A 144179-nucleotide genomic window follows, 5' to 3' on the forward strand; every position below is an offset into this window, starting at 1 on the left:
ACTTATGTGGACAGGTTTTGGCAAATTTTATTATAAATGCAGGTAATCGAGAAGGTTCGCACCAAGGATCAAAGAAGAAAATTCATAGCAGGCTTGAAATCTACAATTTGATATGAGGTAAATATGTTTAAATCACATTCTCTTAGTTCAACTCTTTCTCTAGCTTTGAATTGTGAAAAGAAAAATGATTTTTTTAAAGAAAACAATGACTCCTCAAACCTCGACATCAACATCTTTGAACCCTAAAACCTCTCTAGCATGTCTGTAATTATTGCACTTTAATTAAAGTTTTTCTTTGATTAAAGCCTTGTCATCATTATTTCTCGGCCGGTGCACAACAACAAGACACCTTAATTAAGCATTAATTAGTGCTTATTGTTTGATTATCTATGTATATATAATTAATGCTTCTAAAAAAATGTATATTTTATTTTTAGCAATCCTCTTGAATAAATTTTTTAGATGGCCAATTCTTTGGAGCAATGACAGGGAACGTTGTTTCGTCACCATCGAGACTCGACTCCCACAAATCATGAGCTAAGTCTTCATTATATGATTACTCTTTACCACTTGTAAATTAATTAAATTATTGCATGCATATTTTGTGTTGTCCAAACAACTATTTTGCAGCCAACCGACATGATATCTAAGCTAAGTATTTACCATAATCTCTCTATTTATATTTTTATTTCAAATATTCAAGCATTTTGAGAGTATACTGTTTACAATTAAACCTTAATTTATTGTTCCTCGATCTTTTAAATATGTTTAAAATGGTCAAACAATATCCTTTTAAACCCAAATAAATTTCATAAGTTATGGTTGAGATTATCACGTTTCTTTTTGGATAATTATTTCATTTGTATGTGCAAATTTAATTATTTCAACGTTTATTTTCTAGTTTTTAATTAAAATTATCTGAAAAATATAGTTTGCATGCTAGAAAAACCCATAAAAAAGAAAAGAAAGCTTTGTTGAAAACTTTAAAAAGTTGTAGCTTTTGGGAGTAAGACCTTATCTCAAGGCTTGGAAGAGACCCTAAATCCTTTGGTCCAGTCTAATTATTTTTGTGATGCAGAGATTACAATATTTTAAGGATAGCCACAACAATGTGCGAGGGTCTTCATATTTTTGTGATATTTGAACACCGCTTTTATTGTTTATTCTCAACTCATTACACCTTGAGGTAAGTTTTCTTATCTGTATTGCATCATATATATCTATATTTATTTATCTAACATTTTACCATGTAGATGTGCTATCCCAACATCATGCGAGTACATATTCAAGCCATTCATTAATTGCTTTATGTGTTCAAAATTGACACTAATTAATTCGAGAAGTATGAATCCTTGAACTACATTTAAATTGTTTGGTACCATATAACATTTCTTTTTCAGAATAACTCCATCACTCCCAACAAGTAAGTTTCTCTATTTTTCATAATTAAAATATCACATATACTCACGATATTTGTGACCTTTTAATGATGTATTTATGTAGCCAGGTTGTTCAACATTTGCAAAGTAAGTTCCTATCCTTTATAGCTTAGTAAATAATTCTTCAAATAATCCTAAATAACTTTTATCTTTCAGACGGTGACTCAAACACCTTCCAAGTAAGTTTCTTACACCTATTCTTATAATAGTAATCATGCTTAAGGATTTTTATTCCTTATAGTCATAATCAGAAGTTAAATATAAATTATATTTCGCTCACATTTTTTCTCATTTTTTTGAACTATATATATATATATATATATATATATATATATATATATATATATATATATATATATATATATATATATATATATATATATATAGGTACGATTCTCTACTCTTGAATTTCGTGTCTATTATTTAAATTTATGTCAACTTCAAAAGTAAATTAACTTTACATCATTCAGACTCATTGCATCTACTGTGAGTTTATAACCTCACGTATCCTTGAGTCTCTTTTGACAGATAATCCCAATCACACCAACAATCGAGGTATGTATACATATTCACCTTTTCATAAGTTTTTCTATAATCTCTTTTTAACCTAATAATATGATTTGTAAACCTTACTTTAAGATTAGTTTGAATTCCATAAAAGAAATGAAACTTCCAGATAGAGAAAAATTATGTCGGAATTTAAGTTTGAGAGGGAGCTAGTCACTCCGCCTCAAACTTTTATTCTGAAGGAAGTGATGTATGAGATTAATCTGGTGTGGGACATCAGATTGGTTTCATATACATACTCCAGACACATTTATGTCTTCTATCTTTCTACCATCCTATGTGTGTATGTACAACGTGCCTGTGTGGTATGGGACACATAGACTCGTCTTACATACATTCATTTGATTGGTTCACTCTGCATATGCTCTGAGTTTACCTTGCAGGTTATGACATCAACAATCTTGTTCTCTTGGCATTTTTCTTAAGCAATTGAGGACAATTGCTTCCCCAAACAGGAGGACTGTTTTACAAGTATATATTTATTCTTATTTTTGATGAATTAATAATTTTATAAAATTATGTTTAATTTAATTTATGCAGGATTCAGTTTAATGGAATATGCAAACGGGCACGAGATTAATGTATAGATGTAATTGTGCACATAATCATTTTATGTAAAAAGGCCCACTAGCAATTTTAGTTGGGCAAGGTTTATTTATTTTTAATGAAATGCTTTAAAAGCATTAGACTAAGGTTCAAATTTGTAAATAGCCCTATTTTGGAAAAGCTATGCTATTAATGGCTCCAAGGACTAAATTTATGAATATGATTAAAATATCGCATGTGGGAGTGGAGCCACACACGTCTGGGGGGAGGGGGGGAGATTGCACCCAATCTTGTGTTGATGGTGATGTTATTCTTTCTCTTGCCTTATGTTATGCCATGTGCTTTGATTTTCAATTTAATTCAAAGTCTTTGTTTTAATTTTTGATATAATTTATGAGTTTTTAATTATTTTCTTCAAGAAGATTAAAGGGTCCTGTTGTTGACAGGCATAGAGGTGGTGAGATCACCTCATGGCATTTTGCTATTGCAGAGGCAATATGGCTTGGACATTTGTCCAAGTATGGTATGATAGGTTGTAAGCCTATTTTAGTGCCATTGGAGCAGAACACAAAGCTTTCCACAGATACAGGTGAGCTTTTGGAGGACCCCACTACATACAGGCGCATAGTGGGTAGTTTAATCTACATAACCATTACGAGGCCAGACTTGAGCTATGCTGTTGGACTTTTGAGTCAGTTTATGCAGGCCCCTAGGAAGCCACACTTGGATGCGGCTAGACGGATCCTCAGGTACATAAAGTCCATAGTTGATTATGGACTTTTCTATGAGGCTGGTACAGAGATACAACTGCATGGGTACATAGATACTGATTGGGCCGGTAGTATTGCAGACATGAGATCTACCAGTGGTTTTATGTTCTCATTTGGGAGTGCTGCTGTGAGTTGGAGTAGTAAGAAGCATCCAACAGTTGTCTTGTCGAGTATAGAGGCAGAGTACAGGGGTGCTTCTATGGCAGCTTGTGAGGTAGCTTGGTTTCAAAAACTACTTTTGGTGACATGGGAGAGCCCGTGGGTAGGGCAGTTGTCATATATTGTGACAACATGAGCAGCATACAGTTGGCCAGTAACCTAGTATATCATGCTAGAACGAAGCAAATTGAGGTGCATTATCACTTTGTGAGGGAGAAGGTTCTAGTAGGAGATGCAGATCTGGTATATGTCAGCACAGAGGATCAGGTGGCTTACATCTTCATGAAGGCATTGGGCACAGAGAAGCTCCACATGTTTAGGAGCTTACTTGGAGTGCAGTGTGTGGAGTTGAGCTCGAGGGGGTGTGTTGAGATATCGAGCTCAACTAGTGTTACAGTGGACAATGACGACCCACCTGGGTGATAGCTACCGCATCTACACCACTGGCATGGTTGATGAGATTATGGGTGATATGCGGCTAGTGAGATGACAGGCTGTGTGACAACCATTTTGGATTACTAGAGACTGGCATAGTTATAGCGCCAGCTCATTTAGTTGGGTTCACATTATGGATTGACCCTTGTATGTTGTAGTAGTTGAGTGCTAACCCATATAGTGTGTACTCTTATCTTTATATTATGTTGGTTGAGTAGAGAAGAAGAAGATAGAAGAAAATTCAGCCATCCATCTCTCTCTGGTCTCTCTCTGGTGTCTTGCTCTCTCAAAATTTTGATATTGATGGAAGTTGATCATAAAATGTCAATGGAGGGACAATTCATCACTTGTACATGTAATTTCATATGAGAGATAGTTAGAAGTCTTATCTACATCTCAAATGATTGTTTAGACATTACATTGTTCAAGCTAGTGTGTTGAATAGGTTCCCTAGCAAGCCTTGGGTGAAGCATGAACCATTGACGATGGGGTTGTGTGTGCTCAAGTATGTGAAAGTAACATAGGATTGACGATGGGGTTGTGTGTGCTCAAGTATGTGAAAGTAACATAGGATTATGCCATCATTATACTTTTCGCAGGACCCTTGGAAATGAGTTTAAGCTAAGTTTATAGGAAAGCAGACACTTTGTGTAACCATTAACTTGGTTTAATACCAATGGTGAAAATGTTGGGAAAGCTAGATCGTAAGAGGCGTGCCAATTGACACAAAGAGCCCACCAAATGAACACCTTCTACTTAATGTGCCAAGACTTGGTTGTGTATATGGTGAGAAAATCAAATCCAAGTCCCATGTTTGAAAGGTTGACATGCCTTTTGCTATGTATAGACTTCCCCCCCTTACTTGCATACTACCTAGGCTTTACGGGGAGAGTGGGTTGAAAGATATGCTAAAATTAGGTCTTCATAATTTCTGGCCTTTCTTTTCAAATCCCACAAAAGCTCCCAAAAACCTAGGTGATAAGCTATATTTGCAGTATGAAACTTTTCTCTTTCAAAATCTCAGCGTAACAAGTCTCCAATTAGATTTATGAAATCCTTTGAAGTTATCATGTGTCCATCTCTATCACATGACCATTAGCTCCTCTTTGCCTCTCCTCCTCATGTTATCCGTACGGGGACATGACTCTTATCCATTGGACCTTTAGGAGGTTCACACACTTGGGTGCCCCTGGGTTTCGAGGCAAAATTTGCAAGAAATCCTTGAAGTTAAGGGAGGTCTTCCTCGTCCATACTTAAGGATGGGGAATCTCCCATGTCCATCTCCCGGCCCACAAGTTCTTTCGATGAAGGCCCGAAAATAACGATGCATATCTTGCCGCAAACTATGATTGCCAAGCTTGGCCTATTGAACATCAACAACCCACATGTTCCGTCGCTGAAGGCCAACAAATTATGGGGGCTTTACCAATGTCCTTGGCCAAGTGCTCCGAAATCTAGAGATATCTATTTACACCACGTCACATTCACATCCACTCATATCTCATCGCATCTATTCACATCCATCACATTCATTTCATTTTTGTAGTGTTGGAGAAAATTTCCATGGACAACCGTTCAGCCAAACAAAAAAGTTGATTGACAGAAACATCATGGACATAAAGTAACCATGCAGGAAACTAGGCCCCAACAAGATTTGAAACCTTCATGACACATGATGTCCTGCTTCAAATTATAAATAAATGCCAAGTCTACATATGTGCCCAAACGACCTTCAAATTATAAATAACTGCCAAGTCTACATATGTGCCCAAACGACCGATGGTGGAAGGACACAAGTGTGAAACGTTCCAACCATAGGGTATATAAAGGATGGCTGTGTCGTCTTTGAAATTCTCTCAGAAGGGCCAACAAACAACAACGATCATGCAAGCTGACCAGTACCAGTACCAGTACCAGCAGCAGCAATGGCAAGCTCAGCAGCAGCAGCAGGGTGCCTACGCTCAGCAGTCCTACCCCTACTACCAGCCCCAAACGCTGGAGGAGGTCAAGACGTTGTGGATTGGAGACCTCCGGTACTGGATGGAGGAGAGCTACGTGCAGTCCTGCTTTGCGCACACAAACGAGGTAACCCATCAAGGCTCTGCTTTCTCCTTTCTAGGCTTCTTAGTATTCTGTCCATGAAACACAGGATAACCCCTGAGCTAGCTAAGTACCCAGTTAAGTTTAAACCCTTTGGCTTTGGGAAAAACCCAACCCATCACCCTGGGCTAACATCATAGCCATGTCCTAAGCCCATGGGCTTTGGCTCCTCGGCGCCCTTTGGCTTGAGCTTTCCCCCAAGCTTGGTTACTAAGAACATGTCCTCCTCATACTTATGTTATTGCTCTCATCCTTGCATAAATGTTTGGATTGGTAGAGCTCATGCCTCGGCCTTTGTTCTGCACAAATCCTGCTAGGTGAGGTGTGCAGGCGTACATGCCCCACAGTAGAGAGAGACCAATTACTCCCGTCTTGAAAGATACAAGAGTAGGGGAGAGAGCCTATTTTCGAGAAGAGAATGGTTTTTCATTGGAAAGATACCTTCCATAATCTCTAAGGGGCAGCAATCCTTATTGCAGAGTGACTGATTGGTTAGAATGTGTGTGTGTGTGTGTGTGTGTTTGAGAGAGAAAAAAAGACTCTATGAATAGGAACGGCCTCTAATCTCGTAGTATGTTGGGCAGCATCAAAGAATGGCACGGTTTTCAGTCTCAAGCTTGTGCACGTCACATACTGTGCATATTTGCAGCTCTTGATTCTGAGAGAGAGAGAGAGAGAGAGAGAGAGAGAGAGAGCATTAACATCTACGAAAGATCCAAAAGTGCTATGAGACCAAAAAGGTGATACATGTAATCCATGAGTAAACTGGATGAAAAAAAAAACATCTGCCAAAGGAAGCAGTACGCGGGCCCTACATACATACCCAATGAAATGGGTAGTAATTACCCCGTCTCACCCTTCTCATGAGTGGAGTACAGCTCACCTCTCGTGGTGGTGCCTTTCTATGGGACTGAGGTATGTCCCAGATCTGGAGCTGGCAGGTGGCGAATTTTGATATTTGATGATGGGGGATGTCTAGCTCTGTGGAAGGCCCGTGTCTCTCTTTGATGACTCCACTGGTGCATGGGGCCAGGAAATCATGAGATCGGGAGTGGTCATGGTAGCCATCTGATGAGGGCCAAAGATTGGGTGTGCTGTTTATTATCTGTGTGCTCCCTTGGGAGTGGTCATGGTAGCCATCTGATGAGGGCCAAAGAAGTCTGTAATGGAGCTTTTGGGTGGTGTCATGCTGATCCTGCATCCCTGGGTGTACCGTCATCAAGGTCTCTTGATGACAATCAAGCTCCAGCAAGTACAGGCCCAAACATCTCTGGTCTCTGAAATGCATCACGTGCAAGAGGGGACCAAAGCCATCCTTGAAAAGGCAACAGAATTTCCCCTGTATCTCATAACAAATTGGGCATCTGACGGTCCAAGTAATGCTCCCGTGTCTCTATTTCCCTAGTCGTGTAGTCTGCATCTCATCTCTCCATGAATCAATCCGAGAAAGGTCTATAATGGAAGTTTGAGTGGTGTCATACTGATCCTGCCTTCCTAGGTGTAGCTTCAATCACAATGGAGCTCGAGCAAGTACTTCCTGATACAGTAATCTTTTTTTGAGGGGTGGGTAGTGTAATCTTTTTTTGAGAAAGGTCTATAATGGAGGTTTGAGTGGTGTCATACTGATCCTGCCTTCCTAGGTGTAGCCTCAATCACAATAGAGCTCGAGCAAGTACTTCCTGATACTGTTTGCGAGAATGTAATCTTTTTTTGAGGGGTGGGTAGTGTTACATATCCTGTAGTGATGGGATTTGCCTATGGCTAAGGTAGATAACGAGGAGACCTGGAAGGCTTGCCAATGTGTGTGCAAGTGGCCATGATTTGGGTGTAAGGCCCAATTAAATGAAGAATTGTCTAGGGGTTAGGCCCTAGACATTCATTGAGGCATAAAATAAGAGGTATACCAAAGGGGTGTAAAGATTAAGGTCTAGAGGGGCCACTTGGCACACATTGGGCTGGGGGGAGAATAGTCATAGCATGAGCAAAGGAATTAGTCCAAAAAGGTGGCTGCGGAAAAATACTCATGTGGCCAGGGTTATTCATGGCTGGGCAGAAAATTGAGGAAGAGCTCTCTTTGCTAGGTGAATTGCTTTGTCTCTTTCTCCTTGTTAAAGCTGAGTTAACTGTTAGATTCTTGGCATGATTATATTAGAGATTTACACTAGAATTAAGGTATGAGGGAGATTGAGCTCGTTTGTGTGCGTGTGTGTGTGTGTGTGTGTGAGAGAGAGAGAGAGAGAGAGAGAGAGAGAGAGAGAGAGAGAGAGAGAGAGAGAGAGTACAAGCTACATAACCTCTCCTCATTTGTGCATCTCCTCACAGTTACAACTTCAATTCAACAACACATATTTCATGTTTAACTTGGACACGCTTTTGATCGATAGATGTTGCTTGCAGTCCTCATCCTTTCATAGTATAAAGAGCAGGCTAATCATTCCTTTGATTTTCAGGTGACCTCAGTGAAGATAATACGAAACAAGTTCACAGGACATCCAGAAGGCTACGGTTTTATTGATTTCACATCTCATTCTGCTGCTGAGAAAATTCTGCAAGCGTATAGTGGCACGCAAATGCCACAGTCGGAGCAAGTGTTTCGGCTGAATTGGGCTTCGTTTGGGCTTGGTGACAAGAGAGGTGAAGCGGAGCCTGATCATTCCATCTTTGTGGGAGACCTTGCTCTGGATGTTACTGACTACATTCTGCAAGAATTATTCAGGGTGCGGTACTCATCTGTAAGGGGAGCCAAGGTGGTCATTGATGTCAGCTCCGGGCGCTCTAAAGGCTATGGCTTTGTTAGATTTGGGGATGAGTCAGAAAGGTCGAGAGCAATGACGGAAATGAATGGTGTGTACTGTTCGAGTAGACCAATGCGGATCAGTGCTGCCACTCCGAGGAAAGCTATGGCTCTTGCACAACAAGCAACTGCCAAAGGTTGGAGATCAGCCTTCTTTTTAAAGTGGGAGGGGGGGGGGACGGGTGGTGTTGAATAGCCCTTTTTCTAAACATTTTTAATGACATTTTAGAAAGTTTTTTAAAAACTATCTGGTAGATGTGCTTGTCTTCGTTCAAGTTGAAACCCTTGAAAAAGTGTTGCTCCTTGTTGGGTCAATGCTAGACAATTATTCACCGGTTGTATGATGTTACTCTCTCTCTCTCTCTCTCTCTCTCTCTCTCTCTTATATACGTGTGTGTGTGTGTGTGTCTCTCTCTCTCTCTCTCTCTCTCTCTCTCTCTCTCTCACTCTATTATATATATGTGTGTGTGTGTGAGAGAGAGAGAGAGAGAGAGAGAGAGAGATATGAATATCCATCTAGATTCTATCTACATATCTACCTAAATATGAATGTACCTATCTAAATTGAGGTGGTTGTTCTCCTACGTGCTCAAAACCTGCAAATAACTTTTTGATTACCCCCACACTACTTTACTATAAAAGTAGAGAAAAAATCTAATACCTTGGCAAGGATAATTGAGGTGGTTGTTCTCCTACGTGCTCAAAACCTGCAAATAACTTTTTGATTACCCCCACACTACTTTACTATAAAAGTAGAGAAAAAATCTAATACCTTGGCAAGGATAATTGCTTAGCAGTTGTGTTGAGGAGCTTTTTTTTTTGGGGGGGGGGAACACATGGGTGCGCCTGTGTGTGACTTGTCCAAGTATGGCAATTTGTGGCAGTTTTCACAAAGAGTAAGTTGTGCGTGAGTTTTCTCAAATGTAACCAATAACTTGTCCAGTGTGTATGGCAGTTGTCACAAAGGGCTACTTTGTTTGTTTGTGTGCGTGTAGTATTTGTTACAAATGTAACTTTTAAGCTTTTTATTTCTTGAGTGCAGGCTCGTATCAATCACCAGCTTATAGTACTCCACCATCTGCCTCTGAAACTTTTGGGAATGACAACGATCCAAATAATACCACGGTGTTGTTTTACTTAACCTTTCTATTGTGTATGATATAGGATGTTTGCTGAATTGGGACAAGATTTCCAAATCAGGTCTCATTGTAAGCATTGAGTGTTGTTTGTAACATGGAAGCATTGTTTTGGCTTCAAAAAGTGTGTTTTTTTTTTTAAATTTGAAAAAATCAGATTCTTGTACTGCTCAAACAAGTGCTTTCTCTAGTCTGTAGTTCCACCCCAAAAATTGTGATCAGGAAAGAGCTTCCCTGTCCAAGGACAAGAAGTAGCTTGACAGAAGGCATCAGTGGCTCCCATGGCTGTTGGCTTTGTCCTTCATACATTTGGCCTCGTTATAAGGAGTAGATGGCCATTGGTATGCAAGATCATTGAGATGGATGACAACACATGGGCTCTTTATGTACACCTTATATCAAAACCAAGGGCAGCCACATGCCACTACAGAAACAGCCCCAAAATCTACTCCGCACCCATGGCTGTTGGCTTTGTCCTGCGTGCATTTGTTTGGCCTCGTATAAGGAGGAGATAGCCATTGGTATGCAAGATCATTGAGATGGATAACAACACATGGGCTCTTTATTTACACCTTATATCAAAACCAAGGGCAGCCACATGCCACTAGGAATTGGATAGCTGGAAACAGCCACAAAATCTACCCCCTTAGGTAATATGAACACCCCCCCCCCCTCCCCCCTCCATTCCCAAATTGGTATGCAAGTTTATTGAGATGGATGACAACACATGGGCTCTTTATATGCATCTTACCACCTTATTGAAAACAAAGGGCAACCATATGTGACCGCAGCTAGGAACTGTGTTATGTACCTGGACGCTAATCTACGGAGTAGGGACCTAATCCGTTTGATAAAACAGGCTTAATGGCTGTTTATTAGCAGGTTAGCTACTTATGGTGTAGCTATCACTAGATAAGTGAGGGCTTGGGTTATTATGCAGATGTAGTGCTGAAGGTTTGGCTTGGACCAGGAGAGCAGACATGCTCGTGCCGTGCACATGGCGAGTACATAGGTTGGCGTGTCAAAGGCCTTCGGGGAGGCTTTGGTGGTATGGGACACCGGAGTTAGACATTGGTATGCAAGATTATCGAGCTGGACGACAACACATGGGCTCTTTATATGCATCTAACCACCTTATTGAAAACAAGGGCAGCCATATATGTGACTACACAGCTAGGAACTGTGTTATGTACCTGGACACTAATCTACAGCGTAGGGACCTAATCCGTTTGATAAAATAGGCTTAATGGCTGTTTATAGCAGGTTAGCTAGGAACGGACACCGGAGTTAGACATTGGTATGCAAGATTATCGAGCTGGACGACAACACATGGGCTCTTTATATGCATCTTACCACCTTATTGAAAACAAGGGCAGCCATATATGTGACTACACAGCTAGGAACTGTGTTATGTACCTGGACACTAATCTACAGCGTAGGGACCTAATCCGTTTGATAAAATAGGCTTAATGGCTGTTTATAGCAGGTTAGCTATTTATGGTGTAGTTATCACTATATAAGTGAGGGCTTGGGTTATTATGCAGATGCAGCCGTGAAGGTTTGGCTTGGACCAAGAGAGCAGACAAGCTCATGTCGTGCACATGGTGACTACATTGGCGTGTTGAAGGCCTTCGGGCAGGCTTCGGTAGTATGGGACGCCGGAGTTAGACATGAGTCCATGGGATTGTCATGTGAACAACCGTGGACATGGCTAATCTCATCTAATCCCTAATTAGGCAGCATTTGAGGGTCAGATTGAATTTCCTATGGACTCGCAGAAAATATTGAATATCCATGAGAAGCCTTTGAGGAATAGGGAGTAGGTAGACTTTACCCTTGGACACCTTGTCCTGACATTGTGGGGCCTGAGTGAGCCTGGCACAATTCAGTCCTAGTTCATCTGATCCCTTATGGAGACAGGTCAACAGTCAGTCCATTAAGTTGGAATTTAGTCTTTTTTTGGAAGGCCAAAGGCATAACAGTTGTCTAGTCATATGCATCTTTTTGTACCATATCAATATATTGAAAATATAGTCTATCTCTCTCTCTCTTGTCTTTGTTGTCTATTCATTGTTATTGCATTAGCGTGTGGGGCCCGAGATGATTTTGGCACAATTCAGTCATAGTTCATGTGATCCCTTACGGGGAGAGGTCAACAGTCGGTACATTAAATTGGAATTCAATCTTCTTTTGGAAGGCCAAAGGCCATAGCAGTTGTCCAGTCATATACATCTTTTTGTACCATATCAATATACTAAAAATACAATCCATCTCTCTCTCCTCTCTGTTGTCTATTCATTGTTATTGCATTAGTGTTCCTAATCAGTAGGCTTAGGCTTGGATCAAGTACAACAAGGCTTCTGCGCATGCAACAGAGATTGTGGGGAAGCCCTATCCTTGGCTCGAGGGAGATCGGTGGATGCTGATTGTTGGTTTAGAGGTGAGCTACCTTGCTATCTCATGCTTTGGTTTTGTACTAACCTTTGTTTCTGCTGTGATTACGGCCGGTCTTGTGGAGGACTTCACAATTGGTATCAGAGCGGAATTTGTACTTGTGTGCGTGGGAGAGCGAGACTTAGTAGCACTTTATCTCTACACTCGGCACACGAAATATCTTTTCCACAACAACAGATCAGTTTGGGATTTATCATGACTGATGAAGCACATAACAATCGTGCCATGGATAGAATGCTCATCTCGGCGATGACCATGAGATGAGGATGTGCCAGTCGATGACTTGGTCACTAAAAAGGATGGCCTTGCTTGGGAAACAGATTTTGACCTTAGCAACACTATTGTTATTATGCAAGCAACATTGGTGGGCTTGGTGGGTACAGAGGGAGATGGACAACATTAGTGGCACCTTTTTTTTACTCCAGAGTTCTACATGAGGGAGAAAAAGTAGAGGAATCAGGAGACCAATCTACTTTTGCCTCCATAGGTGGGGTACACATTTTGAGTTTCATCCTTTCCTTGAGGATAAAAAGATACAGATGGTATAGGGTGTCATGACCTTGTGAATTTGTGCAGTGTATGTGTGAGCATGGTGGTTGGTGAGCAAGACATATTTTTAATGTTCATACTTGGGGCAAGGGTAACCCTAGGAGCAAATTAATTTCTCTTTTTATATTCCCATGGGGGGGAGGACAATAGTTTGGAGGGGACAAAGGTTTAAAACCTTAAAAAAGAAGAAGAAAAGAACCCTTTGTGTTGGTCGTGGCCCTTTTTGGGGAGGGCCCACGATATTTTTAGAGAACTCTTTTTTGGGAGTAGTCGGGCTGCAGCTGCACGTGGAGGAGGCTTTTTGGTGGAGGTTGGCTGCACGCTCAGGGACTGAATCGCGTTTCGGAAAAGGAGGCTGGCGGGCAATTGACAGGCGGTGCACATGAGCTGAACATCAGGTGTTTTTCCTCCTTGCAACAGGCTGGCGCATTGGGCTGCAGCTGCTCGTTTTCCTTCTCTCTCTAGGCAACCGGCTAGGCTGCATAGAAGCGCAGTTTTGGATTGCAGGCCGACAGGACTGTCTTCTTTCTCTCATGTACCCCATTTTGACTAGTAGCATTAGCTTTCCACTCTCCCTAGTTGCTGCTTCTGGATGCCCCCTACTGATGGATTGTGGGGCTAGATACTTACCTTCAGTTCTTTCTTTTCTTTTCCAGACAGTGTATCAAATGTCACATGGTTGTAACTTTGGTCTCATAGGTCACTTTGGCCTTTTAAAGACGTTAATATAACATTTCATTTCATTTCATTTCTCTCTCTCTCTCTCTCTCTCTCTCTCTCTCTCTCTCGTGGAGGGTGACAGGTTGCAAGAGAAACAGGGAAGAGGGGTGCTGCTGGACAGAGAGTTGACTACTATTCTGTCTCTCTCTTTCTTTTTACAGGCTTGTGGGTGGTGTCAGACGCACACAGGTTAAAGCTCTTCTTTCTCCGGCTCATGGGGTGTCCGGGAGTGCTACTCTTGGTCCCTTGTGAGAGGAGGGATTTGTAGCCTAAGAGGGCAGTAACTGGAGCATATCTAGCATGTTTTTGGGAGAGTTTACGGGCTGATTTATGGCTGTGTTTTTGGCTATGTGCATGGGCCAGTTGGATGTGTATTCAAGGCATAGTCACCAGAAACGGGAAACGGAAACAGAAACAGAAACAGCACCCCCTTCGAAAACGGAAACGACAACCGTGGGAAACGAAAACGGCTAGGAAATGGCACATATACTTGATAAATTAAACCACAGAACCAAAAACTAGTAATTACAAACTCAACAGCGAGACTTTCTCAAATTTGCATAAAGGACACCTCAAGATGAAGTCAATTTCTTGTTGAATTTAGAATAGAAAGTACAATGCAAATACATCAGCCAAGTTTGGAACTCATGAGTAGACTCAAACTTGCGAGAGATGCACATCGTCTGAGCCCAAATCATCATAATCTAGAAAGTCGTTGGAGCCGCAATCCCTTGCTTCACCCAAAGTAGCTATCGGTGTAGGCGGTAAATTGGCATGCTCCTCTGCCTCTGAACCCTTCTCATCCTCCTTTGACCAATGCTTCCAAGATTGGGGGTTCTCATTTCGCTCAAGAAGACGCAAATTGGCACTCACAAAAAGATCATTGGTCTTTTGAGTGCCAAGCCGGTTCTGCTTTTTTGAAGCGATATGGCTAAATGAGCTCCATAGTTGCTCCAAACAAGACGAACTGACCGCCTGGCTTAGAATCTTGATGGCCAATTGTTGCAACTCTGGAGCGTCTGCCCCATAGTCCTCCCACCAAACACATGGATCAGTGGTGAAGCGATTTCCCAAAGCATTGGCTCTTCCAAACCTCCTCTTGCAAGCCCTGTAATCTGCCAGTCGATCCTTGATAGTTCTCTGCTTTGCAATGTCAGGCTCAAGTCTCTCCAAAATCATGCCCCATCCATCTGCCACCTCCGAATCTGTGTATTGATTGCCTGTTTGAAACTAGGGATCAACCATAAAGCCTGCTGCATGCATAGGTGAATGGTACATATCCCATCTATGCATGCATAGCTTCCTTAAAACCTGGTATTTTTGTTCATCTTGCTCAATGTGCTCCAACTTTTCCACCATCTTGTCCATCCCCTCGTAAATCTTTCCAATGCATGGCTGGAGTGAATCCGTCATCCTCAACAAGTGGATGATCGGCTTCCCCAAAGCTATGATGCGTCTCACCTGCTCCCACCAAAGAGGGTTCCCAATATTTGACGCACATGCCTTCCCTACAACAGTTCCAGACAATGCATGCCTCTCATACTCATCACTCACAATCAATTGCTTTAGGGCACTAGAACACTTGTTAAGGGATCCCAACATGAGGAAGTTGTATCCGAAGCGAGTGTCTGAATACTTGCGCAAATCTCTAGATGACTTTTCCTGAACTCAGCTAGCAAGAAAGTGTGCCTGTAAATGAAGGATACAATTTGGGTGGCTTGCTCTATGATGGGAGGAATGCAGTCTAACTTTTCGATGTCCTTGAGAAGATTGTTGAGACAGTGCGCCATGCATACAGAAAATGTGATATGAGGAAATCTGTCACACAACAATCTGCCGGCTGCCTTGTTCGCATTCTCTCCATCAACTACAAAGTGTATCACTTTCTCTTCACCGATCGCTTGTACGGTTGCTGTGTTAGAAGTCATCTCCTGTCTTAATCAGACACCAGGGCCTCTGTTGTGGGTGTGCCCGCCCTGTATAGGTGTTTTATCATTTTTCCTCACTCCCCGTATTTTTCTCCATTTTTTCCATTTTTCCATGGTGTGGATGGATGCCACATGTTGGCAGGAGTCCTTGGTGCTGGCCGACTGCACCTCATGTGCTCCTGGTGGCTGGTCGACTGCCTATGCTGCAGTCGTGGAGGTGCTGATGCTGGCCGACCTGCTTTCTACAGTCGTGGAGACATTTTCTGCTGGCCGACTGCTTTATGCAGTCGTGGAGACATTTTCTGCTGGCCGACTGCATCCATGGGGCATATAAATAGGCCCCATGCTCCTCACCATATTATCATTCAGTTTTGTACGGGATCTTGTGTATAGAGAAGAGTTTACACACCTATCTCTCAGTGTTTCTTGTGCTGTCTATTTTCTGCACTCTACTTGCTCTTGTGGACCCAAGTTTGGTTATCATTTCCGCTGCATATTTTGACATGGTATCAGAGCCCTAGGCTCTTGATAGATATTGGGAGTGGCTTCACCGCGAAGGATACCTGGGAATGGATTCTTGACAGTGGTGCTTCCAGGCATATGACTCCGTCCCGTGACTTCTTTGTGGATCTGAAACGGCAGTCAGGTCGCATCTTTATTGGCAACAACTCCACTATTCCGATACATAGTGAGGGCCGAATGGAGATTATTCCCGATGGCAAGGGGGGCAAGCATGCTTCCCGTGTTCTTTATGTCCCTGCTCTGGGTTTTCATCTTTTGTCAGTGCATGAAGTATGCAAGACTGGCTTTCGGGTGGAATTTGAGGAGCATTCAGTTGCTCTACGGGACCGTGAGACTTGCCGGGTTGTTTGGGAAGGCGGTGTGGAGAATGGTATCTACAAGCTCTCTGCACTCTCCTCGTTGACAGGTTCTCAGGTCGGAGATTTGTGACACTTTCGTTTTGGCCACTTAAATGTGGATGCATTGCGGGGAGCTTTCCGAGACCAGATGGTGGTTGGCTTGCCAGATGTTGGCAGTAGGCGAGGGCGTTGCAGTTCTTGCATACGTGGTAAGCAGCACAGGGAATCCTTTTCGAAGCAGGCTTCCAGGTGGGCTTCGAAACCATTGGAGTTGATTCACACTGACTTGTGTGGACCTCAGCAGACATCATCTTTGGGAGGATCTCTCTACTTTATGCTGCTTGTTGATGATTGTACCAGATTCACGTGGGTCTACTTTCTTTCTTCCCAGCTTTTGCACGGTTCAAGGATTGGCACGTGATGGTGGAGAAAGAGTCTGGATTTCAGGTAAAGACTCTCAGGGTTGACAAAGGAGGTGAATTCTCCTCGACTGTATTTCTCAGATTTTGTGCAGATCATGGCATCAAGAGGGAACTGGCCAATACAGGACCGCCTTCGGAGAATGGAGTTGTAGAACGCAAGAACAGGACTGTGGTGGAGATGGCAAGGACCATGCTGGAGCATCGTGATCTTCCTCGTCCACTATGGGGAGAGGCTGTGGCAACGGCTGTCCATACCCTCAACCGATCTCCGATGACTTCAGTACCTCATATGACTCCATTTGAGGCATACTTTGGAAGGAAACCTGATGTCTCGCACTTCCGTGTTTTTGGGAGTGATGCGTATGTACATATTCCGAAGAAGCAGAGGGGGAAGCTTGACTCCAAGTCCCGCAAGCTTGTATTTGTGGGGTATAATTCTCTTTCCAAGGGATACAGATTGTATGATCCAGATAGGAACGAGATTGTTGTGAGCCGGGATGTGGTCTTTGACGAGCATGTTCCAGTATCCACTATCGAGGAGCCGCCACTTCTTGGAGATCCAGAGGAGTTTGATGATGATTCCCAGACCATTATTCCAGTTGATCAACCTCAGTCAGTAAAGGAGGTTGAGCCCGCAGCTGGAGTAGAGCCCCCGCGACCACAGGAGGCTCCACGATCTGTTCGAGTATCTAGGTGGTTGTTGGACACCCTTCGGGAGTCAGGTGTCACGGAGTTACCCTTCGAGTGGACCACAGAGGACGGCCCTCAAAGATCACACAGAGTCCGAGATAAAAGCAATACAGCGGAGCTTCTTCAGGTAAACTATGCTCTGATGTCTCGTATTATGCGGGACAAGGAGCCCACTTCCGTCAAGGAAGCCCTCACAGAGGATACTTGGAGGAAAGCCATGCAGGTGGAACTTGATGCCATCGAGAAGAACACCACATGGGAGTTGGTACCGAGGTCGTCGAAACAGTCAGTCATTGGTGTCAAATGGGTCTTTAAGACCAAATATGCGTCAGAGGGTCGGTGGACAAACACAAAGCCAGATTTGTGGCTAAAGGTTATGCTCAGCGGCCAGGCATCGACTACGAGGATACCTTTGCACCGACAGCACGGATGTCCACGATTCGGACCGTTCTTGTCCTTGCTTCTTCTTAGAGGTGGCCCGTGTATCAAATGGATGTAAAATTTGCGTTCCTTAATGGTGACCTGCAGGAGGAGGTGTATGTTGAGCAGCCTCCAGGCTTTATTGTTCCAGGATCAGAAGGGATGGTTTACAGGTTACGTAAGGCCTTGTATGGTCTTAAGCAGGCTTCCAGGGCTTGGAATCAGAAGATTGATTCCTTCTTTGTTCGGACTGGATTTCAGAGATCGGCTGCAGATCCTAACCTGTATCTCTTTCAGGAACGCGGCATGGTCACGGTTATCATCCTTTATGTGGATGATCTCATTCTCACCGGCGGTCATGTGGAGCACATTGGTGTGACGAAGGCTGCCTTGTCAAAAGAGTTTGAGATGACCGACTTAGGCTTATTCCACTTCTTTTTGGGATTGGAGATCTGGCAGACCCAGAGGGGGTTTTTCGTCTCTCAGCAGCGATATGTTCATGAGTTGCTTGAGGCCTTTGGGATGGAGAACTGCAAGCCTATTACTTCGCCGATGGACCCAAACACAAACCGGGCTGCTTGTGGTGCTGCTTGCGAGGTTGTATGGCTGCGGAGGCTGCTAGGCGAGATTGGGTTTCCACAGAAGGAGCCCACAGGCATCCAGTGCGATAACTAGAGTTGTATAGCTATTGCTCGGAACCCGGTCTTCCATGCCCGGACCAAGCACATAGAGATACAATATCACTTTGTACGTGAGAAGATCTTGGCTGGTGACATCTTGCTACTTTATTGTTCGATGGAGGACAATGCGGCGGACCTCTTCACAAAGTCTCTACCTCAGGCTACGCTCAGGCGGCACTCCAGCTCCCTTGGGTTGATTGCACAGCCAAGAGCTGAGAGGGGGTGTTAGAAGTCATCTCCTGTCTTAATCAGATACCAGGGTTTCTGTTGTGGGTGTGCCCGCCTTGTATAGGTGTTTTATCATTTTTCCTCACTCCCTGTATTTTTTCCCCATTTTTTCCCATTTTTCCATGGTGTGGATGGATGCCACATGTTGGCAGGAGCCCTTGGTGCTGGCGGACTGCACCTCATGTGCTCTTGGTGGCTGGTCGACTGCCTATGCTGCAGTCGTGGAGGTGCTGATGCTGGCCGACCTGCTTTCTACAGTCGTGGAGACATTTTCTGCTGGCCGACTGCTTTATGCAGTCGTGGAGAGCTCTCAAGCGCTGGCCGACTGCAGCCATGGGGCATATAAATAGGCCCCATGCTCCTCACCATATTATCATTCAGTTTTGTACGGGATCTTGTGTATAGAGAAGAGTTTACACACCTATCTCTCAGTGTTTCTTGTGTATAGAGAAGAGTTTACACACCTATCTCTCAGTGTTTCTTGTGCTGTCTATTTTCTGCACTCTACTTGCTCTTGTGGACCCAAGTTTGGTTATCATTTCCGCTGCATGTTTTGACATGCTGACCACTCTAGGAAGAGTGCTTCTGCACTTTTCTTTGTCTCGGACGGATCATGCGATGAGATAAAGTAAAACTGCCCTCTAGAATAGGCAAAAACACCATGAATGGATCTGGACCGAGTGTCGCTCCAGCCATCTACAATAAGTGTGATGCCATTCCTGTCCCATGAGGACCTAACAATCTCTGTTGTTGCAGCAACTGTGCCCTTCTCCTTCGCTAGTAAGGTGGTTCTCAATGCCTTTGACGATGGAGGAGTGTAGGTGGATCCATACTCTGCAATCTTGCTCCCCATGTCCTTGAAGTAGAAGCTACGAGCAGCCTGAAAGGCAATGGCATCATGGTAGAAAAAGCGCGCAACACTACCATCCACCACCTCCTTCTTCTTTGGGTCCCATCTACTCTGAAGTGTACTCTGCCTGGAGAAAAGACCTAGTGGTTCCAAAGGTTTGTCCTGGAAGTGCCCACATATGTGGAAGGATCTACTCCCACCCTTGCTCTCCGAGCCGATGAAGATGCCCACGTTGCTTCGTCTTTCTAACGAAGCTCCTCTCGTGCTTCATTAGCAATATTGGTACAGCATGCAATGTCTTGTCCATGCTCATGAAGGAGGTGTGCTCGAATACGAGTTGCAATACCTCACTTCGTAAGGAGACAATATTTGCATGTCCACTTTTTCGCGTCTCCTATTTTGTAGGCACCCTCCGCCAAGACCTCATCCCACCAAGACCACTCCGTAGATTTAGACTTCTTTGAGGTGGAATGAGACTGATCCATGGAGGCCATGGATGCAAAGACTGCAAAGAAGGTTCGAGAAACAAGGGTCATTGCAATGGACAATAAGGACAACGTGCCAGGAGATGCTAAAAAAAGAAAGTACACAATAGAGCCGACAAAGTTCGGAGAAAAATAAAATTCTTTATTCATTCAACATTACCAATAGTTTTTGGCAATACAAGTTACAACAGGTGACTTTCTACATGAGCTTTATTGTCCAAATCCTCATGACTGGTAGGTGCCTCAACATCTACTAGGACCACAATAGGTTCTTCTACAAGCTGTAGGTTTCGCCATATGGGGACTCGTCTTCGAGTGTGTCTTGGAACCATTTGCGATAGCAAGCAATCTTCATCATCCCAAAACCTCATAGGAGAGCAATGACATCGTCGAGCCCTCTTAGAGATTGCCTCTTGCAATGTCGGGCTCTCTCGAAGAGGCAAAGGGCATCGTCAATGAGCAGTCTCGATGTATTGTCGCTCAGCCATGCATGAACGACAACCACGTCGTCGCTCATAGAATGCCATTAGTGCAAACTAATGAATGCAGCACAATAAGAAGAAGAGAGGGATTAATTGAAAACAGACTTGTTATATTAATAAAAAAGGTGCAATTTAATTAAGAAGCTTCCCATCTATTTTTTTTAAAAAAAGTCAATGATCATTAAAAAAGAAGAAGGTTTATTTACAAATAAAAAAAAAACATACTGATTAAAATTTATTGATTGTGGAGGACCAAGTTGAGAAGTGCCTTGCTCCGACTTTAGCCTTGCTCTAGAGAAGGGGAGAAAGGGGGGGAAAGAGAGAAAGGGGGGGAGGGAGAGAGGAATGTGACTATGACGTATCCACCACCGCATGTACCCTATGGCACCATGGCATACCCAACAAAACATCACACCCATCAAGTGGCATGATATAAAACTCCTCATTGTCCATGTAACCGTGCACATGAAGCCTCACCTTGATAGGGGTAACGGGTTCTGCATACCCAGGACAAGCCATATTAGCCTCATAGATAGGCCCCATTTGTAAAGCCCCAACCAGATAAACCCTACGATTAAGCATAAACATGGAAACAAACAGACATAGCATCAAGCTCACCGCCCAACCATAGAGCCATTCAGGTGCACCCCCCAGCAAGGGGGACAGTAGCATCCGAGACATGGCTCCACGTGCAAAGTCCTTGGCGTCCCATACCACCAGTACACACCCATCGGATGTAAGCACGGAGTAGTCTCAAGGCCTCGAGTCCAAGTCTGAGGAGCTCTCTTTCAAAATTGATCCATAAAGTGACTTATATAGGCTTCCTATTAACCATGAGCCAAATATAGCACGTCTCATAAAAGCTACTAATCCCCCCACTTAAGATGCCTAATCCTGGGCTATGGTTAACCCAACCCAAGGGTCTTAACCCTAGTTAGCCCTGGTAACATACTTCCGCCCTTACGAACCATTGATGTCCTCAACAATGAATTCAGGGAATGGACTCTTCAAACTACGCATTGACTCCCATGTAACCTCGACCACAGACCGTCCCTTCCACTTGATCAAGTACTCTGAATAAATGGTATTCCGAGACCGTTTTGTACGTTGATCCAGAACCAACTCGGGCTCTTAGGGAATATACCTAGTCATATCTTTTAGGTTAGGGATCTCCTCCACTGGGACAATCTCATCACCTTCACCCAGGCGTTCCTTTAAAACGATTGATGTGAAAAACAGGGTGAATCTTGATTCCAGAAGGAAGTGCTAACTGATAAGCTACCTCACTAATCTTCTTTGTGATCTGATAAGGACCACAACATCGAGAAGACAACTTGTAAACCTTACCAGTTCTCATCATTTTAGAGTCCTTTGGGACTTTAAGATACACCCACATGCCCTCTTGTAAGGCTGTAGGAGTTCTTGGTTGGTTGGCGTAAAATTGAGCGCGATCTTGAGCACTCTTTACGCTTTCCCTTGCAAGTTTCAGCATGTCTTGCATATCTTGCAAGAAGTCTACTGTTGATTGCAATTTGACTCCCCTTAACCCAACGGCTATAGGTGACTTTGGTTGATAACCATACATAAGCATGAATGGGCTATAACCAATAGCCGCATGCTTACTGCTATTATAAGCAAACTCTATCTATGGGAGGTACCTTTCCCACTTAGACTGTCTCTTGGAGACATACGCCCTCAACATATCCTCCATAGTCTAGTTAGTCCTCTTTGTCTGACCATCCGACTCAGGATGATCCGAAGATGACATACTCAAGCGTGTTTCCAATTTGGAAAATACGGATTGCCAAAATTGTGCAGTGAATTTGGGATCCCTGTCTCACTGACAATCTCCTTAGGCAGTCCATAAAGCTTGTACAACTGCTCCACAAAGAGCTGAGCCAACTCGTGACTCGTCACCGTCGACTTAGTAGGGATAAATCTTGCCACCTTCGTCAATCGGTCTACAACAACCCAGATTGAGTCATGGCCCCTATTAGTCCGAGGTAATCCAACTACAAAATCCAGCAAGATACTTTGCCATTTGTTCTCAGGAATTTGCAAAGGATGTAACAATCCACCAGCTCTAAGCCTTTCAGCTTTGTTAAGCTGGCACTGGGAACACTTCCGCACATAATCCTCGACAAAGGCCTTCATGCACGGCCAATAAAAATGCCGGCCAACCAAGGCTAAGGTTCTATGTATGCCCGGGTGCCTTGCACTAGGTGCATCATGGCACCCATGCAATATCAAAGTTTGGATGTCCATATCACTGGGCACACAAACCTTGCAATCCTTAAACAGTAATCCATCTCTAATGGAATACTTTTCCAATATCTTTCTCTCAGCAGCACTCACTGGAGTGTCCGGAGTACTTGGATCTTGCAGGCTGCTTCTGACTTGGACCAATTGCCAGATTCGACCAAAATGGGAATCTTGTTGGCAACGCCCTTTGAGAGAGATAAAAGTCAGTCGTTATCTCAGCAAAAGAGATAGCATTAACCTCGGGATCCTACTAAGGGCATTAGCAACCCGATTGTTTGTTCCCCTACGGTAATGGATCTCAAAGTCAAACTCCTGCATGAGGTCAACCCATCTGGCCTTCCGACCCTCGGGTCAGGCTGATCACAAATATACTTCAACGAATGGTGATCTATCCAGACTACAAATCGAGACCCATACAAATAGTGTCTCAAGATCTTCAACGCATGGACAACTGCAAGAAGCTCCTTTTCTTGGGTAGGATACCTCATCTGTGCATCTGAAACCTTTTTACTTTCAAATGCTATAGGTCTCCCATCCTGGAAACAATTGCAACTCACAAAGGATTCTTACAAAAATCTGGCATTACGACGGCATGAAATCGGTCACAAAAACCATTGTTGCATTTGAGTCACTTTGAAGATATTGAAAAGTGGCACCGGTTTAAAGACCTTTTTAACGTATGGTTGTAAAAGTTACATTCATTTCAATTTTATGATTTGGTGGTGTAATGACTCTTCATGGCCGACATTCATGCAAGATTTATCGTGTACCAGGCCATGGAGTTGAAGAACCCATTACAGGATCTACTCGAGTCACATGAAGAGAGGCAAAGGTGCCGACGATACCAAGAAGGGCTAAAGCACATCGACCAACTAGAGGAATAGGGCCGCACCTATTGCATAATCACTGGCATCCGTTTCAACCACAAAAGGTTTACTGGGATCGACAATCAGCAACATAAGCGCCGAGGTAGAGTAAATGAGGCAGACAGCTATAGGATTCGCTCGCTGAAGCTCCCGACTCCCCCTGCTCTGCGCGCCTTCGCTCCCCCCCCCCCCTCCTCGCGTCCCTTCTCTCCTTCCGCCCCCCGCTTGTCCCCTCTGCTCGCCGCTGCGTCCCCCCCCCCTCCTTCCTCGCTGTTGCGCCGCCCCCCCCTCCTTCCTCGCTGCTGCGCCTCCCCCCCTCTTCGCCAGTTCGCCCCCCTCCCCTCTTCGCCATTTCGCCCTCCCTCCCCGTTGCCGCCCGTTCGCCCTCCCTCCCCGCTGCCGCCAGTTCGCCCCCCCCCGCCTCTTCGCTTCTTCACGCCCGCCGCCCTTCAGCAGCGCCCCGCCCCCTTCCTTCTCGCGCTGTCTCCGCCCCCCCCCTCTGGGCCTCTCCTCCGATTTTCGCCCCCCCCCTCCCTCCTCTGTTGTGCTGTTTTCCCCCCTTAGGGGTTTTTGTTTTTTTCCTCATCGTCATCCGTCCTTCCGCCTCTTGGTGTGCAGTCCGCTTCTTGCAGGTTTTCCGCTTTCGCCTCGCCTTCGCTTGAGCTTCAGACTCTGATGGAGACTCCTCCTGCCTCGCCTCAGAGGGACTCTTCTGCAGCCCCCTCGCCCGCCCGCGAGGTCATCCCCATCAGGCTTTCTCTTTCGCCGGAAGAGGAAGCGAGCCTCACCGCAGAGGTGGAGCGCCTTCAGGCTCACTCCACCATCTGCCGTATAGTCGGCACTCGCCCCAGCAGAGGGGAGATCAGGGATCTTCTTCAGGCCCGCCTTCTTGCAGATGTGGGCAAGATCCTGGATGTACAGCTCTTGGGCCGGGGACATTATCAGATCGAGTTCGAGGCCGCCCAGAGCGTTGCCAAGGTCCTTGCCATGAGTCCTCTGGATATCAGGGGTGCTCGGGCTTTCTTCAGGCCTTGGCAGCATGGATTTGACCCAGCAGCGGCGGAGCAGGGAGAGCGCCTCTTCCATATTACAGTTTGTTTCCCTGGTCTCCGCCGGGAGTATCTTCCGCTCCTCTCCAGGCTCGGAGCATTGGTGGGCTCGGTTCTTGAGACGGGCCCCTCAGCAGCTTCAATGGTGGCTAGAGCAGCTGGGCTACCTTCGGTCAGAGTGTTGGTATCTGACATCTCCTCCCTTCCTAAGGTCATTCAGCTACCTAGGATAGGGGGGGGGTGGATAGATCAGAGAGTGGAGTTCTCGGGGCTCCCGAACCAGTGCTTCATTTGCAGGCAGGTCGGTCATTTGGCCAAGGCCTGCCCTCGCAGGAGACCTCGGCCCTCACCACAGCAGCAGGCCACGGATGGCCCGCCCACAGATTCGGCTCGGCGGGCAGCCTCAGGGACACCTGCTCAGGCCTCAGAGACCTCGGAGTGGCAGCCTGGACAGGGGCGCCGTCGAGGGAGACAGCCACAGCAGCACGCCCAGATACCGCTGCAGCAGCAGCCACAGTCTCAGCCTCACTGGGTTCCCGTGAGGAACAGATTTGCTCCCCTTCAGGAGGAGACCCCTGCAGCGACCGAGGACCAGGAGATGCCAGCTCCCCCTCCTTCACCTCCCCCACACCCACCCCCTCCCACCGCCTCGCGTCCACCATCGCCTCCTCCCGCCCCCGCTCCGGTCTCGGCAGCGGCTCCCTCTCCTCCTCCCTCGCCTCCCCCTCCTCCCCCTCCGCCCGGGAGGTCCAGGCAGTTCCCTGGCGCTCACCTGCAGTCCGGAGGGCGCTGAGCACTGACCTCGCTCGAGCATCACAGAGGAGACCTATGCCGATTAGGGCCTCACGGATTTCATCTATCCGCAGTCGGCTGAGTCGCCTCGGCATTCGTCAGCGCTCGGAGGCGTTTGATTATACCTTTACACGGCTTTTTGGAGCCGAGGGCCCCCATGAGCCAGCACCCATCCGAGTGCATGTAGTGATACCTCCGGCCCGCGGGGAGGAGGCACTAGACTCAGCGGTGGCCTTCTCGTTCCCTTTATGTGGACCTTGTGACCGGGAGTGGACTCTAGAGCTCGCTCTCAGCACGTTGAAGACTCAGGCAGTTGAGTTTTCTCATCACATGAGCGATTTGGAGGTTACAGATGTGATAGGCCGACTTTGGGAGTTGGCTCATTTTTTCTTGGATCCCGGGAGTGTGGATTCATCCGGGATTCGGCATTTGGTCGTGCGCATAGTTGCAGATTTGGCACGCGACCCAGGATATGTGAGTATACACGAGGTTACTATGTCAGAGCAGGAGGCAGTCGCCATGGGTCACAGCCACTGGCGCCTGATCCGGGATTCTTGCAGTACACCGGGTGGGCAGACTCGCAGCCGTTCGGATGGGGACTACTCTCCATCCAAGCCGCTTGCGAAGGCTCGCCGCACGGCTGAGACAGCATCCACCTCAGTAGGACATCCATGAGGATCATCTCATGGAATGTACAGGGCCTTGGCGGAGCACACTTTATACGCTATCGAGGCTGCTTGAGGCAGGAGCTACAGAGATGCCTGGTTGGTGGCAGCATTGACATTCTGATGATGCAGGAGCACCACTTGGGTGAGAGCAGGATCCGGAGATATGGTTCGGTGATGCCTGGTAGATGGGACACTTTCTGGTCTGCAGGGTTTGGTCCTTTGGGTGGACAGGGAGGAGTATGCATGGTTATTGCAGATGCATGGCGGCAGGCCATTGTGGATCGAGGGATCATTGTGCCTGGTAGAGCACAGTATGTCATTCTGCGGATGCATGATGAGCTATTGGGTGTGCTCAACATCTATGCGCCCAATCATGCTAGTGCCAGAGCAGAGTTCTGGACTCAGGTTACAGATGCATTGCCAGAGGCCGCACATTGGTGTGTTGGGGGAGACTTCAACATGCTTGAGGACCCGGCAGATAGGGTGGGAGGCAGTCATGTTACAGTGCACGGCACGGAGCTTGCAGCTTGGGACCGGTTTTGCATGTCACTGAGGATCACTGATGCATGGCAGCATGGGGCTTTCTCCCGGTCTCAGGACAGTCTTAGTTTCTCTCGGTCGGATCGCCGGCAGGGAGGGACTAATCTATCTCGGATTGATCGCTTTTATGTGGGCGATTGGTTGGGGGAGCGAGGGGGCTCCGTCGGCATTCTTGCTGGCACCTCATTTTCAGACCATGCGCCAGTTATATTGACTTTGGAGGAGGGGACACGGGAGCCCAGCTTGCAGTTGAGGATCCCAGAGCGGGTACTTGCAGACCCCAGTCTCGCTGAGGACATTGAGAGGATCTGGCATGATAGTCAGTGCTCTGACCAGGATGCAGCGGGCCAGTGTGCCCAGGGACTCATTGATCTTAGCTCTTTTCTGCACGCTGCAGCTTTGACACGACTGGGAGAGATTCGAGAGCGGGAGCAACGGCTGAGACGCAGCCTTGCTTCGCTACAGCGCCTTCAGGAGCAGCAGCCAGCATGTGAGTGGGTGGCGTCCCAGCTGAGCCAGGCCCGCCAGGAGGTTAGAGAGGCAGAGGAGCAGAGACATGAGTTTTACTATCGTCGTCAGGCCTCTCAGTGGACGCAGCTTGGTGATAGAGTGACTGGGGAGTTTTTTGAGATCACTGGACCCCGTCATGCGCGAGCAGGGGTTCGCCAGCTTGGTAGACCGGATGGATCGATAGCTACTGAGCTCGGGGAGATCAGAGACATTGCCACTGCTTTTTATAGTGACTTGCTTTCAGCGGAGCCAGCCACTGAGGATCGAGATGTATGCAGACAGACTGTGTGGGCCCATGTGCAGAGGAGGGTCACAGACCATATGCGCACAGTTTTAGGTGCGCCTCTGTCAGAGACTGAGCTTGCCGAGGCCTTGAGGGTCCTGCCGCGACATAGTTGCCCAGGGGAGGACGGACTGACGCCGGCCTTTTTTATGCGCTATTGGGACCTTTTGGGGCCAGGCCTCCGCAGGGGCTTTCAGCATGTTTTGGACACTGGGGTGATGCCGCAGAGCTTTTCAGAGGGCTTGATCTATCTTATCCCCAAGGGGGAGGGAGTATCAGATGATATTCGGCATTGGAGGCCTATTACGATCCTCAATACTGTCTACAAGGTCTTGGCAAAGGCCTTGAGTTTGAGGATCCAGCCCTTCCTGGGGGAGTTGATTCATGCTACTCAGACAGGATTTGTCAAGGAGCGCAGTATCCTTGACAACATCTTTACTTTCTGGGAGGCGACGGCCCGAGCTAGGTTTCTTGGCGAGGACTTGGTCGTGATGCTTCTCGATTTTGAGAAGGCATACGATAGAGTTGATTGGGGATTCTTAGAGGGCACTATGCTACGCCTGGGCTTTGAGCCAGGATGGATCAGAGGGGTGGCAGCTTTGTATTCCACAGCTCGCAGCCAGGTGCTGATTGCAGGAGGTCGGGGGCCGAGTTTTGAGCTGACCAGATCAGTCCGTTAGGGGTGTCCTCTCGCCCCTTTCCTTTTTCTCTTCTTTGCGGAGGCTATGAGTATGTATTTGTCGGCAGAGGAGGTTGGTTTGAGAGGACTTCAGCTCCCAGTCCGGGGGGAGGATTTGCTTGATGCTGAGTTTGCAGATGACACAGGCTTATTTTTGCATGGCCAAGAGGCCAATCTTATTCGGGCAGAGCAGTCGCTCCAGGTTTTTAGTGCAGCTTCGGGAGCATTGATCAATTGGCGCAAGACAGTGGCCTTTTGGATCAGTAGTGCTCCCACTCCGGCATGGAGTCCGGACCCCGGTTTTAGATGGATTCCTCCCGGCACAGCAGTGCGGTATTTGGGATGCCAGATTGGCCTCGATTTGTCACCTGAGCAGCAGATTGCCCTGCTTCTTCTGAGCATTCGGAAGAAGCTATTGTATTGGAGTACAGCTCGACTATCCTTGGCTGGGAGGGTGGTGGTGGCAAATCAGGTGCTGTTAGCGACTATGTGGTACATTACGTCTTGCTGGATTTTCTCGAGCTCTTGCATCAGCCAGGTACAGAGGCTGATCAGGAACTTTCTGTGGTCTGGGCGGGACGGTCAGCCAGCTCGGGCAAAGGTTGCATGGGCAGTTATTACACTTCCGCTGGCTCAGGGCGGTTTGGGCATTATAGATCCAGTCGATCAGAGTAGAGCCTTATTGGGGAAGCTTATTGTTCGGGGGTTGCTTCCAGGCGCTGAGCCTTGGAAAGAGCTCCTCTTGCAGCGACTGCAGGCCCGGGCGCCTCCTGCAGGGGGTACTTGGGCACCAGAGATTCGCTGGATCTTCATAGAGATGAGGAGGACAGGCCTCAGTAGAGGATGGGAGGACAGATTTGCTTTGAGTATCCTGAGAGCTTGGGAGCTGCTGAGACCGGGGCTCTCTCAGCGGCCTCCTTCTTGTGTTGAGGAGCGGGCCAGGCAGCCGCTCATCTGGAGCCCAGCGGTTCGTACAGAGCAGGGTCATATGCTGGGTTCTCGGCCTCGTCTAGCCTGGGGACCTTTAGCGGCAGGCCCAGCTCGTAGTTTTGGAGACTGGCAGGCTTTCTGCAGTCTACCAGAGGAGACCCAGGTGGAGAGGCTGAGTCATTTCAGAGGGGGATTGATTATGAGGGATGATATTCAGGATGCACTTTCAGAGGAGTGGTTCACACCTCTCGAGCCAGTGGCCCCACGGTGGATGGGAGCCTTTACACAGTTGGAGATCCTGATTGCTGTCAGAGCTAGCACTGAGGATGGCAGATGCCTCTATTATGAGATTCAGGATGAGGGCAGACTCCAGAGAGTGGAGGTGGAGTCGCCTTTGGTTGCAGAGTGCACCTTTCAGAGGATTCGGGTAGTGGCTGCCGCTTCTCGGAAGTGGCATATTGACCCCGACCCTGCTGACGTGCTCCCGGATTGGCGCATATGGGCATATGCAGCGCGCCCCTTGGCCCGGCTGCAGTGGGACCCCGGAGAGTACGAGTGGCATGATCCTTATGCATCCCTTGAGGCCACAGAGATCACATTTTTCCAGTATACTGTTAGGTTGGGACGGCATATCTTGACGGCGAGGAGGACGGTTTCTCCAGCGGCAGCGGGGCATTGGCGATTGCAAGGACTATCACAGGAGTTCCTGGAGGATTTCTGGGCTCGGCTATGGGCTAGTCGACAGGCCCGCAGGATCTCGGCTTTTCAGTGGCTGGTCGCCCACAGGGGCTCAGCAGTTGGCACTTGGCTTGTTTATAGCGGTCTTCCGGCGGCCTGCGTCCGATGCGGCCACCCTATGGAGACACAGAGACATTGCCTTTGGGACTGCCCTCAGGCACAGCAGATTTGGCTGCGGATGCTGCGTATTCTGGCCCCCCTCTCTCCAGAGGGTATGTTTACGTGGGGTGCCGCTGCTTGGTCGACTTCGTCAGGGCCTGCTATGGGCTATGAGATGGAGCAGGGCAGTCAGGCCATCAGATTTATTAGGGGCCAGCCTCGCCTGGTTCCGGCACCGGATTTCTCGTCCGCCAGCTGGACACAGGAGAGGGATTTACGATGGGAGCTCCTCAGCAGCCTCACCATCTGGTTCACCTGGAGGGCCCGGTGCTTCACGGCCTTTGAGGGGAGATTGGAGCCACCAGCAGAGACTGTTCGGGGGATTTGGCAGGAGTTGATCCACACCCTGCGAGGACAGTACGACCGCATCCGGGGAGACTCGGATGAGGCGATCTTACGGCGCCAGGCCTTTCATACCACTTGGCGCTGCGGCCCGTTCTACACCCTACACACGGGATCCCCCCGTTGGCACTACAGGCCACCTGTTTGGCTCTTTCCCCCCCCCATTGTATGATTTAGCTGCTCAGTCCTTTAGACTGATGCTTGTATTTTGCAGCACCTAGGGAGAGTCTCCCGGGCTGCCATGATGTATTCACTGCTCTTCTCTTTGTTAGGAGCAGGAGAGATCTCTTTTGTAGCCCTACGGGCGTTTTTTACATAACTAATGAAAGAATCTTTTCTCGGAAAAAAAAAAAAAAACATAAGCGCCGAGGTAACAAGCTCCTTCAGTTCTCTAAAACATTGGTCCAACTTGTCACTCCAAACTACCGGAGGACTTAGCTTGCCTTTCTTGCTTCTCACCCCCTTTAAAAGTTCAGTCAAAGGGGCGGCAATCTTGGCATAAGCCTCGATGAATTTCTTGAAAAGCCAGTGAATCCCAAAAAAGATTTCACTTGCCTAATTGTCCTTGGAATAGGCCATTCAATGTCACGTGCATCCCGCACTTGGATGCCACGTAGACATATCTGTACAGAAGGTGCAGGACCTGGGATAATAAACTGGTCCCATGTGAGGCCAGTCCGGGACGAGTCAGCCAGGGATCCATCCCAGTCGTTCGAGGTCAAGTGTGCATTGTCCTGCACATGAGTCCAAGGTCAGGTGTGCACTGTCCTGCACATGAAACAGTGCCAGTCCGCGCTATGAGTCTCCCTCTGGAATGATGTCAGTGATTTTGTGTATTTGGTATGGTACTGGATGCCAGATCATTCAGTAGACAATTAGGGTTTGCATTTAGGAAAAGGGGCCAGCCCATAGGGCTACCCCAAGTCCTTGTGTGGGCATGGGGACAAGGTAAACCACCCCCATGAGGGCCAGGAAGGCCCTGGCTGTACCCACCAGCCATGGGAGGGCCATAGGAGTGCTTTAGGACAGTCCCAGGTCTCTTGCAAGGGGAACCAGTTGGTTATCCAGCCCTAGGGGACTGTAGGGCAAGTATGGGGCAGCCCATACAGGCTGCCCAGCCTTCAGAACCATGGGCAATCAGTGCCCAGCCCTTTGTGCTCATGCGCCTAGTGCCAGCCAGCCAAGGGAGAGCATGCGCAGCAGTTAATGGATTTTATTCAGCATTTCATGCTGATTATTCAGTCGTGGGCAGAAATAGAGTCAGCCGACTGCAGTATAGCTGGCCGACTGGTCATCCTGGAGTACTATAGATACCAAGGCCCACAATCCATTCTTTCATCTCATAATTCACCAAGAGTTAAAGCAACCAAAGGGCCAGGACAGCCAAGGGCTTGCTAACGCGAAGGGGTGAAGGACTGCAAGTCAAGGGCAGAGTTATCTCAGCCAAGAAAGGTCAAGTTTTCTTGTATTTTCTTTCAGATTTAAATCATTCTAATAAAGCAAATACACCATTTGTGGTGGGGGCCCTTCAGAGGGTATTCGGGACCCAATACTGTGTCCTCTCCTCTCTCGCTCTCTCTCTCTCTCTATTTTCTGCACATCTTCATTCAGTTTTGTGCATTAATTCCGTCGCGAAAAGAGTGCTGATTTTTGAGCATTGAAGTTACCGATCTTCCCCGAAGCTTCCGCATGTTACATTCAAGGACCTTCCGAACCTTTTTCGGATCAATCTTCACACTGTCAACAGTAATGACATGACCTAGATACAAGAGTTCCTGCTTAAAGAAGTCACATTTTGACTCCTTTGCATACAGCTTCTCTCGTCTGAGAATCTCTAAGACGACTTTGAGATGTTGTATGTGTTCTTCTAATGTCCTATTGTAAATCAATGTCATCCAAGGAGACAACAATACACTTTCCCATATATGGACGAAATAAATCGTTCATCATCTGCTGGAAATAGCTAGAGCATTAGTCAACCCGAATGGTAAGACTAAAAACTCGTAGTGGCCATAGCGTGTCCGAAACGCAGTCTTAGGCACGTCCTTAGGTTTAATCCTTATCTGATGATAGCTTGACGGTAGATCAATCTTGGTGAAATACTTAGCACCCTAAAGACGATCTACCAAGTCATCCATCCTCGGTAAAGGATACTTGTTCTTGACAATGAGATTGTTCAAGCCTTTGTAAACTACACAGAAGCGCATACTACCATCTTTCTTCCGTGACAGAAGAACGGGAGCGGCCCATGGAGACTTACTAGATTGAACAAAACCTTTATTGAGATGCTCTTGCAGTTGCCGTGAGCAATCTCGTCCTCTTCCCTCTGGCTAAACCGATAAGGTTGCCGGGAGACGGGATGGCTACCAGGCAATAGCTCAATCTCATGGTCAACACCCCGCTTAGGTGGCGGACCATCTGGTAACTCGTTAGGAAATACATCACTAAACTCTTTTAAAATATCGTCCAAAATTTGTTGTTCTTTAGTACAACTATTGCTTGAGATAGAATTACACTCTGAAGCAGATGATCTTAACAAAATTTCAAAATTGAAAAGATCATAGAAACAACAAAAAGACACAGAATTTGGATCAAAAAGTGATTCATATATATCCTCGGCCAAAGCCTGAGTCGAGTTTACATCAGACAATCCACGGGGGACATCACGACGGATTACATAGAGTTCACCATCATGAACAAACGAGAGCTTATGAGTCCGATAATCTAACATTATCGTCTCGCTCTTGTCAAAAAACCAAGACATTCCCAAAATCATATCCACCTTGTCAAGGTTCATGATATGGAAGTCCAAAGCCTCCCGGTAGTCCTGAATCTAGACCTCCAGTCTAGGCACCGTTCGATCCCACACTTCCACGTCTGCACCTCGAGCAAGGTTGACCACATACCGATGATCACTTGTCTCCGTGGGTAGCTGGAGTGTCTGTACCAAACGTGAAGAAATAAAATTGTGAGTAGAACCGTTGTCAAATAGAATCCGCACCTTTTGACCGTCTACAAATCCCTCACTTCGGAGGAGATCATGCGGACAAAGGCAGATTCACTTATCTGACATCCACGGCAACTACTTGAGGCCAAATGATGAATTTCAATAGAAGAGGAAAGAGTTACCTTGTAGTTCCGTAATAGGTACTGAGGTCTTACCCCCCCTGAAGACTTCTTCTTCGGACAATCCCGATAGTGATGACTGGGCTGGTTGCACTCGAAGCACAAGTTCTCTTTCTTTGTCTTCACTAACTGTTCTTCGATTTGCGGAGCAGATCTTTTCTTGCCTCTCGAGCGCTTTTTGGGATTGCGCTGTGACGACTGACCATCCTGGGATGTTGCAACACTACCTTGTTTCTTGTCTTGAGAGAATTTTTGGTTCTTGCATGCAGACTCACCCGCAGGCTCACCACCTCTTCTGACAGCAAGGGTGTCATCAAAATTCTTGGCATAGCGGTAGATGTCGTCCAAAGAATGAATATGGTTCCGTAGAACCTCATTTTGATAATCTGGAGGTAGTCCGAATAAATAAAGCATATACACCAACACATGAAGCTCCTCAAGGGCCTTACAACGGTTCACCAAGTCTTTAAACTCTTGGGAATAGTTGTCCAGGCTCTTCTTTCCCATCTCCAATTTGAACAACTTACGAAAGTTTTCAATTTTTTTGATCGAGACAAACTGTTGCTTAAACACTCGCTGAAAATCAGCCCATGCTGTCGGCTTTTCATGAAGGTCCTTCCACCAGGCAAACGCCTTATGTTGAAGCATAATTTGAATCTGACTAATACGCTGAGCATCAGTGTATCTGCACAGATCAAAAAGGCGGTCCACTTCGCAAGCCAGCTATCCAAGTAAAGCTCCTCACTTTTTCTTCTCACCGGAAAACGATTCCGGATGAAAAGGCACTTGCAGAGGAGGAGGATTACTAGCTGAAGCTTGGGGAGCTTGGGAGCGTAGCTCTGTGAGTTGTTGTTTGTAGATCAAGCACAATGGCATACAAAGTATCCACTTGTGGAGATTCAGGAGGTTGAGGAATAGGAGAAGGTTGTGTCGAAGGTAGAGGAGGTTGTACATAACCCGTATACTGAGAATACGGAGTAGCAAATTGTGAAAAAGCATGTAAAAAATTGGGATCCACACTTGTTTGTAAAGCGGGTATGGGTTGTCCCACATACTGAGGGAACACCTGTGGTATACTAGGTTGAACTGTATCACCACCCTGCGTAGGAGCAATAGATACTATAGTTACCTCAAGTTGAGTTGTTGCAGGAGAGGCTGACAAAGGTCCAGACACCTCCACAGATGAAACCAAGGTATCCATGTATTCAGCCATGAATCTGTCCAGAAAGAGTATTTGTAAAGAGAGTAAAGGTTTGAGGTGGTGGTGTAAACTTTTGTAAACAGGTGAGGACAGAAGCGATGCACAAGAAGAAAACCAAGAGCAGGCAGTTCAGGGTGTCAAAAATCACAAATTCTGGTCGACTACAGAATTCTGTGTGCATAAGTGACCAAACACCCAAAAAAAGCATACTTGATACCCAAAAAAGCATCTCAGATATGCGCCCACCAAAAAAGCTCCAAATCGACCTGTTTTTTTGGGCAGAAAGCACCACGTGTGCTTTTTACACACACCATGCACCTCCAGCCATATATAGAGTACTCGGCCCTTGCTGATATGCGCCCATATTCTGGTCATCCAGCCCAGTTATGGGGCATCCCCCTTCACACCCGGGCATGCTCACTCATGGGTACCACGACCACACATGGGCAGTTACACAGGACAGCCTGAATCGGCTCACAGCAGTGCGTTTCCCCTCTCTGTACTCTGGGCAGTGCCCGTACAGCCTTCTCTACATGTCAAAACCTCCACACATGATCATCTCTTCACACCTCTCTTTTCTCTTGTATCATGGCGACCAGCAGTGCTGTTCATAGCAGCTCTAGATCAACCTCAAATCTACAGATACCACTCGTAGACAGGTTGATCAGCCTGCACAGAAACCCTAATAGTTCAGCCATGGAGAAAAAAGCTATGGGATGAAGCCTAGAGACGCAAAAGCGAGGGTACAGACATAAGGTTTTAGGGCAAAGAATTTCCCTGCATAAGACTTCGATGGAAATTCTGTTCGCGTCATTACATCTCAAATTGAGCAGATACCAAGAGTTGGCAAAGTGCTTATGACAGAATGTCTACCAGTTGGGATATTTTTAGAGATAAAGTTTATGGGCGGACCCATCTCTTAGATTGGGACATGTGGCAAGAAAGTGGACCAAAGTGAGACAAGTGGCCTGACACTTGTTAGAAAGTGGATCAAAGTGAGACAAGTGGCCTCACACTTGTCACTTCAGCTATTGTGTGGCTCTCCACTTGTCATTGTAGCCTTCTCTTGCCATTTTAGCTCATGGGAGGCCCAAATCTATAAATTGGAGCCCTCTCTCTTCATTAATGGAGGCTCTCTTGCTGTACACTAGCCTCTACCACTGTTACAGGCTGCCCTAATGATGGCTACTCTCTTTCTCTCTCTCTTGAAGGCTGCCCATGAAGAATACCAACTGTTGGGGACTGTTTTGGAGGCTTCCATCGCAAAGAAATACTGAAGGCAAGGGTATTTAATCATTTATTATGATTTCTAGCCATTGTACTTGTTGTACCAGCCCTTGTACTTGCTGTACCAGCCATTGTATTGGTTGTACAAGCCCTTGTACTTGTTGTACCAGCCACTGTACTGGCTGTACCAGCCCTTCTACTTGTTGTACCTATTGTACCAGCCACTGTTCTGGTTGTACTAGCCCTTGTACCGGTTGTACCAGCCAGTGTACCTACTGTACCGGCTGAATGGAGAGTTGAACTTGTTGTACCAGCTCTAGTGTTTTTTGGGGAAGAATCAGTACCCACACGGAGGTATATGGATTATATTGTTGGCTCGGCATTTCTATAGCTTGTGTTCCGGCTTGGTAGCCTCGTGTTGGGCTGTGTTATGAGATTTGTATATGGATAATCCGGCATCTCCCGTGGGGAGAGTAAGGCCCTCAAAGCTTGTACATGATATTATTCTCCTTGGGTAATAAAATACTCCAAGGGGGGGGTCGGCCCATTCCGGCCTCTATGTGGTATGCATTGATGGTCTCAACAAGTGTGCCGAAGGCCCTAGTCCCTCGGGCACCGCCACGAGTTACACCCATACCTTCAGTACACACCCAGCGGATGTAAGCACAGAGTAGTCTCAAGGCCTCGAGTCCAGGTCTGAGGAGCTCTCTCTCAAAACTGACCCATAAAGTGACTTATATAGGTCTCCTATTAACCAGGAGCCAAATATAGCACATGTCTCATAAAAGCTACTAATCCCTCCACTTAAGATGCCTAATCTTGGACTATGGTTAACCCAACCCGAGGGTCTTAACCCTAGTTAGCCTTGGGACATAACACCATCTCCTTTGCATGGATCCTCAATCTACTAGCCAAATCTAGTGAGATAAAGTTGGCTCTAGCACCTATGTTGAAGAAGATCAAAGCATTCTGATCTCTGACCTTGTCCCATGCCCTGCACAACTCTGTCTCCTCACCACCTGGCTGTTTCCCAACAAGATCAGGAACTAATCGTGCAGAAGGCTTTGCTTTGTGGCTTCACAAGATTGCTACCCCCTACATTCATGCCCATACTAGGGTCAACATTGCCAGTTCCCACATCTTGCATACCATGCAAGCCTGCAAATCCTCCCATGTTTCCAAACATGCCACTATGCATACTCGGCTGCATGCCCCCAAACATGTTTCCTTGCATTCCGGGTTGCATGTCCCCATACATATTCCCTTGCATTCCGGGCTGCATACCACCATACATGTTGCCTTGCATACCAGGCTGAAAACTAGCTCCAAAATTCCCTTGCATTCCTATGCCTCCTTGAGGATAACCCCGAGTCATAAATTGGAACACGGAACCACTGCCAAAATAGCTTGGATGCAAAGATTGCTGCGGAATAGGTGGTTGCCCAAAAAAGAAACTATGTGGGTTTGCACCATAAGTATTTTGCATGTTGGAAAACTTTCCAAAAGCAGGATTTTGTGGGAAGGCACCATTGTTGCCCTGAGGTGGGTTCCTAGAACGCACCTTCTTTTGCTTCTTAGGCTCAGAAGGGGCCCTCATAAATTCAGCAAACTTCTCACTTTGCGTGAGCTACATGAGCACATCCACTGCCCCTGCCAATCGGGCTTTAAATTGGGCATCCTCTTCCTCTTTACTTGGCATATCTTTTGGCTTTGTTACATCGTCATAATGTGCATCTGCTGCAGCCTGTTCTCCTGCAAGTACATTCTCAAATTCACTCCTCTCAGGAGAGGTCTCCTGCTCTTTCTCATCATCATAGTCATAGTCATCCTCTTGATCAGACATCTTGCTAAAATTTTCAGCAACGACTTTCCTCGAGACAACCAGGAGGTCACCCCCTTGGGAAAGTTGGTGATGGTCCCCACAAAGGGACCTTGAAACCGGCTTTTGGTAGACACCAAAGTGCGGTAGACTAGCAGTCACCCAAACACAGTTGTAAATCAGCAAATAAGACAAATGAAAGGGAGCTTGAGTGCTCCTACACAAAAACGACACCTGTTGGCTCCAAAGCTTGGCACCCCTTTCGGTATTTCTTTATTCACATTCAATGGAAGAGTTCAATTGAATACATCATGGCCATACATGGCTTCATGGTTGTCACGGTACGAAAATACGATAGCGTACGATACGATACCGTACGGGAATTTTTTGTACGATATGAAATTTTCGGATACCGTACGATAAAATACGGTTTTTATTTTTTACACTTACAACCTATGGAGCTTCAAGCTTGAATGTGAGGGAAGGTTGGGAGGGGAGGAGTCTACAGTGCTTGAGGAACCAGAACATGGATATGTGTCTCTCCTGGTTGGATCTCCCGATTGTCTCCAAAAAAGAACCTGGATGGGTAATGCAATACCAAAGGTCTCCCAGTGTAGCGTTTATGACTAAGGGACCGTCCTTGCACAAATACGAGGAGTGCATCTAGGGTGATAATATTAGGGACTCCTCTCTAGATCAAAATGGCCATGTCCAAATCTTCTCCCTCGTACATAACTTGAGAATCTAATTGTCTAGCCTACCTATACCAGGGATCCCCAAGTGATGTAGCAAGATTCTCTCATCCTACCAATCAAGTGTACACTACCAGTCTATCTCGCCAGATTTTTTAGGTCTCTCAACAACCCCATATGGAATACTGAGTGGACACAAAAGTTGCGAAGTATTGCGAGCATTTGGGATCTTCGTAAAGCAAGGTTTCTATATTTTTTTTAAGCATTTGGATTTTTTTTTTCAAGGAAAAATGGTTTTTTGGGAAAAAAAAAATAAATTCGTACCGTACGATATCGTACGGTATTGTACCACTCGTACCGTACCGTACGAACCTGTTCGTATGCGTACGAGAAACAACTATGCATGGCTTATTCATATGCATGTCCAAACTGCCAGTCCTTTGGACCTCTTAGCATAGAGGTTTCACACAGCCCTGTACCCAACACACCACACTGTTATTCACCTCTAATCTACCAAGACAGTACATCCACGAGGCCTCGAATCATAGTCACACGAAACAGGGGAAACGATGCCCCCAAACGGGGAAACGCCGTTTCCCCACGTCAGCCTGATGAAAACGGCCAGAAACGGAGTGGGATCGTCGTTGCCCATGTGGCTTTTTTTTCCACCCAAAAAAATGTAAGGTTCCCCCAAAAATTAATTACCTAGGTCGGCTACCCACGTGGCATAAAACCCCTCCCCCCCAAAAAAAAACAATGGCTGGCCCGCCCGTAACGCGATGCCCTGAGAACAAAAGTACGTTGATGGCCGTCGCTTCTTGCCCATTGCGGCCTTCGTGTTGCTCTCCTTGTAAAGCTAGTTTGCTTCTTGAACCTCAACGTCTACTTATCACCACACCATAAAAGCTATAGTACACTGCTTGTTTTGTACAGTGTACTTGTACACAAGTCCCTAGAGCTGAGATTCAAATCCCAAAGCTCCAGCACATTCCTCTCTCCCTCTCCCCCTTTCTCTCTTTGCCCCCCTTTCTCCCCTTCTGGAGCAAGGCTGAAGTCGCGTAAGGCTAAAGTCGGAGCAAGGCTATTCTTCACTTGGTCCTCCACAATCAATAAATTTTAATCAGTAAGTGTTTTTTTTAAAAAATTTGTAAATAAACCTTTAAAAAAAATGATCATTGTCTTTTAAAAAAAAAAAATAGATGGGAAGCTTCTTAATTAAATTGCACCTTTTTTATTAATATAACAAGTCCTTTTTCAATTAATCTCTCTCTTCTTCTTATTGTGCTGCATTCATTAGTTTGCACTAATGGCATTCTATGAGTGGCGTTGTGGTTGTCGCTCATGCGTGGCTGAGCGACAGTACATCGAGATTGTATCATTGTCGATGCCCTTTGCCTCTTCGAGAGAGCCCGACATTGCAAGAGGCAATCTCTAAGAGGGGTCGACGATGTCATTGCCCTCCCATGTGGTTTTGGGATGATGAAGATTGCTTGCTATTGCAAATGGTTCCAAGACACACTCGAAGACGAGTCTCCATATGGCGAAACCTACAGCTTGTAGAAGAACCTATTGTGGTCCTAGTAGATGTTGAGGCACCTACCAATCATGAGCATCAGGACAATAAAGCTCATGTAGAAAGTCACCTGTTGTAACTTGTATTGCCAAAAACTATTGGTAATGTTGAATGAATAAAGAATTTTATTTTTCTCCGAACTTTGTCGGCTCTATTGTGTACTTTCCTTTTTTAGAATCTCCTGGCACCTTGTCCTTATTGTCCATTGCAATGACCCTTGTTTCTCGAACCTTCTTTGCAGTCTTTGCATCCATGGCCTCCATGGATCAGTCTCATTCCACCTCAAAGAAGTCTAAATCTACGGAGTGGTCTTGGTGGGATCACTCCCAAAAACACGGAAGTGCGAGACATCAGGTTTCCTTCCAAAGTATGCCTCAAATGGAGTCATATGAGGTACTGAAGTTGTCGGAGATCGGTTGAGGGTATGGACAGCCGTTGCCACAGCCTCTCCCCAAAGTGGATGAGGAAGATCACGATGCTCCAGCATGGTCCTTGCCATCTCCACCACAGTCCTGTTCTTGCGTTCTACAACTCCATTCTCCGAAGGCGGTCCTGTATTGGCCAGTTCCCTCTTGATGCCATGATCTGCACAAAATCTGAGAAATACAGTCGAGGAGAATTCACCTCCTTTGTCAACCCTGAGAGTCTTTACCTGAAATCCAGACTCTTTCTCCACCATCACGTGCCAATCCTTGAACCGTGCAAAAGCTGGGAAGAAAGAAAGTAGACCCACGTGAATCTGGTACAATCATCAACAAGCAGCATAAAGTAGAGAGATCCTCCCAAAGATGATGTCTGCTGAGGTCCACACAAGTCAGTGTGAATCAACTCCAATGGTTTCGAAGCCCACCTGGAAGCCTGCTTCGAAAAGGATTCCCTGTGCTGCTTACCACGTATGCAAGAACTGCAACGCCCTCGCCTACTGCCAACATCTGGCAAGCCAACCACCATCTGGTCTCGGAAAGCTCGCCGCAATGCATCCACATTTAAGTGGCCAAAACGAAAGTGTCACAAATCTCCGACCTGAGAACCTGTCAACGAGGAGAGTGCAGAGAGCTTGTAGATACCATTCTCCACACCGCCTTCCCAAACAACCCGGCAAGTCTCACGGTCCCGTAGAGCAACTGAATGCTCCTCAAATTCCACCCGAAAGCCAGTCTTGCATACTTCATGCACTGACAAAAGATGAAAACCCAGAGCAGGGACATAAAGAACACGGGAAGCATGCTTGCCCCCCTTGCCATCGGGAATAATCTCCATTCGGCCCTCACTATGTATCGGAATAGTGGAGTTGTTGCCAATAAAGATGCGACCTGACTGCCGTTTCAGATCCACAAAGAAGTCACGGGACGGAGTCATATGCCTGGAAGCACCACTGTCAAGAATCCATTCCCAGGTATCCTTCGCGGTGAAGCCACTCCCAATATCTATCAAGAGCCTAGGGCTCTGATACCATGTCAAAATATGCAGCGGAAATGATAACCAAACTTGGGTCCACAAGAGCAAGTAGAGTGCAGAAAATAGACAGCACAAGAAACACTGAGAGATAGGTGTGTAAACTCTTCTCTATACACAAGATCCCGTACAAAACTGAATGATAATATGGTGAGGAGCATGGGGCCTATTTATATGCCCCATGGATGCAGTCGGCCAGCAGAAAATGTCTCCACGACTGTAGAAAGCAGGTCGGCCAGCATCAGCACCTCCACGACTGCAGCATAGGCAGTCGACCAGCCACCAGGAGCACATGAGGTGAAGTCGGCCAGCACCAAGGACTCCTGCCAACATATGGCATCCATCCACACCATGGAAAAATGGGAAAAATGGAAAAAAATGGAGAAAAAATACGGGGAGTGAGGAAAAATGATAAAACACCTATACAGGGCGGGCACACCCACAACAGAGGCCCTGGTGTCTGATTAAGACAGGAGATGACTTCTAACACAGCAACCGTACAAGCGATCGGTGAAGAGAAAGTGATACACTTTGTAGTTGATGGAGAGAATGCGAACAAGGCAGCCGGCAGATTGTTGTGTGACAGATTTCCTCATATCACATTTTCTGTATGCATGGCGCACTGTCTCAACAATCTTCTCAAGGACATCGAAAAGTTAGATTGCATTCCTCCCATCATAGAGCAAGCCACCCAAATTGTATCCTTCATTTACAGGCACACTTTCTTGCTAGCTGAGTTCAGGAAAAGTCATCTAGAGATTTGCGCAAGTATTCAGACACTCGCTTCGGATACAACTTCCTCATGTTGGGATCCCTTAACAAGTGTTCTAGTGCCCTAAAGCAATTGATTGTGAGTGATGAGTATGAGAGGCATGCATTGTCTGGAACTGTTGTAGGGAAGGCATGTGCGTCAAATATTGGGAACCCTCTTTGGTGGGAGCAGGTGAGACGCATCATAGCTTTGGGGAAGCCGATCATCCACTTGTTGAGGATGACGGATTCACTCCAGCCATGCATTGGAAAGATTTACGAGGGGATGGACAAGATGGTGGAAAAGTTGGAGCACATTGAGCAAGATGAACAAAAGTACCAGGTTTTAAGGAAGCTATGCATGCATAGATGGGATATGTACCATTCACCTATGCATGCAGCAGGTTTTATGGTTGATCCCCAGTTTCAAACAGGCAATCAATACACAGATTAAGAGGTGGCAGATGGATGGGACATGATTTTGGAGAGACTTGAGCCTGACATTGCAAAGCAGAGAACTATCAAGGATCGACTGGCAGATTACAGGGCTTGCAAGAGGAGGTTTGGAAGAGCCAATGGTTTGGCAAATCGCTTCACCACTGATCCGTGTGTTTGGTGGGAGGACTATGGGGCAGACACTCCAGAGTTGCAACAATTGGCCATCAAGATTCTAAGCCAGGCGGTTAGTTCGTCTTGTTTGGAGCAACTATGGAGCTCATTTAGCCATATCGCTTCAAAAAAGCGGAACCGGCTTGGCACTCAAAAGACCAATGATCTTTTTGTGAGTGCCAATTTGCGTCTTCTTGAGCGAAATGAGAACCCCCAATCTTGGAAGCATTGGTCAGAGGAGGATGAGAAGGGTTCAGAGGCAGAGGAGCATGCCAATTTACCGCCTACACCGATAGCTACTTTGGGCGAAGCAAGGGATTGTGGCTCCAACGACTTTCTAGGTTATGATGATTTGGGCTCAGACGATGTGCATCTCTCGCAAGTTTCAGTCTACTCATGAGTTCCAAACTTGGCTGATGTATTTGCATTGTACTTTCTATTCTAAATTCAACAAGAAATTGACTTCATCTTGAGGTGTCCTTTATGCAAATTTGAGAAAGTCTCGTTGTTGAGTTTGTAATTACTATTTTTTGGTTCTGTAGTTTAATTTATCAAGTATATGTGCCGTTTCCTAGCCGTTTCCGTTTCCCACGGTTGCCGTTTCCGAAGGGGGTGTTGTTTCTGTTTCCGTTTCCCGTTTTTGGTGACTATGCCTTGACTACACATCCAACTGGCCCATGCACATAGCCAAAAACACAGCCATAAATCAGCCCGTAAACTCTCCCAAAAACATGCTAGATATGCTCCAGTTACTGCCCTCTTAGGCTGCAAATCCCTCCGCTCACAAGGGACCAAGAGTAGCACTCCCGAACAACCCATGAGCCGGAGAAAGAAGAGCTTTAACCTGTGTGTGTGTGACACCACCCACAAGCCTGTAAAAAGAGAAAGAGAGACAGAATAGTAGTCAACTCTCTGTCCAGCAACACCCCTCTTGCCTGTTTCTCTTGCAACCTGTCACCCTCCACGAGAGAGAGAGAGAGAGAGAGAGAGAGAGAGAGAGAGAGAGAGAGAAGACAGTCCTCTCGGCCTGCAGTCTTGGCCACGTGCAATCCAAAACTGCACTTCTATGCAGCCCAGCCAGTTACCTAGAGAGAGAAGGAAAACGAGCAGCTGCAGCCCCTGTGCGCCAGCCTGTTGCAAGGACGAAAAACACCAGCTGTTCAGCCCATGTGCGGGCCTGTCAACTGCCCGCCAGCATTCTTTTCCGAAAAGCGATTCAGTCCCTGAGCGTGCAGCCATAGTTGTTTCTCGTGCCGGTACGAATGTCGTACCGTACGGTTTGTACGGTATCGTACGGTACGAGTTTTTTTTTCCCCCCTTGAAAAAAAATTCCAAATGCTAAAAAAAATATAGAAACCCTGCTTTACGAAGATCCCAAATGCTCGCAATACTTCGCAGCTTTCGTGTCCACTCAGTATTCCATATGGGGTTGTTGAGAGACCTAAAAAATCTGGCGAGGTAAACTGGTAGTGTACACTTGGTTGGTAGGATGAGAGAATCTTGCCACATCACTTGGGGATCCCTGGTATAGGTAGGCTAGACAATTAGATTCTCAAGTTATGTACGAGGCAGAAGATTTGGACATGGCCATTTTGATTTAGAGAGGAGTCCCTAAACTTATCACCCTAGATGCACTCCTCGTATTTGTGCAAGGACGGTTCCTTAGTCATAAACGCTACACTGGGAGACCTTTGGTATTGCATTACCCATCCAGGTTCTTTTTTGGAGAGACAATTGGGAGATCTAACCGGGAGAGACACATATCCATGTTCTGGTTCCTCAAGCACTGTAGACTCCTCCCCTCCCAACCTTCCCTTACATTCAAGCTTGAAGCTCCATAGGTTGTAAGTGTAAAAAATAAAAACCGTATTTTATCGTACGGTATCCGAAAATTTCATATCGTACCAAAAATTCCCGTACGGTATCGTATTTTCGTACCGTGACAACCATGGGTGCAGTCGATCTCCACCGAAAAGCCTTCTCTATGTGCAGCTGCAGCTCGACTACTCCCAAAAAAAAGAGTTCTCTAAAAATATCGTGGGCCCTTCCCAAAAAGGGCCACGACCAACACAAAGGGTTCTTTTTTTTTATTTTTTATTTTAAAGATTTTAAACCTTTGTCCCCTCCAAACTATGTCCTCCCCCCCATGGGGATATAAAAAGAGGAAAATTAATTTGCTCCTAGGGTTACCCTTGCCCTAAGTATGAACATTAAAAATATGTCTTGCTCACCAACCACCATGCTCACACATATGCTGCACAAATTCACAAGGTCATGACACCATGTACCATCTGTATCTTTTATCCTCAAGGAAAGGATGAAACTCAAAATGTGTACCCCACCTATGGAGGCAGAAGTCGATTGTCTCCTGATTCCTCTGCTTTTCTCCCTCGTGTAGGACTCTGGAGTAAGAAAAGGCGCCACTAATGTTGTCCCATCTCCCCTTGTACCCACCAAGCCCACCAATGTTGCTTGCATAATAACAATAGTGTTGCTAAGTTCAAAATCTGTTTCCCAAGCAAGGCCATCCTTGCATCGAAGTCCACTTTAGTGACCAAGTCATCGACTGGCACATCCTCATTCTCATGGTCATCGTCGAGATGAACATTCTATCCATGGCACGATCGTTATGTGCTTCATCAGCCATGATAAATCCCAAACTGATCTGTTGTTGCGGAAAAGATATCTCATGTGCCGAGTGTAGAGATAAAGTGCTACTAATTCCCGCTCTCCCTTGCACACAAGTACAAATTCCGCTCTGATACTAATTGTGAAGTCCTCCACAAAACCGGACCTAATCAGAGTTGAAACAAAGGTTAGTACAAAACGAAATCATGAGATAGCAAGTTAGCTTACCTCCAAACCAACAATCAGCATCCACCGGTCTCCCTCGAGCCAAGGATAGGGCTCCACCACAATCTCTGTTGCATGCGCAGAGCCTTGTTGTACTTGATCCAAGCCTAAGCCTACTGATTAGGAACACTAATGGAATAACAATGAATAGACAACAGAGAGGAGAGAGAGATGGATTGTATTTTCAGTATATTGATATGGTACAAAAAGATGTATATGATTGGACAACTGCTATGGCCTTTGGCCTTCCAAAAGAAGACTGAATTCCAACTTAATGGACTGACTGTTGACCTGTCCTCGTAAGGGATCAGATGAACTATGACTGAATTGTGCTGAAATCATCTCGGGCCCGACACGCTAATGCAATAACAATGAATAGACAACAAAGACAAGAGAGAGATGGACTATATTTTCAATATATTGATATGGTACAAAAAGATGCATATGATTGGACAACTGTTATGGCCTTTGGCCTTCGAAAAAAGACTAAATTCCAACTTAATGGACTGACTCTTGACCTGTCCCCATAAGGGATCAGATGAACTAGTACTGAATTGTGTCGGGCTCACTCAGGCCCCGCAATGTGAGGACAAGGTGTCCAAGAGTAAAGTCTACCTGCTCCCTATTCCTCAAAGGCTTCTCACGGATATTCAATATTTTCTCCGAGTCCATGGGAAATTTAGTCTGACCCTCAAGTGCTACCTAATTAGGGATTAGATGTGATTAGCTATGTCCACGATTGTTCACATGACAATCCCATGGACTTATGTCTAACTCCGGCGTCCCATTCTATCGAAGCATGCTTGAAGGCTTCAACAGATGATGAACCTCAGTCTAATTTGTCTATGTTAGATAAAGACAGGACCGATTTCCTACGTGAGTACCAAGATTGCTTTTCCGAGTCATTGCCGGGAGAACTTCCTCCGGAAAGGCCAAAAGATCATACTATTGAACTTATTCCGGGGAGTACCCCACCAAATAGACCACCGTACCGTGATAGTGCAGCCCCACAAGAGAAAATTATGAGCCAGGTACAGCAGTTGTTGAAAAAGGGGCTGATTCAGCCAAGCTCATCGTCCTTTTGCTCACATGTGCTCCTAGTGCAAAAGAAAGATGGTTCTTGGCGCATATGCATAGATCATAGGGCGCTAAACAAGAACACCATCAAGAATCGATTCCCTATTCCGAGAATCGATGACATTTTGTGTAAATCGGCCTTGGTCTTCAAACGAAACCAAAGGGCAGTGCAAAAACAAACTTGCACACAAAACACTTCAACACCTTTGAAGACCTAGAAAAGGAAAACAAATAGGGGGAGCTAGAGTGCTTCTGCAAACAATACATGAACACCGATTGGCCCCAAAACGCAGTGGCGTCCCTTGCAGTATTTCTTTAATCCATATAAGAGCTTTGAAAATGTACAACACAGCCTCAGAGCACAATCGAATTGAGAGAGAGGATTGCCTTCATCTCCACCCCCAGCCATACAGCTCAACCATAAAAAATCAAAAGACTCTCATACAATGAGTCCTGCAGAGACAGAAGCTTTCTCCATTGATCCGGGTGACTTCCACTACTCATAGTCTCTCACCCTATGAGCAAAATACACCCTGATCCATGAGTGCTCTTGTACACAGGCAAAAGACTCCAAGCTGTTTCCAAAGGAAGACTCTTGTTACAACACAGCATAGCACACTGAAGACACACCTGTACAACCTTCCTACTTTCCAAGGATGCTTTCCATCTCAAACATGGAACCCTAGACCCTTCTCCCATCAGCAGTCCCACGAGAAACCAACAACCCGATTTCACATGTAAACAAAGACTTGTCACAGCATACATCTAGTGACCTGTTTCACACGAAACCTTTGGTCGATATCAGCATGAAACCCATCTCGTGTTCCCACGTGCAAACATACACAGCACCGTCCACAAACAGTGCTGAAACCAAGGCTGTTTTCCACAACAAACTCTATGCTTTTTCCACAGCCTCAAAGAGCCCTCGCTGAATTGCATAGGCTGTCACAAACTGAAAATACATGAACGCAGCGTTTTGAGTAGGTCCCTTGATTCTCAAGACAAGGAGTGTCAAACAGCCTCGAGTTCACAAACCCACACAAGCCTGTCTCCTGTCTCTTCCTGAGATACATCCCTGAGTCCCTGTACACACAGCCAAGTGTCCATGCATACAACTGTAAACGCAGCCATTAAAAACAGCCCACAAGCTCGTCCAAAACAGTCCTGGCTGTGTGCCTCCTTCAGCCCGCTCCCTTCCAAGAGAGAGAGAAAGACAGAGAGAGACCTGCTCAGCCCTGCGCTTCTTTCCTGCAATAGCCTGCAGTCCTGGCTGCCTTCTATGGGAGAGAAAGAGGGAGAGAAAACAGTCCTGCGCCGCCTGTGTTCAGCCCAGCACTTCCCCTCTTGAAACGGCCTGCAGTCCTGGCCGTCTTTTATGGGAGAGAGAGGGAGGGAGATAAAACAGTCCTTCGCCTACAGTCCAGCTCTGCGCCTCCCCTCCTGCAATGGCACTGTAGATGCAGCCGACCCTGCTTTTCACCAAGAAAGAAACCTGTAGCTGCAGCCGCCAGCCCCTCAAAAGGCGTATGAGCTCCTCCAGCATGCAGCCTGACTTGTAGCAAGAAGGGAGAGCCCCCACGTGCTGTTCAGCCCCTGTGCGCCACCTGCAAACAGCCTGCCAGCCTGCTGTTCAACCCTACTCCTCTGTTCAGCCCACGTGTAGTCCAGCCACATGCAGTCCAGGCTGACAGTCATCAGAGAGAGAGAGACAGTTAGAAGCTCCTGCGGGTGTAGCTTCAGCCGGCCCCTCCAAAAGAGAAAAGCACGTGTGTTAAGCTGCAGCCTGACTCCCCCCAAATAGCGTAAACCCTCCAAAAAAAAAGGCCACGATTCACCAAAAAGAGTGTTCTTTTATTTTTAGGGGTTTTTAAACCTTTGTCCCTTTGGGCTATGAGAAGGGACTTTAATCATTTGGCCCCCAAACTGGTGCCATTCACACTGTCCACCATGTCCCCGTGCACACTTGCATACTGTCAAGAGAAAAACACAGGGTCGTAACATTTTGGACTGCTTACAAGGCTCCACAGTTTTTAGTCGGATAGATTTGAAAAGCGAGTATCACCAAATTTGCATTAGACTCGAGGATGTGCATAAGACATCATTTCGAACCCACTTTTTTTTTTTCCATCCAGAAAGGAGACTTCTATTAAGTGTGAAAAATTTTGCAAAATGGAGATTTCACACCAAGCAAGGTGGAGATCTCAACCAATCACGAGCCCTATGTTGCCAATAGGGTACCGAATGAGAGGATGTGAAAAGATACCAATGTCCCACTCTCTCATAAACTGGGTGCGCTTCCTCTTCGCAGCCCTTGAAGATCCTTGGGTTCTGGCCCAGGTAGCCATAATGGTGTGAATAATATCACTCCAAATCCTGCAAAGACACTGAGAAACAAGAACGGAAGTACCCTCAATGGCCTTAGTGCATCTAGCCTTCCAGATATTCCAGGTTGAGATGCTAGCAATAATCTCCCAAGAACTGTCTAACCTCTGTGCCGGAGGGACAAAGTGTGAAAGTGGCAAATCCTGAAGACAACACTGTCGAGCGACTCCTTGCCTATCCATAATGGCCCTTGTAACTCGCGGTGAGTGCCTGGGGGACTAGGGCCTTTGACACACTCGTTGATACCATCAATGCATATTAAAACATTTAAACATGGCCACAACCTTAACATGTTTCATCACTTTGCATGAAACATAAAAGCTGGACAAAACATCCACAAATGCTGAAAATGGAGCTTGCACATGTGACATTGCATAGAGGCCGGAATGGGCCGACCCGAAAAGCCCCCCCCCCCCCCCTTGGAGTATTTTGTTACCCAAGGAGAATAATATCATATACAAGCTTTGAGGGTCTTACTCTCCCCACGGGAGATGCCGGATTATCCATATACAAATGCCATAACACAGTCCAACACGAGGCAACCAAGCCGGAACACAGGCTGTAGAACTGCTGAACCAACAATATAATCCATATACCTCCGTGTGGGTACTGATTCTTTTCCAAAAACCACGGGTCTTCATGCAATAGAGTTGGTACAACAAGTACAACTCTCCATTCAGCCGGTACAGTGGTTGGTACAATCAGTACAATGGCTGGTACAATAAGTACAAAAGCTAGTACAGTCGGTACAATGGTTGGTATAGCAGGTACAAATGTTGGTACAACAGGTATAGTGACTGGTACAGCAAGTACAGTGGTTGGTACAGCAAGTACAAGGAGCCATTAAGAATAATCTATCCTAGTAAAAGGGAGTCATAAACATAATCCATAAACCTGAGGATGGATCCAAATCCCAAGAAAAGAAGTCCAAGAATCCATAGACCTGCATACCATAATCCTTGTATACCATAACTCTTACCACATACTCTGTGCTAACCACACACCTTGGAGTAGAGGTGGACTTTTATCCATAAAATCATCATATCCATGAGATATCCAACTATTTCTTCTCTACAAACTGGGACAGGTTCGTCCATAATCTTGTCCAAGAAAGAAATCTCCATAGATATAATCCATCCCAATAAAGGGAGCCATAAACAATGTTTCCCTGAAACCATCTCAAGGCAAACAACACCAACTTTCTCCTTCCATGGCTATACAAGGGTTAGTGAATATCAAAAACACTTCATAGTAAATAGCCAAAGCACCAACTTTGCAAACTCAAAGTATACTTAGCTTTTCTTTGCGAGGTTGGTCATGAAGCCAAAAGGAATATCTCCTCACCATATTCTTAAGATATCCCGAGATATATCTCCATATAGCTTGCCTGTAAGCTTGATAATATAATCCACAATATCCATATGGAAAGAGTGCTAAACGTGTGCACATAAAGCCAACTCCACACTTCCAAGATAAAATTTTGTGAATTCATAAATCCTTAGATCAACAAGCTGTCTATTGCTCATGCTCTTGCTTCATAAGCTATGAAGCGGCTGGCCATGCTTAACAGCAATGATGGTAAGTGTGGTCCCCACTTGAGATCTTTTCTCTTCCTTATTGATAGAAGGAAGCCTATGCTCTGATACCAATGTAACTCGCGGTGAGTGCCGGGGGACTAGGGCCTTTTGACACACTTGTTGATACCATCAATGCGTATTAAAACATTGAAACATGGCCACAGCCTTAACATATATCCATCATCACTTTGCATGAAACATAAAAGCTAGACAAAACATCCACAAATGCTGAAAATGGAGCTTGCACGTGTGACACCGCATAGAGGCCGGAATGGGCCAACCCCCCTCTTGGAGTATTTTATTACCCAAGGAGAATAATATCGTGTACAAGCTTTGAGGGCCTTACTCTCCCCACGGGAGATGCCAGATTATCCATATACAAATGCCATAACACAGCCCAACACGAAACAACCAAGCCGGAACACAGGCTGTAGAAATGCTGAACCAACAATATAATCCATATACCTCCGTGTGGGTACTGATTCTTCCCCAAAAACCACGGGTCTTCATGCAATAGAGTTGGTACAGCAAGTACAACTCTCCATTCAGCCGGTACAGTAGGTACAGTGGTTGGTACAGCTGGTACGGCAAGTACAAAAGCTGGTACAGTCGATACAATGGCTGGTACAGTAGGTACAAATGCTAGTACAATAGGTATAGTGATTGGTACAGCAAGTACAGTGGTTGGTACAGCCGGTACAATGGTTGGTACAACTGGTACAATGGTTGGTACAGCAAGTACAACAAGTACAAGGACTGATATAGCCAATACAGTGGCTGGTACAGTAGGTACAAGAGTTGGTACAACAAGTACAATGGTTAGAAATCATAATAAATGATTAAATACCCTTGCCTTCAGTATTTCTTCGCGATGGAAGCCTCCAAAACAGTCCCCAACAGTCGGTATTCGTCATGGGCAACCTTCAAGAGAGAGAGAAAGAGAGTAGCCATCATTAGGGCAGCCTGTAACAGCGGTAGAGGCTAGTGTGCCGCAAGAGAGCCTCTATTAATGAAGAGAGGACTCCAATTTATAGATTTGGGCCTCCCATGAGCTAAAATGGCAAGAGAAGGCTACAATGACAAGTGGAGAGCCACACAATAGCTGGAGTGACAAGTGTGAGGCCACTTGTCTCACTTTGATCCACTTTCTTGCCACATGTCCCAATCTAAGAGATGGGTTCTCCCATAATCTTTACCTCTAAAAATATCCCAACTAGTAGACATTCTGTCATAGACACTTTGCCAACTCTTGGTATCTGCTCAATTCCAGATGTTATGACGCGAACAGAATTTCCATCGGAGTCGGGGCCAAAAATAGTAACTCTCCTAAATTTTAGGAGTGTGGTCCTTTGTATTCTAGGATAATCTCCCATTCCCAAAGCTTGTACTTTCCAAATATTTAGACATCTTGGAGTCCACCAGACCCCTTTCATACTGGGAAATGTCGAGGTTGGTGACAGTCCCTTTGGGCTATATGAGTTCTTGGTCATGCCCTTTGGCTTGACAAATGCTCCCGCCACCTTTAACAGGATAATAGACAAGATTTTCCGGCCTCATCGAGCATTTGTGGGCACATTCTTTGATGACATGATTGTGCATTCACGCTCAGAGGAGGAGCATAGGGAGCATTTGGCCACAGTGTTTGAAGAACTTCGGAAGAATAGGCTGGTCATAAATGGCAAGAAGAGTGAGTTGTTCTTAGAAGAAATACACTCCTTGGGACACATTGTGTCTAAAGATGGAGTTCGTATGGATCCTTCGAAGATAGAAGCAATTCTCAATTGGCTAGATTTGAGGACCATGCATGATGTACGTAGCTTTTTGGGATTGTGTTCCTAGTACAAGCGGTACATACGGTATTTTGCTGAGATTGCTTCGCCCCTTCATGCTTTGACAAAGAAGGGAACTGTGTTTCGATGGGCCGATCGGGAAATTGCAGCCTTTAAGAAGCTTAAGGAAAAGCTTACTTCGGATCTCGTATTGGTACTACCGGATCTCCGAAAGGCTTTTGTTGTCCAGGGTGGTGCATGTGGAAACAGCATTGGGGTAGTTCTCATGCAGAAAGGACATGTGATAGCCTATGAGAGTCGTATATTACAGAATGTCGAGAAGCATTTACAGGTCTATTAGAAAGAGATGTTGGCTGTAATTCATGCTCTTTGTACATGGAAACACTATTTGCTTGGGGTTGATTTCACTGTGCAGACAGATCATCAGACCTTGCGTTATTTCCTCACACAAACTAAGCTTTTTGAGAAGCATATGAGATGGGCAAACTTTTTGTCTATGTTCTACTTCCAAATCGTACATGTGGAAGGCAAAAAGAATGTTGTGGCAGATGCTTTGTCACGAAAGCCACAGGTCTCAACAGTTTCACTTGCTTATCATCATGAACTTGATGAGATGAAAGAGCAGTATGCGCAAGATGAGGATTTTGGCAGGGTCTATGATCAGATGTCTGAGGGTCAGCGGCATGATCATTATACTCTCAGGGATGGCTTTTTATTGATGCATGGTAGACTGTGTGTTACCAAGCAGTTACGGCTCACGGTTATGATTGAAAGTGATGCTCCACCGTATGCAGGTCATAGGGGCATTGAGGCCACTGTAAAGGCAGTTAAGCTTTCTTTTATTGGCCGACCTTGAAAAGAGATGTTGATTTTTTTGTTAGGGCATGCATCGTATATCAGAAGGTGAAGTTTGACCGTTAGAAGACACCAGGGTTACTTTAGCCTTTACCTATTCCAGATAGACCACGGGAGAGCATTGCCATGGATTTTATATTTGATCTTTTGAGGACACAAACGGGGAATGTGACATTTGGACTACCATATGCAGGTTCAGTAAGTAGGCTCATTTCATTTCCGTACGTAAGAAGATCAAACTTGATCACATGGTGAAGCTGTTCTTGGCAAACATCTTCAAGTATCATGGCATGCCTTCGTCTATCATCAATGACCGTGGTCCTCGGATGACAAGTTTATTTTGGTGAGGGTTGTTTGACAACATGGGTACAACTCTCAAGTTTTCATCATCGTTTCATCCACAGACACGTGGGCTCTCGGAAGAAGCTAATTCCACAGTGTTGGATCTTCTCAAGTGCTATGTGTTAGAGCACAAGCAACAATAGGAAAAGTATCTTCCTTTGGTGGAGTTTGCTTATAACAACACCGTCCATACCTCGATGGGCAAGGCACCTTTTGAGATTGTGGAAGGAGGGAAGAAGGTGCCACCCATGCCTTGTCTCTGAACACTTTCTCTCGTGTTCTTTTCTTGAGTATTGAGTCTGGCGCTGTCGCTCCACTCCTTGGAGGATCATCCTCCCTTGGAACCGTTGCTTGAAAGCCTTTCCTGGTGTGCCTAAGTGGCACCCGACTCACAGGACTGCCATTCCCCTTGGGCCTTGTGAAAAACCACCAACCAACCTCTTGGGAACTTCTTCCATGTCTTGTATTCCTTTCCTTGGAATGTGCACCTTCATTTGGGACCTTATCAGTGTTAAGCCTTGTTGAGCCTGATGCTCTGATACCACTGTCACATGCGAAAGCTTTGGGAGTCTTCTTTCAGCCCTAAACACCATCTTGGAACATGCTTGATGCAAAACGTATACATAAGATAGAGAAGAGAGAGAGAGATAGCTGAGTATGTAGTATATTCTATAGTACGAAAAGGTTCATCTTGGCTAGCCAATTGGCTCCCCTATCAAAAGGTGGTAAAACACCTAGATCTAATGCTAATCTATGACCCTACTCCCTAGAGGAGTGAGCGAGACTAACAATGAGCAAGTTTGCCCTTTTATAGGGTTGGAAAACTTCCATGGATTGGCCGACCTGCTATCGGCCAGGTCCAGGACAAATGTTCCAGTAAATGCTGTAGCTGTCAGAGAATGCTCCATCAAAATCTGGCCGATAGTCTTGTGTGCTCTCCACAAGGTTCTCTTGCCGAAACCTAGCAGCATAAGCTCCAAAATCAAGTTCTTTATCTGGTTTTCCTTCAAGGATTAGCCTGCACATGTCTGCACATGACATCCAAACGGCATAACCAAAAACTCATACAAACCAAATGATGTCTTGAATGCCGTTTTGTGCACATCGTGTGGTGCCACACTCACCTGGTGATATCCACTCTTATGATCAATGCAAGGGAAAATATGTAGACCCATCAAGTTTATTGAGGATGTCATCTATGCGTGGAATTGGAAACCGGTTCTTAATGATAAGCTTGTTTAAACCCCGATAGTCCACACACGAGCAGAAGGATCCGTCGTCCTTCTGCACTAGCAAGACACGTGAACAGTATTGCGAAGAGCTTGGCTGAACTAAACCTCAGTCTAACAATTCGGTCACCTGTTTCATGATCTCTTCTTGCTGTTCTCCACTTATCCTATATGCGGGTGTATTTGGTTGGGAACTACCGAACACCAAATCAATGCGGTGATCCTTAGGTCTCTCAAGAGGTAATTCTCCTGGCAAAGCGTTTGTGAAACAATCCTTCAATGTGTCCAGAGTTTTAGCCTCACTTGTAAGAGTGTCCACTTGTACATCATCACATTTAAGAATGTCACGAACAAAACCAAGTATGCAGAAACACTCTTTTTCATTGCTTTATTAATCTGAACATGAGATACACTTGGGATGGAACTTCCCTCTTGGCCAACATCAATAACATGCATGTGGCCTCTATGCATAAAAGTAATCTTGTTAACGAAGAAATTCTCATGATCAAGATACCCCTAGATATGAATACGCAACTTCCCAATGATAGGGGGTCACTTGCACTTTCGTTCCCACAAAGGCAGCCTCCGCTTCAATCTTGGGTCCCAAGCATAGTCACTACAAACGGGAAATGTAAATAGAAACAGCACTCCCTCGGAAACGGAATCAGCAACCGCTGGGAAACGGCACATATACTTGATAAATTAAGTTACAGAACCAAAAACTAGTAATTACAAACTCAGCAGCGAGACTTTCTCAAATTTGAGGTGGAATGAGACTGGCATGGATGCAAAGATTGCAAAGAAGGAATAAGAAAGATGGGTCATTGCGATGGTCAATAAGGACAAGGTGCCAAGAGATTCCGAAAAAAAGAAATTACACAGTAGAACGGACAGAGTTCAGAGAAAAATAAATTCTTTATTCATTCAACATTAGCAATAGGTTACAACATGCGACTTTTATTGTCTTGATTCTTAGGACTGGCAAGTGCCTCAGCATGAACTAGGGCCACAACAGGTGCTTCTAGAGGCTGCAAGTTTCGCCATAAGGATGCTCATCTTCGAGTGTGCCTTGGGACCACTTGCAATAGCAAGCAATCTTCATGATCCCAAAACCACATGGGAGGGCAGCGACATCGTCGAGCCCTCTTAGAGATTGCCTTCTGCAATGTCAGGCTCTCTCGAAGAGGCAAAGGGCATTGACAATGAGTTGTCTTGATGTATTGCCGCTCAGCCACGCATGAACGACAACCACAATGCTGCTCATAGAATGCCATTGGTGCAAGCTATTCAATGCATGGCAATAAGAAGAGGAGGAATTAATTGAAAAACAAGGTCCATTTATTCTAAAAGGGCTTGTTATATTTAAAAAAAGCGTGCAATTTAATTAAGATGCTTCCCATTCCATTTTATATGGACTTGCTTCAATGGTCATTTTAAAAAAACAAGGTCCATTTACAAATTTAAAAAAAAAACACTTACTGTTTAAACTTTATTGATTGTAGAGGACCAAGCTGAGAAGTGAATCCGATTGCCTTGCTTCGTACGGAATGAGAGAGAGGGGGGGAGAGAGAGAAAGAGGGGGGGGGGAGGAGAGAGGTAAGTGCTTGAGCTTTGGGATTTGAATCTCTGCTCTAGGAACTTGTGTACAAGTACACTGTATAGAACAAACACTAGTACAAGCTTATATAGTGAACGTAGCCGTTGTGGATGCCAAGGCCCAACCTAGCCATTGTGGAGGCAACGAGTACTGCAGGTAGCGCAACAGGCAAGAAGCGAAGCAAAGTTTTGGGTTGATTGTTGTGCAACGCGACGTTTTTTTAATGGGCCAGCGAACACGTTTTTAATGCCAAGGAACGTTTTATTTTTAATGGGCTAGCTACGTTGCAATTTTTTATTTTTTTAATGCCACGTAGCTAGCGAACGGGCCATCCAACTTTGTTTTTTTTTTTGTTTTTTTTTTGCCTTTTTTAATGCCATGCGGCCATCCGTTCCGGCTGGTTTCTCGTTTCCCCCGTTTCGCGTGACTATGGTCCCAAGTTTAATGTCTTTTTTAATGCCGTTTCCAGGCAGTCGGTATGGGGAAACGGCATTTTCTCGTTTCCCCCGTTTCGCGTGACTATGGTCCCAAGTCCCCTACATCAATGTTCAATGCGGCTACTATCTCCATAGAGATGAAATTTTGTGGCACAGTCATCAAACATAAAGAGTGTGGGCTGATCCTTAAGCTGTCCCCAAGCTTTGCAAACCACTCTCTCTCCCTGTATCCCCTTGCATATCGCGAATGGCATGCACATTAACCTTTAGCTGCTTCTCATTGCCCTTATTCTTGCGTTAGGACACTCATGAAAGTTTGAAGCATGTGATCCTGGCTGCCACATGCCACATGAGAAGCATTTTCCCTCTTTAGCATGGTGCTTTCTTTGCTCTAGGGTTAAGCTAAACTTGTGCTTTTTTTGATAGGCATCTTTAGGCTGCAAATTTACAGCGTTCCCTCCACTTTTTGCGTCTTTCACATAAGGTTTAGCATGTTGTCCACCCTTTTGCAGTGTAAAATCCCTGAATTTGTGGCTTGCACGTGTGAATCTCTCCTTATAGGTGTATGTATATATATATATATATATATATAAACAAAGAAGAGGTGGCGACCAGCGCTGGCGACGAGCCCCCCATGCTTATCGCTATTAGCAGGGTGCGCTAGACGACTCGTCTTTTTCTCCCCCACCATGCGTGCTGCGTAGATGGTTACTTTGTCTTCTCCTCCACAGGCCTGGACGATTGCACTCTATCCTTTCACTGGCCATGACCACGTCTTCTCCCTCCTTGCGTAAATGTTGGTGCTGGATTCTCTCTCTTCCACCCGCATTCGTTCCACCCCCTTGCTGTCACCATTTGGCTCCCTAAACAACAAGGTATCCTTAATAAATGCAAAGATAGATTCTCACTGGATCTTTCTATGCATTTGGACACCACCTGGACTGGTGAATCACCCTCGGGATGTCCAGTATTCGGGCTTTGCTGATATGATCAGTAGTCCTATGACATGGAGTGATATTTCTAGAGGGATGAGAGCATTGCTGATACGATCAGTAGCACGTCTGGCAATGCTAGAGTGACTAGTAGACCTGGAGGTGTGACTAGTATGACTGGGAACACTGGAGCTCGGGGTCATCTAGTATGACTAAACCCCCGAGTGAGATACATGGCTTGAGAACAGGGGATTTTTGCATATGCACTTCATTTTGTGTATGTGCAAAGATAAAAAGATTTATTAGATGCATGACTTGTTTTCATGTCCTGCATGCTTGCTTATGTCCAGTCTCGTAGCACTGGGGATGCCCATAACTACTAGCTACGAGACTATGTGGATGCCTTTGCTTGTTGATTTGCGATTGGCTTTTTGCAAGCACCAAAACTGACCGTCGAAAGGCTGAAAAACCATGTCTAAGACTTAGTTATATTTTATAAGGTGGAGTGTTCACACGCACATTAAAAATGGGTGTGAAGACCCCAATGGGCACCCAAACCTCAAAAATTCTATTTAAGAGAAAGACTTTAGTTATTAAAGGAACCCAATATGGTTTAGGTGGGTTTTGGTTGCATTAAAAATAAAATAATGGTATAGCATGGTTGGCCACATGTAGCTTGCCCTCTTCTCCAGCAGAGGGGTCGACGTGTGTGTGTGGGGGGGGGGAGGGGGGGGGGGTAAGAGCATGGCTGGCTGGCGTTGGAATTGGGCTTGCTCTCTGTTGGACTTCTGCACGCTCACTGACAGGCTGAAGTGGCCAGAAGCATTCCCAAACCCTTTGACAAATAAGCGTCAAAGGCTCTGCAAGCCGATCAGCATATTTTCGGAAAAACTCATTTGTCAAACCATCCCAACCAGGGCTCTTTCCCATGGGAAGTTTGGAGAGAACAGCTTCCACTTCCCCTTGAGAAACAGGAGCATCAAGCTGAACCGCCACATCAGGGTCAACTTGATATCGTACTTCAGCAAACAATGACTCCCTTGCAGCCAGGACAGCCGGTGAGACATCCTCTCGAGGGGCAAGCAAATCTTCATAAAACCTGATGCAATGCTGAATAACCTCAGAAGGTTGAGTAACAAGGTTGCCTTTGGCATCCATCAGCCTAACAATATTCTCACGCATATGTTTTTGATGCAACTTATCATAGAAGCGATGAGATTGACAGTTAGCATCCCGCAAAGCATCAAGACGTGCAAGTAGTTTAAAGCGAACATATTGTGCTTCCTGCACCCTAGATAGCTCCTTTTTCAGCCATTCTATGGCATCCACAACTTCTGCATCCATAGAGTCAGTAAACATGAACGCCTGCAAGCCCTTTAAAAGCGACTCAAGGAGGGCCACATGCTGTTTTTGTATAGAGGCATTAGCAAGACCATAATGCCGTGCTAATTTCCGAGTGTTGGTAAGGAACACTGGCCAAGCATGATAATCAGCCATGGACACTCTTGTGGAGAAATGTCGTATCAACTGACGCATATAAACATCAAAAACTTCATGCTCCAAAAAAGTGTGATTTAAGCGCAAAGGCAAGCGTCCCAACAAGCCTTTATATGCATCCACAGGATGATAGACCATTTCAAACACAAGCGGCCAATGATCTGACAAAACCTGTTGCTGATCAACCATCATAGTAAGAACCTCTGGCAAAAAGAGATCTTGATGTAAAATATACATCCTATCCAGTCTAGCATAAGTGCCCCGAAACTGTTGTGAGGCATAAGTGTAACCCCTTTCATCTGAATGCAACCAAGACCACATGTCTTGTTTTAGCGACCTTGCTGCAAAAGCTTCCCACGCCTTTCTCTCCGGGCCATCCATTACAGAATGAGGCGACGTGGCTTGCTCCCTGGAGACACACATATTAAAGTCCCCCATCACAAAGCCAGGATGAGAGATTGAAAGGGCACACAAGTCATTCCACAGCAAACGGCGTGCACGAGCATTATTTGGAGCATACACCCCTAACAACCATAAAGGCGTATCATCCCAAACAATCTGTATCACTAGAAATCTTCCATGAACATCTTGAATCACAAGAGAAGGCTGAAACTGCGAACGAACAGCAAACATAACACCTGACTGCGAAGCAGGATGTCCGCTGTAGAAAACATGAAACCCCTTATATACATAGGCTTTGCCAGCCAACTTATGCTGCTTATGTTCAACTGCACACAAAACATCCCAACCATGACAAAAAGTTGTACGCCAAAGCCTGAACTGCTTTTGGCGCGAAGAAATACCCTTTACATTCCATTGTACAATTTTCATAAGCCTTCCTAGAAAAGGAATCAACAAGGCCGTGTACTAGGCCCAGGACAATCTGCCAAATCACGAACCTTTTGAAGCATTGCATTTTTAGACATGGTATTTGTGATCTCAGACTGCCCTTGGAGTTCCCGAGCACGTGTCAAAGGGTAATGACCATCCCATGGCGAGATGACCTCACCCTTCGAACCAAACACAAGAGGCAATTGTTGTTGTGCTTCTTTTGTTAGGCGACTTTTAATAGGACAGCGTTCTACTCTATCCACCCCAAGAGGCCCTGTACCCTGAGAAAGTTGGCCTCCCGGCCTCTCAATCCTGGTCTGTTGCTGGGCACCTGAACCCAAAGGGCGACGAGCATATGTATGTAAGGGCCCCTGATGAGTACGCAAAGGCCCCCGCCAAACAGCATCTGAGAAATCCCCCCGCGGGGCAACAAATCGTGTCTTTTTACCACGTACTTCCACCCATGGCTGCTCAACCTCATTCTGAACATCCACATGTACATCCATGTGTTGGGCATCATGTGAAGGAGCATCATGCTCATCTTCCACGGGCAACTGCCCATCAAGGATATCCTTTGTAGCAGCAACTTGTTCTTTCTTAGGACATTCGGAGACAAAGTGGCCCATCTCACCACATTTGAAACAGTGGCCAGCAAATGTATCCCACCTCAATTCATACATTAAAGGTTGCAGCCCAGCCATATTGACACGCAAATGTGTCGGCCTAGGTCTCCCAGTATTCCACAACATGCATAGACGATTTCGGTTTCTAGATGTCATTCGAGGCACCACCAAGACATCACCGATACCTCGCATGAGACTTGGTAAAACACGCCAAAACATTGGTGGGAATTGTTTCACTTCAACCCAAACTGGGCAAGCCTGGCGCAACATATCTTGGTACTCTGCCATAGGCTTCCACGGAACCACATGAACCAACTGCCCATCCAAAAAAAGTGGCACCTGCTCCAAGACTGCCCTACGGGCTTCCGAAGTGCGAAAAAGTATTTCATAAAAGCCTCTCGGACCATCGTAAATCTCCTCAAGTGCCTCAGGCGACACCAAGCGGCCCAGCCATGCTCTAAGACGAGGCAACAATGGAATACGCCCAGTAAAGAAAAAGATAGCAGCACGATCATGAAAATCTGCTAGCTGTTGTAGCAACAAAGGAGTCTCCATGCATACATCAGCCACACCACTATTATCTACTGCAGCCATTTGCACGCTATTTGCCTTCACATATTCTTGCAGAAGCTCACCAGTGATCTGCAGCAAACGTGCAAACTCCGGAGAAGGTGCCTGAGAACTTTCCTCTGCATTCTCTCCAACATTCACCGGAGTATAGCTTGCATCAACATCAACCCTTTGACGTTTTTGTTGCTCTGAGGCATCTGAAGCATAACCCACATCCTTCTCGATCATCTCCTCAATAAGATCCATGTTAAGGCTATTGGCAGCCATGTCGCCAACAGCAACAGCCGGATCATCCAAATCCATGTACAAAAGCAAAGAAAACTCGTTCTCTCAAACCCAAATTCAGCACCTGCTGCAGTGCTGGCTGGAAACTCTTCTGTACCTGCAGTACCTGCTGAAACCCTACTGTACCTGCAGTACTGGCTGGAAACTCTTCTGTACCACCTGCTGAAACCCTACTGTACCTGCAAGTCACCTGCTAGAAACCCTACTGTACCTACAGTACCGGCAGCTGGAAACTGTTCTGTACCTGCAGTACTTGCGGAAACTATTGTACCTGGAACAACCCCTACTGTACTGCAGCACCTGCTAGAAACCCTACTGAACCTGCAGTACTTGCTAGAAACCCTAGTGTACCTGCTGTATTTACAGTAATACCTCTTGTTGCAAGCAGCTTCACTGATAACGAAAGGCGGTGTGTTGTCTTCTCTGCAAGGATGTCGATCACACTGCCACGTCCAGGTATTGCGCCAACACAGTCACCAGCGTAACAAGAGGCGTGTTTACAAATCGACTTCTCTACCCATCTCTCTCTCTCTCTCTCTCTCTCTCTCTCTCTCTCTCTCACACACACACACACACACACACACACACACACACACACAAGCCCTGAGGTAGGGCAGAAGCAGAAGCTCGACTATGAACAAGAACTGGCGAGCACGACCAGCAAGAGGGAAGGACCAACAGTAGGGCGGAGGCGGCGGGGCAACAGCAGAACTCCTCCACGCTCTCTTCGGCCACATTCGATGCTCTCTCTCTCTCTCTCTCTCTCTCTCTCTCTCTCTCTCTCTCTTCTGCATGTAACTAGGCAGAAACGTTCGATGCTCTTTCTCTCACAGGCAGCCAGTGTATTACAGAAGTCCATTACCTTCATTTGCCCCTACATACACAACAGGGCAGCATACAGAGAAGAACAAAGGTTTGTCATCACAACTTGCTTCACACACGCAAGTGGATGGTGAATTATTCACAAATTAAGAGTGGAATTGGATGAAGACTCTCCATCAAACTCCTCACCTAATACAAGTGCCTAGGAGGAGTATCAAATTGGAAGGTATGTGTACTGAAAGTGATGTTACAGCAAACGTTTTCATTTGGGATTGAAGACCAAGTGACCAAGGCTCTGTAGGAGCATCCGACATAGTATGAGACTATGAGAGCTTGTGAGATCCACATAGCTGACTATGTGAGACTAGGCTCCTCTTGCGAGATCCACACTAGTCTTGTGTGAAGCTGGGAATACCCCTTGCGTTGGGCTTGGGCGGAGGACTTCTTTTATCTTGTTTTCAACTTTGATACTTGGAAATCCGGTGCAAGAGCACTCTCTATATGTATCTGTAAATACTCCATGTAATGAAGTTTTATTTTAAGGGGGGGGGAGGCGGCCCATTGCGGACCCATTGTGTGGTCAACTTCTCCAAATCTTTTATACTCAATAAGCTGAGTGTGGGTGAGTGTGGTTGTAACTGGTAGAGGTATTTGTACTTAGTGTCTTTAATGTGAGGTTTTATATTCCTAGAAATTTGGATTGTACTACCTACCTCGGTTTCACTTGCTCCTATAAAGACCCCCCTCTCCCTAACTGGCATGTAGCCTCTCTTGCCAGTTCGCAACCTCCCTTCCCCTCTAGTGATCCCTCTCTAGCCTTAATCGCTCACTCTCCTACCCGTCAATCCCATTGTAGCAGTTGCGCCTCCTTCCCTCTCCCATCTTCACTCACTCCCCCACTTACGACCCCCTTTCCTCTCATTAGCGAGACCGACACGAGCCCTCTTGCAACCTTCTCTCCTCTCGTCAGCAACAGCTCTCCCACTTGCAACTCCCTCGCAACAAGCACTTGCTTCCTTTCCTTTGGCGATCCCCTTGTCATCTCCCTTGCTATCTCTTACCACCCTCTCTCCCCACTCCCTCGCCCTGCTACCGCCTCATCACCCTCTCTCTCATTCCCTCACCCTCACACTCACCCTCACACTCACCCTTCCGTCAACTCCCTCGATACCCACTCCCTCACCCATCTTCTGTAGCCCCTCGTAGCAGTTGTTCCACTCACCCTCTCGCTCTCTTCCCACCCATTGCAGCTAATGTGGCCATTCGTTTACTTTTGCAAAAGACCGCCCACCTCCACTATAGTAGCTTGACCCCGGGTACCAAGACAATCATACGAGCGGGCTTCTTTGGGCTCGATGAGAGACGAGACGTCCAGATCTCTCTTCGAGAGTTCATGCAAGTAGTCAATGGCTATGGTGAAAGCCAAGTGGGCCTCGTTCCAAGGTATTTAGATTCTTGGATGCGAACTCTAGTGGCTTCTTAGGATTCGATGAGTACATCACCTCCCATTATTTGCTTGATGTCGGTCTTCATGTGTGTGACTCTTACAATGTCTCCATCATGATGTTGGACTACACTTGTAAGACTTGCTGGGAGGAGTGCACGTTTTCCCACAACACCCGTAGTGACACCTTCGATCTCTACTATAACTGCAATGCATCTAGAACCTTCGCACACCACCATGATGCTCTCATTGATAACAACACCATGTACAACTTGCTCCTGTCCAAGACCAAAGAGACCCATGTACACGACCAGGCCAAAGACATGTTATAAAAATTCAAGGATCATCAAATGAATTTATATTGCAAGTATGAGGTGGGGAGATGTGAAAAGACGGGAGAAAAGATAGACCGTGCCAAGGCAGTGTATAAAGAGAAATGTAGATTATCAGCTACTATTGCCAAGGCAATGTATAAACACAAATGTAGATTATCAACTACTACTTGTATTCGAATTAGCCATCTTCATTTTCTCTTCGTTTCTATTCAGAGCTGCAAGTAAGTCAATCTTAACTGAAAATCTTTTTAGTTCACTACTTGAAATCATAGTTTAAACTGATTTTGTTGACAAAGACTTAAGCTGGTTGATGAGAACTTGAGTTGATTGATGAGGACTTGAGCTGATTGATAAAACGATACAAAAATGAGATTTTCATCCTCGTTAATCTTCTTGGGTTGTGACTGAATTGTTTATAGTTGGTTTGTCTATTATATGATAGAACTCGATTCCTTCCAAGGGATAATTTGTACCTAAGCCTACGTGATTTCCCAAGGCTTAGAATTTGGCTTCAAAATGCCATTATTCTTTTGAGGACTAGGACAAGATCTTAATTGTTGGTCATTGATTAAAATTAGGATTGTTTACTGCATATTATAGAAAAGTGACTGTTTTTCTTATAGAAAGGTGCATGTCTTATATAGAATTGTCTATTTTAATGGTGACAAATATAGTCTCAAAGTGTGAATGATAATGATGATGTAAAATAGGGGACTTTTCTTAAGGTAAACATTCGACAAGATCGGTTTGGAATAACCATTTCGATGTGATCAGTTTAGTGATCGGACTGGGGCAACCAAGTACTTCCACTTGGGGCAATCGACTCTAGAAATACTTAGAGATCGGAGTAACCGCCTTCGATAGGTAATCCATCATGGGACGAGACGAGAGTTCTTTCTAGTAGTTACAAGTCTGAACTAGAAAGGTGTTTCATAGCAAGAAGAGAGTGAAGGGGACACTTCTCATTCTACTATGCGAGTGTTTTGCCACACCACGGTTGTAAGCTCTAGACTATTTTGTGACTCGGTGAGCCGAGGAATTGGAGATAGATGAAACGCAGGACGTCAAGGGTTTAAAATTATAGTTGTTTTTATGATGAATTTCTTTCTATGTGTGGAATGACTTGATTGAAAAATAATGTATTCATTAAGAGATAAAAGAATCTGTGTACAAGAATAAATAAATAACTCGTGTTGCGACTTGCATCAGTGAAAAGAATGTGATTAGTAACTTAGGAAAAACCTTATAGATAAACGGCTCTAGTCATTGGGAAGCGGATGGTCGGATGGACCTTATGAGTCGGGTGTTTCCTTACAAGAGACTAGAAACCGAAATGAGATCCTTGACATAATAGGTAGAACCCTGAACCTTGTGATCGCCTATAAATCAGATTGTCTAGAAGAGGCATTGATGAGATAGCTCTCACAATGGGTTGGGATCGATTGAGTGGGATAACTCCCTATTATTCGTGATGGGATGGGTGGGTATCTTACAGGTGGTATAAGAGCCTTGGTTTGTGGGAGTAAGGACTCTTAAACTTATAGTTTTAAGCTCACAAGTATGGCCTTGTACTAGCGTCGGACCACAGGGACCTTCGACCATTTGGTAGTTAGACTAATTGTCTAATAAAGGACCTGGGTAAAATACTTCTTGGACCATTACCAACTATTGTCTAGTGACTAGAATGGAATTTTTCCTGGCCTCGTCTACTCATCAATGTAAGTAGAATTAGGAACTTTGATGCTAAAATATACATATTTGAGTTTTAGAAAAATTTAGGGTTTTGAAATACTTTATAATTTTTGGAGTTCTCGTAGTGGATGAGACCTTGAGGAAATTGGAAAACCAACCAGGACTACTTTTCACATGACACTGTAACTTGTAAGGGGTATATAACGGTAATCTTAGCATGGGTTAGTAGGAAGTAAATAAAGCCAATCTCAGTTGTGAGACTAGAAAAGTCTCTAAGTAGTAGTAACCTCAAGGAGAATTGGCAAAACAAAAGTCACAGTTAATAAAAACAGGCAAATTGTAAAAGGACCTTAGAAAAAATCAAAGAGTGTTTGTAGTAGTTAAACTCATCGAAGTGAATGATGATAAAAACAAGGATCTAGACTGACAAGAAGAGTTAGAGGATCTCTTCGTTGAATAGCTTACTCAGATGTCATCCACATAGAGAAATTGACTACGAGATAGGGCTTATTCAAGGAACACAACTAGTGGCTAACGGGCATAAAAAATGTCAGTGTCTGAGCACATAGAACTCAAAGAAACAAATCTGACAAATGATGAAGAAAGGATTTATCAGACTGAGTGTATCACCTTAAGGAATTCTGACCCTATTTCAGAAGAAGAAGGATAGAACCTTCCAGTTATGTATTACCTATAGAGGTCTAAATCAACTCACTGTGAAAAAAAAAGTATTCTATTTCTAGGATTGATGAAACTCTAGACTGACTTTACGGAAACAAATTTTTCACAAAGTCGATTTAAAGTTTAATAACTATCAGGGTAGAGTCAGAGAGAAAGACATCCCAATATGATTCAACTTCAGATGTGGACATGATAAATACACTGTGATACCAATTGGATTGACTAATGTCCCATCAACTCTTAACATCTCATGTAAGATATCTTCAAGAAGCAACTAGACAATCATGTCTTAGTGTTCTTTGATGATATTTTGATCTACACTAAGGATGGGAAAGAGCATGAAGCCCAAGTTAGAGAAGTTCTAGAAATCCTAAGAGAGTACCAAAAAGAATAAGTGTATCTTTTTTATAAACAAAATTGAATATCTGGGATTCATTGTCTCCAAAGATGAAATCTTAATAGACCCAGCAAAGATACAAGATATAGTGTAATGGCCTCAATGTCCAATATCAAGGAAATTCGTGGGTTTCTCGGTATCACAGAGTGGTACCATATCTTTAGTTAAGATTATGCAAAGACAATTACAGCTTTACCCTAGCTACGTAGAAAGAATGCAAAAGTCCTTTAGAACTAAGGAGCATCAATAAAGCTTTGATAAAATCAAGGTTGCTCTCGCAACTGCACCCATCCTTTCACTACCAAATTTGATACAAATTTCGAAGTAGTCATTAATGCTAGGGGATTGGCTATCGGCAAAGAGCTCTCATAAAAAAGAGAAACCACAATAACTTACACCTTAAGGAAACTCAAGGATTATGAGAGAAACTATGTTACCCATGATCTAGAACTTTTGGTTGTAATTCATGTCCTCAAGTTATGGTCCTCAAGTTATGTGATGACACAACTTTTGGTTGTAATTCATGCCCTCAAGCTATGTGATGACACTACTTGCTAGGCAAAAGGTTCATTCTTACTATAGACCATAAGAGCTTAAAATAAATTTTTATCCAACCAGATCTCAACATGAGGCAAAAGCGTTTGATAGATGTCTAATCAAAATTTGATTTTTAAACTGTATTGTATTGTTTTGCTTCCCATTCTGTACTTGTTGAACTAGTTGTACGGGTTGCTTGCGTACGAGTACTAGAATTGTACCTTCAAACATTTTGTATCAATGTCGAAATATCGAGCTCAAATAGTGCGGATATGGATGACATGCCAGGATGATAGCTCATCACTTATGCCACTGGCATGGTTAGTGAGATTATGGGTGATACGCCGCAAGTGCTTTGCAGGCTGTGTAACAGCCACTTTGGTCCACTAGAGTTATGGTAGTAAAAGACTTCTTTAGTAGAATCAAAATGGATAACTTTAGTTAATCTATTGACCATCACAAATATAGAATCATATCCGGCGTTGATAGTCAAGAGCAACAAGCAGGCACAGCAGTAAGGAGCATTGTCACATCTTGAGCCGCTCTTTCGGTGAAGTAGAGGGGCATTATATTGTGTGGGCCATTTTCGGCCCTATTTTGGCTCTGCAAGGTTTCATAGCAAGCACTTTGTGGAAGTGTCAATTTTGCTTGTGTATGCCCAATTTTTGGTTCAGTGCATAGTTCTGGCAGAAATTTGGTTGCAAGACATTTTGTGAAGAGAATCTAAAATTTGTAGTTTGTTGGCAAATGTATGTTTTTGTGACTAGTTCACATACAGTTGCAACATAACAAGTTTACAATACCGCATGAGGTGACTGTGTTGGAGATTGCAAGTTTATTGAAAGTGTAGAATGTTTATAAGCACTGTTTGATAAGTTGTTGCAGGTGATCATGTCTGACAGTCTATCCTAGCTTGAAGTTGGACAAGAACAACTTCCAAGCATGGAAGTTTAAGATAAGAAACTTCCTCATGGGAAAAGGATATTGGGAGTTTGTGTTAGGTGATGAGAAGGAATTGGAGCTTCCGAAAGAAAATGGCACTCGTCAACAGGCGTAGGCCTTCAAGGCTTGACATGAGAAAGCCAACAAAGTGATATACAGGTTGTCTATTAGCGTATCGGATGCTATGATCAGCCAACAAAGTGATATGAGAAAGCCAACAAAGTGATATATTGGTTGTCTGGAAGCGTGTCGAATGCTATGAATAGCCATATACAAGATGCAGCAACACCTAAGGATGCATGGGATACCTTGGTTAAGTTCTATACAATATTGAGGGGGTGTGAGGGATTGGTCCATTAGTTGCCTCAGTGGTGGTGTACTGTGCAGTCTCTATCTTTGTAGTGTTATCTTGTGCAGAGTCGTATACTTTCAGTTATTTGTTGCACTATAGTTGGTTCATATTTAAATGCTGACGAGCTTGTTGTTCATGAGACGGTGCCCAAGAACGTTCACACCTAACTGGTGTCATTACAACGGTATTAGATCACGATTGTTTTCCTCTTAGGCGTCGGGCTCCATGTGAACAACCATCATACACTAAGTGGGCGAGGGCCTGGTGCACATGGCCAAACTAAGTGGTACACATGCTTCTGATGCGTTGGGTAACAAGCATCTGCGACAAGTTTTATGGAGAAGCACTTTGAAAGGAAATAGGAGATGCATGAAGGTGACCCAATATGTTGAGGGCCAAGATGGAATGCATAAAGAGATAGTTGTATGCCAAGGAAGAAGAGCTGAAGATGCTTGAGAACCCGCAAGTTCATAAGCTAATGGAGGTCACAAAGGCCGAGTCTATGATTGCACACACCATGGACTCTATGGCTAGGGATTTGGGTGTGAACCCTCAAGAGATAGCTCTCAACTATCTCATAAGTCATGCCACGGAGTATGCTCATGGAGGACAAGTTTCATGCAGGGATCCTTTTGTGAATCCAAGTGTGGGGAGGCCACCTTTGCGCAGATCACCGTTGCATACGGTGCATGTCTCCATGCCACATGTTTCTCGCCATGGCCATGTGCATGCATCTACTGCTGTCCCATTGGATAAGGGGAAGAGGAAGATAGATGAGGAGGATCACCATGCCAAGAGGCTGCAGGAATTTAACGCAGGTGATAAGTCTATCAAGTTTGAAGCTTATCATGGTGAATATGATGCGAGCAAGGCAATGGCTTTCATAGCCCCATTTAATATTGCCTTCAATGATGAGTAGTTTTCCAAGAAGTTAAAGATTCGCCATGTGAGCATGTTTCTAAAGCGATTGGCTACCCATTGGTGGATCACTGAAAAGCTTCCTAGTAGCCCTGTTCAAACTTCACACATGGGAGGACTTCAAAGATAGATTCTATGCACAGGTCTTGTCTCTCAATGTTGTGGAGAAGATCATGAGCAAATGGGATAAGATAGAGCAAAAAGACAATGAGTCTGTTCAAGCTTATGTGAACAAATTTTGGAAGATCTATTTGGAGGTCTCATCATTTTTTGTTCGTTGGTGAGTTCGAGAAGAAACAAAAGTTCAAATCTGGGCTTCAACTGGTTTACTAATCTAGTCTTGATACGTATCACAATGCTACCTTGCATGACTACATATAGCAGCCGCTCTTGCCATAGAACAATTAGAGCACAAACTGCAGCATTTTGGCAAAGGGGATCGTGTTTTCAAGGGCAAAGAGAGGGCTAGTTATAACCTGCAAAAGGATGAAGAGTAGAGGGCTGGTCATAATCCGCATGTAAGATATCCACCCATTCCATCACCAACGATAGGGAGGCACTCAATAAGATTGATCCCAACCCATTGTGAGAGCTATCTCATCGGTGTCTCTTTTAGACAATCCGATTTATAAGCGATCACCACAGGGTTACGGGTTTTATCTAATATATCAAGGATCTCATTTCGGTTTCTAGTCTCTTGTAAGGAAAAACTCGACGCAGCAGGTCCATTCAACCACCCGCTTCCCAGTAACTAGAACTGTTCATCTATGAGGTTTTTTCTAAGTTCCTAAGCACATTCTTTTCATTGATGCAAGTCACAACATGAGTCATTTATTTATTCTTGTGCACAGGTTCCTTTATCCCTTAATGAATACATTCTTTTCTAATCAAGTCATTCCACATATAGAAAGAAGTTCATCATAAGAAGAACTATAATTTTAAACCCTCAGCGTTCCGAGTTTCGTCTATCTCCAATCTCTCGGTTCATCGAGTCACAAAACAGTCTAGAGCTTACAACCGTTGGTGGCGAAAAATCACTCGCATTGTAGAATGAGAAGTGTTTCCTTTACTCTCTTCTTGCTATGGAAGACCTTTTCAGCTTACGCTTATAACTACTAGAAAGAACCCTTGTCCCGTCCTATGGTAGGTTATCCAACGAAGACGGTTGTCCCGATCTCTAAGTATTTCTAGAGTCGGTTGCCTAGAGAAGGAGTACCTGGTTGTTCTAGTCCTATCCTAAACTGATCACATTGAAATGGTTTTCCCAAACCGATCTTGTCGAATGGTTACCTTAGGAAAAGTCCCCTAGTTTACATCATCATCATTTATACTTTGAGACCATGTTTGTCACCATCAAAATAAACAATTCCATATAAGACAGTAACCTTTCTATAAGAAGAACAACCACTTCTCTATAATGTTCAGTAAACAAATTATTTTTAATCAATGGCTAACAATTAAGATTTTGTCCTAGTCCTCAAGAGAACAATGACATTTCCAAGCCAAATTGTAGGCCTTAGGAAATCACATAGGCTTATGTACAAGTTATTCCTTGGAAGGAATCGAGTTCTATCCTATGATGAGCAGTCCAACTATACACAATTCGGTCACAACCCAAGAAGATTAACGAGGGTGAAAATCTCATTTTTGTATCATTTCATTAATCAGCTCAAGTCCTCATCAACTAGCTCAAATTCTTATCAACAAAACCAATTTAAACTACGATTCCAAATAGTAAACTAAAAAGATTTTGAGTTAAGATTGGCTTACTTGCAGCTTCGAATAGAAACAAAGAGAGAATAAAGATGGCTAATCCGAATACAAGTAGTAGCTGATAATCTACATTTCTCTTTATACGTTGTCTTGGCACGGTCTATCTTTTCTCTCGTCTTTTCATATCTCCTCACCTCATACTTGCAATATAAATTCATTTGGCAATCCTCTTGAATTTTCATAACATGTCTTTGGCCTGGTCGTATACTTGCGTGTCGTTGGTCTTGGATAGGAGTAAGTTGTACATGGTAGTGTTGTCAATGAGAGCATCATGATGGTGTGTGAAGGTTCTAGATGCATAGCAGTTATAGTAGACGTCGAAGGTGTTCCTAGGGGCGTTGTGGGCAAATGTGTACTCCTCCCAACAAGTCTTACAAGTGTAGCCGAACATCATGATGGGAATATTGCAAGAGTCACACACATGGAGACCGGCATCAAGCAAATAGTGGGCGGTGATGTACTCATCGAATCCTAAGAAGCCACTAGAGTTCGCATTCAAGAATCTAAATAGCTTGGGGGCGAGGCCCACTTGGCTCTCATCATAGTCATCAGCTACTTGCATGAACTCTCGAAGAGAGATCCGGATGTCTCGGCTCTCATTCAGCCCGAAGAAGCCCACTTGTATGGTTGCCTTGGCACCCGGGGTCAGCCCACTGTAGTGGAGGTGGGCGGTCTTTTGCAAAAGTAAACGAATGGCCGCATCAGCTGCAAGGGGTGGTGAGAGGGTGAGTGGAGCAACTGTTGTGAGGGGCTATAGAAGGTGGGTGAGGGAGTGGGTGGCGAGGGAGTTGATGCGGGAGGGTGAGTGAGGGGGTGGTAGGGTGAGGGAGTGAGAGAGAGGGTGGTGAGCGGTGGCAAGGCGAGGGAGTGGGGAGAGAGGGTGGTGAGATGGCGAGGGGGTCGCCAAAGGGGGGGAAGCAAGTGGGAGGGCTGTCGCTGACGAGAGGAGAGAGGGTCGCAAGAGGGCTCGAGGGTGTAGCTAAGGCCATTGCTTTTGATGGATTTCTTGTATTCATTTTTAAAATTGGAAGTCTTCTTGTCTGGCTGCTGTATCTGCAGTAAAGTGGTTTTATATGTGATTATTATCAACATTCTTGTGTTAAAATACTATAGCATCATTGCATTAGTAACAAAATCTTTTTTGGGGATGATGGACTTGTTTTATTGTCTTTTTGCATGTAGATTTTTGTTGGTGGTTTGGATCCAAATGCAACAGAAGACGATTTGCGGCAAGTGTTTGGTCATTATGGAGAGCTGGTGTATGTTAAGATTCCTTCTGGGAAGGGCTGTGGTTTTGTGCAGTACACGTACAGGTTAGAAAACAACCGATCACTTTCATACTTATCAGATAGCAACATTTCTGAGATTGAGCAAAACACAGTTTGTTTGTGAACCCCAACGAGAGAATATGCACGGGGCTTGAGCCTTCATGAAAAAAAGGGCTTGACATTTCTTAAGATCTTTTTTAGGCCTTCTGCTGAGGAGGCATTGCAGAAACTTCATGGAGTTGTGATTGGCCAGCAGGCGGTCCGTTTATCCTGGGGCAGAAGTATGGGAAATAAACAAGCCTATGCTGTAAGTGCTGCTCACATTTCCTGGTCGTCTTCTTTGAATGATTTTTTGGCTGTTTCCGGGATTGTATGTTGTTCAATTGAAATACATGCTGAAAAAGAGAAGAAGGTACCGATGTGCTTTATATGTAGATAGATACAGAGAGAGAAAGAAAGAAAGTTTTTATTAACATCTACTAAAGACCCAATGGGTCCACATGCCTGACCTTCTTGAATCTTAATGCTTCTTAACTGTTTGCGTTTACATTGCTTGGACCCGTACTTCCCTTAGGACAATGCCCTTAAGAACTGCGACAATGCCCTTGTGGCACAAGTATGACACTGCTAGGGTGGTGGTTTAAGAATAGGAAGCTGATTAAACTTGATTAAATCAAAGGAGAGAGAAGAAGAAAGAGATAGTTGGTGTCAGGGCTTTCTTATATTTATATGGTAAAAAAAGGTGACTGAATAATTGTACGTATTCAAGGCCCTTGGTCTACCCCGTAGGGGTGACCTCTGGCCTTCTACATGCTGCTTCTACTGACTTCTACACTTCAAAAGGTGAATATGCTTGAATGAACTATGCAAATGATGATTTTATGTTTATATAGATGCTAGAGGTGCTGGTTGGTCTGCATCCTTGCTGTTGGCCTGTTTTCTTGACAAAATAATCATAAAATACTGTTTTAAATATTGCGTTTTTCCTTCGTAGCACCTTTACCTAGCAAAACTCGTGCAGGTTCTCATCATGGAGATTATTCTCATGTGGATCATGTTCTCATTTTTACTTTATGTAATGAGGAGGAACTTGTTTTCTTTGAGGAAGCACAGGATGATGATCATTGGATGCATGCGATATAGGATGAGTATAACTCTATACTCAAGAATGACACCTGGTATTTGACAGATCTACCTCATGGCAAGAAGGCCATTGGTACTAAGTGGATTTACAAGTTAAAACGCAAACAGATGGTAGCATTGATCGCTACAAGGCTAGACTTGTTGCAAAGGGGTATGCTCAGCAAAAGGGCATTGATTATGATGAGACCTTTGCACCCACATCTCGTATGACTACCATTAGGTATCTCATTGCTTTGGCAGCACATCATGGGTGGAATGTACATTAGTTGGACATTAAGATTGCATTCTTGAATGGTGATTTACATGAGGAGGTGTATGTATCGCAGCCTCTTGGTTCTGCTGTGAAAGGAGGAGAGTCTAAAGTATCCAGGTTGAAAAAGGCTCTTTATGGTCTTAAACAGGCTCCTAGAGCATGGTATAAGAAGATTCATGCATACTTGGTTGCAAATGATTTTTTGCAACAGTTCGATAGAGAGTACCCTCTATGTGAAGAGGAGTAAGGACACATTTTTGGTCATCGTTCTATACGTTGATGATATGCTGCTTAGGGGACCCGATATAGATCAGATTTCAATCTTTAAGGTTGATTTGCAGTCATTGTTTGAGATGTCAGATTTGTGACCCTTGTATTACTGTTTGGGGATTCAGTTTATGCAGCGCAATGATGGCATTGTTATGCTGTAGTCTAAATATATACAGAAGCTATTGAAGAGGTTTAATCTTGAAGACTGTAAAACTGTGGCTACACCTATGGAGATAGGTACTCGACTTAGTCTTCAAGATGCGGGAGACACTTTTGATGCTAGTTTGTATCAGCAGGCTGTTGGATCCCTTCTTTATGTGTACAGCACGAGGCCAGATATACAGTATGCGGTCTCACAGTTGAGCATATTTATGCATAGCCCATGCACGAAGTATTGGCAAGCTGTTAAGCGGGTTTTCCGCTATTTACAGGGCACTCTGTAGTTTGGATTATTTTATTCAAAGGGGGATGAGTTATAGCTGCATGCTTTCAGTGATTTAGATTGGGTTGGATGTTATGACACACGAGTGTCCACTTCCAGCTGTGAAGCTGAGTACAGGGCAGCTTTTACAGCTACAGTTGAGTGTGTGTGGCTTAGACGTCTTATGGCTAATTTGGGTGTTGGACAGTCGTCTAGCACTACGATTTTCACTGACAGCCAAAGCGCTTTAGCAATTGCGAGGAACCCAATGTTTCATGCTCGCACTAAGTACATTGAGGTGCATTATCACTATATTAGGGAAAGACTCTCTGTAGCAGAGATTAGCTTGGTCTATGTGCCTACACATGACAACATGGCAAATTTATTCACGAAGACTTTTCCTCGTGAAAAGTTCGAAGCTTTTCGTAAAGCTTTGGGCTTATTGTCTTTTCAGGATTGATCAGCCATACCCTGTACATGTTCACATCATCACTATAGGGGGAGATTTGTAGCATTATATGGTAGTGATGTGTGTGAACACACTTAGGACCGTTGAGACACTTTTTCCCTCACTAGGAGGTTTTTTTTCCCGTGCGTATGTACATCCTCTTATCTACTCATTTTGGGGTGTGTACTTATCTTTTGTATCTAGCACCCATTTGTTTATGCTATTCTAGTGAGTTTGTGTGCTCTCAAGCTTCTCTATCTTGTGTGTGTGCATTGTTGCAACCTTGACCCTAATTCCAACGTTGGTGAGTATTGGAGAATGCTCAATGTAAAGAAGGGTTGCTGATTTATGGGATGAGTGAATCCCATGGCTCTTGCAAGTTTGCAAAGAGCATGTGTGGAGGTGAAAGGCTTGTCCAAGCAAGGGGCAAGCATTGTGGCCAAGGAAAGGAGCCCATGAATGTGCACATCAAATGGAGGGATGTGCTGATTTGCTCATGAAAGATGAGCAATGTTCGGTGGAAGCAAGAGGAAGCTTTCACAAGGTATATCACCTATGGTTTCTTGCAAGAAATCCACTTGGAAAGCACCCTTGGATGCATGATAGGATGAGAAGTATGTATGATATGGAGCTCATGTACAAGCTCAAGCAAAAGAGAAGTTGCAAGGGAGCTTCTATATGAAGGAAGAAGCGCACTTGGAGCTCATTTAGAAGCTCAAAATTGTGGCTGAATCAATGGCTCAGTTGAGAAGGTTTTTGAGGCGAAATTTTACATGTAGAAGGGGCTACATGTTCATATGACTTAAAGAGGAGAATCAAACAAGCAACACTCGCATCACAAGAAGGACCATTCAAGGAAGCTCAAAAAAGGACCATACGATTGGTTGTCGAGACTTCATAGAGATGGCTCTGTATAGGCAGAAACATACAAAAATGTAAGCCGCATACCAAGTTCAAGGAGAACTACCGGTTTACAGGGCAACAGTAGTGCATTGCATATATAAGTTAAAGGAAGCAACAAGAGAGATGGACAAGTTTCTTTGAAAGTGAGCAAGATAGCAGCAAATTGTGGATCACGAGGGGTAGCAATGCCTGCATCGTTTTCCTCCCAAGGATCAAAGCCTACGTTGGGCAACCAAAACTACAAAGATGCGGTTAATGATTGAGCCACAACTCCTAAGGTGTTATTAGAGAGGAATTGTGCACCTTTTACCTCTAGCATTGACTTACGTCCAAGACAAGGTGGTGGGGGCTGTTGTGGCGACCTCGGGCGACAGTAAAAACAGGAGAGAGAAAGACTAGAAGGCACTGTGAGGACGGTGGAAGCTACATCATTACAAACTGCAGAGAAGCAAGCACAAGGCACGGGCAATGGTCATTGGTTAGCAAGGTTTCCATGCAAGCTCAAAGTAGGAGTCGGGTGCCAGAGAGTAGAGGGCACTATGGAGAAGATGACCTGCAACAAAGGCGGGTCCCAATAGTGACGACTCAGTCTAGAGAAGCTCCAGGTCCCATAATTGTAGATGCCCACATGGTTTAGTTTGGCGCATAGCAGCAAAGAAGAGATGCATTTGCCAGCAATAATGCGATTTGGCAGACAGTTATATACATTAAAAAAAACAAAAGAAATTATGTTTTTGTATTGGTTCTTATTAAATTTAAGGGAGGATTCACACACACCTTCATTAGTTGGAAATTATGAAGAAGCATTGAAACATATTCACACACACAAATATGAACTCAAAAGGTAAATGTTCGAATGTTGGTCCATTGTCCGGTTGCGGGCCAAAATCGATTTTATTTTATTTTTCACCCATGCATCACCTTGAAATATTGACCCGATTTCAATCAAAAGGTTTTGTATTTTTTCAGCCAGCTTATGGGGATAACCGTACCTGAGCCCACGTGCTCAAAACGAGATGTGTATTCACCCATTGGTATGAGGGTTTCCCTGCCCGAGCTCACCGAGAAGCTCAAAATGGTTGTCCTGATGTGTGCATGAGCAATGTACGTGTGAGGTGCATGCGCATGGGTTGGTTCCCACCCGAACTTCTATGTTTAAATCGGACTCAGTGGTTCCGTTGTGAGCGAGTTGGCTCAAAATGGACTAGGTGTCTAAGATGGTAGACACGTGCACACATGTTTGTTTGATGTCCAATGTATCATTGAGGGGGGAGTGTTGAGAGTTAGCAATTGCGGTTGTGCAATGCTACATTGATATGGGTGATGGGTGAGTTGTGGAACACCTTGATTAAGAGGGGGCGTTGAGAGATGTGATCGTGGTGTTGTGTGTATGTGGGAAAGCACCCTAGAGGTGCAAGATATTGTGGTAAGATAAGAATGCCACATGTGATATTGTATGGTGTGTGAGTGTTGATCAAAGAAGTGGAAAAGGGAGTGTCACATGGATGATGATGTGTAAAGTGGGATAAGGCTAGAAGGCCTATATCATTGTATGGTTCATTTGTAATATGCAAGGGAATTGAGTATTGAGTGTGCTATTCTCTCTCTCTCTCTCTCTCTCTCTCTCTCATGGAGTTCTTAGTGTGGTTTAATCCACCTTAGTTATGTTGCTTAATCTATGTCTATCACCATGATCAATTCCATTTTAGGATTGTTTAACAGTGACTTGTTGGATGATTTAGCCTAATGTGCTTACATGTTCTTGGAGAGATACAGATTCTTTCAGAGTTAAGAAAACCCTGGAATTAATATTTTTGTTTCCAAAAAGATTTTCGAACTTATCGCATACCGCTTTTGCCAACTTATCCAAGTCAAGAAGATGGATGAGGTTGTCGGCGAGACCGAGACCGAGACCGATGTGTGGCAATGCCTTGTCATTTCGGTCATTCCAAGCTTGAACTTGTGGAGATGTCCGTGCCTTCTGGCTTCTAATTGGTGCCTTTCATCACGTTGCACACTCCATCACGCATCAGGAGCAACCTGATCTTTGTCTGCCAAGTGGTGAAGGTACTGTTGGGATTCGGAGTCTATGTATGTGTGAACATTGTCTATGAGTGTTAGTTTGTATGTGTGTGTGAACCAGCTCTTATAGGTTGATAAGTGTGCATCAAAGATAAGTCTTTGTGGTTGGTGTAACCCTAGGGCTATAAAAGCACTGTACTTGATGGAGCTTCATATCACACCAATTAACTTCATTTAGTCGTGCAATATTGTCTCTTTATAACATGCACGTTCCTAAAAGGTGAATTTGGGCATGTTCCTGGATTCATCTAGGTATATAATTCAGCCGCACCTGCAAATTTCACATTGTGAAGTTTTCATCCGAGTTGCGGCGAGTTGATATTGTGCTTATTCTTTCTATCTTTAGCGGTGCATTTGCCCTATCAACTACTTATTTGTTGTACCAATTCTTTCTATTTGCTACTTCCCTTAGTGCTAGGCTTCATTGTGGCTGAGTCTGCCTTGCATCTCCGGAGGTTTGACAGAAACTCAGTACAAAGGGCTTTGTGTGAATATATTCTCTTATGTGTGTGTGTGGAGTGCGTGTGTGAGAGCATATCTTGATACAGCATTCTACACCCACTATTGGGCGCTGATGACGTTAGTGGGGATGTTGTAGTATCTAGGCGATACTATGCATAATGGAGTTGATAGTTATATAGTCTTGTGGGTTGACTACCATGAGTATATAACATGCACGTTCCTAAAAGGTGAATTTGGGCATGTTCTTGAATTCATCTAGGTATATAATATTCTCTCTTTATCATTGTTCTCTCTCTACCACACACACTCTCTCTCTCTTCTCTCTCTACACACACAATCAACATGAAGAAGCTCCACGGTCCACCCACCTAGTTTGTGTACCATGGAGTTGCCCATCATTGGCTTCACTTTATTCGCACAAAGCATCCCGACACCTGCAAGAAAAAAAAAATCAAATGGTAATATCTGGGGCTTTTACTAAAACCTAGTAAAATTCATCAAAATCAGGAGTTATACATCAACAGAAAATTAGGGCTTTCTTGATTTTTTACCTTCTGCATCATAGTTGAAGCTCCTGAACACATCCAAATTTGGGGGTTTCCAAAATCAAGGCAAAATTTGCCTAATTAAAGCCTACAACATGCCAAAAATTAGGCTTTTCCTGAAATCTCTACCCTACATCAACATTTGAAGGGCCACATCCTTCAAATTTCTTGGGGGCTCTCTTTCTTTAGCATTCACAGCATCATGGGAGCAACATTGCAATTGAGAAGTTCTCTGGAATGAATTTCCTACATGCAAACGAAGATTCGTCTGCTTCTCATGCGGGATGGTGCTTGGAACATTTTCAAGGGCATTGAGAAAAGACCAAAGGGAGAAGTTGATTTGCAGAAGATACAAATCTGGGAGGACAAGAACGACAAAGCCCTCACACACATTGGGACTTGGCAACAACCTTATCCATTACCTCGATTTGGATAAGATAGCAAAAGAGGTATGGGACACATTGGAAAACTTCTTTGGGAGCAAAATCAATAACTCTAAAGTTTTCTTAAAGCAAAAATTCTTTCATCTAAAAATGAAAGACTACAAGAACATTTAAGCAATCTTGGGCCCATCCTCCAACAACTGGCTGCCCTCTAAGCGCAAGTTGATGAGGATGATAGGAAAGTAGTCCTTCTATCAATCATAGAAGACATTTCAAAGTTATCGGAAACTGAGGATAGCCCGAGAAATGAGCTATGGAGAGATGCTAGCCATCCTTATTGACGAGGATAGACGTCTTCAGGAGCAGGCTGCTGCCAGCATCGACTCAGAAAAGGATTTCTTCACAAGACATAAGGGCAAGAGCAAAGGGAAAGCTGTCAAGTGCACTTTCTGCAAGAAGCTAGGTCACATTGAAGACCGTTGCTTCAAAAGAATGGCAAAAGGAACAAGAGAAGAATCATGCCAACTTGGTGGCTGAAAATGCAGATGAAGATGAAGAGTTTGAAGATGCTTCAAAGAAGCCAGAAACCTCTGTGGTACCTGAAAAATCTCACTGCTACATCCTCCGATCTGTCTTTTTCAGAGATAGATACCGATCGGGCATTCTAAATATATGTATGAGTCAATTCTACTCTATCCAAACGTTGCCTATATCACTTAGGGAATGGATTATCCTTTTGTGGCACATCATGCTCTAGATCTTCATCTTCGAATCCATCTCCATAGGAAATGGTTTGGGCTGCCCTCCATCCAAATGTGGGGAAGTCCGTGTTGCATGTGGAGATTGTGTTGCTTCGGTGATTTTCTTGTTGCATGATTAAGAAGGAAGCTCCTCCTCCATCCAACACGGCTGTTCGTGGAATATCATATCATGTCTTTACCTGATAGTCATAGAGCCAATATCCCTTTGATTCCATGTTGTAACCCCAAAAGATGCATTTCTGGCTTCCAATTTGGTTCTTGGAGCATCTGGAACATGTACATAACATTCACACCCAGAAACTTTCAAGTGTGCCATTGAAGGTTGCTTACTTGAGTAGCCCTGTAACGGAGTCATACCTCGGACAGCCTTTGTTACACTCTTCTTAAGAATGTGCCCTGTTGTATTAACTAACTAGTCCAAGGGGATTTAGGAAGATTCTTGCTATTAAGCATACTCCTTGACATCTCCACAATATCGCGAATCTTGCGCTTTGCATGTTACGTGTACACAGGTGGACATGGCTAATCTCATAACTAATCCTTGATTAGGCGGGAGTCTTAGGGTAGATTTAGGACACTAGTAGGCTTAGGCAAGGAAGAAGAAGCCTCGCCACAAGCATCACCATGTCTCAACGGCTCAGCCTATAACCAGCCCACACACATAGAAGTGTTTTGGCCATCGCCTGTTTGCTCTTCTACGCATTAGGAAGTTGGCTGATAGCATATTTTAGAGGTGGGCATCATCAGGGTTGACCAACTTGTGAATTGGGGAAGTGAGAATCAAGAAACATAAAAGGGGGGAGGATGCTTTTTCCGTCTGGTTGGCCGCTCTAGGAGAAGGCTATCTCATACAATGGGGGGAGGGGGAAACAACCACACAGGTGGTCTATAGTACCAAGTGGGCTCACTGCCACTGTCAGTGAGAAAGGGACTGTGATGCCAGATCCTCAGGAAGGCCTCCCAGCGCTTCTGCATGCAAGTCGAGCCACCCTAAAGCTTTCCCCATCTTTGGCTAGAACTTGAGCTTAGTGACTAGTGGATGGAGCTGGGACTGGCACTGTAGAAATACGAAGGCGAGAGACTATGGACCGGGCCCCCTCCCCCTCATATGACAAGATGGCCTCGACCTCAGTGGCCCAAGCAACAGTGCCCCACGTAACTGTGCGGGAGAGGGCCCGGTCCATAGTAAAGATGCGGAGAATCTGCTGCCAAACTTGTTGAGTCTTCAGGCAATCCCAAAGACAATGACGCTGGGACTCCTAGGGATGGCCACACCTCGAACAGACTACTGGCCTACCTCCGATGGCCAGCCAAATGCCAACCGCTAGGCTTCTATGTGCCAGCTGCCACAGAAAGATAGTGATCTTTCGTAGCCGAAAACTATTCCACAGCCTCATGTCCAGGCTAAGTCTGTCCCTATTCCGTATCCGAGTGAGGCTCCTCTCCTGGGCCTTTGGGGGCAGCTGTTTGAACGTAAGCCAATATCCAAGTGATCGAGCGGGACCCATGCTCACAACTCCCCACGATACGTGCGGGCGAGCCGGTTTGAAATGTTGAAAGCTCATACAAATTGTTTCTCCGAATGCCCTTAGCAATGACCTGGTCATCTCCATCAAGAATGACTCACCATTCTTGTCAAAGTGAACCTGCAAGTCCTAGTCCATGATGGCGGAGATAGAAAGGAGGTTCCTCTCTAAAACCCAAAGAACATTTTGCACAACCTTCTTTAGACATAAGTTAAATAGCGCTCCGCAAAATCAAATTGAGAGAGAGAGAGAGAGACCTTGTAGTTTGCGAGTGTGAGGATTGCGGCTATTGAAAATAGAGGCAATGCTAAGATTAAAGCACCATATAGTTCTCAACCTCTTAATACATTAATTTTTTTATAAAATTTCATTAAAACCCAAAACTGCTCGACGACCAGCATGTAGTGGAGTAGGTAGAACATTGGAATGCTACCGCAGAGGTGCCAGGTTCGATTCTTGCTCGCTGTGGCTGGTCATGTCATTGCAAGGAAGTGGTTTAAGGGCCCACTTGTGTGGGTGTGAAAAAAAAAGTGCTAGCTGCTAGTCTGAGATCATTTATTTTGTGTTCCTTCTTTCAAATAAAATACATACTTTTTCAGCTAACATGTTGATTGATGCAGACACCAACCAATTGGGGTCAGGATCCAAATCAATGGAATGGAAGTTATTATGGTTATGGCCAAGGATATGACAACTATGCATATGGTGCAGTTCCACAAGACGCCGGACAGTATAGTTACACGGGTTATGAGGGATATCCAAACTACCCACTGCAGGTGCATTAACTTGAAAAACTGGATGTGATGGGTGGGGTGTGTAACCAGTCTACTTTGTTGATAACACGGATGTTTATGGGTTAGCAAATGGGGAGCTAGTAATGTTAGAATTGACTATTTCCAAAAGATTTTTGGATATATGGTGCTTACTTTTTTAATGTTTACACCTGAATCCTTATGTAGGTAAATTGATTTTACTACACTAAGATGATCCTTTGGGTATGCACATAAGTGAGTGTTAAGGCAACAGTTTGTGGTCCAGATCTAGTTTAGCCCGAGAGGCCCCCGATGGTTACTGGGTTTGGTATGGGAGGCATCTGATAGTCATCTGAGGGCAAGGTGGCCGATGGTCTGGAGTGGTCTGGTTGAGCCTATGGTTGGAGTAATGGGTTGGTCACGTGCTTACCATGTCTCTCTGTTTACATATGTGGGTTGGTTGGGTGTTCCGGATGGAGGTTGATCATGGGTGATTATACAGGGTTGTAACACACTACACATGCAAAATTTGGAATGAAACATGCATTCCAGTGGTGGGCATACCATGCACGATCTATATGGTGTGCAGTCAGTTATCATATTATGAAGTTCCCCAATATAAAGGGATGGGTGGTAAGATTGAAGGTGTGGATTCACTTTTTTTGGTCATGTTTCTTCTTTCCTGCATGAAGTGAACTAGGTTAGTATGGCAGCAAGAAGGAGCTATGGGCTCATAGCCATTGTTGTTTGCTTTCTTATGTAAGCTGTTCTGCTCTGCAAGTTTCAAATCTAATTGTGGAAACACTTTCACATCAATTTTTTTGAAGATGGAAGCTGAAGCTGTGGCAGGAGCTGCTTCTTATCCTCCCATTGCACCAGTTGAAGAGGACATTTTTGATCCTTTGGCTCCACTGGATGTTGACAAGTAAGTTGAAAAGTTTCTTGAAGAAGCTTTCTATCAAAATAATCAGTGTGTGATGCCTGTGAACCCCCGCCCCCCCGCGCACACCCCCCCCCCCCCCCCCCGCCCCCCCCCCTTTCTTCCTTCTTTCTTCTCCTCTATCTCCCCCCACCCCACCCCCATGATTGTTTCTTATTTGTCTGTTGTATGTCGTGTTAACTGGATTTGCAGGTTGAATGACTCCTACATTGCTGTTCACGAGGCTTCCGCTGTAGGTCGTCACCTTTGGCTTAAGACATCAGAACAAGTAGAGGCTACTTAAACAAGATTATCCCATGTGGTGGTGTCATATCCTAGATTTTGGGTGGTTTAATTGAAGTTGTATATATTTTCAAGTCTTGTTATATTGAAGAGATGCTCGCTTTTACTCTGCTAAATTGAAGAGATGCTTGTTTCTGAGCCATTTGTGTCTAGTCAAGATAATGGATGGTGGGAGTATACATCTTATAGGAAATCAATGCTCCATGCTTGTCATGATTGACTGCATGTGTGCTCGCTAGATCTACATGGTAAGACCCTCTTTGTGAGGAGAAGTCATTGTGCCGTAGAGTAGCACAAAAACCCAGCTGAGCGCGGTTTCAATATGAAGGTGAGGCCATATATGGCTGGATGTTTAAGAAACGGCTTAGATAAATGAAATCTACAATAATGTTATTGGTGCAAATGGATCATTTGTGCAAGCTGCTAAAAAATGATAGAAAGCCGTAGGTCCTACACCATGAGTGTGTTCAGCAGTTCAGCCTCAAGAAATTAATGTGTTGTTTATAAGGTGATATAGGTACCGCAAGAGGGGTTCATTAGAATGGTCACAAGCTCATTGGGATAGTCACCCACGAGAGTCACCCAAAATTTCCTGCACCCAAAATTTCCTGCAGAGATACTGGAGTGCCCCTCCACAGGCAATGGATGTGGAGAAGCCTCTACATAGTCATAGATGTGGAGGATCTACTTGGGATCCCCTCACATTGTAGCATTGTACCGATGGCACTTACAGTGCTGTTGTTTCTCCGAGGCATTGTGTTAAGGCACAATGAGGAACTTGGAGCATTGGCCGAAAAACAATATGCTAGAAGGCACCCAATAATTGTTGGGAAAGGCACTTGAGAGAAAATTTAGTTTGTGATGCATGGGCAAAGAGATCAAATAAGAACCGAGTGTAGGCATGAAAAAAATGAAAGATGCCATTGATGTGTACATGATATGCTTGATGAAGATGAAAGAACATTTTGCTCACAAGAAGAAAGAGAAGCACAACAAAGAAAAAGATTATTGCACACCTTAAGAAATGAGTTGCAAAATAGGAACAAACAACACTATAGTGTAGGCAGGAACTGAACCATCTGATAGCAGTACCGTTATTGTCTATTCACCTTTATTGTATGATTTAAGACATGCAAGAGAACAGGGAGAAGCAAGTAAGAGCTAAGAACATACTAGTGAGGCTTGCCGAAAAGCAAGGCGTAGCCAAGGTGTATACTACACATGGGTTGAGAAGAATGGTGAAGGAAAAGCAAGGGCATAATATGCAGTAAGCCTTTATGAGTGCTGTTACAATCCTAACTAATGATAATATTGTTGATTGCACGACCAAGGCATCATTGAAGACATTATAGACACGATTTCACCATTGATATCATGTGCACCTCTCAAGGGTGTTTATTGTTTAATTGGGTTTGAGGCTTGCTGCCAATTGGGGTTGTTTTGTAAAAGTTATATTTCTCAAAGCTAAGTTTCTATCAGTGGGTGCACTTTCATCAAAAGCCTCATGCAAACAAACATCTATGCCATAGTCCATCTCAATGTTCATGTTTGATGGCACACTAGGAAATTCATGGTGGCTAAGCAAATTTTATTCACATTCAAGTTTGACTCTTCATAGTGATGAAAGCAGGGTCTCTATCAAGAGACTCTCTCTCTCTTTATCTATCTCTCTCTAATACGTGCGCGCCTGCACACATGCTCATTCAATGCACATGAGACCATCATCTTTGTCACACTCTCAATACCATCATCTCGCTCTCTCACACAGGAACCCCCCCCCACACACACACACATGCCCATTGAGACCATCATCCTTGTAGGTCTGTCACTCTCTCACACACACATGTAGACCATCATCTCTCTCTCTCTCACACAAGAACCTCACACATACACACACAAACACACACACACACACACGAGCATTCTCTTCGCTCATGAGCATTGTGAAGGTGGAGATCAAAGCTAATGCTTCTTACTGTATTTGCGCTTGTAGGCAAATGGATGCCGAGCATCTCATAGCTGCAGGAGACCAACCACTACTGGTTGACTCACATGCCCCGCAATCGAACTTCAATAAACTTTGCGAGAGAGAGAGAGAGATTTTTTAAAAATTTAGGTTTCTTGGTTTTTTTTTTTGTTTCCTTTGTTTTTTTCTTTTCAAAGGATGCTACTTAACGATTTATTCTTCCAAGGCAGGTTTTGAGTTGAGATGGAGGTATTCTAATTCAAGTTGTGCCCTTTTTCTTTCCTTTTTTTCTTTGGTCTTTAGTAAACTCTTGTGGGATCCTCCCCCTTCCCCTCCCCCTCTAGTAAACTCTAGTGGGGTCTCCCCCTCTAGTAAACTCTAGTGGGGTCTCCCCCTTCTCCTCCCTCTAATAAACACCGGAGATGAACTAGTAGGACCCAATTTAGACATTCGAATATGGGCCATTGGAGATCTTATGATTAGAGACTCGTAGAAACATCAGCCTTCATGCCCATCTCATTGTTGCCATTATCAAGGCTTATGTGAGCTTTATGACAACATGCATGTAGCCTTGCCTTGGGATTGCTCTCTACCACTTTTGTCCACTTGCTTGTCTATGAAAGCATGTGAAGCACACCTTGCAATTGTTCTATGGCTTTGTCTGCTTTCTTGTGAAGCATACCATATCTTACGAAGAATTCTTCTTGATAATATCATCTATAATCAACAACATTGTTTATATCCATATTAATCACTAGACCAACTAACATTTAAGCCATCCACAAATCTAAATAGCTCTCTACATAGGAATAATACTTTTCATAGTGTGATAAATTTGAGTAAAAGATATCATTGGGCATCATGGACATCTTCACCTCAAGCTCTCAGAAGCTCCACATCACAAAAAGGGTTCCAACATAAGTAAAAGATATCGTTGGGCATTCTAAGATACCTCTTATTATTTTAAGAAAGAAAGAATTAAAATTAAAGTAGATTTATTTTCATCATTTATTTTAAGAGGGGAATATTGATTTGGATAGCAAGCTTGAGAAATAAGGCTGAATAAATATATGAGATTATTTTCCAAGCAAGCTGGACAAGATTGGTATGGAATCCTCTCATGTGCATATCACAAAAAGGTTAGAGAGAGAGAGAGAATAACATTAGCAAACCTTGTGAAATAATAGATTGATTAAATACAAAGTAATAATAAAATTAGATTTTTCATTAAACATTTGTAGACTCCACTTAACTCAAAAACGAGTTTGCATGGAGGCTCTAACAGGAGTTGCATGGGGGCTAACTTGAGTGTATGAAGGATTGCATGAGATCCCTTTTTGATGCTTGGAAGTCTCTCTCATGCATGGTGGGCTATGCCTTTGCCTATATAAGAAGGCTATAGGGAGGGCAAAACACAACTCTCTAGAGAATGTTGTTTTCAGACACCTCTCTAATAACATGTATTTTGCATCGTCATAATAGTCGAATCCACTGTGGGCCAAAACTAGAAACTTGTGCAGCTACTTGTGGGATTTCAAATGCATAAAAAAGTTTTGAATTACGAGTTTAAGAGCTCTACTTATGAGCAAGACATTGAACAACAGTTTTTTGTAAAATTTTGCAAGGTATGGTTTTAGTAGTTCTTCAATTGTTCATCAATCTTGGAGGTTAAGGCATGGCCCTAGTTTCTCTATTTCTTGTTGATTATGAGATAATTGTTTCATTAACTATTAATTAAATTTTATTTAATCATATGTTGGAAATTATGCTAGAGCTTAAGATAGGGATTGTGATAGAGATTGTGTTAGAAAGTATGATGGAGATTATGATAGGGATTATAAATGTGTAATTATGGTAGACAATTTGATAGAGATTACGGTATAAATTAGGATGGGATTGCTATGAATTGAAATCCCTAAATAAGGGCTAGTAGTAATTGAGAAGAGAATTTAAAATTAATTGAAATCCCTAATAACGAGGGAAATCATTTATATCAATGGTTAAGCCTCTATTTAAGAAGCTTATAGGTCATAGATAAAATTATAAAAAGATAAGAATTGTGTTTATGGGGTTGATTATCCTTGATGAATGGATTCCCAAAGCATAGATCGTGTACAATAATGGGATGAAGAGCGATATAAAGGAAATGAACCTAGCATTATCTATAAAGTTGCACACATGCTTGAGTGCACAAGTGCAACATGGTAAAGATTATATGCATGATGGATTGAAGATAGTCCACTCCGACATATGTTTCTATGAGTAAATAGAAGATGGTTGATACAAGATTCATGTGAAGTAATGTACAAGATGAAGTATATATTCTTACACGGTTAATTTATGTGAAGTAGAAGAGGGATGTGAAATGTACATGTAAATGTATGGATGATGAATGAAGCCATATATGGCTTTGACATTGAGAGGCAAACTTAGGGAGTCGTATCAAATATTTAATATGTCATAAAGGATATCTTGAATAATAGGGAGAGACCCCTTACCTATGTATTCTGATGCATACAACTTAATGATGTGGCCCAAACTAGGATACTAATGATTTGTGATGATAATTGGAATGATTGGATATGCATGATCCCCATAAGCACACATGAGAAATGATGATGTATGTGATGAATAGATTTGTGATGATACTTGGAATAATTAGATATGCATGATCCTCATCATAAGCACCCGTAAGATATGAGGAATGATGATGTATGTGATGAATAGACATATCCTAGAGAATGATGCTAAGGTTATGCATCTTGTTATCTTAGGGTAAATTGCATAAGGGTTGATCCCATTGCATTTTCCCATTATGCTTTTTGGATACCCTATTACATGGGGATATAAAGTAAGGCATTTGTAAGGTAGGATTAAGGATGAATTTAGTAAAAGGAATGGTATGGATAGTGTATATGGATGCATGAACTTAGGATAATAAGTCCAATTAACTTTAGAATAAAATTGGGATCGAGAGCCTCAAATGGAACGAGTGTTTGTGTCTAAAAACCTGCTGACATGAATTAGCTCTTGAAGATAAATGAGAACCCCTGGAGTTATTAAATGTATCATTCCGAAGGAAGTCACGAATGGGACTTAAATGATATCGGATTAAGTTATCGTGAGAGGATCATGATAGCCACAAGGAATGTCATTCAGAGACTCGATGGAGAGAAAATGTTGTCTCATCATGCTTACAAAATTTTTCTCAGTCTTAGTGCAATGAGTGCTTATCTGAGACCTTGACTCATATCGACGGATATGGGTATGCTCCTAACAAAGTTTGGTGTGATGGATGAGAGGCAACTTTTGTTGTATTGGGCAATGAGTGTATGGGGTCTTGGACCAAGTACGGAGCTCCTATGCATTGGTTGGCTGGAGTGTTCTTACCTTGGGAGTGGTATGGTTGCCAGAAGGTCTTTATGTGATTTTGCATGACTACTTCTTAGTCTAAGAATCACGGCCATGGTGCGAGGAGGAATATGGACATATGCGATATTGTTTTATCTGATAACTGGATGATATTTTAGATTTTTAGTATGTATATTTTTTATTATATTTTGATACAGCATATGATTAGAAGTTTAATTAAATTTTTGATTTTCAAAAGAAAAGTATGCCATGGAGTGCGTGTGTGGACTATTTTACTATTTTCATGTTGGCACTTGAGTAATAAATAAGGAATATCAACTATGGGTGTGTGAGTGCATGCTGACTCCATAGGTCCAATGGTGGCAGGGCGACAAGCTAGGCCTATTGGAATTATATGGGGTCTAGGCTGAGCCTATGGATCTGGTTGAAGTTGAAAAAGGATAAAATACTAGAAAGCGGGTAGCAGAAAGGACCCGTGCATACGGGTGCTTTCCAAAAAGGAGACCAAAAGATGTTTTAAAATTTAGAGACTTGGGATAAATTGGAAAATTAGATAATTGAGACATAAGAATGTTAGTCAAAATGTGTCAAGGCTGCCACCTTCATAATTGAGGAGTAAGACATTGGTTGAGCCAAAGGGAGCTACCAATCACCTCTTACTTTATGAGAATCATGAGGGAGACATGCAAGAGGAGTCATACACTTTTCCTAGTGTGAGGATTTTCTAGTACAACTGCATAAAGTGTGTTGCTAGATATTCCAAGGCTAGGCCATTGTTGTATGAAGCCCCTAGGTGAGACTCTCCCCCTCAACGAGTCCTTGGCTATCTCCATATTTTGAAAGATGCAGAGGGTGAGGGTGCTCACATCATTTTAAAAAAAAGACAACAATAGAGATCGATGTTCTCAAAGATCAATATGCTTTGATGCCATTGACAGGACATAGGTACAAGGAGAAATCTATCAATGCTCACTTATTATTCAAGTCAAGAGCCGAATCATGTGTGGTTGGTCCTTGCCTTCGAGCTGCCAATTATAACTTCTTAATGTGGGAATGCTTGTCTATCATCACGTCCTCGCTCCGTCATCACATCGGAATGCTCTTTTGCTAAGGGCGTGAAGGTAGTGCTCTCTATGCCTAGATGGAGGCAAAAGGAGAATGTCCTTTGCAACAATTGTCTCGTATAAAATGTGGGTATGGAAGAAGCTAATAAAATAAGGAAACCCATAACCAAACCTATTAAAGTAAGCATCCATCTGGTTTGTATGAATCCAATAGCATACAAGCAACCAAGAGTAAAGAAGAGAAGAGCTCACAAGTATTATATTATAAGGGAATGACTGTTTATTGCCTTTATTACTAGTATTAAGCAAGTATGTACATGAAGTCCTTAGTCTTTCCCTATGCACAAGGTAAGTCCGCTTTATATATTCCAATGTCGTCTTCCAAAAGACAAGTGCCTGTAATAGTAGGTAAGATGGCAAAGTGTCGTACGGTAGGTCTGTAGGGGTGAAACCATGTTAACCTATGGAATGGTTAAAGTTGTTTTTTGTGAAGGTGAAAAGGTGTGGATGGTCTAGGATATGCCATGAAGTTGGTGAACGAGGTTAAGTAGAATGATTTGGGATTGATCTATAACCGGATGAATGGCATATTGGTGATAAGGTCTAGGTAACCCTAGTGGTAGGCAGTTTGTCGAGGTGGTGGGCATAAAAGGTATAGGAGATGTAGAAGTTCTTCATGGCCTCCTTCTATTATGGAAAGAGTTAGGACCCTTCAAAATTAGGTAGTTTTGGTAGAAAAAAATCTACATCTTGTAATTGGCAGAATGAATGCTTGGATCACCCTGGAATGATTTGCATGGGTAGATAGTAGTTTGGATCTTCTTGGCATGCACAACATAATATTATACACTAAGCTCATAGTGTGATGCCTAGAGATTGGGCTTCTTCGTGATGAATACGTCGGTCATGTCGAGGTTATGTTGGTGTTGAATTATCCTCTTTTTGAAAGGTGGTGGCTACTTGGCCCACTTGACGGCGATGGCCGTTAGAAAGAAGTAAAGCATTATAGAGCGTCCGTAGCTTTGAGGTGAAATTCTAGGTTGTTACCGGACAATTCCATTGGTTGAAGAATGTTTTGCACCTTAGAGAGAGATACGTAGCCCAGTTGATTCTTGGGCTTTTGTCAGCTTCTATTGTTTTGCCGGTTCTTCTGCCCGATTAGGTTCTTTTCTTGGTTCTCTTCTCGACAGAGGCTTTCATGCTCTCTCTCTCTCTCTCTCTCTCTCTCTCTCTCTCATTTTCTCTCCTCTCCTTATCTCTCTTGAAATAAAATAATAATAATAAAATTTAAAGCTTTTTTGGAGATTTTTTGGGTGATGATGTAGCACCTAGTATACAGCTTTTTTGGAGATTTTTTGGGTGATGATGTAGCACCTAATGCCACATTCCAATGTGGTCTTATGTTGCCAGGTGGCACACACAAACTTGATTTATTTTATTAAAAATTTTATTTTGGTGATGATACTCGATGCCATGTGGCACATGTAACCCTGTTTGTTTTCAAGATTTTTTTGGATGATATGACATGGGGTGCCACATGGCAACATGGGCTTGTATTTCCATGTGGCACATGCAACCTAATTTTCTTATGAATTTTTTTGGGTGATGATGTAGCACCTAATGCTACGTGGTAATGAGGGCCTACATTGCCATGTGGCACATTTAACCCTTTAAAAAAAAAATCCAAGTTTTATGTGTCTATGGAAAATTTTCAAGTTTTGTGTGTGTGGAAATTTTTCGAGTTTTGTGTGTCTATGGAAATTTTCTCCAAGGGAGGAGGGGTTTCAAAGGGGGAGAAAATTTAAAGGGTTTACAACAAGGAGTGAGTTTTTAGACGGAAGGATTTAGAAAGGGGAGTTGTGTGTGCATACCTGTATGTGCACTTCGCATCCACAATGAAAGCCTTAACGTCGCTATCGTTGGCTTTGATGGCGCTCTTGATTAAGCTTTATCTCGTGCTCTTGATTATGTTATGGTGTGGTGCACTTAAGGGCCGAATGTTGTGGGGTTGTTGGTGATCTTTTTGAGCCTTGGGATTGCTTGGTGGGGTACCATCAAAGTGTGTGCATTGTACTCTTTGGGGTTTGCCACCATGGGTGGCTCTTATTTGATGGGAATAGGGACGGATGGGCTAGGTATTGCATCTTGCTACTTGGCATCCACCACAGAGTCCTTTCACTTCTTAGAAGGTGGTGTTAGCACATGAGTTGAGGTGGAGCCCATTGCTCTCCATTCATGCTTAAGCTATGGGGTTGGCATTGTAGTCTCCACTCCATCTATGATTTAGCATTCAATGTTAAGGCTTGTGGTGTAGTCTTTCTTCACTTCAGAACCCAAATGTAGGGGTTCCCTTCGTAGAATTCTTGTGCTTCTTATAGCTTGCCAGCGCATTTGAGATTGCTGCTCGACTTTCTTTGGCTTTGGAGATTGGGGTGTGATCCACAAGGTTTTTGAAACCCAAACGGAAGGATTTCCATCATAGAAACCTTAAGCTTCTAACATCTTAACATGGATCCAATAATGGGGCTTAGGGTTTAACTATTGCATGGGGCTCTTGCTAAATAGTGGGGCTAAGGTTTGGAGGGCGGTCTTCATCTTTGCCATCGGCGAGGTTTTGGATCTCCATAATGGTTTAAGGGGGTGGTTGATGTGGCAAGACGAGACAGTTGTTGTGAGTGTTAGGGATTATGTGAGGTGATGGCTTGTAAGTGGAGGACGAGGCTTGGGATGTTGATTGTGAAGGGTGGCCTCATCCACCAAGGGTACGATAACCATTCCATGGGGAAGCTCAAAAGTGTTGTGGTTCTTTTTTGCTAATTGACTACACAATCAATTGGTGGGTGCAATAATCATTCGAGGATGATGCTCTCTTTTATTGTACGTGCGAGGGTCATATAAAACTTGTAAGATGTAGGTTTGTTCCAATATAAAATTCAACTTCAAAACAATCGACACTCATGGATTTACTGACAATAATAGTTGTTAACCGGATGGCATAAGGGGTGGGTGGCCTAATGAGGTCTGCATCTCCCAAGACAACATGTTGTGGTTAGCCCGATGTCAATTAAGGTGGGCCACATGCGGTAGCTAAATAAATGGTCTTTCTAGGGAGACTGTTAGGATTTGAAGTCTCTTGTAGCTAAACACTCCCTATAAGACCTATGAACCATATGCCCTTTTCTAGGGAGATGGGTTGAGCCCCAGGGATTCCCTCGATTTCATGATCGACTTCTCAAGGAGGCGGTAGCCCTGTAAGCTCGTCAGGAAAGATGTCAGAGAATTCGCCAGAGCTATAGTACACAAGTGATAATCAGCTATGGGGGAACAAAGATGTCCATGGCTATGGTGTAAATAGAGAGAGATGGGTAGAGAGAGAAAGAGAACAAAGATTAAGACAGAGACGGTATTGCATGTACAATGTAATGCTAAGATTATTTTTTAAAGTTCACAAAGTATAATGCTTTAATAGCCTTAAAAGGATCTCTTGGATGGCATCACTACTTATGTCAAATAGGTATAATGTCTAGATATTATCTAAATCACTCATAGGGAGTGTTTACCTATGAACCATATGCCCATATCCCCAATGTCACAAAATGATATTTTGGTGTATTATTTCAACACCCTCCCTCAACAGAATATCCATGACTAAGCTGATGTCAATTCTAGGCCCAAGCTACAACTAACAAAGCCAGTTATGTTGACCTTCCTAGTGCCCGTAGGTCTTATTTCACAATGCCAGAAAAGATAGTTGATGCTAGGTTACTAGTTATGATTACAACTAGTTTAGGAAGAGGGGTGACTATTAGGTAGGTAGGCCCTAGCTGGTCTAGGAAGCCCGGTTGTCCTTAATGTAGATGGCCTTGAAAAATGCTTCTTCTTCCTTGCTCAAAGATGCTTCCTTCTTGATCTTAATCTTATCTATGTAGCTCTTGATCTTCTTCATGTCGATGTACATCTTAATGTAGATGTAGCTCTTGATATTTATCCTTGATTTCATTGTGTTATGAAATCCATGTAGGCAAAGATAAATCATTGCATCCATGTGTTTGTGAAGCCTTACATGATAATGATGTCCATACCTTTCAAAAAATAATGCAACAAATATGCATAAGAAGGTTTAGTATTATTCATGACCAGTGTCTTACCCTTGTATAATTGCTTATATAAGCATGATCAATGATTTACATGAGGCATACAAGCTCATAAATTCCTTTGTGAACATCTTTTGTGTCGAGATTTTAATACTTGGTGTGAAAAAGCATGGATGCATGATGGAAAACCTTTTATATTTCAAGATGTTACAAGGAAATTGATTTTTGGTCCAATATGTAAAGGCAATGATGATAATGATGTACATGCATATGAACTCCATGAGGTTGAAAATGAATGATGACCTTACAATGTATGCATAAGAAACCTTATAAATGATTTTAGGGTACCACTTAGAAAAATTCCCATGGTAGTGTTTAATCCCTTGAAAATATAGATTTGGTTAGTGCTATGTGAAAGGTTTAAGCAATGATTAACAAACACACTCCCAAAAGCATGTGTAGGGAAATAATATGATTTGGGGTACAAGATTTGAGCACTAAACCAAAGGGAAATTTGATTGTGATGTTGTAGGAAGCTGTAGAAAGTGCCCAATGTCATATTTAAATGCTCAATGGCCCAAAAAAACCCAAGGTAATTAGCAATTAATGGCTTAATTAATAGAAATATTTTTTTGTTAACAGGACAAAAAAATGGGTCAACTTTGAGCTAGGATATTTGTTACTTTCCTCAAAGATTTGGTCAAATCAGTGTTAGTGGCATAAATAGCAATGTTTCTACTTGGGTTTTACCACCATAAGCATGAATTAGGCCAATTAATATAATGCTTAATCTCTCATTACCAAAACAGGGTCGAGATCTATCCAGAAGCTTGAAAATGGTACCTAGCAACGTTTTTTACTAAAACCGCCTCTACCAACATGTTCAATAGGGTCAAAAACCTTCATGGGGTTGGGCGAATGCCCTTAATTTGATGAGATGAAGTCAATTTTATTGATTCTCCAAAAGAAAGTGGTACCTTCAAAAAATGCAGTTCTGCCTTGTTCTCTTGCTATATCAGCCCGCCCCATTGAGTGTGTGTGTGTGTGTGTGTGTGTGTGTGTGTGTAGATGGTCGCCTAGGAATCTAGATGGGGATCCATGACTGGCCTGAGCTTTGGATGTGAGTGGGAAGAGAGATCAATCCTCCAATAGCTGTTGGGTAAAGAGAAAGATGGAGAAAAAACTTAAAATGTGATTAGTGACTAATCTCAATTAGGTTATGATAACTAAGGGCTCGTTGTAAGCATGATTAATAATAACATGTTGGTAAACCTAAGCTCTGATATCATGTTGGCTTTCATGGTGCATCAAATATGATGATGAACCTCATGGTGTGAAAGCAACATTAAGCTAAGCAAAAGAGATTAAAGACTAATCACATGGGATAGGATTAATGACAACATAAGGACATCAAAATGATAAGAAAGTGAGAGTGTTATACTCCTCTATTAGATGTGAGCCCAGGGGATTCACTCTTAGAAAACTTATGATATCGCGTGAGTGTACAAGAGGGGAGTTTTTTTAAATGAGGCATAAGTTTATAAGGTAGGGTGAGGCCATGTATTTAGGTGAATACTAAATCTTAAATTTAAGTTGGGGGGAGGGGGTCTCAGGGGGGGATAGGGAGGGGTATAGCAACATTAAGGATATGTCATATGTTTGCTCAATAAGGTTCAAAGTAACATACTTTAACCTAAGGAGAGAAGGTATGTAAATACTAGAAAAAAAAAACATAGATATAAGGAAGGGGGTGACAGTCATTTTTAAAGGTATCCTTATAAGCTTAAATAGGGGGGGGAGTATCATCTTATGAGCATCATATATAGGTCTTGAGGTTCATGCATGTAGGTGATGTCCCCCTTTATTGTGAGTGAATCCCCTGGGGATGTGAGCCTCTTATATAGGTTGGAGTACAAGTGATTAGGGTGTGATTAACCCTTAAGAGAAACCCTAATAAACTCTTGAAGTGAGCACCCATTGCCTAGTTTTGAGGGAAAGTAAGATCCTTCTCCACTTGTAGAAGGCACTTGGAATATGCTGATTTAGATCCTCCTTTGACCATAGTCTACCATATGTATGATGGCTATAAGACCTATGAACCATATGCCCATATCTCCAATGCCACAGAATCATATTTTGGGTGTATTATTTCAACACATAGGCAATGATCGACCATGGACGTCTTTCATCCCCCATAGCTACCCAGCTACCCAGCTCTAGCTCCTTCAATCGGTAGTGTAAGAGTAAGTGTTTTAGGGTTTCCCTTTGTTAAGCCTTCCATAGCAACCATCAAGATAGCCTAGCATGCATGGCCAGCCTGTCTGTCAACCTAGAGACCTTTGCCAAGAACCAATAGTTGGAGGTTATTCATGCGCACTGGGCTATGTTGGGCACGTAAGGTGCTATTTCTTACATCTTTTCCTTTCTGCTCCCTATCGCCACCATCAACTTATAGCTGGTTCACCATCAACAATAATAGCTATGCAACTAGCTTCTATGTTGCAAGCACCATCTTTACTCGTCAACTCCTTGCCCGCCTTGCCCGTCGACTACATACTTATGCTAAAAAAATAATGTAGCCAAGGGGCTGAGTGCAAAGGAGCATAGACTATGCATCATTAGAAAATTTTTAAAAGGTAGGGCTTCTCAAAATTGATGGTAAAATCATCTAATTGATGCATAAAAATTTAGGATTTTTCCATTTTTACATTAATATGAAGCTACAACATTAGAGTAAAATTGGGGGTTTTACAAAAATTGATCTCTACATAAAAAAGTAAAGCCTGTAAAATAGCTCGACATTTAGGGGTTTTGCTAAAATTGGCCTCTTGAGCCAAAATTGACAAGTCCACCTTTATATTTTGGGGATTTCCCTAAAATTATTCATCCGCATAAAAATTAAGCAAAATTAAACATTAGGGCAAAAAACGTTAAAAAAGGGCCACATTTTAATCACTTGTATCGGATTTAGATTAAGCTTTTGACAAATAGAAATGCGATATTCAACTATAAATATGACATTAGGTGTCATATCCACTTTTTACTAACTTTACTAGTTTTGGCTATCTTAGTGGGTTATCACCACTTTAACGTGATACGACATCACTATTTTAATGTCACTTTAGTGGGTTCCAACTTCAAGGGTCTGTCCTCACGTGCCAAATGTCAGTACTTCAAAAAGTAAGAATTTAAAATTTAGGTTCCCCCAAAATGAGTAAATGCATTTGAAATTCCCTAATCTACCGTGATTGCACCTCTTTCTAGTCATCTTTTTGCATCATTCTCTCTTCTATTCATCATCTAACAATGTCGAGACAATAGTCTAACCTGAGGTGCACTCCTAATGCCATTTCATCATGCATTTTTCATAATGTTAAAGATGATCAGGGTGTGTGGAAAGGTATAAACTTCAAATTAGATGATTGGGTGACTATGCAACCATCATGCAAAGGTCCTCATAGGATAAAAAGGCAAAGAAGAGGCTTAGTACAATACCATTAGAAGGGACGTATCTTGGAATTAAAGATAGCAAAAGATGGGTAGAAGGCAAAGGTGCAACATGTGTACACGACAAGAGCCATACACATGCATCCTTCTACTCTAGCATCTGCATTACAAGCTCATTGTAAGATATTTTTTTGTAATTTTATTTATGTTCTTTATGATTCTATGGTTTATTCACATGTGTTGTATATGTGATAGATGTTTATCCATCAACAAGCATTGAGTGGCAACCTGTGGAGTCATTCACCACTGGGACTTTCGAAGCCATGCATGCTGATCTTGGGAAAGTATTATTTTTCGATCAATCATCTGCTTTTTTCATTAATAAATAGATATTTTTATACAATGCTAAGTATATTGTTCCTACAAGACCAAAAGCTCATGGAAGACTAGAGAATTTGGCTATACGAAGCCTAAATTCATTAGATTGGGACTTTCCAGACAAAGGTACTCTATTAGCATTTAAATCCAAGATTGTCTTGGATATTCAGAAGTCTATGAAAGCAGGAAGGATTTCTAAGAGGATTAGGCTATCATTGTTTATACCTCTCCATGTATTTGTGGCATGTTTTCGAGATATGTGGCTATCTACACATATATCTGAGTCTGACTTGGATAATACAGTTGGAGCAGAATGGAAAGTGAATGAAATCATCCATAGGGGTGATCTTATAAAATGTAATGCTTGCATTGAATCTGTGGTGATGGCATGCAACATCTCTCAACAAACCTTGTACATTAGCTTAGAGTACAGACAATGGAAAAAGAGTAGAGAGACTTGGATGCCATTGGATTCAAAAGAAGGATTTATGCAGTATGACCTAACAGTCAACTTGAGTGATGATGATGGTAGATTTGTCCCTATAGATACAAAATGGACATTAAGGGATGTGCGTACGTCCTTGGAATTTCTATTAGATGTCATACCATCAGACTACAAATTTAAGGTAGATGGTATTATGGTGGGAAGAAGGTCCAAAAATACTTTTAGTTGCATGAAATGTTTGCCCACTGTAATCCTAAAGTTTTCTATAGAATATAATTTTGCACCCATCTATCTTGTCTTGTCGATTGATTTTGTCAAATAGTTATTTAACATTATTAAGACAAGATAACCAATCTAAAATGAGAAACTAAACTCAGTATTAATTTCATATATATATTTATTAGAATGGTATCTATACAAATTGGGTGGTTACAATGTATGAGAACAAAAAAACTATCTACTTTGGAGGGTCAGTGTCCATAGAAGCCTTGGCCTCTTCGCCTTCCTTGGTCAACTTGGACTCCGATTTCTTGGATGTTTTCTTTGACTTGGCCTCTTTTTCCTTAGATTATTTCTGTTTTCGAGAAGCCATTCCCTTCTCTGCGTCTGCCGTTTTCTTCTTCCCGAATTTCAATGGAGACATCATAGGTCCTTTCTTTTTCGATGGCTTCTTTGCCATCATAGGTGAGATTGATGGTGGTGGTGGTGAATCTAGATCTACGGGAAGATTCACACGATTGTCGAGCACTAATTTGATTGCCTTTGCTCTCACCCACCAAATGTATGTGTCTGTATAACATGAAGTTGTGAATTGTATAAAATTATGATGAAAATCTTAGTATATATTAGGATATGAAAGTTTAAGGAAAATATTTGATTTTTTTACAACTCTTTTTGATGTGTCTATCGAAAATACTCACAGCTACTCTTTTCAATATGTCTACTGGAAATTTTGATTGCGTGTATCTCCATGTGTTTGCGACCACTCTCCAAGCACATAAGCTTTCATCAATTTGTGATGGAACCTATAGCAATGATAGTCCTTGTTTAGACTTTTAACTAAAGCGTTATTACAAACTTAAAAAGTTATCATTTATGTTATTGTAACTTATAGGCAAAATGAAAAATTGATGTGGAGTTTTATTGTCGAGGAGTGGAGGATGGAGTGTTTCTAATGTGCTTATTATGCGTTTAGATGCCCTGCAAAATAACAAACCACATAAATTATTCAATCTAATACAAATTGAATCTTAAACACAATCTCTATTAAAATTAAAAACTTACAATTTGGCTTCTCCATGCATACCAAGTGTGGAATTCAAGAAACATGTCTTTCAATTATAATTACACTCCAATGGCTCCTACAAAATAGAGAAAGGAAAAAAACAATTGATAGAGATGTATAAAAGGACATAAAATAAAGTAAAACATATTTAAAATAAAATACTTACATTTCATTATAAGGTACAATTACATATTGCACCTTTTCAAAGTCGCATCTCCTCAACCATTCTTCCAGCCTTGCAAAATTGGTTCTTGTTTCCCTTACATAAATAGAAACTATGAGGCCTAACAAAAAAAAAATAGGAAAGCAAGTCTCTGGGGGTACGGTGGACAAAAGAAGCCTACAAAAAACAAATAAGAGGATAAATTAGGTCTTTATCTTGAAAAAAAATAAATGAGTAGATAAATTTTCAAAAAAGATAGCTTACATACTTGAGAGATATCAAGATCACAATATCATTTATTTCTCGATTTCTCTCTAACAGCATAGATATATCTTAAGTGCTATATCAAGATACTCTGCACCATTAGCAAAATCTTTCACATGAACAACAAGTTGTCCAAGTACATTCTTTAAATATGGAAGATTCTTCTCTTCAAAGGTTCATCAACTCATCTCCCATTATTCTTTCTTCATCAATCCTCCTTTAAGCCATTTGTTCTTTGCCCTTCTCATCAGTATTTAATTGATCTGCAGTCCTAGTATCCCTATCATGCATAACATCCTCAATCTTAATACCTGAATCCTTAGGTTTTCTAGCTGGTGGGACATTCAAGATATTGAATGCCCTAGGGTCACTCAATGGTATATGATGTAATAACTTCTCAAATCTATATCTTATAAGCTTGCAGGTGTGCATGTCTTTGTCCATAAGAGTGACCCTATGTGCATTGGCAGAACAAATGTAACTATCAATAAAAAAAAGTCTATAATGAAGTCTTCTATAGCCTCTTAAAGGGCACATATTGCATTGCCGGTCCATCTCATCCCCAAGCTTCCATTCATCACAAATCTGTCTCATAACTCTCATGAAGGTAAGCTTAGGTATGAGTAACTCGACATGTTTCTGGGCTTTCCTTATCTCTCTCGGGGTATTCACATGTTGGTTGATTCTGTTTTTTAGCTTTTTCTTTGACAATGTGTTTTCACTTTGCTGCTTTCTTTGCCAACTGTGGTTTTGGTCCAACCCTCCTTGTTGTTTTCTTTGTTCTAGCCATCTCAATCAAACATAGAATCAAATATGACTTCATATAAGAACCTTTGGATTCAAACATGCAAGGTAGAACATGATATGTACATACTATATGTTCAATTTATTTAAATGAAAAGAACATTTCTATGTATAGGCAATTTAATTGGTTAGAGACCGATGTGGGATGGTGGGAGGAATAAACATTGTACATGTAATTCAACTCGCTAAGAAACAGGTGTGGGGGGCTGGTAAAGCATCGTACAAGCAATTTGACTGGATAGGGGTGGTCTGGCAGGAGGCACAAGCAACAATGGAAAGACGGTGTGGGTAGGATGAACCAAAAACACGTAGGGTCTTATATTGCATCGTCTTTCTACTCATTTTATTTCAGCTAAAGTACAATGTGAAACTTGGGATTAAAGATGAAATGGCTAGCATCGCATCTACATAAAGCATTTATTCCACTAATCCTACACCACAACCACCACTAGCAAATAGAAGTATTGTGCAAAATGTGCTGCGTACATGGTATTAAAAAGACGCCACTAATGGAAAGATAGTGTGATATACGATAACACGTGTTACCGGATCGTCCTACTCATGCCATCTTTCCTACTGCGTTAGTGAGCTACTTAATGAGCTACAAGTAGGCCAGATTTGACACTTTACACACTAGAGGTTGAGTTACAACACTGGGTAAGAGACGTCCTTTTACAATGATTTAGAAGAATTTCTTAGGGTTTCTTTCTTCTTGGGAAGCCTTGTTGTCATCTTCTTCTATGACCATCATGTTGCGGACCACTTTTTATGTTGCCAATCTTCAACCAAATGTCCTACTTTCCCACCATAGTAGTAACATCACGTGACTTTGCTCCTAGCCCGTTGATTGGTTTCTCCCACATGACGTAGCTGTTGCAATCCTTGCTCGAATCCTTTTGTCTTCCCCTATTAGTAATACCTCCACACTGAAGGGTGCCTTCTAGGTTCATACTTTTCAATAGGATGGATATGGCATCCTCTTCTTCTATGGGAGCCCCAATGCTCACCCAACTATTGCATTATGCTTTTCATTTTGTTAAGATGTGTTGGGATTGAATCACTTTCCTTTAGATACAAGCCAAAGAACTATAATTATCTCTGAATTCCTTTTTTTTGCCCTAAATAAATTTTCCAATATATCCTAAGCACCCTTTGAAAATCATCTCCTAAACCTAATGTAATTATGTCTAATGTCTTCTCATCTCCTAATGTAATTATGGCTAATGCCTTTTTATACTCAGCCAAATGTCCTTTCATCCTCATCAATTTCCATACACTTTTCTCTCCCACTAGCAATGCTTGTATGAATTTTTATTTTACCTTCACTTAGTAAAAGGTTATACCTAGAGGGCTTGATTTTAATGTAAAATATGTAAATTTTGATGCGGCCCACCTATTGTAGTAGCTTTAAGAGTTAAATCTTAAGAATTTTAAGAGCCTAAAGATAGTGATTTGAATAAGCATACCTTGCACGTGTTGGAAGAACGACGTGTATGTTGAATTTCGATGACTCCGATATGTCAATATCGTGCCATTATTTTATTGGGGCAAGTTTAGCTAGATAGCAATCAAATTGGCTCCTGTGGCCAATTTGAAGACGAAAAGGAGATGGGGTAAAGAAGGACAGCTAACACCTTTCCATGTACGGTGAAAAAAAAGGTATAATAATCCCCGCCTATTTATAGAACACTTCAATTATGCCACATGGCATACGCATAACGAAAATATGCGGGCCGATACATGTATCCACACGTACGAGTGTAAATGCACACGTGTGATAGCCCCACATATGCCACTCACACGTGCGACCACACATCAACATGTGGGTTCCCATGTGTGGGTATATGTGAGTCGCACGTGTGAATACGTAGTGTGGCCACGTGGCATCCGTATCATTTCCATGTGACCGGTCTCACATGGCTATAAATATCTTGTTATTTAAAAAAAAACTACCTCTTAGCTACCCCAAGTCTTTCCCTTCACTGATTTTCCCCCTGAGCTGCCCTCCTTCACCCCTGATCTGCCCTATGCCACTAAGTTTGCCCCAATGTGATACCACCAATTTGTTCATAGTGGATTTCTTATCTCACGTTGTGTTTCTTACTTACACTGTCAGCCCCTAAACCTCACAATTTCTTCTTGGTTATACCATACCACAATTTCTTCTTGGTTGGATAATTCTTAGCTACTCAAAGGTTAGCTTCTATTGTGTGCTCCTAAGCTACACCCTTCCATGGTTATTTAGTGCAAAGAGATGGGTTCAAGAGATGAAGGTGATCTTGTGATAGAGGAAACACCAGTAGAGAGACTTTTTGACTTTCTACAGCTTGCAGGTGCACAAAATTTATTTTATTGCTACATGGAATCTTTCAATGTAAGATTTGAAGTGAGTTCAATGATTGATCACTTTAAGGAGTATTATGAAGAGGATTTTCAAGCTTTCTTTACATTGACAGATGATAGTGTAATCCTTGTTAAAGGTGTGAGGTTTGATCATATTAGCATGTTGTCCATAAACATCTTCAGAAAAGTCTAGATTGCAGAAAAAGTATGGCATACTTCCTGACATGTGAAAGTCACTATGGAGCATTGTAGATTACATAGTAGGACATGCAAGTTTCTTCGGCATCATGTGGCTTTCCTTTTCATCTACATGTAAAATTAGGAATTGAGAATTCTGAAAAGACCATAGCATTTCTAGGAGACATTCAAAATCAAGAAGAAATGCATGATGTAGAAATGGTTCACGGTGGATATAGAGCAAGAAGAAATAATGAGCAGAGATTTTGATGCTACAAATTTTAAAGTAAGTTTAATTTTTCCAAAAGAAAATGATGTTTCTATGGAGGATTCAGATAAGGAGATCCTTCTCCCATGCCTACCATCCTTCCCACTAAAGAACAATAAGAGTTTTGTACTACTAAAAGATATCCAGAAGCTTTTGAATATAAGGGAAGACTATTGTATTGGTTTAATTACATATGGATGCCACTGATGAATTTTCAGTGCTTGATACAGAAGCAATAGGTGACAATTTCATCGATGCACCTAAGGCTATAGAAATGTGCATAAGAAAGTTTGAAGAACAAGAAAACACTCTTCCCACAGAAGAAGAATTTTTAGCTATTCAAGAGAGCATGGGAAGGTATGCCTCCACAAGGTTCAATTGACTTATGGGAGGATAGTTGACTTGTTGACAATGAGAATAAAAAGGTATCTATAAGAATAAATACACAACATTTTTTAAAAGATTTTTATTGCTGTAAAGTAAATTTTTTATTTGTTTACAGCTTGAGATAGCAGATGAAGATGGATTCCTCGGTCGAGGTGGAAGTAAATGAACTTTTGTTGGTAGGAGACTCGGCCCTCAGCCACTATATTTCAAAGATACCTCCAGGCGTGCTGATCATTTACCACTTAAAATATTCAAATGATCCACGCATTCCATTGATGGCCTTAAAGGTTCTGTCGGCATACTTAGGATATGGAAGGATACAGCACAACGCAGAAAAGATAATGTTGATAGAGAAGTAGGAAGCTATATATATTTTTGCATATGCACCAGGGCTTTGGGTATCAAGGGTAGGGTATTTTTTGTGTTATGCGGCATGTGCAAAGGCAGTTCCCGATTTAAATACCCATGCTCTTGGAGGCTATAAACGCCAAAAGCTATAAAGGTATAGAGGCAAACTACCCAAAGAAGACGAGGCTAAATAGTTATCCGAAGAGGAGGGCAAACAACTACCCAAAGAAAGCCCTAAAAAGGAGGGGAGTCTCTTTGAGGAAGACAAACAGTTGAAGCGAAAAAGAAGAAGACTTTTTTAAAAGTCTTTTCCTACTTGTATATTGAGAATAATTTTTATTACAATTTGCATCACTTTGACTTTCTCTCCTTCTCAATCACCATCCTACATAAAGATACGCTTTATTTAGCATGATGAGTGTTTATAATATATTGATGTTAATAACAGTGACTGTTCATGTGTTGTATAAAATAACCTGATTTTTAAGAATTTTATTGTATCATTGCATTTGCCTTCGGTAGAATGTGTTGAAAAGCTCTCGTAGTACATTTGTTTTTTGTTTTTCCACCACCATGTCGAGTTGTACAGTTGATACGTGCATATTGTGATTTTTCCATGCCTTGAGTATTCCATGTAGCAAGAGGCCCTTGGTTCCTCACAAAGTATGGGCCATGTGCAAAAAAATATGCTTCACATATAAAAAAACATATTAATAATCATTTTATATCATATTAATTAGTCAATGTACGAATTACATAAAGCAAAAACTCTTACTAGGTAGAAGGTTATGTCCTTGTTCCCCTAGGCAGCTACAATTGTTTCCACAAGCGTCTTGATTGCTGTTCCACAATCGTTTGCTTATATATGAGTTTAATAAAATTATCAAGCGCTATCTAGACCCTCACATGAAGCTTTTTCATCCTTGGATCACTAGCTCGGTTAGTTGTGTGCTCGCATAGAGATTTCCAACATTCCCATACTATTGTAACTTGTTTATTTTCATAGTTTGACAAGAACCTCCTAGCTTTGGCTCCTCCCATTGACACATCTGCTAGAACATCATCAATGCTACCTGATTTCTTGTCATTACTCCAAGCATGCATCCGATAGCTTTGATGGAAAAATGGAATGAGCATAGTCAAGATGAAGCTTTAATAGCTTATCTAGTATTCTAATTTATGCATGTAAAGTATAAATGTGAACTCTCTCTAGCTTTATAGGAAGTATGGGATCCCAATTGGGATCCTGAGGTGGCACAATACATGGTTCACCCTTGAATTTGGCTATTTTTGTTGAGTTTCCCTTGCTCCTAGTCTTTGATTTCCCTTTAGCCTGGTCTGGTCTTTATCACCGGTTACTTGCTTTGTCTTGTCTCTGGATGGAGGCTAGAAGCTTTCTATACATCTAGTGTTCTTTCTTGCTCTCATATATGTTGCTTTATCTTGTCATCAACTATTGCTTCCGTTGTGCATACTCTCCATAATGTTGACATGGTATCAGAGACATGTATGGTTAAGATCCCTCTCTCTCTTCTTCACAATCTAACGACAACAAACGACCTGCAAAAAACGTCCGACAACAAACGACCTGCAATGGAAGCCAAAAAGAGCGACGGCAGCCAACTGTCAGTAATATTGTAGCAACAACAAGGCATCTCCAGCGACCCTTTTGCACCATCTCCTCACTGCAGCACAGAGCAACAATGTTCACTGCAACACAATCAACAAACCTTGACTGCAGCAACGTCCGACAACAAACGGCCTGCAATGGAAGCCAAAAAGAGCACCGACAGCCGACTGTCAGTAATATTGCAGCAACAACCAGGCATCACAGCGACCTTTTTGCACCATCTCCTCACTGTAGAGCAGCACATAGCAACAACGTTCACTACAATGCAATCAACAAACCTTGACTGCAGCAACGTCCGACAACAAACGACCTGCAGTGCAAGCCAAACCTCCTACCTCAGCGTAGAGGAACAGCCAGCGAGGGTCTTGCATGCCACGGTAACATCAACAACAACGCAGCACGTAGACCTGCAGGTGTCTTTTTTCAGAAAGAACGATTACTATAAAAAAAACTCTTCAAGGTTTATTCCTAAAGATTTTTTTAACCTTCAAAACCTTTCTCTAAGGTTTTCTTCCCTTCCTCTCATTGCCAAAGAGATCTCCCCATCAAGGTGATTTTGTGATTTTGGAACCTACTCAAGCACATAATTTTTTTTAAGACTTAAATTATCATGGCCTTTAGACACTACCTTTGTTTATTGCAAGTGGTAAGACCTCTCCTAAATTAATGTTCACATCATGATGAAGTGAAATGTGGAATCAAGAAGCATATTGAGAAGCACATGTAGTATAAGCTATTAAAACATGGGTGGCAGCCATGTGTTGGTCTATGTGGCAGCAGCTGGACTAAGGAAGCTAGCATGATTGGAAGGAGACATGTACGTATAAAGCATGTTTACCACGAGACAGGATTGGAGAAGCACAAAGATGTAACCAATGAAGCCAATGTAATGAAGAATGGTACATACAAATCCCACTTGACGATTGTCTTTTGCAAGAAGATGGTTTCATTAAAGCGAAGGAGCAACAAAGGCTAGTGCACAAAGCCACTATGGAAGAGATGGTACCAAAGATGTTACTAAGGTTCAGGGGAATTATATAAATTCCTTAAATGTTCCAAATAAGCAACTCTTCTGGTTGAGGAGTGAAGCATGTTTACTAGAATTGGGAGTGAACCGCATTTCTCTATAACTCATCACTTTTGTAAAAACCTAATTTATAAAGGCTACCTACCTTGTCATCTCTATCCTATGGTTGAGAGGGGGTCATTTTGTTTTTGTATGTGTCCAATGCTCACCTTGCTCCATGTTTGGCATTGTCCCATGGTGGCATTGAGAGGGGTGTTGAAATATACGAGGTATAAGTGATAAAGGGTGAGAGAAAGAGGTCATGTAGGTGTGAACACACCCCAAATAAAGTGGGCATGTGGGTGAAAAAGGGATCTAGGGTTGGCCTAACCCTAGCCCTTAGTGGACCCTATATAAAGGGCAGGAGGCCTCACTTTTTGTAACACAACACAAGTAATACAACACTTGAAGGTGAAGGTTATGGAGTGGCTAAAATAGAAGGTAATATAGAAGCTTCCTATAATACATCTTGTGTTCTTACTCTCTCTCATATATGCTGCTCTATCTTGCCATCAACTATTCCTTATGTTGTCCATATTCTCCATAATTTTGACAATAGATGTAGAGTATGCAAGAGATTGGAAAATTCTCAAAGGAGAGAGATGAAGCTCTCTACAAGTGTAAATGAGCAGCCACCCTAAACTAAGAATGAGGTTGCTTATATACTAGCTAACCCTAAGGTGTCCGTTGTTCAGACCTGGATGCCCATGGGGAAAAACTCAGTGTGGGGAGACAAAATTGCCCATGGCATAAGTATATGTACTCACAGTGTAGTACTACCATATATCTAACAAACCCACTTGTGGTATAAATGTGAGGTTTACAGAGATTGTAGATTAGTCTCTGAAAGGGAAGAGGCTCAAAGCTTTACAGAACGCCTCAAACTTTTCACATGATAAGACTTTAGTCAAAAGATCCACCACATTGTCATGTGTTATGTAATAGATTAGATTGATCTCTCCTGCATGGAGTCACTCTCTTACATAGTGGTAATGCACTTCAAAGTTCTTGGTCCTTGCATGAAAGATAGGTTTCTTTACAACTGTCATTACGCTTAGACTATCAGTGAGAATAGGAGTAGGGATGTATGAAGGGATACAAAGATCCTCCATCAATCTTCCCAAAACCACACACATGGAGGCACAGACTATGCAGCATTAGAAAAAATTCGAAAAGTAGGGCTTTTCAAAATTGATGGTAAAATCATCTAATTAATGTTTAAAAGTTTGAAGTTTTTTCAAAATTTTCCATTTCTACATTAATATGAAGCTATAATATTAGAGAAAAATTGGGGCTTTTACAAAATTTCCTCTACATCAAAAATTGAAGCCAATAAAAACATAAATTTTAGGGGTTTTTCTCAAATTGGCCTCCTGAGCCAAAATTGAAGAGTCCACCTTTAACATTTTGGCTCTTTTCCCAAAATTGGCTATCTACATAAAAATTGAAGAGACAAGAATGTTTAATTTTTGGGGCTTTCCCAAGTTTCTCACAGATTTGATGCTCCCTGCATCAGTTATCCTCACCCCATGGGTAGTACCAGAGGCAACAGAACTGCCCTACATCATCTCGGTAACACTAAGATTTGACATCACCACTGCTTAACTCCATCAGAGTAGTTGTGGCCATGTTGCCAGCTTCCACGCATGTGACTCCATCGACATTGACTTCATCTCTACAAGCTCTACATACTGAAGGAGTTTCTCCCCCTGAGAAAAATTACTTTTTCATGAACCTTTATATTTGAGTCAAGGGTTCCTCGCACGAGATGTCCCTTGAAATCTAAATTAAATAATCCATGTATGTGTTTTTGCTCTAATATGTTTGTAATGCCTTATCTTATAAAAGGCTTCATTCCTATGTTATCCGTGTTTTGAGTCAAGGGGATAGTTCTAGAAGCTAAAGAATCTTATGTGTGGTCAAGTTCCATTTGCAGCTTGATTGTGATTTGTTGTTGTTATGAGAATGTGTTTTAAGCTCTCTTAAAACTATTATTCTACCCTCTTAGATAATTTGGGGATTCTTGGATTGTCTTTATGTCATGCTAATTTTTCTTAATATTGTGGGTAATGCCATTTCAAATATTAATACATTTGGTGTACATTGACGTATGCTTGATGCTTCCTATGTTGTAGTTGGTTTGTATTATAGAGATATTCTTGGAGTACTTATGCCTGATGAACATGTGTGGTGATGGTTTGTCTGCCTATGGAATAAATGTTTACCAATTTATTGTTAGATGTTTTATAGGTGAAAAGGATTCTGAAGATTGAGGTAAGAGTTCACAAGTTATTATTTTTGGAAGGCATTCATTATTTTGGATAAGCTTTGTATATATGTTCTAGCTTATGCACATTCATTTATTTATTTCTACAAGCTTAGACTTAAAGCATAGACTTGCAAATATTTATTATGTAAAGCTTGATAGCTTTCCCCTAGCCCCAAGTAATATAATATTGAAGAGATCTCTTTTTTGGGTAAAGAGAGAGCGTTGTGCAAGAAAAAGCACAACTTTTGTATTTTTGGAGACTATGGTCTATTTTAGCAATTGAATGGTTTAAAATACTCATGTGTGGAGAATAGGCCACACACATGAGAGGGGGAAGATCGCCACCAATGTTAGTATTATATAAGAGCTAAGTATTTTCATGTGTTATTTTCTAAATCTTGCACCCAATGTTTATATCGTACAAGAGCTAAGTATTTTCATGTGTTATTTTCTAAAGCTTGGTTTATGTTGAATTTGTTGGCAATAGCTTAAGTTGAATGGTTAAATAGTTGTTTTTCTTCAGAAATTATCTTCCTCAAATTCCTATATTCTATTGTAGGTTCAAGTAATTGATGTCAAAGAAAGAGAGCAAAGAAGAAAATTTATTGCCAGTCTCAAGCCAACCATTAGGGCAATGTTAATAGGTTTTATCCTCATAATCTTTGTTCTACTATGGATCATGCTCTCGATTCTGAACGTAAAACTTCTACTCCTAGAGATTCTAGAATGCAGGATAATACTTATGAAAAGTCTTTTAAATCCTCTTTTCATTCGAGCAATTTTGATAAATCCAAGATGTATGAGAGTAAAGGAGATGTTCAAAAAGATAATAACAATAAACCGTTAAATCTAGGATGTATAAGAGGAAAGATCTGGCCAAGGAGATGTTCAAAAAGATAATAACAATAAACCCTCAAATGTCAAGCCGAAAAATTATCTCGTCAAACTGTTATAAATGTTATAAGGAGGGATACATTGCACCAGAATGTCCAATGAAGAAAAAGAACACAGCAGTGGCTTGTGTCAACATGGTTGAAGATGATGACGATTCACTCAAGCAAGAGAGGGTAAGTTCGATCCTGACTATTCGGAAGAAGGTAAGGTTCATATTCATGCTTTGTGGAGAAGTCAAGGAAAAACAAAAGTAAAACACATTTCTATTTTGCATGATGATGGTAGTTCTCACATGATTTCATTTTCAAAAAGGCATTAGAAAACACTTAACCAAGATGCATCGCACTCTAGTTATAAAGTGAAAGATGTATTTCAAGGAACTAAGTACAATTGCACTAAGAAATAAAATCTTAAAATTGAGATAATCCCTAGAATCTCTCTGCCATGTAAAGCTCCTTACCGAGTTGACATGCTTGAGTAGAAAGAGATTTAGAAACAAATAGAAGAATTATAAGAGAAAGGGTTTGATTAGACCCAGTAGTTCTCCATTTGGTGCTCTAGTTCTCACCGAGTTGACATGCTTGAGTAGAAAGAGATTTAGAAACAAATAGAAGAATTATTAGAGAAAGGGTTTGATTAGACCCAGTAGTTCTCCATTTGGTGCTCTAGTTTTTCTCATAAAAAAGAAGAATGGGACATATTGAATGTGTATTGTGCGTTAAACAAGATTACTATGAAGAATCGATATCCAATATCACAAGTGGATGACTTGCTAGATAAGCTCAAGGGAGCACAAGTTTTTTAGCAAAATTACCCTCAAGTCCGATTACCATCAAATTCGTATAGATGAAGGTGACATTTTCAAGACTTCTTTTAGAACCCAAACCGGTCACTATGAGTTTTTAATTATATTGTTTGGTTTAACTAATGCTCTGGCTACTTTTAATAACAAAATGATAAATAGAATATTCTTAAACCATCAAAATTTTATTGTGGTGTTTTTTTATGATATCTTGATCTTTTTTAAGAATCATCAAGAGCACAATCAACATTTAGAAAAAGTAGTCTCACTTCTTTGAGAGAATCACAATTTCTTTTAAAAGGAAATTGAATACTTAGGACATATTGTATCTATTGATGATATTTGAGTAGACCCTAAAAAGATCGAAAGCATTGTCAATTCTCCCAAACCGCGTGATATTCACGAACTTTGATCTTTTCTTGATTTGTGTAGCTACTATAGGAAGTTCATTTATAAATTTTACATATATTACTACTATTGCACAACCTTTAACCAAACTTCTTAAGAAAGCTAGATATTTTGACTAGACTAGTATATATGACCATTCCTTTTCTAAGCTTAAGAAATATTTGACTCATACACTAGTTCTTACATTTTGAATATCGGTGTTGTAGCCAGCACATTTTGGACAGAGTACAACTCTATTTTTAGAACTGCAGGAGGGGTGATTGGTTGTGCAGACACTGTATGTGCTGCAAAGAGGTCTCAAAGTTGCCATTGGGTGTATGTATGCAAAGTAAGGTCATAGGTTGTGACAATTTGGGTGCAGTATAGTACCACTGTAGAGAATACAACAGTTTGTACACGTCAAGCAAGAGTGATGCTGCGGGTAAATTTGTGTTGTAGAAAAGATGTCAAATGATGGAATAAACCAGATTTTTGCAGAGAATCTTGATAAGAACAGCTTCCATGCTTGGATGTTTAGATTGACAAATTTTCAGATGGAAAAAGGTTACTGGGACTACATTGAAGGTGAAATAGAGAATTCGTCATTTGTTGACCCAACCTCTGATTTCTGATTGTCATATTAAATGTGCTTCATTTATTTAGAGTTCCAACCCATGATCCAATATCAATCAGGGGAGAAAAACGTTATGGCATTAGTTGCTTTAAGTAGATGTCCTAGTGTCCCCAATATCTCTGTGATTGAGAGTGAACCCTTCAATCCTATAAGCATAACACTAATTTCTCTGAAGTTTGGATCAAGCTTAGACACAATAATTAGAACCCTATTGGTCATTATTCATGTCATGATGGTTACCTCTTCTTTCAGAAGAGATTATGTGTTACACAACCTTTTAGACAGTTTATATTGGAGGAAATGCATCACCCACCATGAATTTGTTGCAATAGCTTAAGTTGAATAGTTGAATAATTATTTTGCTTGAGAAATTATCTTTTGCAAATTCCTATATGGGGATCCTTATGTCAGTTGTATCATATCGGGTATGGCCACAATGATCTTTTGTCTCATGTGGTGCCAATGAGCCTAAATCACTTTAAGTATGAAGGCTATTCCCTAGAACACTAACTCTGAAGGGGGGATTGTTAGGGTTAGGAGTCTCATGTGTGAAAACTCCCTATCAGTGTCACTATGTGTGGACACTCCCTACTGTAAGTTTTATTGTGTATGAAAACTCCCTATGAGTGTTAGTGTGTGTGAGTTTTATTGTGTATGAAAACTCCCTATGAGTGTTAGTGTGTGTGAACACTCCTTATGAATGTTAGTGTGTATGAACACTCCCTATGAGTGTGATCTAGATAATATCTAGATATTTTACCTACTTGACATGATTAGTGAGATCATCCAAGAATGCCTCTAAGGCTATAAGTCTCTCTCTTCAGCTTTGTTCATTTTTCTCTCTACCCTTGTCTCTCTATCTACACCACAACCATGGATATTATTCTATCCTACCCCTCTCTCTTTATCTACACCATAGCCCTGGACATCTTTCATCCCCCATAACTACTCATCTCATGTGTACTATAGCCATAGTCCTTCATGAACGCTAACTCAAGATGAATGAGTTTTGTTTAAAAATGCATCAAGCATGAATAGAGATGGGATTTTAGCATCGTTCAATTGTGTAAACCTTGTCCCAAGCCTATGTGAAAGAGTGTCCATAGTTGCTAAAACGTGAATCCAATCCTTGGAGTCACGGTGGAAAGCTCTAGGAGAGGTTCATATTCTTGGTCCTCATTACTAGCTCACAGAAACAGAGCTGGACTCAAACACACACACACACACACACAATGCTCAAAGATAAGAACAGAGGTGTAGAGTGTGTGAGAGATTGGCAATCTTAAAGGAGAGAGATGAAGCTCCCAACAAGTACAAAGAGAGAGTACAAATGAGTAGCAACCCTAAACTGAGAATGAGGTTGCTTTATAAACTACCTAACCCTAAGGTGTCCATTCACACCTAGATGGCCATGGGGAAAAACCTAGTGGGACAAAAGTGCTCATGGCATAAGTACGTGTACTCACACTGTAGTACTACCATATATATCTAACAAACCCCCTATAGTACAAATGTGAGGTTTATAGAGTTTATGTATACTAATTATTACCTTACACATTATATTACATTACACATATTTTATTATATCATAATACTTATAATGCAATAAAACTATCTCATTTAAATACAATTAAGAAAAACATATTTTATTATCTCAAATAATAAATAATACTAATAAGTTATTATTCTATAATATTACTGCTATAATTTTTATAACAAAGATTTAAAAAAAACCACTCTTTAAATTTAAAATATTAAAACTTAAGGTTCACTAACATATAGATCCAATTATATTTATACCAACAATATTGTTTATTATCACTATAGAATATAATACTGAGAGTGTTAAAGTTTGAGTATATTTTTATCATTAAAAGCATTGTAGGTAATATTATTATGTGTATAGTTATAGTTATAGTTATAATTATATGTATAGATTTTAAATAAATAACTATATTGCTCATAAGTAAAGAAATTATGCTTCCAATGAAGGATTGGGGATGCAACGGAGAGCAACACACACACACACACGCGCGCGCGCACACACACACAGAACATACAAATTTGGTGGGTGCTAAATCACCCTTATCTTCAGGCTATTCACTATATGAATAAATGGTACATCCAATTGTACACAGGGTCCTGGCCACATGGGCCTTTAACCCCAACAACCTCACACTTAAAGGCTAATGTGCCTTCTTTAAGGGAGAAAAACCCAGTGGACATGCTATTCGATGCCCATCAATGCCCATCAATAGTCTACAATGTGCAAACCGCTCGGAGAATAAACTCTTCGTAAGAAGATATGTTGAGTTATCAAACCTCCCACTTAAAGGCCAATGTGCCTTTAAGGGAGAAAAACCCAGTGGACATGCTATCCAATGCCCATCAACAGCCTGCAATGTGCAAACTACTCAGAGAATAAACTCTTCGCTCGTAAGAAGATCTGCAGGGTTATCATCTGTATGAACCTTGACAAGCCTAGTGCGCTTGTCCTCAAGCACCTCTCTGATGAAGTGATACTTCACCTCAATATGCTTTATCTTAGCATGAAAGAAAGGATTATGTGTGCCAACTGGATGGCACTCTGACTATCACTATGCAGCAAAACTGGAACCTCTCCTCTAATGCCCAAGTCTCCCACTAGACGTGTAAGCCATATAGCTTCCTTGCATGCCTCACTGGCTGCAACATACTCTGCCTCAGTGGTAGACAAAGCCGTACAAGGGTGCAAATGAGAGATCCATGAAACTGCACCTCCAGTGAATGTGAAAACATATCTTGTCATAGACCTATTTTCTAGATTCCCTGCAAAATCTGTATCTGCATAACCAAGGACAGATGTATCCTTCCTCCCAAAGCAAATGCACAAATCCTTTGTACCAATCAAGTATCTCAAGATACTCTTCATTGTGCCTCCCATCTTGCCAGGATTAGCCATATACCTGCTAACAACTCCCACTGCAAAAGCAATATCTGGACGTGTAGCTACCATGGCATACATCAAGCTACCAACTGCGGATGCATAAGGGATCTTTGCCATCTCAGCCCTCTCATCATCTGACTTAGGGTTGTCCTTTTGGCTGAGTTTCACATATGGAGGCAACGGAGTACTTATGGGCTTCCCCCTCTCCATATTGAAACACTCAAGGACCTTGCTAATGTACTCCTCTGTGAGACAGAGAGAGCACTTTCTTGCTTCTGTCCCTGACAATCCTCATACCAAGAATGTGACTGGCATCACCCAAATCCTTCATGTCGAAGGTCTCATGCAACCGTTTCTTCAAAGCATCCACATCATGAGTAGACTTCCCGGCAATTAGCATATCATCCACATAAAGGATCAAAATCACAAGGCTGACATCCAATGCCTTCTTAGTGTAGAGGCAATGATCTATCTCACTCCTTGTATATCCCTAGGATCGCATAAAAGCATCAAACTTATGGTACCACTCCCGTGGAGCTTGCTTCAGCCCATAAAGGCTCTTCTGAAGCTTACATACCATCCATTCCTTGTCCTACACAACAAACCCCTCTGGTGGCTGCTGCATATAGATGTCCTCATGAAGATCCCCATGCAAGAAAGCTATATTGACATCCATCTGGACAAGCTCCATATCCTCTCTGGAAACCAATGCACGCACTGTACAAAGGGTAGTCATCTTCACCACTGGTGAGAATTTCTCATCAAAATCAATTCCCTTCTCTTGCTTAAAACCCTTGGTAACCAATCTTGCCTTATGCTTAGGCAATGCATCTGCTGGAGATATCTTCAACTTATACACCCATTTGCATGGCAATGCATGCTTGCCTTTGGGCAATGAAACCAAATCCCAAGTTGCATTCTTCTCATCAAGGAGTCCATCTCTGACTTCATGGCCTTCTCCCACTTATGCTTGTCATCCCAAGACATAGCATCTGTATAGCATGAAGGCTCACCACAATCTGTCAACATGACATAGTCAAGAGATGGTGTAAACCTCTGTGGAGGACGTGAGACTCTAGAAGATCATCTCAACACTGGCTCAACTTGAGCTCCTGGCTGTCCCAACTGCATATCCTGCATAATCTGAGGTTGTTCACTTGGCTGTGGGTCTCTCACCTCACGATCTATGGGCTGTCCATGCCCTACATCATGTGGAGCAGGCTATTCATGCCTCTCATATGGTGGATGTCCATCCTCCTGAAACACCACTCTGTGTATCTTAACAGTCTTCGCTGGCTTCTTGTGCATCTTGTCCTTATTAAAGATAACATCATGGCTGCATACTATCCTCCTAGCCTCTAGATCCCACAATCGGTATTTCATCTCGCTTGCATCACCATATCCAAGAAAAATGCACTTCCTTGACTTGGGATCAAGCTTGCTACGTTTTTCCTTAGGGATATGAACATAGCTTCACAGCCAAATACACGAAGATGCCCATAAGCTGATGGAAGTTGACCAAGCCTCTTCGGGCACTTGCCCATCTAGTGCCTTAGTAGGCGATCTATTGATAAGATGCACTGCTGTCTTGATAGACTCAGCCCAAAAGCCATGAGGTAGACCAGCATTAGAAAGCATGCTTATATTCCTTTCTTGAATAGTTATATTCATCTTCTCAGCAACCCCATTGTTATGAGAAGGATTCTCAGGAGTAGTCACTTGATGCCACGTAGCTCACAAAAGTTCTTAAATGTATGAGAGGTATACTCTCCTCCATTATCAGTATGCAGGCATTTGAGCTTCTTGCCTGACTGATTTTTCAGCAAATGCTAAGAACTTCTGAAATGCATCAAAGACATCACTCTTCTTCCGAAGAGGATAGACCCACACTTTCCGTGTAGACCGTGTTTGCTTCCCATACATGCAATGCTCACACATGCTAAAATTTGAAAAATTAAACATAGGAACATACTGCAAACCAGAAAGTATGTTCATTCCTGTCATGCTCATGTGTCCCAACCGGCGATGCCACAATGAAACAGATGGCTGCTCAGTTACAGCAATCACATGATCCTTAACACCAGACACATGCAAAGAGTACAAAGTTCCGGACTTGGAACCTCTAGCAACTACGAGAGTCCTTTTGCTGATTTTCCATGAGTGATTGGCAAAGAAAACATCGTAACCACTGTCATCCAATTGTCCAGTGCTAATCAAGCTCTTCTTAAGCATAGGCACATGCCGTACATTCCTGAGCACAAAAGCTGAGCCATTTGCAAGTGAAAGATGCACATCTCCCACTCCAAAAATGTCACAGGCATAATCATTTCCCAACCTCACACATCCTTTCCTTCCTGCATCATAAAAGGCAAACCACTCCTTGTGTGGAGTAAGATGAAAGGATGCTCCTGAGTCAATAATCCAGTCTTGTGACACACTATCATCCGTTTGGTAACCAGAAATGCATCTGAGAAAATAGAGGTATACAAGACATCACCATCATCACCATCACTCTGCGAATGGTGTTGACCTCCTCTATCCTTGCCTTAGGCTTCTCTTCCTTCTTAGCATCATCCTTCTAATTATTGCTCTTGCCTTTGCCTTTTTCCTTTTTCCACTTGTACCAATCTTTCTTCACGTGGCCCTTCTTGCCACAGTAATAGCATTCAATATCCTTCTTGCTACAAGACTTGCTTCTAGATTACCTCTCTCACAAGATTTCCCCCTTTGCTGTGATCTCCCTCTGACTATCAATGCACTAGAACCTTTTGAGCCAGCATTGTTCTTCCGATTGACCTCCTCTGTAAGTAGGCTGCTCTCCACATCCGCACATGTCAATCCACTTGCAGGAGCCGAGTTGCTTATAGCTATCCTGAAAGTATCCCAACTTTCAAGCAAAGTGATAAGCAGAAACATTACTTTCACCGAATCATCAAATGCAATCTTTTGTGATGAAAGTTGGATGAAAATTGTATTGAACTCATTCAAGTGATTGGACATAGATGTCCCCTCTTCTATGCCTACTTTGCACATATGCTCTTAGAGAGGCATAATCGCAACCTGCCTCTCTTAGGCATAACGCATATCAAGGAAACTTGCTCTTTCTGTGAGCATAAACTACACAAATGTGGCTGCTCCAACCTTAGGCATATAGTGTTTGTAGTTTCCAGTAAATATCCTCTCAATATGCTCCTTCAACAAGCAAAACATCCAAATGCTTCAAACAACTGCTCTTGCTGAGCATATATTGGGCATATGTATCTCCCTCAACAAAAGTGCAGTCCCGATAATTTTGTATCTGTTAGGCAGCACACAAATACCTGTTATATTTCAAAAATCAGATCTATTAAACCACATGAACTTGTAGAGCTTGTCGTGCTCTTTGTTTTGAGCACTAGCACGCCCAAAACAGATATTGGACACAAAAGTTATGGCAAAAATAGTGTAGTGCTATCCTGAAATGTGGCGACGCCTCCTGTAGACTGCTCTGAGACTTGTTGATGTTTCAATCCACAAAAAAAGGTCCACAACCTGAATCAGGGCTACTCGAAGCTCGTAGATGCTCTCCCAGTCGGCCACCAAGAGCTCTGATACCAATTGAAGGATTAGAGATGCAACGGAGAGTAACAGAGAGAGATAACACACAAATTTGGTGGGTGCTAAATCACCCTTATCTTCAAGCTATTCACTATATGAATGAATGGTACATCCAACTGTACATGGGGTCCTGGCCACATGGGCCTTTAACCCCAACATCAACACCTACTCATAATTAAAGAAATTATTCTCCTAACGTTCGTGGTTGGGATGAATTGTTTTGTGCACTTACATTGCTAACTAGACACTGAGTGTGTATAGTTATACAGATAATTATAATTATATGTATAAATGTTAAAGAAATAACTAGATTTATTATATGTATAGCTATAATTATAATTATTTGTATAGATGTTAAAGAAATAACTACACTACTCATAATAAAAGAAATTATTTTCCTAACACCTGTGGTTGGGACAAATTGTTTTGTGCACTTACATTGCTAATTAGACCTAGACACTAAGTGTAGCTTCTTTTGGTGGATTCTGAGATATTCCAACATGTCAATATTTACATCCCATGATTTCTATTGACTATTGTAAATGCTATCTTTTGGGGTGATACTCTTTTTGTCGAGTTTATATGCAATATATGGTTTTGGCATGGATTGCATAGTTTGTGGTTTGTTTTAGATGGGTGCAAGCATCGATGGTTTGATGGTTTGTGTAATGGTGTTTTTATCAAATGGAGAGTTCACATTCACATTGAGAATGGTGATAAAAAAATGCCTTGCAATATTTTGTTTCTTGGGTCAAAGGCCATGAAGAGGGATTGAAACTTAGATAAGTGTATGTGATGTATTATGGAAGTAAAAAATGCCTTGAAATATTTTCATGCTTGGGACAAAGGCCATGAGGAGCTAGTTAAAGTTAGTCTTAAAAAGTAGATGTCATGTGTGGTTTGGTATGTGATTAAATAATGAAGGTTTCACAATCACCTTCAATCATTCATTAGCATGGGATGGTTTGTGCGCATGTGTGCTTTGGGAGCATAGCATGGTAATTTGCTAATGATTACATATTTTTGTTTGTATTGAATCTTGTATTGCTCATGTTAAATATGGTGGTATATGCAAAAAGGATATTAGCTTGCCTTGTGCATTGGGTGATAATGGTGATATTAGCTTGATGGTGAAAAAATACATGCATTCAAGTGTTATAGGGCTTAATCAATCTGAATAAGAGTCTATAAGGATGTTATTTTGCCTTGTGCATTGGGTGATAATGGTGATATTAGCGTGTTGGTGAAAAAAATACATGCAGTTAAGTGTTATAGGGCTTAATCAATCCGAATAAGTAAGAATCTATGTTAGACTATGTTAGATGTGTTGGAATTTAAATGAAATGTGTTTTAACAATCATGCCATATTGGAGTTACGCACTGTGAATGTGATGCCATCAATTTAGAGATACAAAAATCTTTGTCATTTTGAAATTTCTCTCCATAAAAATAATGTATTTGAAAGTAATTTGTGACTGAAAAACTTACATTTTTTTTGGGAAATACTAATGTATATTAGAAGGATAATTTTATGTAAATATATAATGTCCAACTTTAAGACAAAAGGAATAAATAACTTATGACCAACTTTGTGAGTTGTCTTAACTCCAAACTTATACAAGTTGGTAGGGGGAGCAAGTGTTTCCTTGTGGTGCAACATATCACACAGGGGAGAGGTGACATGTATAGCCTTCTTACATGTGACGATGTGTTAAAAAGTTCTATGTTTGCTATGTGAGAATACATTATATGTGGATAGCATGGTGTCAAAATTTATAGAATAGTTACGATGCTACCCTATGTATTCAACAATTTAAGGCAAGTTTTACATGAACAATTTCACATAAAAGGGAACCTTCTACTTAAAAGGAACAATTTCGACTTGCTAATTCTACATTAGCTTTTGACATGCTAATTCCATGACATATTTCACACTGTGTCCGTCGACTCCACTTGTAGATTGCTGATTTGGATTGTCAGTTGGTGTTGGTTCATTTAATGCAGTAGAAGAGGCTGATTGGACTCATGATGTTTGTGCCTTAGTCTCTACATCTTTATTGCCTGATGTTTCTATGCCAGATATTGATCCTTGTGATGATCCATACATTGGTGATTATGTGTTCTAGCACTTGTCACCTCAGTTGTCTCTATGGTTGTTGCATTTGATGGGGGGCACATGCTGTGTATTGCTATTGGGGATGTCCCTGGTCACTTATGCATTTGACCTCTCAATTGTGCTATGTCTTGGAGACATTCCTTTATGCAGAGTGCTTACTTGTTGAGATGTATTACTTTCTTTCCTAGCTTCGTGTCCGAATCGCCTCCCCTTTGCAGCTCATTTACATGGATGCTAATGGAGTTAGAATGTTACATTGTCTTCAGCTTGGTTGCCTTATCACTATGCATAATTCATGTTTTCTTTACATCAATCCGTGTGGGATTACACATCTCTTTTATTTTGCCATACTGAGAGGTTGCCTAATACTCTCATGGTGTGGCTGGATGTATGCCTTACTGCCCCCACTTTGATAGATTGTTATATCATCCCATTTCCATTACTGATTCCACCTTGTTATCTTGACCATTGACTAAGGTTCCTTTGTTTATGTATTGGTATTCAGTATTCCTTGATAGCTTATGCCCTGCCTGTTGGAAATTGTTTGCATCTTCATACCATTATTTGGTACTGGTGTTGAATCCGTTGAGCCTCCTTTGGCTCCAAATCAGTCTTCTACTCCTTTCGCAAATTTAACAGCCCAACTTTCCTATATTGCTCTAGATCAGCCATGCTTGGATCAAGATGCCATGGGTGATGCATTAATTAAAGAGGATGTAGCCATTTGTTACTCACAGAGAGTTTCCTATAGACACGCACTGCCTTTGGATATGCATCTCATTTTGTTGATCCAGTCCTTGTTGCTTCTGCAATACATGAGGAGCCACTTTCTCCTTTTGATGATTGGAGAATGATAATTGGGTTTTAACCATGCATTTAGCCTTCTGCTGCTTTGCTCTAACAATAAACAGATTCAGTAGAAATTGGTCGTGATGATTTGCTCATGATATACAACATGCATTTGATGTTACAAACATGGGGCTTTTGCATTACTATTTGGGTATCCAATTTATACCAATTGAGGGGAGCATCATCTTGCTATCTCAAAGATGCTTTTGATGCTGCCCCTCATCAGTGAACTGTCAGATGAATTATTATCTATGCACTACCCATCTTCTTGTTCAGTATGCAGTGTCATAGTTGAGTAGATTTATACATTGCCCCAGCACTTGGCATTGGCAAACAATGAAGCAGCAATGCATTTTCTTTATGCTTGATTGCCTACACTGATAGTCATTGGACAGCATGTTATATAAGACTAAAGTGTCAACCAATGGTAACTGTTTCCTTCTTGGTAGTTCATGTATTTCATGGCTCAGCAATAAATCTCATAGTAACCACTTCAAGTTATGAAGCTGAGTACATGATGGCAGTATTGACAACTACTATGGAGGTGTATGACTCCGCCTTCTATTGGCAGATCATGGAATCTTCTACCACCTTTTAACTGATAGTCAAAGCGCATTAGCAGTCGCACGGAATCATATATTTCATGCGTGGACACAGCACATTGAGGTGCACTATTCCTATGTCAGGAAAGTCTCAATGCAGGGGGGACTGCCTTGACTTATGTGCCTATACAAGCAATGTGGCAGATGGGTTCACCCAGTCTCTACTCCACCCTATACATGTTCACACCATTCACTTCAGGGGGGTTTATTAGCCTTGGAAGTTCTAGTGTGAACAACCCTACACAGAGGCACTTTTTACCTTGTGTTGGCACACGTTTTTCCCCATGTGTGAACACACTCTAGTGTGTTAGCCACGTCAAGCCTAGGGCCAGGGCTACTAGTACTTTGTACTCCACACATTCATGATCATTATCATTGAGTACTTCCAACTATTGCAGTATGTCTCTCTTACTCTTTGAGCTTGTGTGTGATTGTGTGCGTGTGTGTTTGTGTGAACGTGCAAAGCATCTACTCCCTCATCCAACAATGTCCTAGGGCTTATACCCACCCTAGTTTGTCTTGGTGGGCTTAGACTTGGAATGGTATATTGACTCCTTAGTTTAGGGGAGTTCTAAGGTCATCTCCCTAATGATGGAATATCTTCCTCTGCGGCGGTTGGTCCATCAAAGCCTTCTTCCAAATCCTCAATCATTACTTCAAGCAGTGCATGTGGTTGCTCTATTAGTTTTTATAGGGCATATCTTTTTTTTCAAAAATTCTAATTCATGCTCAAGTTGAACTTCAAGTTATGGTGAAATGGATTCTAGCACAAGTTTAAGATGTGCTTGGCATGCCTTGACCAACTCTCAAGCCTTCTCAACTTGAGATATATCCATTGAATTAGGATACTCTTTTAAGCCTTTAGGTCTTAAGGTTGGATGATTTTCTTGTTGAGATTGAGCAATCAAGTGGTAAGCTCATTAACACTCATTCCTCCAATAGGAATTCCTTCTTTCTTACGTTGGGGTGCTTTTGAAGTTGAGGTTTCAAAGGAACCTTTTGAGGGTGCCATGAGTCACTATCTATTTGGTTATTGTCAAGATCTTTGCTGCAATACTCAAAATAGATATTCTTGGTATTGTATTAGTGGTCTTGTGGTTTTGTCCTTTAGACCCTAGAGGAGATATGACAACTATTACAAGTCGTCAAGTACTTCTCATTCCTTAGCTCTTGAATCAAGATGCCAAAATAAAAGTGATGTAATCTTTGATCTATTCACCCTCCTTTTGCTTGTTGATAGCCATATAGGTGGAGTAATTGAACTCCATCTGGCTCCACTTAGTGTGAAAACTATTATAAAGAATATTTAAGCACTTGAAAACTAGTCTATCTTTGGGAATGAGTGATCTAAACAAGTGCCGGGTCTATTATAAAGGTTTTTTAAGCACTTGAAAACTAGTCTATCTCTTAGGAGTGAGTGCCCGGTCTATTATAAAGGTTTTTTAAGCACTTGAAAACTAGTCTATCTCTTAGGAATGAGTGATCTACACCAGTGCCCAGTTTTGCCATCCAAGCATAAGCTTCGACAAGGTGGACTCGGACACAGAGGAGAAGTAGGGATTCCCACTACATATTCAATCACCCCAAGGTTCCACCTATACTTGAGGGAATGCTTCAAAAGATTCTTGATCTTGCATTCGTCAGATTCATCCAGCTCATCATCACATTGATAGATGTTCCATGTAGAGGCATCAGTGCGGATAGGGAGACAAATAATTATTATTTGACTTAAATAATGGGGCATATATAAGCTAGGTAGCCTTTTGCCTTCACCATCTCAGGTTTCTTCCAAGCTACATCCTTTGTGACTTTGAGACTATGGTGGATATACCTTATCCTTTCAAACTGTGATCATATGAGGGGCAAAGAAAGTCAAAAGGGTTGCCTATATAATGTGTGAAGAAGGAGTCTTCACGAGGATGTGAAGAAGTGATTGGTTTCCCCTGTAAAGAAGTGACAAAGATGAGGTTCTCTAATGGGCTACTAGATTATTTACATTGCAGGATTGATAGGATTAGCATGTAAGGTATGAGATGGTGTATTTGGGGGTCTCAGAGCTGATGTTCCCATGTTTGCAGGTAACATTGCTCTTTGCATGAGCTGTTTGGGTGTCATATGAATATTTGGGAAATTTCTTACTACCAATTGTCCTCCTTTGCCCTTCAAGATTAGCTAAAGGGTCTATTTAATGGTGGTTAGAACCTTAAGTTGATCCAAGACTACTCTTGCCACAGTGCAAATTGTGATGTTTTTACTACAAGTGCACTTATATAGCTGGTAGTTGGGATTGGGTGCCTGGAGACACGTCTCATAAAGTTTATAACACTATTAATAGATCCGATCGAAAAGGGTGGGGCTACAAGATGGGAGGTTCTAGGAGTGACTAAAAGACCATCATTCGTAGTTCCAAATGTGATTGAAAGACCATCAATCTCGAGGCCCAATTCAATGTTACCGTGGTTCATTGTTAATGACTTTTTACTAGATGTAGATTCCTCAAAAGATGGAATGTACTCTTGTGTATCTTATTTCAGTGACATGACTGAAGGCTTGGTTGATGTTGATCGAGGGTCGTTGGATGCACTAGAGTCTAGTTAAACATTGTCACCCACAATTCTTCCTAACTAGAGGTTTAATTAGGAGTTTGTCACCCACATCAGTCTTGGTTCTAGATGTGACTGAAGGCTTGGTTGATGTTGATCGAGGGTCGTTGGATGCACTAGAGTCTAGTTAAACATTGTCACCCACAATTCTTCCTAACTAGAGGTTTAATTAGGAGTTGTCACCCACATCAGTCTTGGTTCTAGATGTGATTGGAAGACGACGAGTCTCACTGCCCAAGTTAGTGTTGTCATGGCTCATTATTAAGGATTTTTTGCTAGATGTAGGATCCCAAGATTCATACCTCAAAAGATGGAATGCACTCTTTTGTGTCTCATTTCAGTGATGTGACCTATGGCTTGGTTGACACGAGGAGGATAGAGGGTCATTGGGTGTAGTAGAGTCAGGTTAAACATTGTCACCTCAAAATTCTTCCTAACTAGAGGTGTATGAAAATTTTCAACTTTAGAAAAACTAACAATATAAGTCTCAAAGACCATTGGATTTAAGTCTTTAGCTCAGAACACAAATGTGCTAATGCGTATCGACCTTAAGAGAAGTACCCTTGTAACCTTTACAAATATGTATGCCCATATCGATGCTACGCATAGACTACCGTGGTTTGAATCAAATCATGATTAAGAATAAGTACCCTTTTCCACAAATATACGAGTTGTTTGGTTAGAGATGGGACAAAAATGGAACCTTAGACTTGTGCGAGGCGTTTGTTGAACGTTCGCGAAGGTTGATCTTCAGCAAGCTTCTGGATTCTTCCATAGAGGCTATAAAAATGTATGCACGAGGCTTTTGGACCCGAGGCAAGAGCCGAGAGAGAGAGAGAGAGAGAGAGAGAGAGAGAGAGAGAGAGAGAGAGTTTGCAAAGAGAAAAAAATATTGATTAAAAAAACCACACTCGTTGTCATGTGGGATGTGAGATAGAGAAAGAGAGATAGTTTGCGATCTTGTGTCCATTTTGTTATTTGTGTAGTGATCAATGCTCTTTTTGCTATCGACACTGGAGGGTTCAAAATTGTTTGTTGCATTGTACAGAGGAGAGAGAGCTTGGTAAGGTTTTATACGCTAGACTATTCATTAATTAGTGCCCACAAGTGGGCACTAATTAATTGAATAGGCAGATGGAGTGAATATATGTCTAGTACGATTTACTGACCAATAGTACATACGTGGTTTTGACATGGATTCAAAGGCAAAGTAAGATGCATACAATAATGTACCAACACTAAAAGAGTATCAATACGGCTCCAAAAATTGCGAGACAAGAATCTGTGGTTTTGCTCACATTAAAGTGTTCATTCATGTGTGTGAAACGTCCATGTGCAGTGAAGGAGCGCCCATCGTATTTTGGGCGGGATGGTGTAAAACCTACTTAGGTGTCGGAGAAGAACTTTCTTCATGTTTGTGTTTTCTGCTCGTAGTGGGGAAGAGTTGTTGCATCCCGTGTCACCTGCTCGTAGTGTGGGGAAGCCCATGCTTGGCTTCTTGTGCAGCACTCTTGAAGAGAGGTGAAGCATCTTCTAACGCCCATATGTTTCAACATTCTGTGTGTGTGTGTGTGTGTGTGTGAGAGTGAGAGAGAGAGAGAGAGAGCGCATTAGTTTTTAATTGATTCCTCTGCATTGTCACACAGTCCTAACAGCTCTCCTATATACAACTTTTTAATTTATTATCCTTAATTATGCCCTAGGTATCATGCCCGTGTGTCTGTGATGCCAACGGATGCCTCTGCTGTGTTGCATGGGCATGCAACGATGATATGCAAGCGTATGCGAACGTCAAACCTCATGCTCCTTTCAATCTTATGCCTTTTTTTTTTGCATTCATCCCAAGGAAAGCTCATGTGAGTTCAACTTTTGTGAATGCATACACACAAGGGAAGTTGCTGCTTTGCAACTGGGGCTATAACCTATGCATGCCCTTGTTTGCCAGTGTAACTTGTAAATGCAAGCATCGAAAGATGTCTCTTTCTTCAATCTCTTTTTTGGGGAAAGGTTGTCTTTGAAAGGTCATTTTAGAACACCCAAGGGTGCAATGTATTTAGCCCGCGACTTACAGCAAGACTGATTCCTGGTATTGAAGCTATCGCTCCCTGAATGCTTGCTCGGTTTCTGTGCTTTACCCTCAGTTTACTTGGTTGGGATCCACTTTACTTTTGTTGTGAGGTCTTCTTCAGGAAGAGGAGCCAGGTACGCAGTGAAAAATAGCCCGAGGCACCATGTGGGCAGAGTTGTTCGAACCCAATCTCGCACTTTAATCCGGGACTAGTAGTTGCCAAACCTGTTGAGAAGTTTGCATCTTAACTTGCAAGCCAACCCTTTTAACATTGTGCTGGAAAGGGATAGTTGGCAAGTTGGGAAAGGCAATCCACAAATAAATGGCCTTCAACACCATGGCCAAATTATAGTTGAGTTGGTAGAGCAGTGGCAGATTTCTGAGTGCAGTGCTCTTGAAGGGAATGGCCACGTTTTCAGTCACGTATGTGATGAATAATCTTTAATGCCAGTGGAGGTGGTGTGTTGGTGAGTCTTGAGATTGCTCTTTTGCATCCATCATTGAGAATTTTGCTATGGAGCATCCATAGGGAGAAGTTAGGGAGGACTAATTTTGCAAAATTAACATGCAGTTGGTGGAAGTTGTTTGGTGCATGTGTAGCCAAGGAAGCAAGGTTGTTATAGTTTTCAGTCAAAAGTTTTGAGGAAGGTGTTTCTTGATTTGTGCATGTGCATGATAATATTGAGCAGGGTCTACATCAGGAGGTGCTTGATCTGAGGTTTGTCAGAGATACAAATGGCAGGTACTCATTGACAAGAGGATGCAACGAAAGCTTGGAACACAAGTCAGAGCTTGCATGATGAACTCAGGAAAACCAACACCTTTGGTGAGGGTAGGCTTGTTCCTTTGTTCTGTGTTCATCCGAAAGTTGTAGAACCGAGGTCAAATGTCGTATTAGTGGGTGAGAATGTGACGCCTCTTTCTAGATAGTGCCCAGTTGCTTCAGGATTGAAGATGTTCCAGGCACGAATTAGTCATGATGGGTTGCCTCAGGACCATGTGGTTCCAGCCACGCAGGTTGGACCAGGTAGGGACAATGATCACATCAACGTGGGTAGGCTGTCAAGCCGTGTGCGAGTGGGGATATCCGTAGTAATATTTTGGATCGAAATCCTCATGCATACTAACCCTTTCCCCCACTACTACGGTTTAAACAACTTCGTTTCATTCCCCCCCTCTCTCTCATACTTACAGCATGTGCTTTCCAATTCATTAGTAATAAATTAGGTATTTGTGTGTGCATGTGAGTGTTTAAGTGCTATGCATTGGCTTGCACTTTTGTCATTGTTCAGAAAAGGTTCATTTGTGGTTTGTTACTTCGATCCTAGGCTCTACGGTTGGTATCTCCGGTATTTATGTCAGCATGGTACAATATTGTATTAAAAGAGTTGACATACTTGCACATGCATCTCCTCCATTGGTTGTAAATGAGGTTGATTTCTGTCTTGTGTGTCGTCAGAAGAAGAAGATTGAGGATTTGGAAGAGGTTTGAAGAGGAGTTTGAGAAGGGGATTGCCAATTCACACCAGCTCTACTATTGATGAAACTAACTTGCTTCTTACTCCCAAGGCGATTCCTCTTGTTTGAGTGTATGTAACCAAAGGTACTCCATAAACACTCCAAAGATGACGAAGAGCGCACTTGTTCCAAAATACGAATGGCCAGGTGTTGAAGCTCTAGCGTTTCTTTGCCATATTCTTTCCACCAAGTGACAACACCAACATGAAACCTAAACATGAAAATTTGAAAAACCACATTTAGACTTCAAATAATGATTCATAGATTTAAATGAAAGTTTAAATTTCGGCTTTCAACGTGTCATGTTGTGCGTCAGTCCATCCGAACATTCCTTGTTTGTTGCGGTAGTTTGCAAGCTGATCCTTCATCTTGCGTCCTTCCTTTGGAGTACCAACCAACCTTTGTAAAGTGGCATTCCAACCACGCATCACCTTACTGTCTGTCTGCTACTGTCTCCCCTTGTGTTGAAACTCTAGGTTAAGCACATATACAGTTGGATATAGTGGAGAATCATATTGGTTTCATTTACTCACTGCAAGATCCTGCAACTCTTGTCTTTCATGTACATTAGTCTCTATCAAACGGATGTTCCCAACCATCTGATCCATGGCCGCATAAATCTTCCCAATGTAAGGCACATCTCTGTGCACATGCTTGAAAATCCTAACAATTGGCCAACATAACTTGAGAAGATGCTCTACAAAAGGCCAAAACTCGTCCTGCGTGATAGTAGCATAGTAAAGCTGCGCAAGTGCTTCCCTATGAGTAGTCCACGACTCCCAATGAACTGGGAGATGTCGTGCTTATGTGTGAGATCTTCCCTTTTTATGTGTGGGGCTTGTCTCCAAAGTCCCTAACATAAAGGCAGCAGGTCATGTACTTTTTGGTTGCATGATATACTCTTTCTTTTTCCATCCCACTCATCCTAATTGAATTTACAAATACCCTCTGTTCTTCATATTGTCCTAAATTTGTTCAGAATATTGTGAATTTAAAAAGTGCATACCTAGAATAGTTGAGAAGGTGTTGAGCAAATCGAATAATTTTGTATATGTTTGCAACTGTTGAAGATATTATTTGATAGAGACTGTTTGTTTAGTTACAGTAATGTTAGGAGCGTTGTGTTATTTGAGGATAACCCTTCTATGATCATTATATGGTAATCGATCATTGCTGTCAAGTTCATTGTGGAAGGGAGAGTCTCTAGATGTATCCATTTGTTATGAATATATATTTGCCGAGAGAGAGTTCGCTAGCTAAATCCTTCTATGATAGATTAGGGATGCATGAAATACCATTACACCATGTTGGTAGTTAGTATCATGAGTGATTTCAAATTAGATACTAGCGAGCTAGTGTTGTTGATGCATGCACATTTGGAGCCATGCTAGTGTTATTTGTATCGTAGGTGGTTTTGTATTATATATTGAGCTAGTGTTATTGGTATTTATGTTTGTGTCTAGCATATGTTGTCATGTTGGGATTGATTGTATGTAACTAACATAATTGGCATTATTGAGTAATAGGCAATAAGCACTACGGTGGAGCCAACTAGGACATTGTATGGCTACAGGGTTGTGCATAGCGCATATTTATTGTTGTTTACATTATCATGATGAGGAGTTACTTCATTTATTTGGCCACATGCTGACATTTTGTATAGTTAGAATGTGCTATATTTTGTATATGTGTAAGTGCAATTATTTATGGTTGCAATCTTAGTTGGAAGACTTATGGTTGATTTATATTTACATGTATCATTCATTTCTAGTTTAAAAGATAAGTGTACCACTTCGTAGGTTAATATGGTTTCATCTATTTGACCTATCGTAAGGCGCTTTGTCATCTTACATGCTCGAATGGGCACTTATCTTTTGTAAGACGTCACTGTAATATATAAAATGACCTTACCTTGTGCTTAATATTAAATAGGGATAGTCTAAGGACTTTGTGTGAACATACTTGCTTAAGACTAGTAATAGAGGTCGGATCATTTTTAAGTTTGGTCGGCCTAGTGTGAAAACTATCACTTGTGTATAAGTCGTTTTTGAGAATAAACATAATTAACTATCCCACTTTGAGCTACCACTTGCGTGCTTTTAAGCTACCAATGCATGAAAAATTTGTAGAACCCATGAACACAATTAACTATTCCACTCTAATTCACACCTAATAAAGCTTAATGCTCATAATTTTAGAGTAGATTCTACTCCTAATTATAATTGCTAAGCTATTCCTTAGGTTATTACAATGAAATCTAAGCCTTTTGGACTTTAAAATCATGTAAATCATCCAAAAACTAGGGTTTTGTCCTTCCAAGAGATGAAAATAGAATGTACTAATGCAAATAATCTTCAAATCAAAACCAAAAACAACAACCCATCCAAGATTCCAAATCATATGTTTTTCGAAGTGTGATCTCCTAACCAACATCGACAAGTAATATTGTGTAATCCTAATATCTTAGAATGAATGGATGAATGGAGCGAAGTCCTAGGCTAGTCCCTGACACAGTGGCGCCAAATATATTTAAGTGAAGAATGTATTTTATCCTTGCCAAATCATGTATCGTTGGTGCTTGCCTTCGAGCTACAACTATAATTTCCCAATGTGGGTGTGCTAGCTCGTTTGTCACATCCTCACTTCATTGTTGTCGCATCGGAATGCTTCTTTGCTATGGAGGTAGTAAAGGTAAAGCAACTCTCTGTGTCTAAATGGAGGCAAAGGGAGGATGTCTTTCGTGGTGGTGCTCTCATAAAAGGTACAAGTATTCTATTGCAAGGGAATGAATGTGTATCACTATTTTCATACATTGTTAAATTGGTAGCTTAGAAACATGCAAATCCAATAAAAAATAAAAAAACTTAATTACTTATATAGCAAATATCAAGACTCTTAATCGCCTATCAAGTCTAAAAAGTCTCAAACTTGAAAATCTAGGCCAAACCAGCTCTTGGGTTGGAGACGTGAGCCCACAATCCTATGAAAAAAGACGTGAGTCAACACATGTGAGCTTCAAGATGTGTCATGAGTCTGGATATGGATGTGAGCTCATAATGATGTGAAACAAGACGTGCGTCAACACACGTGAGCTTGGAGATCTGAACCATGAGTTTGTGAGTTAACAAGATGTGAGTCTAGAGGTAGATATACTTAATATTGTACTAACACAATTATTAGTATCTTAAAGAAATGTAAGGACATACCTACTCATGTTCTTTAAGGATTTTCTTGCCATACAATATGTACGCAACTATAATTTTCAAGGAAAATTATTATCCTTTGTAATTATTGGGATACTAAAATATAATTATTGTGATATTAAAATATAATTATTGTCTAATAATTGCCACATAGACCTAGTGTATAAATTTTTTTGTCCTAGGTAGGCCTATTTCATAAAAATAGTACGCGAGCCTATAGATGTAAGTCAACACACATGAGCTTATAGCTATAAGTCAACACATATAAGCCTACAAATGTGAGTTTGGACGCGTGAGTCAACATGTGAACCTAAATACGCGAGCTTAGAAAAAAATAAAAAAAAATCACAAAATTAAAAAATAATAAGCTAATGTCCGAGACTATCTCAAACCAAAGGGATCTACAAGGGCATTCATATAACGTGTCCTCAGCTGAGTCTGCAACCTTAAAGCTAGGTTGATGGAAGACAAGTACCATTGGAAGCCATACAACCCAAACCCATGAAGCAAGAAATCCTAAACCTTGAAACATAGGGTTTTGTACAACCACTCCCTTTATGTCCTATCGCCATACGTGAATATGCAAAAGACATGCCTAGGATGACGTTTGAAATGGGAAGGGGGGTTACCACAAACATAATACCTCGAGATTAAGAGTTGGGAAAAACAAAGCCAACCACATCTCAAGGATGATGACCAAATTTGATAGAACTGGAGATTCCGTTCAGTATCTAGAGAAGTTTGATCAAATTTACGATTCCATGGGAAGGATTGATGATCCAACCAAGGTCTGTTCATTCAAACTTTGCCTTCACAGCAAAACAGGCTAGTGGTTTAGATCTCTAAATCCACATGCCAACTCGAGCTCTTGAGATACACATTCATTGTGGGATTCTTGTTGAGTGGAGCTATATGGAGCCCCATTGCACAAATCAATAACCTTAAACAAGGGGAGGGAGAAACAATATGGGGCAGAACCAAGTATCTTCACATAAGATGCAACCCCTCGATGAGAGACTAGATGACTTATCACTCATTGATCGATTTATGATTGGTCTTAAAAGCAAGATGCTTCATGACCATCTCTACAAGTCTAGACACTATATCTTTGATGAGTGCGAGGTAATAGACATAGTAGATAATTTGTAAGATAAGGATGTAGAAGTTGTCCGCACCCAAACCAAGAGATAGGGATGCATCATCCAAAGCCTCAAATGGCTAAGGGTGCCCAACCAGCACTAGCTAGAGTCCTAGTCAAGGAATGAGCATGGACAAGTTAGCAAAAACCCTGCTCAACTATGTAGGTCAGTAGCAGTGGGCGCTTAATTAAGCGCTAGCTCCAAGGACAATCCCAAGGCTAGCCCTAGTAGGCCAATTTCTTAAGGAGAATACCCACATTTATTTCCATGGGGACATATGGTTTGGTGTGTAACCTTTCATCAAAACCACACAACCACGGATTTTCCATTATGAAGGGGGAAGATGTGATTTAGTGTGTAATATCTCGTTTACAAACACAGATTGTGCATTACGAAGGCCTAGACAACAATAGTATTGTGCTCATCGCCAACACTATGGGAACCACGATACAACTCACCTTTGGTACCAAGGAAACCAATCACCACAACCTAGCGCCAAAGCAACCACTATTCTTGCTCAAAAATTGAAGCCAATAGAAGCTCCAAATTTAGGGATTTTGCTCAAATTTGCCTCCTGAGCCAAAATTGAAGAGTTTGCATCTTTTACATTTTGGGGCTTTTTCTAGAATTGGCCATCTACATAAACATTGAGCACAATTGAAGAGCCTAGAATGTTCACTTTTTGGGCCCCAATTTGACAAATTTGATGCTTCCTGCATCACTTATCGTCACCCTCATGGATACCAGTGGCGACAGAGCCACCCTACATCATCTTAATAGCATCGAGATTTAGCATTAGCATTGCTCAACTCCATCAGAGCAATCGTGGCCTTGCTAGTACTTCCCCACATGCTCCATCAATGTTTACTTCCTCTGTGGGCTGCACATATTGAAGGATTATCTCTTACCAAGAAAAAATATTTTTTCATGAATCTTTATGTTTGAGTCAAGGATTCCTTGCTCGAGATGTCCCTTCAAATCTAAATTAAATAATCCATATGTGTGTTTTCTCTCTTATTTGTATGTAATAGCTTATCTTATAAAAGGCTTCATTCCTATGTTATCCTTGTTCACGTTAGGTATGGCCATAATGATCTTTTGCGTCACGGGTGTGCTAATGAGCCCAAATCACCTTAAGTAGGAAGGATATTCCTTATAACACTAACTTTGAAGGGGGGATTGTTGGGATTCTGAGTCTCTTGTGTGTGAACACTTCTTATAAGTGTTAATGTATGTGGGTGAAAGCATGATAAGGTGGTACACTTTCTACCAGCTACATTGGTTACTACCACACTTGAAGACAACCAATATTAGTAGATTTAATATCATCATAAGATGTATTTAGCAATTTATCTAGTGCCTTTTAGATATAATAAATCTGAAACAAGATTAAACAACCATGTTTTAATTCTCTAACTCTGCATAAAAGTGTTTCACAACCAGTTGTAAACCATTGTTCCCAGGACACAGGTTTTAAGTCCACCTTATTATGCTTTCACCCATGTGAACACTCCTTAGGAGTGTTATTGTGTGTGAACACTCCTTATGAGTGTTATTGTGTGTGAACACAATAACAGTATGTGAACACTCCCTATGAGAGTGTGTTATTGTGTGTGAACACAATAACAGTATGTGAACACTCCCTATGAGTGTTATTGTGAGCCCCTAAGGCTACAAAAGCATTGTACTTTGTGAAGTTTAAAAAATTATCATAGCATTAAATTGTACATGCAATATAGTCTCTCCATTGAGCTTTGTTCTCTTTCTCTCTTTACCCCTATCTCTCTATCTACACCACAACCATGGACATCTTTATCTCCTACCCCTCTCTCTCTATCTACATCACATCCATGGACATCTTTCACCGCTATAACTACTCACATCACATGTGTACTGCAACTCTAGCTCAAGGTGAGCCCATTTTATTTCAAATGTGTACACGAATAGGGATGTGATTTTACAACATTCAATTATGCAAACCTTGTCCCAAGCTTCTGTGGAAGAGTGTCCATGTTCACCAAAACGTGAATGCAATGTCAGCAAGCTCTGAGAAGGGCACATAGTCTTGGTCTTCATTGTTAGCTCACAGAAATGGAGTTGATATAATGCTTAAAGATAAGAACACAGAGGTGTAGAGTGTGAGAGAGATGAAGCTCTCTACAAGTACAAATGAGCAGCAACCCTAAACTAAGAATGAGGTTGCTTATATATTAGCTAATCCTAATGTGCCCATTCACACCTAGATGGCCATGGGGAAAAACCCAGTGGGACAAAAGTGCCCATGGCATAAGTACATGTCCTCATAGTCTAGTACTACCATATAACTAACAAAGCCCCTTGTAGTACTAATGTAAGTTGGCCAGTGTAGAGAGGAGGCTAGGCAGAGAATTTCGACATTTCTTCTCTACCATCTAGTATGGTGGAGTTCATGTGAGAACACACCAGGATATGAAGTTAAGGATTATTGGATACAAGGCATAAGTATACATGGCTGCATAGTTAGTAAGATAAATATCATTATAAAATATAGCCATGAGTATAATGGGTCTTCATCCCTATCTGAATTTTGCTAGATTATTCCTACGACCCCTTAGATCCTCACTAATGTCTATGTCATACAGTAATAGAAAGAGGATTCGTGATGAAAAGAATAAGGTGAAGGTTTGTGGAGGGGCCCTTGAAAGCATCAATTCCTCAGATTATATTTGTAGTTCTCTTTGATTTGACGCATAGTTGGAAATTAGCAAATCCATATTGGCTCCCAATTCTTTGAGCTTACCATAATGTTGCTATTGTTATTGGAAATTAACAAATCCATATTGACTCCCAAATCTTTGAGCTTACCATCATGTTGGTATTGTTATTCTTTGAGTGTCTGCTTTGTTATTACTATTGTTGTTCTTTGAGTGTCTGCTTTGCCTTGCTCTTGTTGGAGCTCTCCACGACTATTTTGACATAGGTCATCTCCAAATCTTCTTCACAAATCTTAAATTTCTTTACAATGGAGGTACTGTGGTGGTTGCCTTCCAAATGTAACTTGTTAACATCATATAATACTTCAAGACCAAATCTTCATTTACATTATTCTCAATATATGCTTTTGTATCTCTATATCAGTAATGCTCTAGCACAACCATGTAGCTTACAAAGTTTTCTTTAGTGTGGGATGGAGAAGAGTAGAGATCTTTGAGGAAAGATGGTGCTCGTATCCTTAAACTGACATCCTTTAATGGAAACCTTCTTTGCATTGCTCGACCTCTTTTGCATCATCCTCTCTTTAGTGCTTCATAGAAGGCCGTGCTACTTCAGTATTTATGGGCACACGGGCAGTTACCTATTCTTTTATGGGAGCCTCATCTTCCTTCTTCACATTTTCTATCTTTTCTTCTACTGGTTGCTCTTGTTGTGGTGGAGATGTTGCTTCTGGTTCCTTGGGGACTTCTCATTGTTATAATAAGTTCTCCACTGTTGCGGGCTCCATTATTGCATGTAGATTTTTTGCACTTAATGGATTTTGCATTTGTTCTGGCATGGTCATTTACTGTGGTACTATGATTACCAGAGTCACATATGCATTTGTTACGGATATTATGTATACTATTCAACTAAGTGGGCGAAAGCCATGACTGCTAGGAAAGTTGATGCTCATACTACTATTAAAGTCTTGTATAAACAAGTCATTTCTAGATTTGGGTGCACATTGAAACTTGTAAGTGACCAAGGATCACACTTTATTAATGAGGTGATTGATTGTCTCATGAAGGGTTTCATGATATTACACACCGAAAGTCTTCACTGTGCTACACACAAGCTAATAGTAGCTAGTTAGAGAGCGAGCACCGATAAGGTTTTATGTGTGGCGTCTTAGCCAAAACTATTTTAGGCACAACAGAACAGATTGGGAGCACAAGCTTACAGTTGGACTTTGCAAGAATCAAACATCTTACAAAGTGGCAGTTCGTTATATAACATTTTGGTTGACCTATGGGGTTGATCCATTAGTGCCTATGGAATATATAGTACCAAGCTTGAAGATCGCAATATAGTGAGAGGATGACAGAAAATGCTATGCTGAATGATTGAATGGCCTCAAAAAATTGAAGGAAATTAAACTATTAAACATGCATGGTTTGATGGTACAGAAGTACCATTCGAAAAAATGGTTCGACAAAAACATTAGGGATAGGAGCTTAAGGAAGGACACCTAGTTCTCCTATTTAGGATGGGAAGCAATAAAAAGAAGCTAAAACTATTGGGAATGGGACCATTCAGGGTCACAAAGATCACTCCACAAGAGTTTGTTAGGGATTGAGACCCTAGACGACATAGAGAGAGGTACATCGATGGAAGTAAGCTAAAAACAATACTAGGGACGTTTGCCCATGCTTTGCAAAAGTCCATAAAAAAAGGAAAGAAGAATCGTGAGGAGACATGCCCAAGAGGAGCCTGAACTAGGAAAGAAGAAAGGGTGACAAGACAAGCCCAAGAGGAGGCTATAACCAAGGCTAAAATGTGGTCCTAAGGAAAAGTTATAACAACCAATATGGCCACACTACTATCCCCCCTTAACCTAGATATTGAGCCTGCACATGGGTAAAAATTCAAGTGTGCTACCGAAAACCATACCATGAGCATCGCTCTAATTGACACACTAGCAAGCCACATCATGCTATCTTTTGAAACATAAGAATCTTTGGGTAAACCAAAACTAGAACCCACCAACGACACTAGGACTTGTAGTTTCCATGCAAGTATTGTAAACATTAAAGAAAATTTAAAGGTGAGTATCAATGTCAATAATATCCATGGGGCCAAAAAGATTTTATGTTATGCCTTTTGGAGATAGAACCACAATAAGGAGAATCCAATTGTGGTAACCCCTCTTGCTTCTTCTAAGAGAACCACCATGCTAGAGAAATGGGTTCCTATGAATCTCTTGTTGTTGAGAGACAAGGGCATTATAAGGGAAAGAAACAAATTTGGATACCCAAGCAAAGCGTGACAAAATCCATAGCTTAGACTCACGATAGCTTAAATTTACCATAATCGAAATGGGGAAAGGAACCACAAAGAAGAAGCCATGTTTACTAGGTACTAAGACCACTATGTCAACACAAGGATGCTACCAAGGAGCCACACACATCTAGATAACAAAGAGAATCCAAAATCTCAAGGAAATGAAAGCCAAGAGCACAAAATCAATAGAGAACAATAGTAGTAGCAAACCTAGCGAGATAAAGGTGATTCTAAACAAAAAGCTAATGTTAATCCCATTTTCGATTAATAAATATGCTCCTCCATTTGAGGACATTAATAAGTGTCATGCAAAGGCACTATAAAAGTTGTACATTATGAGATATTGGCTACCCAAGGCCTTAGTTAGTAAGTTTTGGGCACCCAAGTGAATAAGTGTTGGGCCAATTGTATATAAGGCATAATGAATGGATATAATCCCTCTTTGTGCTATGAGAGTTCTTTATTTTGTCTTGAGAGAGAGAGAGAGTGAGAGAGAGTACTCTAGCACATGTGCCTTCTCTATACTTGTATGCTTGTATACTTTTGTTGACAAGTGAGAGAGAGTGATTGCCTTGTGTGGTGGTGTGATGAGCGACTCTACGGTGACACCGTGGATGTGAAGCTTGGAGGATCGGAGCTTCTCAAGTGAGCTTGGAGACCTCAAGGGACACAAGCTCGAAGCATTGGTAAGTTCCCTTACAACAGTTGTGTTCTATTGCTTCTTCCAAAGGTGAATGTATAGAGTTCCTTCTTAGAGGTGTGGTAGCCTATAACATTTTTTGGCACAGTTGCTAGGGAAACACCTTTGTTTCTTCTATCCTCTTTGAGTTTCAACTCCCATTACTACATAAGTTTCATCATTGCCTTTGCATTCTGGTAGTGCATTGCGTATGGAATGAATGGATAAGGTTTGAGTGGAAGTGACGGCACAGGTTCGACAAAATTGCAATCCGTGAACTAGCAAAAAACATTTCACGACTTGAAACACTATATAGTTCACGACATGAACGATTTAGATTTCATGATGTGAACGGTTTTTGTGCATCTCATGGCGTGAACCAATTACATCTCATGGCGTAAATGGTTTACCATTTCATGACGTGAACTATTTCTGCAGTTTCACGACGTAACCAGGTCTAATTTTATGAACCTAGTATTGTAAGATTAAGGTTAGGGAACTGCTTGAGACTAATAAAATTAGAACAAGGTGTGACGACTGAGTCCAAAGTAATTATTGGAGCACGTGAAAGTATAGAAATTAGGTCACGGTGTGAACGGTTTACCATTTCACGACGTGAATGATTCTCTAACATCTCACGCCGTGAACTATTATCTGTAGTCTCACAGCCTTAGAAAACAAATCGACAGTACCTTACCAAAATTCAATTGGGGTAGCAAATTAGTTTATCAAATCACATTCACATGCACTTGAGGTCTGGAAAGCTCATCGGAGATGACCTCACTCGTAGAGCGAGACAGTGCATCAAATCACCCAAGATCTTCCTATCAAAAGAGTGTTGGTTTAGGCCACTCACAAGCACTCAATTGAGTGTCTTAAAGAAGCTAACCACCGTTGAGACAAGTAGTGAAGAATCCATGGAAGAAGGGCTACGATTCTCTGGGTTTGGGGAAGAGGAGAAACCACCCTCCCCTACAAGATCTAGTGGTATAATTGGTATAGCTTGGGGATTTTTTGGTCTCCAAACCAGTAACGACGATGAGGAAGCGCAATTTGTGGGCACAGGTTCATTAACCAGTAAACGGACTAGGTCCAAGGCAAGAATTACCACAACCCAATCTTAAAGTTCTAGGTTGTCTAACACGGGCACGCCTAGAATGAGAAGATACATGGAAAGCGCAGCCAAGGTAGGTCAAGTATTCTTCCCAACCTCAGAGGAAGTGGAATTATATTTGAAAAGGATTAAAGTAGAATGGCAACTACGAGAATTGAGCTTAAGAAAACAAGAGCGCGATACTTGAAGGCCTAGAGCTGAAGAAAAGGAAATGGGAAATGTGAACCTATTTCAATCATGTGGCAAAGAACCATAAATGGTTTGTGCCAAGATTTGCCCGAAGTGGTGACAGATGGGTGACAGATGGAGTCCTGTTGCACAGTTGCATAACATCAAACAGAAAGAGATTGAGTCTATGCGAGACTATGTGTCTTGGCTAAATCACTTGAATTCAAGATGTAAACTATGGGAGAGGCTAGTTGATGATTAGTTATTGCCATGATTTTGGAGAGGAGTATGAGACCACAAAATGCATGATTATCGCATATTAGCCCGACCGACTACTCTGGATGCATGTTGTAAGATGGCAATTGAATATGAAGATAATATGCTGGAATTGCCATAACCTGAAGATTCCAAAATATCATCGGCACATCAACAACTTCGCGATTTTCGAGTCACCAAGAAACAGGAACTCGGAGCAATCAAGTTGGGAACATGACTGTGGACGTGAACTCGGTAATGCCATACTGGACAAATTGAAGATGAAGGATGGAAGAGAAACATCTGGGCATGGGTATACCCATCTTTACCCTTGTAGAGATATGGTATGGTGTTCTATGTGTAGATTTAATCACACTACCATATTGAATGCCCATAGTTAAGAGCAAGGCCATTACTCTATAAGAGCAAGGCCATTACTCTATTGTGCTCATTGTGTAAAATTAGGGAATCATGACACTTCCATGTTTAGGTATTCGAGGTTCCAAACCGTAGCACAGCTGCCGGTACCTAGAGCACCACTGGCTTTACCAGAGTGATTTGCACCACCCGTGCAAATCATTGCAGAGCTGTAGGACAGCCAAACAAACCCTTCCTATTTACCTAGGGAAATGTTTCGAATATATGACACTTCAACTCTGTCGCCAGAGCTGTTCTACCACCATAGGCTAAAATCAACCAAGTACTGATTGAGGAGCCATTTGAGGATATTGAAATGGTGCGTGAGGTAGAAATCAGTGGTAATTACTATGAGGAAGCTACGGAGATTACACTAGAATTTTATGTCTTACTACAAAATAACACGCTAGTACCTGTGTTTCAAACCACGGTGCAATGGAAAGGTAAGGACATAAACGCAAATATGAGGAGAGGGCCATTACAATGCTTTGGTTGTGGTGGACCTCATCGAATTGCTAAATGTCCTAACAAGAATGTGGTTAATACGTATCAAACTCAGCAATTGATTGCACCACCCAATGAGATGCCAATACTTACTTGTACTAAATGTGGAATTGATCATTTGATCAAAGATTGCCCATACCGCATAAGTGGTTCTGCTTCTTCCACTTCTAACTAGGCCACCGTCCAGACCCTAAGTGTGCAACCTGGAAACATCATGCCATTGAATGTCCTGACATGAGCCCAAGCCCAACTAGGGGACAAAGGGAAGAACCCAGCAGATGCCACTACTTCTAGAACTGGTAGGAGGAGGTTGAAAAAAGTGGGTAAAGGTGACACCAGGGTTCATGATGGATCTGAAGAAGATAACATCGACACCAGATCCACTTAATCAAGAGAAGAGAGGGATCAAGCACTAAACCAAATGAGCCTGATCAAGAGGCACAAGGGGAAAGACCATCAAACCCTAAAGGAGTTGGTGAATACCCAAATGATGAAGAAGAGATAAGAAAACTTGAAGAAGCCAGGGCTCTAGTAGAAGACTGTCAATGCCTTCACGAAGCTAAATTATAGGCTAATCGGGCCAGGGATACAATGTATCCAAGAAACAAACCGACAAGGGAAAGAGAATTGGACGTACCTACTCCAATTCCAAAAGAGTCAGAAGAGGGATCTCAAGGAAACCTTATGCCAAGAATGTTTGAGGAGGTTATGCAAGATGAGTCCATTCATTCATTCCCTAGGGATGAATATGGGACGCACACATGGAAGAAACCCTCATTTGTCAGAGAGCCCAAAGACATAGGTAGTCTTGTAGCTGTACTGTCCACTTCCGTGCAAATGCCATTGGGAAAACTCCTACGCAGTTCACCAACATTGTGGGCAGACATAAAAGAAATGGTAGAGGGCGGGACTAAAGCCAGTAGACACTGCAGAGGAGATTGAGTCACCTCTAGCAAAAAGAAACTTAAAACACGCAAGGGAAAGAACGCCCAAATTCGTCAAAATATCAGTTAATCAATTGGGACATTATTACGAAAGTGACGACACTAATGCTACAATCCCAATTCATCTAATGGATACCAAGTACTAGCTATCCTAGATGGTGGGGCGGGAGTTAGCATCATCACAAAACAATGTTGGAAAAATTGGAAAAAACCCGATCTAAAAAGAGTAGATCTTATCATTAAAATGGCAGATGGAACATCTTCAAGACCCATTGGGCTTTTAGAGAATGTGCGACTTAAATTCTTTATGTTTCGCTACCATCATACATTTATGGTAATGGAGTTTCTGTGCTAACCAGACTCATATGACATAATATTGGGGAGACCCTTTCTGAGGGAATCCAAATTGGTGCAAGATTGGGCATTAGACCATGTGTATGTTTGAAGGGACTCGCAAATTCTAAAGATAGATTTGCGAACATGGAAAGCACACCCCTTGGAAGGGCAACTTGGTAATGATTTGGTTAGAATCGAGTGGACCACATTCGTACAAATATGCCAACCCATGGTGGAAGCTTCAAAAGAGGAAGGGAAGCAAAAATGTATACATCACTTCCTCCTCCGGATTTCAGTGAAAACTGGATGTATGCATCACTTCCTCATCCGGATTTAAGTGAAAACTGGATGCATATGCTAGCCAACATAGATGTGATGAAACCCCAAGGAACCCAATACATTGAATCTGGGACTGTTTCCACTACCTCTGTTGTATGGTTAATTAGCAACCCATTGAAGAGGAATTGGAGGAGGAAGTTTTAAGCATAGAAGGGACTGGATCACAAGGCCGTACCAGGACCCAACACCTTAGAAGATGGCAGATGTAGAAACGGTATATCGCTCGATGAAATGCCCTACTTACGAAGAAAACCCACGGATGCCTAGTGGCTGAGATACTAAGGTACACGATGAGTTTTCTATGAATTGGGGTGAGGAATTGAGCAAGATATCCCTTGAAGGGGAACATAGGGAGGAAGTCAAGAACCGGAAATGCCTAAGCTTACGAAAGCTAGGTGCCAAAAACAAAACAAAGCTTTTTTGGTTTACAATGTGGGGGACATTTGCTTACAAAGTCATGCCTTTCGGTCTCACCAATGCCCCAGCAACATTCCAATGATTAATGTGCACAGCCTTTAAAGACTACTTGAAAAAGTGGTTGGAGGTATTCATTGATGATCTGTGTGCACACCCTCGATGGATAGACCATGTGGCTTGCTTGAGAAAAGTGTTTGAGCGATGTTGATTGTATCGTATATCCTTAAACCCTTTAAAGTGCCAATTTTGGGTCAAACATGGTGTGATATTTGGACACATTGTCTATAAGAACACTATCTCCATTGATGAAGACAAACTCAGGTTGATCTTGGAATTTTTCCCACCCACTAATTACAAAGGTGTGCAAAGATTTATGGGCCACGTTGAGTACTATCGCTGCTTCATAATATTTTATGCTGAAATTGCTAGACCATTATATAAGCTACTCATTGTCTTTGAATGGACTAAAGAATTCCAAGAATTATATGATAGATTGAAGCAAGCACTGGCCAGTGCACCAATTTTGAGACCACCTAACTGGGACCTTATATTTCATGTGCACATCGATGCCTCAAACTTTGCTATTGGATGCGTATTGGCACAGCCTGGTGAGTTCAAACTAGACTACCCAGTCTGCTTCACTAGTGATGCACTGGTGAATTATACCACCACAGAACGAGAAGGGTTGG

At 42.5% G+C, this 144179-nt stretch overlaps 1 protein-coding gene and 1 long non-coding RNA gene across 2 annotated transcripts; both read left to right on the forward strand.

The window, feature by feature from the left end:
* Positions 1-5731: 5731 nt before the first annotated feature.
* On the forward strand, positions 5732-84335 carry LOC147613554 (polyadenylate-binding protein RBP47B'-like). Its single transcript, XM_086781539.1, has 8 exons — positions 5732-6001; positions 8467-8947; positions 9853-9935; positions 72937-73067; positions 73224-73329; positions 82840-82995; positions 83799-83896; positions 84104-84335. Exons 1-8 carry the CDS (start codon positions 5747-5749, stop codon positions 84192-84194), a joined length of 1401 nt encoding a protein of 466 aa, XP_086637665.1. The 5' UTR covers positions 5732-5746; the 3' UTR covers positions 84195-84335.
* A 42346-nt stretch (positions 84336-126681) lies between these two features.
* Positions 126682-128893, forward strand: LOC147613555 (uncharacterized). Its single transcript, XR_015263158.1, has 3 exons — positions 126682-126894; positions 127077-127153; positions 128131-128893. It is a non-coding gene; the product is annotated as an uncharacterized LOC147613555 (long non-coding RNA).
* The last annotated feature ends 15286 nt before the right edge of the window (positions 128894-144179 follow it).

The sequence above is a fragment of the Cibotium barometz genome, chromosome 43 (genome assembly GCF_041138505.1).
Source record: "Cibotium barometz isolate CiBa-2024 chromosome 43, ASM4113850v1, whole genome shotgun sequence".
In the NCBI taxonomy this organism is placed as follows: Eukaryota; Viridiplantae; Streptophyta; class Polypodiopsida; order Cyatheales; family Cibotiaceae; genus Cibotium; species Cibotium barometz.

What these genes read in the sequence shown, in the direction of transcription:
- LOC147613554 (XM_086781539.1), top strand. Translation starts at nt 5,747, where the DNA reads ATGGCTGTGTCGTCTTTGAAATTCTCTCAGAAGGGCCAACAAACAACA. An exon ending in ACAACAAGCAACTGCCAAAG is followed by an intron (nt 8,948 to 9,852) that starts GTTGGAGATCAG and finishes TCTTGAGTGCAG; the next exon opens with GCTCGTATCAATCACCAGCT. An exon ending in ATCCAAACTACCCACTGCAG is followed by an intron (nt 82,996 to 83,798) that starts GTGCATTAACTT and finishes ATTTTTTTGAAG; the next exon opens with ATGGAAGCTGAAGCTGTGGC.